Source organism: Oncorhynchus mykiss, chromosome 22, assembly GCF_013265735.2.
Source record: "Oncorhynchus mykiss isolate Arlee chromosome 22, USDA_OmykA_1.1, whole genome shotgun sequence".
NCBI lineage: Eukaryota > Metazoa > Chordata > Actinopteri > Salmoniformes > Salmonidae > Oncorhynchus > Oncorhynchus mykiss.
In genome coordinates this window covers 15,075,001-15,188,419 of record NC_048586.1, presented here as the reverse complement: position 1 = coordinate 15,188,419, position 113,419 = coordinate 15,075,001, and the positions used below count along the sequence as shown (strand labels likewise).

Genomic DNA, 113,419 nt, shown 5'->3' with positions numbered 1-113,419 from the left:
TTAAAAAAAATAAAACTATAAAAATAGATTCATCCCAAACATGATAGCCCAATGTAGGCTATTCAGGATCACATTGGCAGTCTCCTGTGTTGCCTATTACAATCTGAATAAGAGACACTCAACCTGCCAATGAAGTGAAAAAGAATGTCTTCACTGCTCTGAAAACAGGTATATGTCATTTGTTTGTGAAATCAAACGTAGCCGTTTGACTGTTGACTGACAGCAGGCCAATGTCATTAACGGGTCTGGCAGCGTCCACTCAACTGGAACGCGCTGGCGCTGTCCGGGTGCTGAAAATGTCAGACAGTCAGCATCCCTACCAAGGTCCGCTGAGGTCACGTGCGCTGAAGTAAGAGCTATGTTACATGCTAGTTACACAGTCTCACTCAGATATGTTGAATGGTCAGACGTTCAATGGTTTTGTTTTATTTATTTATTGATCTCAGATCTTAATAATGCTTAGAATGGAATGCTCATTGAGTATGCAATATATTAGCCTTTGCTAGATAAATATGATCTTCAATGTGCTTAATATTCAAATGGAGGGTAATTTAGGATGATGACCATGGGCCTGTATTTTAATTGATTGAAAGAGTAAACCTGTAGTCTATAGCCTAGTCCAGGGTTTCCCAAACTCGGTCTTCGGGACTCCAAGGGGCGCACGTTTTGGTTTTTGGTTTTTGTCCTAGCACTACACAACTGATTCATATAATCAACTAATGATCAATCTTTTTGCTTTGTAGTGTTAGGGCCAAAATAATTAAACGTGCACCCCTTGGGGTTCCGAGGACCGGGTTTGGGAAACGCTGGCCTCGTCCATGAATAGCTTGTTCCCTTGAATCTTATTCTTGGGCACTGGGCCTATTCTTGTTCAATTGAACCCATGTAGCCTTGGTATGGTATGAAGTAGCAAATCCGATGAAAGTCTCGGTTTATTATTAGCTTCGTGAAGTATTTACGGAATTGCACACTTCACTTGTGTGGAGTTCTGGGAGGAATCATTAATGATTCCTTACTGCCACCTTGTGGATTTCATTACAACCCTTACACACTGACTTTGAATTTCTCCATTTTGCTACTAAAAAAGGAAAGCTAAATATTGCGCAGTCATCTTGAAAATCCATGAATTGTCTGTAAATGTTATTATTGATAACATATTGCTTGTAGCCTATAGAGCAGGGGTATTCAACTCTTATCCTACGAGGGCCGGAGCCTGCTGGTTTTCTCTTCTACCTGATAATTAATTGCACACACCTGGTGTCCCAGGTCTAAGTCAGGCCCTGACCAGAGAGGAACAATGCAAACGCAGTGGAACTGGCTTTTAAGTAGAGTTGAGTTTGAGGGCTATAGAGGAACAGATGAACCCTTGCATACTGAGATTTGAACAAAACGTCATAATCCTAACGTTTCGGTCATTTAGAAGACGCTCTTATCCAGAGAGACAATTAGGGTTCAATTCCTTGCTCAAGGGCATATCAACAGATTTTTCACTTAGTCGGCTCGGGATTTCGAACCAGCGACCTGTCAGTTACTGGCCCAACGCTCGTAACCGCTAGGCTCCCTGATCTGTTACAGAAGAAAATCAACAATAACCTAGAAGGAGATGGGTATTTTGATTATGGTTACCTACTATTCGGATTTCTCAAGAACAAGGCAACGACACCCCACCCCCCTCCCCCTCCATCCCTTATGGGCGTAATGTGTTGCTCTGCTCATAGGATCAAACTTCCCAAGTCCATGTTCGTGACCAGGATTCCAAATCGAGGTATATGGCTTCAAAGCCAATCAAGCACTTCCCAAAAGTCACGTTATAGCTGAAAGCGACACGATTCAGTGTAAATGTGCAGACAAAGCGGATCTGTTCGATATTGGGTGGAAATATGCAGCACCAGAGGAGGTATTGGTGTGACTCGTGCGTGCGTAGTAACGAATAAATAGGCACTGCACGCTCTAAATATCAGCAAATCAAACGTACTTCGCCAAAAAGGTCACCGTGGATGGGATTTTGTTGACAATAGATATTCAAAACCCTGTGTTTCTTAGTGTCAAAAGCGCACCAGACGTTGCGTTGCCAAAGGACTTTATTTGATCGTCCTCGCATAGTTTCTTTTTTGGACTCTACTTGGGTCACCTGTACCCATCCTCAGCACGGTAAGCTGCTTTTTAACAGGGGTTTATTATTTTACAAGGGCAGGCTAAATCTTATTTGTTCATTGAAGCTTTATGAGAAATTGACGTTTGAGATGCTCTAACAGGTGGTTTTGTAAAGTACATACAGAGATCAATACATGCTTTTCATGTTAATGTATGTCTGTTTGCTGATTCTAAAGTTATTCATGGTTTGAATTCAATCTGTTGTGTCTGTATTCAACTATATTAAACTACAATCGAGCTGTGACGGACGGTTTATTATTGTATGGGCATGGGTTTTTCTTGAATTGACTTTGACCTGGATCAGGGTTATCATTATTTACAAACCATCCTCTTAATTAAGGAGTCACTATCCTGTTTGTCAATCAATTCTGTTGACATAGACTATTTTTGGTCATTGTTTATCAAATTAATAGTTAATTTATCGGAGGTTTGACGGTTCACCTAACTTGCCTATATGATAAATCACCAGATGAGCTGTTGTGGCATTTAGTTGATCATGAATTTTAATCAAGGCTAATTAATTCAATGTTGAGTTATTTTTAGGCTGAAACTTTTCATCAAGTCCTATTCATCAAAGGCAGATAAATATCAACCTCTCTGAAATCAACGACACTTGCTGTGATGCTTCATTATCCACATTGGCTATAGTCCAGGTTATGAAATGGAATCGATTGGTGAGGATTCATTAGCATCTTTGTCGATGGATATGGTTGATTTGATAAAGCCTAATGAAATGCACTGTGTTTAGAGCTGACAAGTTATTTTGCCATAGGTTTTGACTTTCAAATCTGTATTGATTCAGGGAAAAAATTACGTGCAGCCTCAACCAACCTGTTAATTGATGTTTGAGAATAATTCTATCCTGGCTGCCAGACGATACATGTTTGTCGTGTCCTGACCATTGCTTATTCGCAGTTGTGGATTTCTGTCAGCGTTTGTATGACGGATCGATGTTAAAATATCCTATTGATACATTTCAAATATTTAGGCATGTCATTATCTATAGCCTATATTGTATGTCTCCGACAGCTATTCTTTCTCATCTCCTTACAGTTCATGTGACTTTTCATCTTGGATAAAATAAGAGCGGTTTCACAGAAATTGACAGTGCGCTTTGGAGTGAGGACTTTTTGTACTGTATTTTAGGAGTGATGGCGGCGTCTGCACCTTCCTCCTCTGGCGGGGAACCGGATCCCAACTCGACAAATTTACGACCACCAGGCACAAGTAGGTCCATCACAAATAAAACGCTATTTCAATTGTGCTATTTACTTTGTGAGCAATGCCATTAATCATTTCCATGGAGGAAAATAACTGTACACTACCATACTAAATGCCACCCAACAAATCACCGCAGCATTGCATGCGCAGCGGACCTCCCGGCTTCATGCTTGATAGACGAATCTTGCTGTCAAAACTAAAAACACGAACTGTCGGTATTGATAAAGACGAAAATCGCCAAAGAATTTAGCTTTATCTTTCAAAATAATATTACAGCCTACTTTTATTATTATTATGTTATTTGCCTATTATTATTTATTAGGCTTTTATTAGATTACTATTACATTTCAGAAAGAAGTAGGTTCTATTTTGTTCTGTGGATTTCCTCCGCCCTGGTTGAAAAGTGAGTGTGTGTGATGTTTAGGGGGTAATTATGCTCAAAGTAGGGTTAATTGTAGCCACACTAAAGCCCTGTTTATACCTGCTTCTAACTTGCTTCCTTTGCCATGATCTTTTCCCATTCTGATTGTTGTGCCAACATTTTAATACAGGTGTAGACAATGAAGACACATTGGGATCTGATCGTGATCAGATAATCCTGCCCACCTCCGATGGTAGTCATGCACGCATTGTGTCTGAATATCTTACAAGTGTAGACAGATCTGGACATAGAAACCATTTAAATCATTATTTTGCATAATTTGCATAAAGGAAGGGACCAGGAAATATCGTTACAATGTAGACACAGTGGGCAGATAACGGACACATTTTAATACCATGTGTAGACACATTTCTGGAAATGTGGGCACAATCAGAATGTATACAAGTCAGCACAAAGGACTCATGTTAGCACCAGGTATAAACTGGGCTTAAATTGGCCCTAATAGCGTGTGTTCAAGCTCCATATTGTAATCTCCCATCAGCTGAGGGGGGATGTAGCCCATAATGTAGAGATGTAAGCAGGCTCTACCTCAATACTCTTCATTATCCAAGAGCTATTGATGAAAAACACATAATATATAGCCGACATCCCAATTAGTCATCCAAGCACATTCCAATTTTGTTGCAAAGTTTTTCCTTAGGCTTACACACAATGATAAAGCTCTGATTTGATATTGACAACACCCCAGATTAAGCTACGCAATTTAACATGAAGTCAGATCAGATGTTTTCATTTAGAAAAACTGCCCCTCCGTTTTTCTCAAGGGATTTAGTCAATGCTGGATTTGCGAAAACCATTAAACTGGTGTCATGCCAGTATTACATGTAGACATGTGGATCTTGCTTTTTGTCTGTCTTTATTGACATCGATGCATGATTTACGCGAAAACCCGAATCACGTACGTGGATCTCAAGCCTATTCCGCTCATAATTGGCCCAGTTAGGCTATTTGGCAATATACACGTCTTATTTCAGATCTTTCTGTTGCCTTTGTATTTTCTTTCATGAGTGAAACCTTGGCGTAGATTCTGGTCCAGAATTCTGTGAGTCGGTGTGGAGCTGTCTGCCCCTTGTCCCTTTCACTGGCCTCTCACAAAATTCTTCAATTCCTAGACCTAGACTGCTGTTTCATCAACATTTCCCCATCCATCGCTTTGAGTTCGTAATTATCTTAGCAGAAATAATGCCTTTGAGGCCTAATGTAAGGGCCCTCTCAATAGTTTCCCTAAACTATTTTAGGCTATGACGCTTGGTGTGGAGTTGCTCATGGATGCACTAGAAAATTGGGAATGAAGATATGTGGTAAGTTTGCTATTTTCATGTCATGTATTTAATGTTCATGTTTAGGCTATATTGTTCCCATGTTTTTCTCGAGAGAAAAAAGATCCTAGTTTGCATATGTAGGTCTATGTAGAATATTTTATGTGGTGTTCAACGCGGAGCAAGCAGACCATTCTCAAATCTGAGGAATATGGGCTATGTTGGTCTGGAACACAAAGACTGCCGACTGGGTGGCTGTGGTTACGGGCTTTTCTTCCCCTTTCTGTTTTCTCTTGTCGCATGAGTGGGTTTTCATGATGAAAGGATGATTATGTCCATGATGATTTATTACCACGGAATTTATAGTGACAAACCTATTTTTTTATGAATATGAAAAGCAGTTTGAAAAACTGCAGAGACCACAGGCATAGGTCCATAAATAAATATAAAGGTCTACGTTGGCGTCTAAAAATGGAAGATGAGCTGTCTTTAGTCTTGCATATGTTTTCAATATGAGTGTCTGTTTTCTTACCCAGCTATTACATCTTTGAATTCGTAGGCCCTAATAAAAATCGTACTCTTGCGCCATCCCATGGCGTACTTGAGAAATATAGTCCTCCCTTTGCCGATGTGTAATGACCTTGGAATACACAATTAGCCAACTAACTAACTGTAGGTTATTCAACCCCCTTCAATTTTGGGGGTTCATTTCGAATGAACATGTACAGTGGATTTTACTACATTAATTGTAGTAGGCCTAATCAACTAGTACGTAGCCTACCATACTGTCTTTATTTTTGCTTGGCCATGTCTTTGTCTTAATATATTATCTCGGTAGCCTATATTTTTATAACTGAGCGGGGGTCATTCATTAAAGGTATAGCCTATTTGGTGGAATGGTTGGTATCGGTCCTTATCATGAGAGCTCATCTGAAGAGAAAAGATGAACGAGACGCGCCTGAAATCGTAATTCGTCAAGGTTCTGTTTAACGGAGATAGCGCTGTCAGTCAGTCTTCTGCTCCCCAATACGAACCGATTAAGTGGAAGCCAAATGCCTTAGCCCTATCTGATATGGCCAAGCGTTGGGTCAGTTATTGTTCCATCAGGGCCAATCAATGCCCGAGAGTATGGGCCTAATGCAAATACATTTCAAGTTTGATGTTTTAATGCGATGTTACGTTTTGGTTTTATCTGATTCACTATCCGGTTATAGGCCTATTGGCACTTTCATCTCTGTTTTTTAAGTGCATTGATATTATTGGTCCAAAAACATCAAACTTTCCATTTTGCTTGACAAAGTGAAATGTTGGTTAAATATGACTTCACGTGAGACAGAAGCAAGCTTGTTCAGACTATAGTCTAACATCTCCTTTAAAAAAAAAAGTGAAATCATAAAAAAACATTATTACATGACATAAACGAAATAAAATGATTTAAAATGAAATAAAACCAACTTTGATCTTTTGAAATGCTTTTATTACTCCAAAGGGTGTGGGCTATGGCATATAATTGGGTTTCACATCTTATAGAGCTAGATATATTATCTGAAATATTGCGCTCTTTATAGTCAAATAAGATCACATTGCAGGATTTTTTTAATGATTAATAATCTCAGCAGGAGATTTGGAAAATGTGTTATTTTTAGAAGAGCCCATCTAGAAAAAATGGTAGGGCTAAATTGGGAAGGCTAAATTGGTAAGGCTAAATAAGATGTGAGTTAATGTGGTGTTCTCCACGGGCCTATGAGCAGATAGGCTATAAAATGTCCCATATATCATCACATCCCAGTCCAACTATTAGATCTGTCTTCAGGCTTGCATGACATCGGTTCATTGTGTGCTCTTCCCTGCTTACTGAAGTGGAATCTCTCGGAGGGACTTCATACGAATGTACATACACTAAATTACGGATATTTGTTTTTGCTTGGCTGGATTTTTGTGCTGATGTCACGGGGCTCAACCTCCCACTGACTGTTCCTCCCATAAATGGGCTTCCATGGACAGGATGGGAATTAGGCTACCTCAACTAGCCTACACCACAGCATTGTCAGTTCAACCAGTGAGAGTAGTTTAGGCATGTGTTTTGTGTAAAAAGGGTGTCATCAAAATGTTTGGGATTGGGAGTGATGATAGTAATCCCTCATTTGAATGCTCTGCCCCTTGCAACAATTTAGGATTTTTGCAGAAGAACAATAACCTCGAGGAGAAAATTAGTTCCTTCAAGGAAAGATCGTCTAAGGACCTGCTTGATAACAGCGACAGGGATTCCCGTTTCAGACGCACGGAGACGGACTTTTCCAATCTGTTTGCTAGAGGTAATTGGCCGAGTTATGTCCATTATGGGAAATATAGGCCTATCAATCAAAATGATAAGCATTGTGTAGGGATCTTGATCATGTTCGTTTTGTGCAGTTGTTTTACAATAAATGGAACTTGAGTAAACTTGAAAACGTTAATTATCTTACTGATGCGAAGATTAGGCTGATTTGAAAATACTGATTTACCAAATGTTTATCATCTGTCTAAATCTCAGTTATTTCTTTCGGTGTATTGATATTTCACGACTTTAAGGACAATACACATATCACAGTTTAGGGGAAGTTTTTAAAACACATTGAGAAAAATTATTTAAAAAAAACTGAAATCATTAGGCTGTTGGTAATTTAAATTGAATTGATAGCTATGTCTAATTAAAATGAACATTCACCATTTGTTTGACCGTAATAACCTTCTAGATCAATTTGTAAGTGGCTGAACAATAGCCTAGGTCACTCAGGGACACTCACTGGAGAAATAGCAAAAATAGTCATTCATTTGTTGCTAAAAAAAAATGACTTTCTAATTGATACAATTTATTCCCGCTTTGGAGAAGAAACTAAAATACATCGTTTTCTAGGAGTTGGGAAGTAGAATGAACTCATGACAAATTCTACAGAAGATTGTGAAAGTGACCTCTTCAGACACACTTAAGTGATGAAGGATGCCAACAAAAGGGATTGATTTATTTTTTCGAAAACGAGAAAAAACGAAAATATCGACATGCTTCAATTTTTCACACTAGATTTATTACCAGCCAAAAATGGAGAGGAGCCAACCATGCAGTTCTTGTTGGAGGTGGTGGATATTCTCACAAACTACGTCCGGAAGACCTTCGACAGATCCACCAAGGTCCTGGACTTCCACCACCCCCACCAGCTGCTGGAGGGCATGGAGGGCTTCAACCTGGAGCTGTCCGACCAGCCTGAGTCTCTGGAGCAGATCCTGGTGGACTGCAGGGATACCCTGAAATATGGAGTGAGAACAGGTGAGGACAGAGGAGGCATGAAGCAGAGCTAACCCTCAGCGTAATCTATATCTCCCATTTGTCTACAATGTGGTTTAATGATTACAGATGATCCCATAGTTAAACGATGAAACTTTCATGAGAAACGTATTAACGACAAATGCTGTTGTCTTCCTCCTAGGTCACCCCAGGTTTTTCAACCAGCTATCCACTGGTTTAGACATCATTGGGTTGGCAGGAGAATGGCTCACCTCCACTGCAAACACTAACATGTGAGTGGTCTTTATTTCCCACAGTTATTGTTCATTTATGATACATTTTAAATGTGTTTATTATCAAAAGTCACAGGATCCTCAAATATTGTAAATATATGTACAGTATATCGGTTATTAAAGTCCTCTTGATTTTGTGCAAAATGTCATGTGAACAATTTTGCCTAGACCAATGATCTTAGTTAGAGTGACAACATAGCTCTCGGTTTAGGCTGGGATTGTGATAAGGGGTTGATAGATCTAATTTAGCAGTGAGTGGATTTCCTGTGGGTGAATGTAAGTCTGGCACGGAAGAAAAATGACATTTCCTACCATTTTTCAAATGGCCTTGGAAGATTCTGGCTCCAAGATGAAGGTTAGTAGAAGTGACATAATTGGGGCCCCTTGATGAGCTTCTAAACGAAGGATCCTGAGCATGCTCTCCAAGCCGCCACTTAAGAGAGTCAAATGTGACATGGCAAGCATGAAGAGGAGAGACGGGAATTAGTCATCTGTTGTTTGCTGCATTATCGTTGTAGTCAGATAACACAGCCCGGCAGGGAAATCTAATTGCATATTGATTAGCGATTGAATGTTACATGGGGCGGTTGTTTTATGTAGCACTCTTTGGATCAGAGATAACGGTACCTCGTCAGAATGAGATTCTCCCTTGAGATCTGCTGCAGAAGTGTGAGCAACAGACATGGTGATATTGCTTTTTCAGTGGGAATTGGCAATCTGGATGAGACAGCATTCTGATTCACCAGGTGTCCAGGGACTTGTCCAAGATACAAGTTGATGCTTCATTGACCATTGGCTATTGTTGACTGGTACACACAGATTATCAGCTGAGGCTGCCGAGTCATTTAAGGCAACTGGCCCAAGTGTATCGCCTGCTGTAACATGGTGATCTTGTCTATGATGTCAGCCTAAAAACCCGCCAGGGCATTGTAAAAACCATCATACATTTTTTTTTTTTAAAACACTATACGAAAAGTGTCGTCGCCTAAGCACTGATGAAACACAGCATTTCTGCGTGGTTAAGAGCCAGAGTCTTCTGGGTGGTCATGGTGTTGTCATTCCTATTTAAAAACAGCACAGAAATACAAGCTCACCACCAAGGCTGAGGCTCTTCATGTCAAGCATTCATTTGTTTTCCCTGGCCCCTGGCTTAATAAAAGGTTGCAACCCTCTCCTGATTTAGCTTTCTATTTATTGTCATCTCCAAAGGACCCCCCCCCCCCCCCCCCCCCCCGTTTTGAAGAGTCTTTAGTTTGTCAAGCTCATTGACGTGACGCTGAAGAGTGTTCTGGTGAGTGTGTTAGCCCGTGTGCTGCATGGCAACGCTACCGTAGACAAATTGAATCCGAGGGCTCTGACTGCATACATATTTGTTATTTGCGTTAGCTAATTACCACATCATCATTAATGACACTTATTGATTGACACTAATTGGTTGACAATCATGTCACAGGGCTGTCATCGGGATTAGTCTACATGGGTGAGCGAGCGAAAATTAATTTGGGACATAACTCTTAACTTTTTTTTCTTTTTTAAAATGTTGTCCCTGGATGTGCCAGCAAGAGAAGTAAAACATGTGTGCTGTGTGTATGGCACAGTGCGATACATTGTATTGTCCCTCTAATGCATTGACTTTCATTGCATGAATAGACAGGCAGTGTAATTAGGAGAGCATTGGTCAGTACAGAGTGAAGATGGATGAGCTACTGTGGTCGGGCATCCATTTAATTCGACATTGATATCGCACTACCCTGGAGGGACTTCTGTAACATGTTCTAATGATATGGAAACAATCATTTATTTTTGCAATTGTGATTGCGTTGTATAACCATGCCTGTAATCCTATCATTTCTATTGTAAAAGGTGAAACGACCGTTCTTCCATCATTCCTCTCAGAGGGATGGGCCTCGAGTGTAATATACTGTATGTAGTAAAATCACATTCAAAACAAGCTCAGTGGAAGCTGGCCTCTAGACAACCCTCAGACACGAAGATAACGGCATTCTTATTGTGCTACATCCCATTTCTAGCCTCTTCTTCTTGCTAACTCAGAGGCAAGAGCTCCCTCTTAGTGGCATATTCTTATTGGACTTCCGCCGATGTGACATTCGTGTTCTTTCTCATTCCACTGCAACAAATGGTATCCCTAACACAATGTGACAGAGCTATCATTGAACCGTGGCTGCGTTAAAAGTAGTATGCGCGTTCCATGCGTTCTCTGGCTTCAAAGTGCCACTGCTCAATATACACCATGAGAAACATATGTAATGACAATTCAAGAACACAACAAACTAAAAACCAATTATGTAAAAATGAAAAAATGAGCTACAATTATTGGCTGTTATCTCTATGGTGATTCATTATCTTGGGATTTTTCCACCTGCCTTCATTGATTCTGCTCATGTCAATATAGACCAGGTAGATATGAGAAACAAATGGCAATAGGAGAGTTCAAGACCAATCATAGGATGGATTTCTATTGGTAGTGGGTAACTGGAGACCGGTGCTCTGTTTCAGGTTCACCTATGAGATCGCTCCAGTCTTTGTGCTCATGGAACAGCTGACGCTGAAGAAGATGAGGGAGATCATTGGCTGGCCTGACGGAGAAGGCGATGGGATATTCTCACCAGGTGAAGACTATGTTCAAATTCAAATTCAAATTCAAATTTATTTATATAGCCCTTCGTACATCAGCTGATATCTCAAAGTGCTGTACAGAAACCCAGCCTAAAACCCCAAACAGCAAGCAATGCAGGTGAAGAAGCACGGTGGCTAGGAAAAACTCCCTAGAAAGGCCAAAACCTAGGAAGAAACCTAGAGAGGAACCAGGCTATGTGGGGTGGCCAGTCCTCTTCTGGCTGTGCCGGGTGGAGATTATAACAAAACATGGTCAAGATGTTCAAATGTTCATAAATGACCAGCATGGTCGAATAATAATAAGGCAGAATAGTTGAAACTGGAGCAGCAGCACAGTCAGGTGGACTGGGGACAGCAAGGAGTCATCATGTCAGGTATTCCTGGGGCATGGTCCTAGGGCTCAGGTCCTCCGAGAGAGAGAAAGAAAGAGAGAATTAGAGAGAGCATATGTGGGATGGCCAGTCCTCTTCTGGCTGTGCCGGGTGGAGATTATAACAGAACATGGCCAAGATGTTCAAATGTTCATAAATGATCAGCATGGTCGAATAATAATAAGGCAGAACAGTTGAAACTGGAGCAGCAGCACAGCCAGGTGGACTGGGGACAGCAAGGAGTCATCATGTCAGGTAGTCCTGGGGCATGGTCCTAGGGCTCAGGTCCTCCGAGAGAGAGAAAGAGAGAAGGAGAGAATTAGAGAACGCACACTTAGATTCACACAGGACACCGAATAGGACAGGAGAAGTACTCCAGATATAACAAACTGACCCTAGCCCCCCGACACATAAACTACTGCAGCATAAATACTGGAGGCTGAGACAGGAGGGGTCAGGAGACACTGTGGCCCACTCCGAGGACACCCCCGGACAGGGCCAAACAGGAAGGATATAACCCCACCCACTTTGCCAAAGCACAGCCCCCACACCACTAGAGGGATATCTTCAACCACCAACTTACCATCCTGAGACAAGGCTGAGTATAGCCCACAAAGACCTCCGCCACGGCACAACTTAAGGGGGGGGGGGGGGGGGGGCGCCAACCCAGACAGGATGACCACATCAGTGACTCAACCCACTCAGGTGACGCACCTCCTCCAGGGACGGCATGAGAGAGCCCCAGTAAAGCCAGTGACTCAGCCCCTGTAATAGGGTTAGAGGCAGAGAATCCCAGTGGAAAGAGGGGAACCGGCCAGGCAGAGACAGCAAGGGTGGTTCGTTGCTCCAGAGCCTTTCCGTTCACCCTCCCACTCCTGGGCCAGACTACACTCAATCATATGACCCACTGAAGAGATGAGTCTTCAGTAGAGACTTAAAGGTTGAGACCGAGTTTGCGTCTCTGACATGGGTAGGCAGACCGTTCCATAAAAATGGAGCTCTATAGGAGAAAGCCCTGCCTCCAGCTGTTTGCTTAAAAATTCTAGGGACAATTAGGAGGCCTGCGTCTTGTGACCGTAGCGTACGTGTAGGTATGTACGGCAGGACCAAATCAGAGAGATAGATAGGAGCAAGCCCATGTAATGCTTTGTAGGTTAGCAGTAAAACCTTGAAATCAGCCCTTGCTTTGACAGGAAGCCAGTGTAGAGAGGCTAGCACTGGAGTAATATGATCAAATTTTTTGGTTCTAGTCAGGATTCTAGCAGCCGTATTTAGCACTAACTGAAGTTTATTTAGTGCTTTATCCGGGTAGCCGGAAAGTAGAGCATTGCAGTAGTCTAACCTGGAAGTGACAAAAGCATGGATTAATTTTTCTGCATCATTTTTGGACAGAAAGTTCCTGATTTTTGCAATGTTTCGTAGATGGAAAAAAGCTGTCCTTGAAATGGTCTTGATATGTTCTTCAAAAGAGAGATCAGGGTCCAGAGTAACGCCGAGGTCCTTCACAGTTTTATTTGAGACGACTGTACAACCATTAAGATTAATTGTCAGATTCAACAGAAGATCTCTTTGTTTCTTGGGACCTAGAACAAGCATCTCTGTTTTGTCCGAGTTTAAAAGTAGAAAGTTTGCAGCCATCCACTTCCTTATGTCTGAAACACATTCTTCTAGCAAGGGCAATTTTGGGGCTTCACCATGTTTAATTGAAATGTACAGCTGTGTGTCATCTGCATAGCAGTGAAAGTTAACATTATGTTTTCGAATAACATCCCCAAGAGGTAAAATATATAGTGAAAACAAAAGTGGTCCTAAAACGGAACCTTGAGGAACACCGAAATTTACAGTTGATTTGTCAGAGGACAGACCATTCACAGAGACAAACTGATATCTTTCCGACAGATAAGATCTAAACCAGGCCAGAACTTGTCCGTGTAGACCAATTTGGGTTTCCAATCTCTCCAAAAGAATGTGGTGATCGATGGTATCAAAAGCAGCACTAAGGTCTAGGAGCACGAGGACAGATGCAGAGCCTCGGTCCGATGCCATTAAAATGTCATTTACCACCTTCACAAGTGCCGTCTCAGTGCTATGATGGGGTCTAAAACCAGACTGAAGCATTTCGTATACATTGTTTGTCTTCAGGAAGGCAGTGAGTTGTTGCGCAACAGCCTTTTCTAAAATTTTTGAGAGGAATGGAAGATTCGATATAGGCCGATAGTTTTTTATATTTTCTGGGTCAAGGTTTGGCTTTTTCAAGAGAGGCTTTATTACTGCCACTTTTAATGAGTTTGGTACACATCCGGTGGATAGAGAGCCGTTTATTATGTTCAACATAGTAGGGCCAAGCACAGGAAGCAGCTCTTTCAGTAGTTTAGTTGGAATAGGGTCCAGTATGCAGCTTGAAGGTTTAGAGGCCATGATTATTTTCATCATTGTGTCAAGAGATATAGTACTAAAACACTTGAGTGTCTCTCTTGATCCTAGGTCCTGGCAGAGTTGTGCAGACTCAGGACAACTGAGCTTTGAAGGAATACGCAGATTTAAGGAAGAGTCCGTAATTTGCTTTCTAATAATCATAATCTTTTCCTCAAAGAAGTTCATGAATTTATCACTGCTAAAGTGAAAGTCATCCTCTCTTGGGGAATGCTGCTTTTTAGTTAGCTTTGCGACAGTATCAAAAAGGAATTTCGGATTGTTCTTATTTTCCTCAATTAAGTTAGAAAAATAGGATGATCGAGCAGCAGTAAGGGCTCTTCGGTACTGCACAGTACTGTCTTTCCAAGCTAGTCGGAAGACTTCCAGTTTGGTGTGGCGCCATTTCCGTTCCAATTTTCTGGAAGCTTGCTTCAGAGCTCGGGTATTTTCTGTGTACCAGGGAGCTAGTTTCTTATGAGAAATGTTTTTAGTTTTTAGGGGTGCAACTGCATCTAGGGTATTGCGCAAGGTTAAATTGAGTTCCTCAGTTAGGTGGTTAACTGATTTTTGTCCTCTGGCGTCCTTGGGTAGGCAGAAGGAGTCTGGAAGGACATCAAGGAATCTTTGTGTTGTCTGTGAATTTATAGCACGACTTTTGATGATCCTTGGTTGGGGTCTGAGCAGATTATTTGTTGCAATTGCAAACGTAATAAAATGGTGGTCCGATAGTCCAGGATTATGAGGAAAAACATTAAGATCCACAACATTTATTCCATGGGACAAAACTAGGTCCAGCGTATGACTGTGACAGTGAGTGGGTCCAGAGACATGTTGGACAAAACCCACTGAGTCGATGATGGCTCCGAAAGCCTTTTGGAGTGGGTCTGTGGACTTTTCCATGTGAATATTAAAGTCACCAAAGATTAGAATATTATCCGCTATGACTACAAGGTCCGATAGGAATTCAGGGAACTCAGTGAGGAACGCTGTATATGGCCCAGGAGGCCTGTAAACAGTAGCTATAAAAAGTGATTGAGTAGGCTGCATAGATTTCATGACTAGAAGCTCAAAAGACGAAAACGTCATTTTTTTTTGTGTAAATTGAAATTTGCTATCGTAAATGTTAGCAACACCTCCGCCTTTGCGGGATGCACGGGGGATATGTTGATCTACTGCTGTCAATTCATCCATGCCTTGAGAATCTGAGATGGGAATAAACCCACGGTTACAGATGAGTATTCCAAAACTTCAGATAATAGAATGCAGTTTAGTGAAAGATTGCGTGTCTGTGCAGGTGGAGCGATTTCCAATATGTACAGTGTGATGACCGCCCGCTACAAGTTCTTCCCTGAAGTCAAGACCAAAGGCATGACTGCTGCCCCCAGATTGGTGCTCTTCACCTCGGAGCACGTAAGCCTCATTCAGTCTCCTCGCAACATCTGATTATAACATGCATTTTCACATCACAATATATCTCCAGTCTCAGAAACAGTATTATGTGACCAAAACAAAGTCTTACTGTTTCTGATTGTGTCACTCCTCGATTGACCCGGTCTATTCTGTATGAAGAGTTCACACAGATTCAAAGCTACAAAATGGCCCTCATTGAAACAGGTTAAAACAATTGGACGGTACAGCTGACTGTATCTCTGCCCTCAGCTGATAGGCTAGTAGTCTAATGCCATGGTCATGTGTTTTGACAGAGTCACTACTCTATAAAGAAAGCCAGTGCTGCTTTGGGCTTTGGAACAGAAAACCTGATCCTGTTGAGCACAGATGAGAGGTTGGTGGATGCATGTCCAATACACGGCACTGTGTGAAACAACCCAATGAAAACCTGCCTTTTGACTGTCTGTTTGCCTCTCTAGAGGGAGAGTCATTCCTGCTGATTTGGAAGCCAAGGTCATCGACGCCAAGGCGCGGGTGAGTTTCAAACTGTCAGACGATCAACATCAAATTGTGAATTCGTTCTCAACTGAAGACGTTATTTCACTTCTGTTTGTTTCTGCACTGAAACGGAATTCTTACGAGAACAGCTGCCTTATATGAATCCCAGTCGTTAACGGAATAGTCCGGTCGTTATTTGTTTACAAAACTAAAAACGTGTCTACTTTCATTTTAGGGTTAGTGCTTATGCCTCCTCAAATATTATCTTACCCACGGCTGCTAGTTCCAAAGTACAGTCTCCTGAAGCGAATTCCGTTAGTGGAGGGAGGTGATAGCAGGCTCTCTACAATGGGCGTGCAGTTCTGCTGTGACAAGGGCTTGCCAAGAGAAATAGTCAAATGTCTGTGAATTCTGCTCTAACCAATATATTTTCAGTCAAAGATGGCAGAAACTGAAGAATGCAAGCATTTCAATTCACTGCAATCATGTAAGAACCCATATTCATTCTGATGGGTTATGCTTGCAGGGTTGTGTCCCAATGTTCGTGAATGCTACAGCTGGTTCCACAGTGTATGGAGCGTTCGACCCCATCCATGAGATTGCCGACATCTGCGAGAAATACAACATGTGGCTACATGTTGACGTAAGGGCATCTTCCTACTATGTGTACAGGAAGGTTATTGTGATATTGATCATTTCAGGGTTGATTGCGGTACATTTTCATGGCGGGCTAAGGTTTAGTTTAAACACGTCAGCCATTCTCAGGTCTATTCCTTATCCTCAAAACAAACCGTTGTTTTTGTTCAGGGTGCATGGGGAGGAGGCCTACTGATGTCCAGGAAGCACAGGCACAAGCTGCGTGGCGTGGAGCGGTAGGCTACAGCCCTGACAACCGACAATGGTCACACACACACACACACACACACACACACACATTGGTGACTGTGGCCTGTCTTACAGCCTGTGTTCCGTGTTTACAGGGCCAACTCAGTCACCTGGAACCCTCACAAGATGATGGGTGTGCCACTGCAGTGCTCTGCCATTCTGGTCAGAGAGAGGGTACGAGCAATTACCGACTGACTGCGTTTTCACTTATGGTGTATGATTAGCAACGGTCATCGAAATGGTAGTAAATGCAACAATTGGACAATGGATGAAGATACGTCAACCTTTTTGAATATCTATAATCCATCAGACATTAACTGAATTATAGCACATAAAACATTTTACTAGCACAGGCAAATAATGGCTGGAGTTCAGGGATTTTGGTGGGAATTCAAGCTATTCAATTTATTGTGAAATTTATTTTTTTTCTTCTTAGAATGCACGCATACATACATTTTGTTATTGCATCAGTTATTTTTTTATTTTGTTTTAAAATAAAGAAAATGTTATGTGCCTCATTTGCATAAACACAGCAGGTGTTTTTGCATATATGAATACATTAACATGAAGGGGTGGAACAGGGCTGAAACCACCAAACACTTGCTCTGTCTACCCTATACCGCCACTCACCTACACTGTCTAGACGGCCTCATTAACTACTGTTGTCACGGTCTCTTGCACAATTCCGTGTTTTAATAGCAGGTTACCCTCTGATAAAACATCTACAGGCTTGGCTCTAGATTACACCTATCTATACATCACATTGTTTGCGAGATCAGACATAATATCACTATAATCCGGGTGCTCATTTTTGGAAGTTGCTTTCATTTCAGCGCATCTCATTTCTATTAAACTGTATTATTAAATGATTACTTTTCTCAATTCCACAAAAAATGAACACCCATCAAAATAAAGTTAGCTTTCTTCTCTTTCTAGTGATGTAAGTGTCGATGGTGTGTTAAATCCCCGATGAAGCTTCAGTGTTCTTACAGATTCCAAGGGAAGCCGATGTACAGTGCCTTCGGAAAGTATTCAGACCCCTTGACTTTTTCCACAATTTGTTAAGTTACAGACTAATTCTAAAATTGATTCAATCGTTTTTTTTCTCTCGTCAATCTACACATAATACCCCATAATGACCAAGCAAAAACAGGTTTGTAGACATTTTTGCTAATTCATAAAAATACAAAAATACAAATATTACTTTACTCAGTACTTTGTTGAAGCACCTTTGGCAGCAATTAAATCCTAGAGTCTTCTTGGATATGATGCTACAAGCTTGGCACATCTGTATTTGGGGAGTTTCTCCAATTCTTCTCTGCAGATCCTCTCAAGCTCTGTCAGGTTGGATGGGGAGCGTTGCTGCAGAGCTATTTTCAGGTCTCTCCAGAGATGTTCGTCGGGTTCAAGTCAGGGTTCTGGTTGGGCCACTCAAGGACATTTAGAGACTTGTCCAAAAGCGACTCCTGCGTGGTCTTGGCTGTGTGATTCGGGTCATTGTCCTGTTGGAAGGTGAACCTTCACCCCAGTCTGAGGTCCTGAGCGCTCTGGAGCAGGTTTTCATCAAGGATCTCTGTACTTTGCTCTGTTCAGCTTTAGGAAACAGGATGTACCTGAGCTCAACTTCGAGTCTCATAGCAAAGGGTCTGAATACTTATGTAAATATTGTACAAACGCTTCTAAAAACCTGTTTTCGCTTTGCCATTATGGGGTATTGTGTGTAGATTGCAGAGGATTTATTTCATTTAATCCATTTTAGAATAAGGCTGTAAAGTAACAAAATATGGAAAAAGTCAAGGGGTCAGAATACTTTCTGAAGGCACTGTATTCCATTGAGCCCATTTCAGCCAGTGTTTGACAGGTCATTACAAACATTTTGGCGGCCGTAACATTAACGGGGAAAAAACGACAGGCACAAGCAAGAGTATGAAAGAGTCACAGGAGTAAAGCCAGATTTAAGTGACCAAGTGGATTTTTCAACCCTCAAACACAGGAAATAGATGTCTGAAAAAGACAGATCCTTAGGTGGGCGGGGCATGCGCCCTACTAGTGTATGCCGTGAAATACTCAAGTTAGGTCACAAGTCAGAGATCTGGCATACTATAACATATGAATACAGCCCCGTTTGAAGGCACCATTGAACTCTACGTATCTGCCTCTCGCCTTTAACCACACCATTGATCTTTACAGGGAGTTTTATCAGGCTGCAACTCAATGTGTGCTGGCTACCTCTTCCAACCTGACAAACAGTACGATGTATCGTACGACACGGGGGATAAGGCCATCCAGTGTGGACGACACGTAGATATCTTCAAATTCTGGCTCATGTGGAAAGCAAAGGTATGTGCACGTATCTCCCCAAGCTTTTGTTCTAATACTAAATCTGTCTATATTATGTTAAGCATGTGAAAGGGATTGATCTTTGGATGCTGATCTTGTACCAGGTAACAAACAAAAAAAAGACAAATGTTTGATATTCATTCTCTATCTGTGTATATTTCCGCTCCAACAGGGAACAATAGGGTTTGAACACCACATCGACAAGTGCTTGGACCTCTCGCATTATCTCTATACTAAAATCAGGGACCGTGAGGGCTATCAGATGGTGTTCGAGGGAGAGGTGAGATTGATCGCACTGCGTTTTCTACTCTGTTTCCAAAGATAGTAATATCTTCCAATGGATTACCCTAAGCATCAGAGATATCGGAACTATCTGATGAGTCAGAAGTCATTAATAACTGAGGTGCCCAAAAGGGTTCTGAGCAACACAATGTAGTGAGGCAGGTCTGCCTGAGGTGGCAGGCAGAATCCTCAGTTGAACTCCTTGTGGATTTATGAATTTATAGATGTGGGATCTTAAATTTGACTGGCTTTGTCGCGGAAGTAAAATAATCCTGCAGCAGGTTATTCTCAGAAAAGTGATCATTTCTTGCAGGAAATGAGTTTTGATAGGCTACGTCGTTATGTAGACCAATATTGATGTTGTGTCATTTTATTATAAGTTCTTGGGTACTTTTTACCCCTTTTCCTTCACAATTTCATGATATCCATTTGGTAGTTACAGTCTTGTCCCATCGCTGCAACTCCCATTCGGACTCGAGAGAGAGAGGCGAAGGTCGAGAGTTATGCATCTTCCGAAACACAACCCTGCCAAGCCGCACTGCTTCTTGACACACTGCTCGCTTAACCCGGAAGCCAGCCGCACCAATGTGTCGGAAGAAACATTGGCGAACGAAGTCAGCGTGCATGCACCCGGCCCAACACAAGGAGTCGCTAGACCGCAATGGGACATGGACATCCCGGCCGGCCAAACCCTCCCCTAACCCGGACGACGCTGGGCCAATTGTGCTCTGCCTAATGGGTCTCCCAGTCATGGGTGACTGCGAAACAGCCTGGGATCGAACCTGGGTCTATAGTGACGCCTCAAGCACTGCGATGCAGTGCCTTAAACCTCTGTGCCACTCGGGAGGCCCCCGATCTTGTGTTATTAAGATATATAGGCCTCCCGAGTGGCGCAGTGGTTAAGGGCGCTGTACTGCAGCGCCAGCTGTGCCATCAGAGACTCTGGGTTCGCGCCCAGGCTCTGTCGTAACCGGCCGCGACCGGGAGGTCCATGGGGCGACGCACAATTGGCCTAGCGTCGTCCGGGTTAGGGAGGGCTTGGTCGGTAGGGATGTCCTTGTCTCATCCATCGCGCACCAGCGTCTCCTGTGGCGGGCTGGGCGCAGTGCGCGCTAACCAAGGTTGCCAGGTGCACAGTGTTTCCTCCGACACATTGGTGCGACTGGCTTCCGGGTTGGATGCGCGCTGTGTTAAAGAAGCAGTGCGGCTAGGTTGGGTTGTGTATCAGAGGACGCATGACTTTCAACCTTCGTCTCTCCCGAGCCCGTACGGGAGTTGTAGCGATGAGACAAGATAGCTACCACAAGATAGCTAGCTACCACAACAATTGGACACCATGAAAAAGGGGTAAAAATAAAATAAATAAAAAAGATATATAAAATGGCTGTTGTTGATGTCGGAGTAGTAGGACATTTATTCTGTCTGGTACTCAGTGAATTTATGTAAATTACAAGGCTAATTTGAATTTCTGCGACAACAGACTAATCAAATTAAGATACGACATCGTACATAGCCTCAGCTCTTTATTTGGCCTCTTACTGAGGTTGGTACTTCTTCAGACCATGCATTGAGTAAAGACACTGACAAACAATGTTGTCTCCGATTTCTTTCCACAGCCCCAGCACACGAATGTCTGCTTCTGGTACCTTCCGCCAGGCATTCGTGACATGCCCGATGGTCAAGAGAGGCGGGACAGGTTGCATAAGGTAAGGACACGTCAGCTTTGGTCTATAAAGACTATATTTTGTGTTCACATGAGACAGCACTTGTAACGGATGTGAAACGGCTAGCTTAGTTAGCAGTGTGCGCTAAATAGCGTTTCAATCGGTGACGTCACTTGCCCTGAGACCTTGAAGTAGTAGTTCCCCTTGCTCTGCAAGGGCAGCGGCTTTTGTGGAGCGATGGGTAACGATGCTTCGAGGGTGACTGTTGATGTGTGCAGAAGGTCCCTGGTTCGCGCCCGGGCGAGGGGACGGTTTAAAGTTATACTGTTACACACTGACCTACTGTATAGTTCTCTGAATTGTCCTTGTCTCTAAACCAGGTGGCCCCCAAGATCAAGGCGTTGATGATGGAGTCTGGAACTACCATGGTGGGCTACCAGCCTCAGGGAGACAAGGTCAACTTCTTCCGCATGGTCATCTCCAATCCTGCCGCCACCAGGTCAGATATCGACTTCTTGACCGATGAGATTGAGAGACTGGGGCATGACTTGTAAGGGCCACGCTCAGTAGGAGGATGTTGCCCTTTGACCTTTCGGTCTCAGCTTTGTCATGTCCAGCTCGAAAAAGACCCTGAACTACAGCAAGCTTCATATTCCTGTTGTCTCTTGACCAATCATGTAGGACTTTGAAACTTCAGCTGCTTGTAGGACCTTTTTAGGTAAGCTGTGATCTCATGTGTTTCCTGTCTGTTCTGTCTTTTAGCAGTGACTATGCCATAGTTAAATCTAACAATAACTGTTGTACAGTAGAGCCTACATAAGAGAATACATATTCAAATCCTGAGTGACCTTGAGAGATCTTTTTCAGTAAGAGACAGAGCACAATGCAAAGGACCTCATGGCATGGATGTGCACAGTATTGTAAGTTACTGTATATATACAGTATACCTAGATATATACAGTATATTATAATGTACTGACTATTGGTGCTGTGTGTTGTCCATGTAATTATTAGGCCAGATGCACTATATGAAACACTACATTATATCCTGGCTGCTCTTCCCCTTCCATATTAAGAAGAGGGAATATAACACAGTCATTGTAACAGGTACTGTATTCTGTTGCTGCGTTTGAGATAATGCATTTTGGGGAGATTGTGTATAGTATGGTTACATTGCTTTTGTGGAAAATATATATGTCCTAGTTTTTCAGTAACACACGTTCCAATTATTATAAAAACACTAAATATACATAATTTAATAGACAAATCACTATTTATATCCAGACAGTATGTGTGTGAAATAGTTACCGATTTCCATTTGTAATGTGTCCTTACTTGTATTTTGAAACAGTACTGTATATTACCCGAATGTTTTGAATAATGAGATTAAAGGTATTTTAGTTTATTTGTGAACCAAAGAAGGGTATACTGACAAATATATACAGTGGGGCAAAAAAGTATTTAGTCAGCCACCAATTGTGCAAGTTCTCCCACTTAAAAAGATGAGAGAGGCCTGTAATTTTCATCATAGGTACACTTTAACTATGACAGACAAAATGAGAAAACAAAATCCAGAAAATCACATTGTAGGATTTTTTAAATGAATTTATTTGCAAATAATGGTGGAAAATAAGTATTTGGTCAATAACAAAAGTTTATCTCAATACTTTGATATATACCCTTTGTTGGCAATGACAGAGGTCAAATGTTTTCTGTAAGTCTTCACAAGGTTTTCACACACTGTTGCTGGTATTTTGGCCCATTCTTCCATGCAGATCTCCTCTAGAGCAGTGATGTTTTGGGGCTGTTGATGGGCAACACAGACTTTCAACTCCCTCCAAAGATTTTCTATGGGGTTGAGATCTGGAGACTGGCTAGGCCACTCCACGACCTTGAAATGCTTCTTACGAAGCCACTCCTTCATTGCCCGGGCAGTGTGTTTGGGATCATTGTCATGCTGAAAGACCCAGCCACGTTTCATCTTCAATGCCCTTGCTGATGGAAGGAGGTTTTCACTCAAAATCTCACGATACATGGCCCCATTCATTCTTTCCTTTACACGGATCAGTCGTCCTGGTCCCTTAGCAGAAAAATAGCCCCAAAGCATGATGTTTCCACCCCCATGCTTCACAGTAGGTATGGTGTTCTTTGGATGCAACTCAGCATTCTTTGTCCTCCAAACACGACGAGTTGAGTTTTTACCAAAAAGTTATATTTTGGTTTCATCTGACCATATGACATTCTCCCAATCTTCTTCTGGATCATCCAAATGCTCTCTAGCAAACTTCAGATGGGCCTGGACATGTACTGGCTTAAGCAGGGGGACACTTCTGGCACTGCAGGATTTGAGTCCCTGGCGGCGTAGTGTGTTCCTGATGGAAGGCTTTGTTACTTTGGTCCCAGCTCTCTGCAGGTCATTCACTAGGTCCCCCCGTGTGGTTCTGGGATTTTTGCTCACTGTTCTTGTGATCATTTTGACCCCACGGGGTGAGATCTTGCGTGGAGCCACAGATCGAGGGAGATTATTAGTGGTCTTCCATTTCCTAATAATTGCTCCCACAGTTGATTTCTTCAAACCAAGCTGCTTACCTATTGCAGATTCAGTCTTCCCAGCCTGGTGCAGGTCTACAATTTTGTTTCTGGTGTCCTTTGACAGCTCTTTGGTCTTGGCCATAGTGGAGTTTGGAGTGTGACTGTTTGAGGTTGTGGACAGGTGTCTATTATACTGATACGAGTGGAGGACAGAGGAGCCTCTTAAAGCAGTTGTTACAGGTCTGTGAGAGACAGAAATCTTGCTTGTTTGTAGGTGACCAAATACTTATTTTCCACCATAATTTGCTAAAAATTAATAAAAATCCTACAATGTGATTTTCTGGATTTTTTTTCTTCTCATTTTGTCTGTCATAGTCGAAGTGTACCTATGATAAATTACAGGCCTCATCTTTTTAAGTGGGAGAACTTGCACAATTGCTGGCTGACTAAATACTTTTTTGCCCCACTGTATATACACTGCTCAAAAAAAATAAAGGGAACACTAAAATAACACATCCTAGATCTGAATGAATGACATATTCTTCTTAAATACTTTTTTCTTTACATAGTTGAATGTGCTGACAACAAAATCACACAAAGTATCAATGGAAATCAAATGTATCAACCCATGGAGGTCTGGATTTGGAGTCACACTCAAAATTTAAAGTGGAAAACCACACTACAAGCTGATCCAACTTTGATGTAATGTCTTTAAAACAAGTCCAAATGAGGCTCAGTAGTGTGTGTGGCCTCCACGTGCCTGTATGACCTCCTTACAACGCCTGGGCATGCTCCTGATGAAGTGGCGGATGGTCTCCTGAGGGATCTCCTCCCAGACCTGGACTAAAGCATCCGCCAACTCCTGGACAGTCTGTGGTGCAACGTGGCGTTGGTGGATGGAGCGAGACATGATGTCCCAGATGTGCTCAATTGGATTCAGGTCTGGGGAACGGGCGGGCCAGTCCATAGCATCAATGCCTTCCTCTTGCAGGAACTGATGACACACTCCAGCCACATGAGGTCTAGCATGGTCTTGCATTAGGAGGAACCCAGGGCCAACCGCACCAGCATATGGTCTCACAGGGGGTCTGAGGATCTCATCTCGGTACCTAATGGCAGTCCGGCTACCTCTGGCGAGCACATGGAGGGCTGTGCGGCCCACCCAAAGAAATGCCACCCCACACCATGACTGACCCACCGCCAAACCGGTCATGCTGGAGGATGTTGCAGGCAGCAGAACGTTCTCGACTGCGTCTCCAGACTGTCACGTCTGTCACATGTGCTCAGTGTGAACCTGCTTTCATCTGTGAAGAGCACAAGGCGCCAGTGGCGAATTTGCCAATCTTGGTGTTCTCTGGCAAATGCCAAACGTCCTGCACGGTGTTGGGCTGTAAGCACAACCCCCACCTGTGGACGTCGGGCCCTCATACCACCCTCATGGAGTCTGTTTCTGACCGTTTGAGCAGACACATGCACATTTGTGGCCTGCTGGAGGTCTTTTTGCAGGGCTCTGTCAGTGCTCCTCCTGCTCCTCCTTGCACAAAGGCGGAGGTAGCGTTCCTGCTGCTGGGTTGTTGCCCTCCTACGGCCTCCTCCACGTCTCCTGATGTACTGGCCTGTCTCCTGGTAGCGCCTCCATGCTCTGGACACTACGCTGACAGACACAGCAAACCTTCTTGCCATAGCTCACATTGATGTGCCATCCTGGATGAGCTGCACTACCGGAGCCACTACCGTCTCATGCTACCACTAGAGTGAAAGCACTGCCAGCATTCAAAAGTGACCACAACATCAGCCAGGAAGCATAGGAACTGAGAAGTGGTCTGTGGTCACCACCTGCAGAACCACTCCTTTATTGGGGGTGTCTTGCTAATTTCTATAATTTCCACCTGTTGTCTATTCCATTTGCACAACAGCATGTGAAATTTATTATCAATCAGTGTTGCTTCCTAAGTGGACAGTTTGATTTCACAGAAGTGTGATTGACTTGGAGTTACATTGTGTTGTTTAAGTGTTCCCTTTTATTTTTTTTGAGCAGTGTAAATAAATACAGCCCTTAATATAACCAATAGATGGATTAAGATATTTGTATAGTAATATGTAACTCAGTCACCACCCTTAACCTTAGTGCAATCTATGTTGTGTAAATGTAATATGTCTTTGTGAATCACACTGACTGAATGTTATAACGTCACACGACTAGCTGTGGGAGGGAAGCTGAGCTCCGTCAGCAGATTTGCTGGTGCTTTATTTAGTGAGAAGCAGAATGCTAAACTATCTGGGGAAATATTTTACCCTAGGGATTGTTGCACATTGTAGAGCGTTTACTCTGTTTTGAAGTATTTCACTTCATGAAGGGGGCCATTTTGATGAAATGTATCTTACCTTTCAAATCCATAAACTATATGTCATGGATGTTCTGGGGGTCTTTACATGATCCACATGGGCACAGTTTTATCCTGTGAGCATCGCCGTGTTGTAAAAGACCAATTGTTTGTCATTGAGATGTTGATTTAAACAAAACAAATGCACAGTTATGATGATGATGATGATGATGATTCTGTTGTTTCCGTGATGAAATACGTTGAATACATTCCTCAGTGGGATGGATGTCCCCCGTCGAGGTAGGCACTTTAACCTCTCATACCATGTGCAGCGCATTGCAGTCCTATTTACAGCAGAAACAAAAATCTCAGCTTTTTAAAAAAAACACTAAAAAAAACAGTGGGGGCATGTTTTTGGCTGTTCTTTGTTAATGAGGTCCAATGATCATCTGTTACGCATCCGCACTGTTGAAATAAATCTGTGGCTGTGAGTCTGCTCGACTGCTGTTTTTCATACCCTACTGTGGTCTTCCTATAGTTCCCTCTGGGGTCTTGGTTTTTCGGTGGCTAAAATAAGAAAAGCCTTTAGGTGACAGACCTGCCTTTATGGACTCAGGTCAGCCATGGGGAACAGCAATGATGTGAGAGCAACTTGGAGCTGATTGACCTCAGAAGACACTCGGGCCTTTGCCACTCACCATCCATCTGTCATCAGAGGTCAACTGAATGCAGTTAACCATTGAGCACCATTGAGATATCTCAAATACTCCTCATTTACAAAGTATGAATATTTCTGATTGCTCAAAAAAATGGAAGTTGCAATTCCGCAGTACCAAAATCCAGTATGGGCAGTAAAAATGAACAATTCCTGTATCAATCTTTTCAACCATGGCCAGTGAAATGATCAGCCCACTCCGCAAGGCCAAAGATCTGTTATGAGGAAATGTGTGTGTATTTCCAGTGCCTTGTCCAAATTCTCCAAAGAGTCTGTGATTGCCATTCTCCGTTCCTCAAATGAATCCCCCTGGAGGGTGAGGTTTATTGGCTGATCATCTCACAGCTGAGCTTTCACGAGGCCCCGCCGTGTACTCCACTATCATTAATCACACTTTGAAGATATTCATCATAAAAAGCATCACACTGTGCTCCCTTTACCTCTTGTTTTTTATCTCTCAGAGAAGCCCATTTCAAGGCTCTGCCTGGGTGCATTTTATTTGAATCCAGTCATACTGGAGCTGAGCGTTTTCAGTGGTGCAAGGTGAGCTACAACCACCACTCCCCCTGCGAGACACTCCTCTCGGTTTCACCGGCCACTGCCGTGATCCTTATGGACAGGATGCCATTGAATGTTTCGTAAAGCAACACAAAATACAGGATTGGGAAGAATCACATTTCCTAAGTGGGTAATTGAAATCATAAACCGTTCTTCTTTTCTTTGAGTCAAAGTAGGATAAATAAAGTGGTTAGGTTGTTTGCATCAGTAACGGTGATAAGATTGTCTGGGCTTAATTGAACTGATGCATAATTACAGAGCTCATTTGGAAGCAGGTGTCTGAGGCTCTTGAAATAATTGAAGGTTAACGAAAACGACGGAGCTGTATTAACTGAACCAGCATTTGTATCACCCAATAATTGGCTCCTTTAGTCGTCACAGTCCAGCGACTCAGCAGAGACGAATGGCTTCCCACAGGAAGTTACATTCTCAACCTACACTGGAACATAAACATTAGTCCTTGGACTTCCACACGATGCAAAATGTATCATCTCCAGAGCTGTATTAGTATCACCAAGATTGTTTGAAGAAAATGTCCATTTTGACTGAAACATGTAAGGGGAATAAATGTTCTAATTTGCATTGTCTTGGAATCACAGCCTTTGCACTCTCATTCATTTTTCTTTTTAATGTTAACCAATCACAAACGCTTTGGGACAGCTCTCTGATATGGAGCATAAAAGTCCTATTGAATTGTTTTCCATATTGCTCCATCACCTTAACCAACAATCTGTAAGCCCATCAATTCCAATTACACACATTATTAAACTTTGATCACGTCCAAAGCAGGCCTTTGAAAATAACAAGCATGGCTGGTTTCCTCTCCTATATTCTCGGTCTCTCGAGGTAGACGGTCTATGAACACCAGACTGTGAAATGCCTGCTGTCGGACCGGCCACTAGGATGGCCACCCTCCATTTCACACCACAATTACAACTTCTCTGTCCCCAACACACTGCCCATGAGGAGATGGTTGTCCTAAAGAGGCTTTAGTTTCCTTGTCCAGTTGAAAAGGAAACAAATCCCAGGTTCAATCTCAATTCATCTAGCTGAACCTCTGGTTTTTAATTATGCTATAAATGATTTACTGGTAGTTTGTCAGAATGTGTCCAGATATGGTATTGGTTTCATCTGCTTGTTATACAATCTTTCCATCGATTTTTGTGGGATATTGATATTTATGATTTGTGCTTTAAGAGCGGTCTTAGATGCAGCCTCTTCTTCCTAACCACAGCACTGGGAGTTCTCTCTCAGCCGTATCTCTGCACCTCCAGCGCCCTCATGTGGTCACTGAGGTCCCAGACGTTCTGCACACCATATGGGGTTCTCCCCCTATCCCCTCTCAGATGTAGAGCTCTCCTCTCATATCTATCCATCAGTCTAGTCATTGGGTTCCTGATGCGCCAGCTCCATCTCCCACCCTGGGGAATCACTGCTTCATTATGCCCCTGATAGATACTGACATGCCCGTTGTGCGCGGCTGGTCTAATGAAATGGTGATGATGATATTCACGGGGGCTCATTGCCACGCCACCCCCTTTTTGCACTCTCCCTCTTTCACGCACGCACGCGCACACACACACACACACACACACACACTCCATAAATAGCTGTTTAATAATAGACCATATCTTCTTAAATGTTGCTAAACATGTTTATTATGATCAACTAAAAAAACTAAGTATTTAACCTTTATTTAACTAGGCAAGTCAGTTAAGAAAATAAGAAAACGTATTTTATAATGACGGCCTACCCTGGCCAAACCCTGCCCTAATAACCCGGACGATGCTGGGCCAATTGTGCGCCGCCCTATGGGACTTGTGCCTGTTATTGACCTTGCGGTTCACTCCCAGCGCAAGGCTTGATTTGTCTTGGCAGAAAGCAAATGTATGAGTGCAAGATGAATAGTGCATCGACAGCAACGTGTTCATTTCTCTGGCTATCGTGTCTGAACCCCTAATGGGGCTCTTGTTAAAGTTGAAAGGCCGCTAGTAAATGTCTCTCTTGGACAGTTTCTAAAGGCAATTAACATTTGCCGAGAGCAATTACACTGCAGCCAGGCAGCCTGTATGCTGATTACCACCATGTAGTTTAGAGGAACAAGAGGACCGTGATGCAGTGCTCAGCCTCACTCCAACGCGGTTCAGTGTTTCTAACATGAGGAGGGCTGACACTGCCAGGGTACTCACTGTGAGCCATGACCTGGCCTGGCAGGGAACACGGTGTCAGTGGTTGAGATGAAAACAATAAACAGTGATAACTGTGTGATAAACATTTCACCAGCATATATACCTGTTCTGACCTGTCAGCTAAACAAACACAGGCTTTTCTTCCTCTCTCTGAGAAATACTTTATCTCTGCCTCCCCAGCACAGTGTGTCTGTGAGATACAGCTCCTCGAACCACAGTCTCCCCTTTATTTTGACAGTCTCCTCTTCCCAGGGGGTACAGAGGATTCATTAAAATACAAACCCACTGCAATGCACAATTCAAGTCTTTTTTATTTAATTTTTTACACCGGGTCTGATTATGCCTGCAGTCACTAAGCTCTGTCAGGATGCGTTTGGAAGGCTCTCATTAGCTTCGCTACTGGACCACAAGCAGAGGGCCAAAGCCAGACAGGAAGGAGATCATGGCAGGCGACCACAGCTCTGGAGGATCCCATCATGACAGGCCAGGCCAGGCGGTTGGTGTGGGCAGCCCAGAGAAGAGACGGCTCTTTGCCACGCGGTGCACGCTGAAGGATCAAACATTTAACCCAGAGAGGTAATGTTTTTGCTCTGCTTTAAAGAGCATTGTAACCCTTACCGTAACGTAAAATATTGGTCATCTGATCTACACACACATTTTCATGCCCAGATTGTTGCCAGTTCATAAGTAAAATATACTCATTTATTTTACTGGCTTCTGTGTTTAGCATTTGCTAGTATTGACATTCCCAAACCTTTTGGGTCTTTCTTCAGTAATATACACCACTGAAATGTTGACTCTTTCAAAACATCCAGGTCTGTGTCCTGAACTCCCCAGAGGTTGCAGAGTATATTTTACCGTACTGTAAGAATAGATTTTCAGGTACACTAAGAATACTATATTTCCTTGGTCCAGACTTGCAGTGTAAATGACTTGGAGGACTGAATGGGTATAAATCTGTGACAGCCACATAGAGCGGCTCTGAGAGGAGCGATGATTGCAGGGACTTAAGGCGTCAGCAAGCTGCTGGTGAAATACTGAGTTTATTTATTTACTTCTAGGAGGATAGTGTCATTGTAGACACTAGATTGTTCACTGCTTAAAAGTATTAGGGACAAAACTGTAATGTCACAAATCTAATATGTTTGCACAATATATAAATCATATAAATAAAATAGTATTACCATAGTACTGAATTCATAAAGGCACATATTGTATTAATTTCAGTCCAGGAATGCAGATGAAGTATTCTTACAGTTTGCTATCAGAGTCAGTGATAATCATATGCATGGCTCCTCCCACTGATGGTACTAGACAGCACCATCCAGCACCTATGGAATCAACAACCATGTCGGTGTTTTCATTTACAGTGTTTGGGTGCCGCCACGATGGATAAAGGCGCTGATACAGTTTGCTGAGGAAAACATTCTATTTATGTCAGGTCGTCTATTATCCAACTGTTCAACATGAAATTCCTTTCTCATTCCAAAGAAAGACCTGGAACATCATGAGACGCGTTGATAAGGTTCCACTTGGTATGCCTGTTTTGTGATGATTCCCCAATCATGAGATACAGTGCCTTCAGAAATGATTCATACCCCTTGACTTGTTCCACATTTTGTTGTGTTACAGCCTGAATTCAAAATTGATCAAATATATATTTTTAGATGGTCACCCATCTACACACACTAACCACCCCATAATGAAAAAGTAAAAACGTGTTTTTAGACATAATTTGCAAATGTATTGAAAATGAAATATAGAAATATCTAATTTACATAACTACTCACACCCCCAAACCAATACATGTTAGAAACACCTTTGGTAGCGATTATGGCTGTGAGTTTTTCTGGGTAAGTCTCTCTAAGAGCTTTGCACTTATTGTACAATATTTGCACATTATTCTTTTTTTAAAATTCTTCAAACTCTGTCATGTTGGTTGATGATCAAAACTAGACAACCATTTTCAAGTCTTACCATAGATTTTCAGATTTTATAGACGATTTAAGTCAAAACTGTAACTGGGCTCTTCAGGAACCTTCAATGTGGTCTTGGTAAGCAATTACAGTGTGTATTTGACCTTGTGTTGTAGGTTATTGTCCTGCTGAAAGGTGGATTTGTCTCCCAGTGTCTGTTGGAAAGCAGAATGAACCAGGTTCTCCTCTAGGAATTTACCTCTGCTTAGCTCTATTTCTTTTCTTTATATCCTAAAAAAAACTCCCTAATCCTTGTCGATGACAAGCATACACATAACATGATGCAGCCACCACCATTCTTGAAAATATAAATTGTGGTACTCAGTGATATGTTTGGGGCAAATACAACACAATGCTTTCTATTCAGGACATAACGTTTTACTTTGGTGCCTTATTGCAAACAGGATGCATGTTTTGGAATATTTGTATTATGTACAGGCTTCTTTCTTTTCACTCTGTCACTTAGACTAGTATTGTGGAGTATTAGGTGTAAAAACTTACTTATCAAGTTGCGGCCCACGTCTTGGAGGCAGGCCACTTGATTTAGTCTCTGCGTTATATTGGCATCGAACATGTCATCGAACATGTCACCCTCCCTAGGAGAGGGAGTGACCTTGATAATTTATTGTTAAAACGAGAGGCTGCCTGGATCTTTAATTTAAAGACCCTTGCACCCTTCGGTCTCAACGTAGACTTTGATCTGAAGCCATTCTTGTGATTATTGTGACTTTGCCATTGTAATTGTTTGTAAGCTTGTGTAGTCAAATGAATCAATGCTATCCATTTGTTGTTTGTATGCTGTTCTTTGTATGACATTTTAATATTTGATTATTAACCAATGATATTAGGCCACTCTTGGCCATGATTACAGACACCTGTGTCTTTTGACACTATATAAACGAGTCATCCCGCAGTGTTTGTGATTATACCCAGATGAAGACAGCTTGGCTGTCGAAACGTTGGTAATTCCATTTTTGCATCTGAGCTCCTAGAGTGTGGAGACTCTTTTAGAGACTCTTTTATTTTCTAGTATTGTGGAGTAACCATCCTCAGTTTTCTCCTATCAAAGCCATTAAACTCTGTAACTGTTTCAAAGTTAGCATTAGCCTCATGGTGAAATCCCTGTGCGGTTTCCTTCCTCTCCGGCAACTGAGTATCTTTGTAGTGACTGGGTGTATTGATACATCATCCAAAGTGTAATTAATAACTTCACCATGCTCAAAGGGATATTTTTACCCATCTACAGTTGAAGTCGGAAGTTTACATACACTTAGGTTGGAGTCATTAAAACTGTTTTTGAACCACGCCACACATTTCTTGTTAACAAACTATAGTTTGGCAAGTCGGTTAGGACATCTACTTTGTGCATGACACAAGTAATTTTTCCAACAATTGTTTACAGACAGATTATTTCATTTATAATTCACTGAATCACAATTCCAGTGAAGTTTACATACACTAAGTTGACTGTGCCTTTAAACAGCTTAACAAATTCCAGAAAATGATGTCATGCCTTTTTAGAAGCTTCTGATAGGCTAATTGACATCATTTGAGTCAATTGGAGGTGTGCCTGTGGATGTATTTCAAGGCCTACCTTCAAACTCAGTGCCTCTTTGCTTGACTTCATGGGAAAATCAGAAAAAATCAGCCAAGACCTCAGAAAAAAATTGTAGACCTCCACAAGTCTGGTTCATCCTTGGGAACAATTTCCAAACGCCTGAAGGTACATCTGTACAAACAATAGTACGCAAGTATAAACACCATGGGACCACGTAGACGTCATACAGCTCAGGAAGGAGACACGTTCTGTCTCCTAGAGATGAACGTACTTTGGTGTGAAAAGTGCAAATTGATCCCGGAACAACAGCAAAAGACCTTGTGAAGATGATGGAGGAAACTGGTACAAAAGTATCTATATCCACAGTAAAACAAGTCCTATATCGACATAACCTGAAAGGCCACTCAGCAAGGAAGAAGCCACTGCTCCAAAACCGCCATAAAAAAGTCAGAAGTTTGCAACTGCACATGGGGACAAAGATTGTACTTTTTGGAGAAATGTCCTCTGGTCTGATGAAACAAAAATAGAATTGTTTGGCTATAATGCCCATTGTTATGTTTGGAGGAAAAAAAGGGGAAGCTTGCAAGCCGAAGAACAACATCCCAGTCGTGAAGCACAGGGTGGCAGCATCATGTTGTGGGGGTGCTTGCTGCAGGAGGGACTGGTGCACTTCACAAAATAGATGGCTTCATGAGGAAGGAAAACGTGGTTATATTGAAGCAACATCTCAAGACATCAGTCAGGAAGTTAAAGCTTGGTCGCAAATGGGTCTTCCAAATGGACAATGACCCCAAGCATACTTCCAAAGTTGTGGAAAAATGGCTTAAGGAAAACAAAGTCAAGGTATTGGAGTGGCCATCACCAAGCCCGACCTCAATCCTTTAGAAAATTTGTGGGCAGAACTGAAAAAGCGTGTGCAAGCAAGGAGGCCTACTTTTATTTATTTATTTATTTATTTATTTATTTATTTATTTATTTATTTATTTATTTCACCTTTATTTATTAACCAGGTAGGCTAGTTGAGAACAAGTTCTCATTTGCAACTGCGACCTGGCCAAGATAAAGCGTAGCAATTCGACACACACAACAACACAGAGTTACACATGGAATAAACAAAACACAGTCAATAATACAGTAGAACAAAAGAAAACAAAAAGTATATTTACAGTGAGTGCAAATGAGGTAAGTTAAGGAAATAAATAGGCCATGGTGGCGAAGTAATTACAATATAGCAATTAAACACCGGAATGGTAGATCGGCAGAAGATGAATGTGCAGGTAGAGATACTGGGGTGCAAAGGAGCAAAATAAAGGGAATTTTCACTAGATTAAATTTCAGGAATTGTGAAAAACTGAGTTTAAATATAAGGTGTATGTAAAGTTCCGACTTGAACTGTACCAATAGGTACCCTTTTTTTCAAGGTACTGGAAAACCTTCCTGGTCTTTGTGGTTGAATCTGCATTTGAAATTCACTGTTCAACTGAGGGACCTTTACAATTATCTGTATGTGTAGGGTACAGAGATTGGGTAGTCATTCAAAAAGCATGTTAAACACCATTATTGCACACAGAGTGAGTCCATGCAACTTATTACGTCACTTGTTAAGCTATTTACTCCTGAATGTATTTAGGCTTGCCATAACAAAGGGGTTGAATACTTATTGACACAAGACATTTCAGCTTTTCATTTTTCATTCATTTGTCAAAATTCCACTTTGACATTATGGAGTATTGTGTGTGGGCCAGTGACATCAAAGCTAATTTGAATACATTTTAAATTCTGGCTGTGTAAAAAGTCAATGGGTGTGAATAGTTTCTGAAGGCACTGTAGACACAATAGCATACACTGCTTTCTATAGCTATACTGTCCCATTCTAAAACATGGAAAATACCCAATGGAAGGTGATTTAACATTATACACCCTTCACATTACATTATATTTTCTTTAGAGTGACCTTAAATAGCCATCAAATAAGAGCATCAACATTTGTATAAATGTATAGCCTACTAAACTGCTGAGAAACTTTTTTGTTTTCTTTGAAACTTTTCATAATACACATATTCGTTTGCTTAACTGGATAAAAAAAAGTATTTAAAAAAACACATTGAACACACAAAAAATCATCCACAAAGTTTTAGCACTTTGTATTTTTGACGATGCCAGAAACCAAAGACAGTACAGTATAAAGATAAGCAGAAACTGCTTATCCAAAATAAATCCTCGATCATGCTTGTATGCGATGTCATGGCGACGTTGGCTAGCTTGGCGCATGCGTAGAAACACGTCAACGGGTATCTCGCGCCAAAATGCGCATGTGCAAACATTCAAATCAAAGTTGTTTTTGACAAAAATGAAAACATGTCAGTTTGTCAATTTCACGAGGTTGGAGTAATAACATGTTCAACTACTTAAGATTGGTTCGAATCTAAGTTGTGCTTTTAGATTTAGATTTCGAATTAAGGAACAATGTTTTACTTATGTTATTGACCTCTCAAACCCCGGCCTGGTCTGCTTGGCAAGCGTTGCCGGAAGGCTCACGATGTTGCGTCTCTGGGTTTAGAAACTCTCTCTTGCAGCCTATCTTTCGCATCATTCCGGAAACAGGGAAATAAAAGCTACTGTGGCTAGCCAGCCAATCGCAGTTTCAACACAAAAATATCCAGGGTTTGAGGAGACATGGGGGGAGCACAGAGCATCGAAATACCTGGAGGAGGATCCGAAGGTTATCACGTCCTCAGAGTATGGATATTTGCTAGCACACGGGGTCATATGCTAAACCATGCTGTAACTGGGATAGCTGATAGTGGGAACAACACAGAAATGCTTGTCAACAGACTGAATGATGTTGCGGCCTTCTGATTGCTGTAGCCTGTTAGTGTGTATTTTAGGGGCTTCCTATGAGCAATTCACAACATGTTTGCTGTTCAGAAAACAAACTATGTGTAGTCTAACCAAGTATACCGAGCAATGTCTGACAACTTGCTAGCTGATTTGGCTAGTTAGCTAGATTGCAAGCCAGCCATGAAGCTAGGCCATCACCTGACTTGAGGAACCGGTCGGGGTGTGATGTCCTTTCAATCCAGAACACATTTGTTGTTTCATTGAATGTTTCAAGGCAATAATATGAATAAGCCATGTGCAAACTTCATGTCTCAATTTGCAGGTGCAAGAGAACTCCCCTGGTCATCTTGCAGGATTGGAACCATTCTTTGACTTTATTATTTCCATCAGTGACACAAGATTGGTAAGCTGCCATTTTTCAAATGATCTACCTCCTGTATCTGTCAGATCCCTTGCCGCTCAAATGTTTTCAAAGCCAGGGATACAAGACAACCAATAGGTGGACTAGCTTTGTTTACAAGTGATGTACTTTAACATGGTTGTGACTAGACGGTTACAACCAGAAGTTACTTTTCGTAGCAGGTTAGGAGAGCATTTTACCTAACCTAACCCTTTTACCTAACCTAATAATCCTGATCCTGCTACATTCATTATCCTAACCTGCTGTGTAAGTTCTCCTAACCTGCTATGAAAAAGTCACATCTGGTCATAGCTTTATACCACCTAGACAAAACCCTTTAAAATCTGCTAACGTCTTCACTCTTGTCAGAACAAAGATAATGACACATTAAAAGACTTGCTGAAGGTGAACGTGGAGAAACCCATCAAGATGCTGGTATACAGCAGCAAGACACTTGAGCTGAGGGAGACAACAGTCACACCCAGCAACATGTGGGGAGGCCAGGGGCTGATGGGTGTCAGCATCCGATTCTGCAGCTTCGAAGGAGCCAATGAGAATGTGTGGCATGTTTTGGTGAGCGAATTGCCTTGCTGTTTAGAGCTGCAGACATGAATGAATGTAAAACTGGAAACGCCATGATTGTGTAGCTTAATCATAATGTGAGGACTTACCCGAGTGCATATATTTACAATTTCGATCTGTATTCTATTTCTTGTCCTCAGGAAGTTGAGCCAAATTCTCCTGCAGCCCTGGCTGGTTTGAGACCACTCACTGACTACATCATAGGTGCAGACACTGTCATGAACGAGGTGTGTGGAATGCCTTTCTTTAGTGACAATTCAATGATGTTCTCCCTACACTAAACGGTTGATGATGATGATGATGATGATTGATATAGTGTTTGACTTTGTCTTCCCCGCAGTCTGAAGATCTGTTCTCCCTCATTGAAACTCATGAAGGGAAAGGGCTTAAGTTGTATGTGTATAACACTGACACGGACAACTGTCGGGAGGTGGTCATCACTCCAAACTCTGAATGGGGTGGAGAGGGCAGGTAATGGCATTGACATTTGTTATTAATTCATTTAGCTGATGTGCCTATAGGCTGGCAGGTTGCACAGTTACTCTCTCTGCCCTTCTTCAGCCTAGGTTGTGGGATTGGCTATGGCTATCTGCACAGGATACCCACACAGCCATTTGAAGAGGGTAAGAAGATCAGTTTCCCCGGACAGATTCCAAGTGAGCCGGTTTCCCCACTCAAGGATGGCTTCACAGAGGTAAGACATTTTTGTAAATGACTGACTTCTTTTCACTCCTAATACCTGCCAGTCACATGAGGGAATTTATGTACTATGAGAATATTCTACAGCACTAGGTGTTGATCCCAGTTTAATTTGTTCCTCAGGTTCAGCTCTCTGCTGTCAGTCCTCAACCTGCGGTGCCTGCTGCTCCTACTGGGTTGAAACAAAATCTTTCTGACCTGTCAATCAGCTCAGCTCCTCTCACTGTACCAAACGCTCTACAAACAGGTATGCTACGTATCATTACTCTTAATTTAGATGCATATTGCTTACTGACTTGATATCACCATGTAAGAGATTAGTATTCTAGGTGGTGTCAGAGGAAGGCCCAAAAAATGGTCAGACTCCAGTCCCCCAAGTCAAATGGCCACCCGGACTAATTATATTGACACCCCCATCCTTTGTTTTTACACTGCTGCTAATCGCTGTTTATTATCTATGCATAGACACTTTACCCCTACCTACAAATTACGACTAACCTGTACCCCCGCACACTCGGTACCGGTACCCCCTGTATATATCCTAGTTATTGTTATTCTGTGTTACTTTTTTCCTTAACCAACAATGCAGTTTGAGAAATTGAGTTAAGGGCTTGTAAGTAAGCATTTCATGGTAAGCTCTACTACACCTGTTGTATTCGGCGCATGTGACAAATAATTTGATTTTATTACAATGGATCGTCTTTGTCCAAGGAGTGACTACTATGCCACTGTTGCCTAGCCAAGTCGGCCCGCTGCTAAGCACCGTACCTCCAATCCTCCCTGCTACCACGTTACCTCCAATCCTCCCTGCTACCACGTTACCAGGTACTCGCTAGACACGGTTCTAGTTTGGTTACAATATTATGCTGCATGTGTAACTTGCATGTGGCTTTGTGTATTTCATTATATTCACATTTCCTGCATAGGTCTAATGTCGTTACCCGGAGGACTACCTCCCCTTCCCAACCTGCCAAATTTGAATTTCACTTTGCCAGACTTCGGCACTGTATCGTTACCAGGTATCGGAGGGATGCCACCAGCAGGTAATGTCAATGTTTACGTTTAAATTTTATTTAAAAAAAAAAATACTTTCAGTAATATTTCTGTATTGCTGAAACATTACACCTGTGTTCCTTAGGTTTCCCTCCATTGGCCCCTCTTCCTCCCCTAAATCTATCCATGCTCAACTCCCAGCTGCCCCTGGTTCCAGGGGTAACTCTGCCTCCATCTGAGTTCACTCTTCCACCTGTCTCTGCAAATGTCAAAGTCTCCTATGAGCAGAGACCTGCCCTCATCCCGGACACAAAATCCTCCGTGGTCATTGACAAATTGACAGAAACACTCCTCCCTACACCAGTGGCCTCCTTTGAACCAACAGAAGCAACCTCCGAGTCCTCCTAACAGAGGACCATCTACCAACAAGCTCTACTATCTTTAAAACTCAATCTGGAAACACTTGTAGTTGTACCCCTAATTCTCTACTTTGTTCCAAAAGTGTGTATACTTCCTGTCATGGATTTACAAGCTCTGGATTGGTGTAATCATTGGGGAGTGTTTCTCTCTCTCCCCTTAAATCCATCATGGGAAGTGTGCACTCTGGAAAAAGGGTGGAGAATCAGGATGTAGCCATGGTTGTTGAAACAGCAAGGGTCCTAAGAAGGATGGGAGAATTGTGAGAGACCCACTTTAGTAAATTGATACTGCATTACAAGCCAAGGGCTCTATTCAATCCGTGTCGCAGAAGTTCGGCTTTGCAGTTTGATTGCCTTTAAATTTCAATGTTCCTGCTTTAGTGGAGACTGCATATGTGAGGTCAAAGCAGCAATCAGCAGTAGAAACAAAGCATGCTCCCTGCCTGTTTTGGTAAAACGTTGAGGGATATGTTACCACTCAAATTCATAGACAGAGCTATGATGCAAAAATGTGTTTACAAACATTGGAGTAAAACATGCTTATATTTTGGGTTCTGGATAGTTTAACTCAGCTCATGAGCCATATTCTAATTGCGGAATCTGTAACGCTTCATCTTGTACTAAAACACTTAAGTGTGTATTTGAACCATCCCTGGATTAAATTATGTATTTTGTCTGTCTGGGTGTGAAAATGACGGGTCTTTACTTTTGAAAACCACAGGGTGTCAGTGTAGGACCAAAGGAATCTACTTGGGTGAACAATGGGATTGTTCATTGTGCACTTACCAAGTTCGAAGACTACATGTTGGGACAAAAATATTATTTATGGATGCAAATAGCTGTAGCTCCAAACAGTGTTGCATGATTCATCACCCTGTAGGCCTAATGCACATAATATGAGCCCTTCAGCATTTTGTTTTAAGATGGTCAATGGAACGGAATATATTGGTGCAACAGCTTATCAAGAATACTGGTTGCTATTATTAGACCCAAAGCATGCCTGTTTTGTTGGGCAATGTACCTGCAAATAACCTGAAGGTCACCCTGGTCTCAGACGCCTGACTGCAGCGACAAGGAGTACTCATCCTACTTTGATCTTCCCCTCAGTTTCAATAATGAAGCCATTATCCATCAAGGGAACAGCAGTGCTTCTCCCACCGTCTCCAAAAGAAGTCACTCGTATGGCATGCTGTGTGATTTCCTGGTATTTAGTATCATAGTCATCATTTATTCTTTTTATAGAACTGTACAATTGTACCCAAAGTGGATCATACAGCCCTTTAAAAAGTAACATCAAAAGCAGCAAAATGAATGACAAATGTACAAGGGAAATAGTTAAACCATGGTACAGCTGCAATTCCAAATCTGAAAATCTTCTGTACAGCAAATATACATTTACTCTTGAAGGAATTATTTAAAGTCATCCTGCATATTATTCTGTACATTGCCATTTGTCTACATTTGGTTATTTTGTGCATTCAACATTAGTATGCTGCCTGGGCCTAAATGACAATACCACTTGTATGCTAAAATTACATTCTCATAGCTAATTGTACAACTCATTAAAACCTAAAACTTTTGCTGAAAACAAAAAACAAACAGCCAAATTGATGGTGAAAAGGGAAACTCTTCGCAGCTAAAGCATTTGCACCCTTGCAAGAGGATGTTAACGATTCTAAAACGGCAGACTGCCAGTTATCCCTAAGGTCCTATAAGGCTTCCACCAGCAAAACAAACTCAAGTGTCCAGTCACATTTCTTCAAGTTACTTTGTCTGTAGCAGTGCTCTATTCAACCTTTACAAGGTCATTCACTTATGTTCTTTAAACATCCTTTCATTAGTCTTTAGAAAACACCCATTTGAAACTCAGCACAGTCCAGGCGAAGGCCAAACTCCACATCATTCAGTTTGCAGTGTCTATGGCCAACGGACCCCCTCTTGTCCTCCCGTACACCACTAGTTGGCATGTAGCTCCGCTACCCCACACACGGGGGGTGGTCTGCAGGCTGGGGTAGCCAGGCAGTAATTCAGTCAGTCCAGGACCAGCCCTCAGTACGAAATGATGCTGGAGGCGGCAGGTCCTGAGCTACCAGCACCCATCTGCAAGTTCCCTGAAGAGTTGGACCTCCTCATGTGAGGAAGCAGGTAGGAATCCCTTCCCAGCTGGTGAACATCAAACCGGTCCTCCTTCCTGTATGCCAGGCAGCGCCTTATAAAGGCCTTGGGGAATAAAAGGCGACATCGTTTAAAACACGGGCACTGAGAACTAGAGGTCGACCGATTAATCGCAATTTCAAGTTTTCATAAATTGGTATTTTTGGGTACCGATTTTTTATACCTTTATCTAACTAGGCAAGTCAGTTTAGAACACATTCTTATTTTCAATGACGGCCTTTCACCTTGTCAGCTCGGGGGATTCTATCTGGCAACCTCACAGTTAACTAGTCCAACGCAATAACGACCTGCCTCTCTCGTTGCACTCCACTAGGAGACTGACTACCTGTTACACGAATGCAGTAAAGCCAAGGTAAGTTGCTAGCTAGCATTAAACTTATCTTATAAAAACTAGCGATTATGATTGTTTAACTACACATGGTTGATGATATTACTAGATATTATCTAGCGTGTCCTGCGTTGCATATAATCTGACTAAGCATACAAGTATCTGACTGAGCGGTGGTAGGCAGAAGCAGGCGCGTAAACATTCATTCAAACAGCACTTTCATGCGTTTTGCCAGCAGCTCTTCGTTGTGGGTCAAGCATTGCGCTGTTGATGACTTCAAGCCTATCAACTCCCGAGATGAAGCTGGTGTAACCGAAGTGAAATGGCTAGCTAGTTAGCGCGCTCTAATAGCGTTTCAAACGTCACTCGCTCTGAGCCTGTGGTTGTTTCCTTTGCTCTGCATGGGTAACACTGCTTCGATGGTGGCGGTTGTCGTTGTGTTGCTGGTTCGAGCAAGGAGAGGGACGGAAGCTATACTGTTACACTGGCAATACTAAAGTGCCTATAAGAACATCCAATAGTCAAAGGTTAATGAAATACAAATGGTATAGAGGGAAATAGTCCTATTATAACTATAACCTAAAACTTCTTACCTGGGAATATTGAAGACTCATGTTAAAAGGAACCACCAGCTTTCATATGTTCTCATGTTCTGAGCAAGGAACTGAAATGTTAGCTTTCTTACATATTGCACTTTTACTTTCTTCTCCAACACTTTGTTTTTGCATTATTTAAACCAAATTGAACATGTTTCATTATTTACTTGAGGCTAAATTGATTTTATTGATGTATTATATTAAGTTAAAATAAGTGTTCATTCAGTATTGATGTAACTGTTATAAATAAAATGTTAAATCGCTATCGGCTTTTTTGGTCCTCCAATAATCGGTATCGGCGTTAAATTCATAAATCGGTCAACCTCTACTGAGAACCAATAAAAATGATTAAACAGAGCAATATGTTGAGTATGCTGGTGATCATAACTGCTATGGCTGGACAGAAATGCATCTCAAAAGGGGCTTGTGATGTCTGTACCTTACTATGAACACTAGAGGTCTCGACAAAAGCAACGCCAAATACAGGAATTGATCATAAAACAATGCAAAACTATTATAAAGACGATGAAGAAGTGACAATTGCAGTCAGATGGTAATATTCAGACCACAAATGATCCCTCACCTTTGCTTCATTACTGGCAACAGGCTTGACAGGAAACTGAACTTCGGTTGCATTAAGTATTGTGTTCTCCTGCAGGATATCCTGCTGAGACTGATTGTGGCCGAACGGCTGAAAGAGAAATAAGGCTCAGCGTCAACTTATTTACGAGACACTCATTTTGGTAAATCAATAAAACCAGTTCTTTAAAAACGTACTTTTCTTCCATACAAACACTGGAAAAAGATTACACCCACAGACCACACGTCCACCTTGTTGGAAATCTTTGGAGGTTCTTTGCCAACAACAAAACACTCCGGAGGCAAGTACCTTTGAGAAAACAAAAACTAAATGATATCTGCCCAAATGTCAAGCATCATATCACCCAAATCATGTGCTGGTCCCATGACACAGCTGTGTATGCGGTGGCACTTCCTACCAGTAAGTCCCTGCTCCTTGTGATGTCAGGTCCATGCCATCTGCACCGTAGCTGTCGTCGTCCATGATTTTGGACAAACCGAAGTCTGTGATTTTGATTTCCCCACACGCTGTGCCATCAACAAGCAGGATGTTACCTTGAAATCGGAACAGAACAAATTAGTACATAGCATCAGAAATAATTGGAGCCCTCCCAGTATGGGATATCATTCCAGTGTGTGCAAGCGTTTGTTCACCCGGCTTGAGGTCATAGTGAATGATGGGGGGCTTGATTTCGTTCAGGTATCGGAGCGCATTCACAATCTGCATGACGATGGAGCGGGCCTCCTTCTCCGACATCAGCTTGTGCTGCTTCAAGTAGAAGTCCAGGTCATTGCCTTCACAGTATTCCAAAACTGTGCAAAACCTTTGGGGGCATCATAAAATGAGCAATGTGTAAACGGCAGTGACGAGATATATATATTAGTCAGTACAATAAGGTTAACCTACGTGTCTGTGTCCAGTGAGAAGTAGTCATACAGCCTGACGATTCTGGGGTGGTCCAGCTGCTTGTGTATTCTGTACTCCCGACAGGCGTGTCTGCAACAAGGTGAGCAGTGTTACCATGGGCAACCAACTGAATGACACCAGGCAGTAGGAGCACAGCGGGGTGGAGGTATGACTGAATAACCCAGATATTAAGCGGATGGAGTAGAACAATAAGCTTAAAGCCAGTGCATAAGTAGATACATTTTTTACATCTTTTTTTAAACTGTCCATTGTTACTGTGATTCATAAAACTGACTCGATTCTGCCACACAGTGTTGAAGAATAAGAACAGAAAAATGCCAATGTTTTAATGTGGAACATACTTGTGATAATTCTCCTTTTTCTCCTCTCGCCAGTTCTTGTTCAGCTGATGAATTTTCACAGCAGCATAGCGTTGCTCAATCAAGTCAAACGCCTATAACAGAAAGGTTCTGGACTGGTCCACTCAAACAAAGACTTGTAAGATGCAAACTGACAACATGAACACACAGGTCAAATATAAACTCACCTTGTAAACTTCACTAAAGCCTCCTCTTCCCAGAAGATGTAACAGCAGATATCTCTCATTCAAAGTCGGATGGTCTTTGAATCTAAAAAAAAAAAAACACACAAGGTCAGAATCTCATTAGGAATTAACGCGATGGTAGGACTTTCACCAACTCAAAAACAACTAATGCCGAGAAAAAGGAACCTTGTTACTGAAATGCTAGTCGGGGGGGGGGGGACGGGGGGGGGGGGACGGGGGGGGACACAGGCTCATTTTACATCGAGTGGCTGAATGGAAAACACGGACATTGAAAATGACTTGTGACAAGCACCATGACTGCCTCTCCAGTGTCTAACTGAACAATCTCTGTCAGCAGGAGCCCCTGTGTGTACTCTCTGACGTCAGAGATGCCAGTGATCAGACTCACTGTGAACTGTCCTCGTTATTTATTCTCTTAAGTTCCCGAATGTGAAGGTTCCGCACTCTCTCCAGACGCTCCAGCTCCACCTGGATTTCTGCTTCTTCCTATAAATGATTCACACACAAACATACAGAGGAACATCAGAGGACTCACTACAAGGAGAGGGGAGCTCATCAAAACTCGGCTGACTAGCCTTGTATTAAATATTAACGGTTGACTTGGTAGCAAGTCTGTCTCTAGGGCAAACCCTCTTGATGCTTATTCACAGGGGAAACAATTGAATTAACTATAGGTTGAGGGGAAATTTTCAGGGAAAATGTCCACAGAATCTAAGCAGAGTGGTGTAGTGGTTCTACATCAGTGAACAGTGTCAGGATGTCTAATCACGATTGAATCGACTTGAACAATGCGACACAACAAACAAAAAAGCTCAGCTCGTGTTGCCTAGATCTGCCAGGTTGGCACACTGACCTTTTTGAGATGCCCGAGTCGTAGTTTGTAGATCTCTTCCTGCTCGTGATACTCAGCTAGAGTCAACCTTTGGAATGAAACAACAAAAGAGAAATGAAAGCAACAGGATCAAGCATATTTGTTCATAGATAGAGCGTCTTGGTGTGCTTAGCCAAAGGTAGGGAGGACAAGGGCACTTACAGCTGAGGTAGGCTGGGCTTCAGAAAGGGATCATTCTCCGCCCCGTTCACTGCCTTGGTTTTGCGTTGCTTTGGCTCAGAGTTTGTGGTTGGTGCTTGGGAGTTGCTGGACGATGGGGGTTTCCTTTTGGCTAGGAGTTTTCTCTGCTTCTCGATATCCTCCCTCTGTTGGTTTATCCACTCTTGCTGTCTGCAGATAAAGATGTTATATGCAATCAATACCATTTCTGCCAAGCCTGCATTTTTCCCTGGATAAGCCTTTGGAATAAGAGGAAAATGACACTCCAGTACAAATTCTACAAACATTTCTTCGATACCTGAACAGACTGAACTTATTTGAAAGAGAGACGTGTAGCTCGATAAATTTCTCAACTGTGATATGGTTAAGTTGACTTGAGACAACTTTGACACGGAGACCAAGATACTCAACTTGACTAGGTTTTGGAAGGCAAAGCCATCGGTCCACTGCTCTGTGAAAGAGGCTCCATGTCGCACAGTGGTAAAATGGCCTAACCGTAGTCTGTCCTGCATACTCTTTTCCCGGCACGCCTGCTTCTCCTGGGTGCTCTAGGCAACAAACAATGACAGACGTCACTGACTGAGTACTCATACCACTGCACTCATACAGACTTGTCACAATGTAAAAACATTTTTTTTTTTTTAAATGCTAGCCTCAGACATTCCGCCTTGAAACGAAAGGGAAGTACCTTTTCTATGAGCAACTTCTTGCTCATGGTGATGCATTTATTTAAGCGTTCTTTGTACTTTTCAAGTAATTTCTGTTGTTCGTCTATCTGTCTCCTGAGATCGCAGTTCGCCTATGGAGAAGAAACAAATCAGGTTCATCATATTACAACCCTAGTAAAACCAAAGCCCTCTACACACTCCTGCCGTAGAAGAACGTTGCAGCTAACTTCCCAAGCATGTCAGCCTAGCATTGAATAACATTTCTTGTACGCACTTTAAGTCTACATGCAGCACAGCGAGCCTTTTTAATTGATCCGTGTGTTCAGTGGTGTCACAGTAATACATCACTGATACTTCAACTCAATGAGGGAGTTAGGAATGTTTTGCTGATGTGTTCTGCCCATTAGCCATATTTCCCTTACTCTAAGCAAATCATCAATTCTGCCTTCTTTTTTCTCAAGGTCCAGGTTCTTGTTCATCTCCAGGGCAGCCAACTTGAGCCCCGTCAGGTCAGTCTGCAATTAAAAACAAATGAACAATGAGTTTAGAATTTAGTCGCGACACACAATCACTATAGCGGTGGTCATTCTCACCTGCACACATTTGATTGCCAACTGCTTTGGATGCATCACATGTTCCCCAAAAGACAGACTCGTAGGCGATGAGCTGTTTTGCCTAATCTGAAACCCAAGGGACAACAATTGTTAGCGTATCTAAATGGTACTGTCAATTTCTTCTAAACATTGACTGTGTTTAAAAAAAACATTTGACATGTTTTTTTTTTTTTTTATTTTAAAAATGGGCCATTCTGGCTTGGACAAGGCTACTATGCTTTCTACATACGTTTATAAAGCCAACAAGCGATAAAGCAATTGAAGTGGATATGGGGTTACTTACACTGGAACCCTGCACAGAGTGGGAATGTGAGTTCTGAGGTGAGCGGATCACAGAGGGGAGACCTCTCACAGGACTGGACCCGTTCCCTCCATGGAACTGGAGAGAGAGACCACCAGTGTGAGTGACATCATTGCCCGCCACTTGGCAACAACATTGGCACAGAAAGCCTCCTTTATGTCCGGTTTTGTTCATTTCAGAGCTGGCCTGAGTGTGAAATGGATCACATCACAGCTTCATTGATATTCTCTAAAAACAGAAAACCTCTCTGCTGAACATCAGATGTGGTGCTCCACGACACAGGGACTTAGCCCGGGTCACTCACGATAAGAGTATCATTTAAATTTTCAACCCCCATCCCAAAAAGAATAACTTACATCAAAATAATCACTAATTTTGGGTCCTCGCACAATAGACTTCCCTGTGAGAGAGAAAATACAATTAGCATTGACTTTCAGACATCGATGATTGTATCTGGAGCAACAGAAACAGCTTGAGGGAAGTTACCTTGGCTGTTCTCCGACTGGGTGTCGGGTTTCCTCTTTCTTCCTCTGGACGATTCAGAGTGTTTCTTTTCAGGAGTCTGTAAAGGACAAACTGTTTTACCAAAGACCACTATCTGGTCGGTTGTACAAGTACAGTCATTTTGATTCCTTGAAATGTCCAGATTAGGATTTAAAATGTCTGTTTGAAAAACAAAAGCATAGTGAATACACCGTAGCAGCAACACATCAATCCCAAGTCTACAGCCTGCTAAGGATTCCTGAATGTAGGTGAACTGACCGACCAATGCTGCCTGCCGCCCAGTAGCTGAAAAGGGATGGGGAACATAGCCTAGTATTCCAAATACAATGAGCACCTACCAAGTATGCAGGAGAGCTCCCCCTTTTCACGTCTGAGCTCTGCAAACAGAAAGAAATGGCAGGAGGGGTACAGAGAATGAGTTCAACGTGAAAACCAAAATGCATAATTAATCGAGCTCATTATTAGCCTGTTCTGAAAAGAGATCAATTGTAATGGAAAGCTTTAATGAGGTAGTTGTGCGAGAACTTCCAGTGGGGAGAGGATGCTTATTTATGACCGATGTAGCCCCCCGTTGGCAGTTTTGGGCCACAGGCTGAGGAAAAGCTACTACAGCAGGTAACTAAACTGTAGCACAGACTAACTAGCCTTTTGTAATGTCTGATTCAAATCAGTTTATGAGCAAAACATAAGAAAACAAGGTAAATCGCCCAACAAAGCAAGGAATCAGCTAAAATCAACCATTTTCATTGAATCAACGACCTCTAAGATAGGTCCAGAAATAATCCTCATCCTCTAAATTCTTTTAAAAATAAATAAAAGCAAGCATTACAATGGTTAAACTGCAAAAACACTAACCAAATCAAAGTCTAACATGAGGAGCCCATTTCAACAGGGCACAGGAATCCTTGTGATATTTTTACAAAAGATTTACAGGCCCCAAAACCAGGACAGAGCCTTGTACAGGGAATCTGCTGACAGGCGGTGGTCTGACAGTTTCACCAGTGCATCATTAGGGAGGGTGTGACGTATGGGGGCCGGGGGGCATCTGTTTATGTGATATCTGTGCAGATTCATCATGTCTGTGGCAGAAAAGGCCAGAGAGGTTTTATTCTGCCTCCTCCTCGATCATGCTCGCACACAGGCCTCCATCAGTGACTTATTACGCCACCCGATGAACTAGACGGGAGGGGAGCAGACAATCACCCGCAGTCAGGTTGCTAATATACGTGCAGACTCCACATTGCAGAGGTTCAGGCTTCTTAGGTTAACCCTACAGTCAGCGATGTTGGGAGTCCTCCACCCCACACAAGACTTGCGACACTGCAGCCCCTCCAAATTAGAGGCCATTTGTGTTTTTCCTTCATTAGCGAGCTGTGCTGCCAAAACACAGGAGAACAGAGTGGAGGGAGGCTCAGCATGCAGGATGATGATGATGCCCGTGATCAGGCTGCCCTGGCAGAGTCTGGCACAAACTGTGTTTGTCCAGAGATGTGAGAGCGCGTGGCATTATGCGTCACAAGAACACAGTTTAATTACAGCAAGATTCCGCACATTTTTGTTCTCTCTAGCGCCATCTTCGGTTGCGTCTGACTTTCTCACCAGCGCCAAGGAGGATAACAGGGCCCAGCTCCTCTCCGTGTGATCTCGCTGCTCACATCAACCAGCCCACTTCCAATCAAAACATAGGTCTGAGCCAAACAAGATGGAATGTCAAAGACTAAAGAAACAAATCCAGAAAAGATGTGGACACCAGTTATACTGCCTGACAGCCTGTTCAAAACAAAATGCACATTCACATCCATTTTTCACAAAAAAACTTTAAGAACATCATGTTAATAAACATACCTCTGACTCCTTGTCACTGGAGGACCCCAGGCTTCCAAAACTTTGATTTGAACATTCATTGTTTGTCAAGGCCTGAAATCAAAACAGAAGTTCATTAGAATATTCTATGGAAGAGCGTGCTCTTTACGGATGAACGGCGATTTCAACTGTACAACTGTACCGGGCAGACGGCAGACAGTGTGAGTGAGTGATTTACAGATGTCAACGTTGTGAACAGAGTGCCCCATGGTGGCAGTGGGGTTATGGTATGGTCAGGCATAAGCTACGGACAACGAACACAATTTCATTTAAAAAGCAATGGCAATTTCAATGCACAAACATACAGGGATGAGATCCTGAGGCCCGTTGTCGTGCCATTCATCCGCTGCCATCACCAGACGCATGCTCACTCATTCATCCGCTGCCATCACCAGACGCACGCTCACCCATTCATCCGCTGCCATCACCAGACGCATGCTCACCCATTCATCCGCTGCCATCACCAGACGCACGCGCACCCATTCATCCGCTGCCATCACCAGACGCACGCTCACTCATTCATCCGCTGCCATCACCAGACGCACGCTCACTCATTCATCCGCTGCCATCACCAGACGCACGCTCACTCATTCATCCGCTGCCATCACCAGACGCACGCTCACTCATTCATCCGCTGCCATCACATGACGCACGCTCACTCATTTATCCGCTGCCATCACATGACGCACGCTCACTCATTCATCCGCTGCCATCACCAGACGCACGCTCACTCATTTATCCGCTGCCATCACATGACGCACGCTCACTCATTCATCCGCTGCCATCACCAGACGCACGCTCACTCATTTATCCGCTGCCATCACATGACGCACGCTCACTCATTCATCCGCTGCCATCACCAGACGCACGCTCACTCATTCATCCGCTGCCATCACCAGACGCATGCTCACTCATCCGCTGCCATCACCAGACGCACGCTCACTCATTCATCCGCTGCCATCACCAGACGCATGCTCACTCATTCATCCGCTGCCATCACCAGACGCATGCTCACTCATTCATCCGCTGCCATCACCAGACGCACGCTCACTCATTCATCCGCTGCCATCACCAGACGCACGCTCACTCATTCATCCGCTGCCATCACATGACGCACGCTCACTCATTTATCCGCTGCCATCACATGACACACGCTCACTCATTTATCCGCTGCCATCACATGACACACGCTCACTCATTCATCCGCTGCCATCACCAGACGCACGCTCACTCATTTATCCGCTGCCATCACATGACGCACGCTCACTCATTCGCTGCCATCACCAGACGCACGCTCACTCATTTATCCGCTGCCATCACATGACGCACGCTCACTCATTCATCCGCTGCCATCACCAGACGCACGCTCACTCATTCATCCGCTGCCATCACCAGACGCACGCTCACTCATTCATCCGCTGCCATCACCAGACGCACGCTCACTCATTCATCCGCTGCCATCACCAGACGCACGCTCACTCATTCATCCGCTGCCATCACATGACGCACGCTCACTCATTCATCCGCTGCCATCACCAGACGCACGCTCACTCATTCATCCGCTGCCATCACCAGACGCACGCTCACTCATTCATCCGCTGCCATCACATGACGCACGCTCACTCACTTTGGTTCCCCCGCTGGTGCTGCCAGTGCTGCCCCCAGTGCTGCCACTGACCCCACCCATGAATCGAGCCTCCAGCAGCTCTTGTCTCCGGGGGTCCAGGCTGTGCAGCTCCTCCATGGTGCCTGGAAGAGAGGAGCAATACCTCAGAACCTGCACACTATCATGTAAACCACTTATTCCCTACTCGTGTTGCATGGTATACCGAACTGTCTGTACTTCTGTGATAAAAATTAGAGTAACGTTTTTTGTTTGGTACTTCTGTCAAGTGTCTCACGTGATTGAGAGAATCAAGTCAGCGCATCCCCTTTATAGGGTGAAGAGCAAAGATCCTGCTCCACTTATTCATTTGCTAGAGCTACCTGAGCTGCTCCCCACTCATGTAGAGGTTGAAACTGTTCATTACAGTTCGCAAAACAACGTCCAAAACAGGCTAGAACACTTCTACAATGAAGATGATACCGGTAGCTTCCAGCTTTAAATTGTAGGCCAACTTACCCTGCTAGCTTCCAGCTGAATTAATTCACTACTCTAGTAGTTCGTCATATGCAAACCATAATGCTAAATATGCTGATTTCAAAGCTGACTGTCATCAAAAACAAAATTAATTTACTTAGTCTCGCTTGCCAAGCTGAACTCTGCCTGTGAATGACTTCATTACCTTCTTAGAGACAGTGCACACTTCTAGAATAGAAGAGGTTGCTTCTTTTATGCAAATGTTGTTGATCAGTACAATAAAATAATGTTCTCCTAGCAGTTGCCAATTAAATAAGTCCTAAATGGAAGGTATTGTTTGTCATCTGTAGCCCTATGAAATCAGCTAACAAGCTCAATAACTCAACGCATGCACACACTCCTATTGAATCATATGCATTCACCTGTATTGTGATTAGACCTACAACTGGAGATTTACCATTTAAATAAATGATAACCATGTTTTGTAGTTAGACTGGTAAAAACAAAGTCAAATTGATTGTATTATTTTTTCATTAACACATACATGGCTACGTACAAATGTTCAAATGGAATGATTTTAAACTCAAGATGGCAAACGATTGAACAGAGCCGTAGCTGAGTTTCTGTCCGGATCAAGTGCCATTCTGTGACTTTGGCTGGTACTCCTTTTTTGTTGTGGTGGTATCGCGCATCGTGATACTAAACCTGGCATCAAAGTAAAAATTCTGGTATCGTGATTAACTCATCCAACGCTGCAGAAGAGATCTGACTGCATCATGATCCCCCCCACTCCAGACATCATTACAGCTTCAACCAAGTTGTCTCCCAGCCGCCACCACTCCCACCTCTGAACCAGGTCAGTTCAGATTCATAGCTGTACAACAAGACTCAGAGGAACATGGCACCTCTCCATGACATGAGTGATATATGCCCTGAGAAAGGGCTTAGTCCTGACACAATCTGTAGCCGAGTTCAGTCTGCAGTCGAACACCAGATAACGGGACTTAACAAAATAAATAAAAAGATAGGTATCCATTATACTAGGAGTTACAGGGTAGGTACTGTTTGGAGTAGAGGTCGACCGAAGATTTTTCAACGCCGATACCGATTATTGGAGGACCAAAAAAGCAGATAGCGATTAAAATTGTATTTATAATAATGACAATTACAACAATACTGAATGAACACTTATTTTAACTTAATATAATACATCAATAAAATCTATTTAGCCTCAAGTAAATAATGAAACATGTTCAATTTGGTTTAATGCAAAAACAAAGTGTTGGAGAAGAAAGTAAAAGTGCAATATGTGCCATGTAAGAAAGCTAAAGTTTCAGTTCCTTGCTCAGAACATGAGAACATATGAAAGCTGGTGGTTCCTTTTAACATGAGTCTTCAATATTCCCAGGTAAGAAGTTTTAGGTTGTAGTTATTATAGGAATATTTCCCTCTATACCATTTGTATTTCATTAACCTTTGACTATTGGATGTTCTTATAGGCACTTTAGTATTGCCAGTGTAACAGTATAGCTTCCGTCCCTCTCCTCGCGTCTCCCTGGGCTCGAACCAGCAACACAACGACAATTAGCGCGCGCTAACTAGCTAGCCATTTCACTTCGGTTACAAAAGCCTCATCTCGGGAGTTGATAGGCTTGAAGTCATAAACAGCGCAATGCTTGGCGCACAACGAAGAGCTGCTGGCAAAACGCATGAAAGTGCTGTATAAATGAATGTTTACGCGCCTGCTTCTGCCTACCACCGCTCATTCAGATACTTAGATACTTGTATGCTCAGTCAGATTATATGCAACGCAGGTCACGGTAGATAATATATAGTAATATCAACAACCATGTGTAGTTAACTAGTGATTATGATTGATTGTTTTTTATAAGATAAGTTTAATGCTAGCTAGCAACTTACCATGGCTTACTGCATTCGCGTAACAGGCGAAACAGTCTCCTTGTGGAGTTCAACGAGAGAGAGGCAGGCCGTTATTGCGTTGGACAAGTTAACAGTAAGGTTGCAAAATTGAATCCCCCGAGCTGACATGGTGAAAATCTGACGTTCTGCCCCTGAACGAGGCAGTTCACCCACCGTTCCTAGGCCGTCGTTGAAAATAAGAATGTTCTTAAGTGACGTGCCTAGTTAAATAAAGGTATATAAAAATATATATAAAAAATAATAATCGGCGCCCAAAAATACCGATTTCTGATTGTTATTGAAACGGACACCCTGCAACTGGACATTTTACGACTCCTGTTTCCATGAATCGTGGACGACGACAGTAAAATCGCCAAGCGGGGTCAAAAATGTGCTACACCAAAGAGTACCTAACCTGTAACTCCCAGTATAATGGACACAATTATATATTTTTAGTTAAATCACGTTACAGTCTGTAAGCGAGGCTAAATTCTATCTTCATGCAGCCTAGTCAGTATACTTGTGTCTATCCACTGTACTCCTTCATACAAAAGGAAAACCAGACTGCCCGTCTTGTATTTTTTTCCCCCATGACAAAAATGAGAACCTACTGAAAAATACACCATTATCTGAAAACGACTTAATTTGTTGAGTTTAGTATATTTGCTCTGAAGCTCTGGCCAGAAAAACTGAGATCAGGTATACAGCCAATTTAACAAGGCAAGTCAACTTCTGCCTGGCACAAAGTCTTAACTGCAAGGTAATAATGCGATTGACTTAGAACCCTGAAGGCCTTCAGAATAAGCCTGATAATCAGAGTATCCCCCAGGACTAATTATCTAAGGCGGCAGAGATAATCTGTTAAAACAAGGCATTACCACAGAGCTATCCATTTAGCTCAAACTAAAATAAGGGAGTGACAAAGCAAAACTAATGAGGATTGTTCCCTCGTCACACACAAAAGAACAGCTGAAAGCAATTTCTGAAACGTTTAATAGGCTAAATGTCTGGTTACTACACATCTGAACAGAGGAGACATTTCCTACATTTATACTCCTCAAGATAACATTATATTAACACTGAAATATTTGACATGGCATAATCCTGGTACATGCCCCACAACATTCTGCCTGATGAGTGTTAGAGGCAAACCAAACATGGCGCTCTATAGCTATATGGGTCTCCCTAGTTGCGCAGAGGCCTAAGGAACTGCATATCAGTGCTAGAGGCATCACTACAAACACCCTGGCTCGAATCCAGGCTGTATCACAACCGGCCGTGATTGGGAGTCCCATAGGGCGGCGCAAAATTGGCCCAGCTTTGTCCGGGTCTGGCTGTCAGTGTAAATAAGAATTTGTTCTAAACCAACTTGCCTAGTTAAATAAAAGTTACATTTAGTGGAGTTGATAATAGCCTAGACCAGTGGTTCACAAACGTAATCCACTCAGGCCTCCCATCATTGGGGAACATTCTGCAGTTAAAGCTAATTTCTTGCAATTCTACACATTGACAGGTCTTATGTGATGTGGGACTTAAACATTCCAACAAAATCAATGGGCTACAAAACCTAGTAAAAAAAAATGTTAGCTGACATGGGCTTGTTGATCTGGACATTACTGACAAGTTATAAATACAGTTGAAGTCGGAAGTTAACATACACTTGTGTTGGAGCCATTAAAACTCGTTTTTCAACCACTCCACAAATTTCTTGTTAACAAACTATAGTTTCGGTAAGTCTGTTAGGACATCTACTTCGTGCATGACAAGTCATTTTTCCAACAATTGTTGTTTAGACATATTTCACTATCATAATTCCAGTGTGTCAGAAGTTTATATACACTAAGTTGACTGTTCCTTTAAACAGCTTGGAAAATTCCAGAAAATGATGTCATGGCATTAGAAGCTTCTGACTGACTCAAATGATGCACTGAGTTAGGCTAATTGACCTCATTGCTTGACATCATGGGAAAAAAAATCAAAAGAAATCAGCCAAGACCTCAGAAAAGAAATTGTAGACCTCCACAAGTCTGGTTCATTGTTGGGATCAATTTCCAAACGCCTGAAGGTACAACGTTCATCTGTACAAACAATAGTGCGCAGGTACAAGCACCATGGGACCATACCGCTCAGGAAGGAGACACATTGTCTCCTAGAGATTAACGTACTTTGGTGCGAAGTGCAAATCAATCCCAGAATAACAGCAAACGACCGTACAAAAGTATCTATGTCCACAGTAAAACAAGTCCTATATTGACATGACCTGAAAGGCTGCTCTACAAGGAAGAAGCCACTGCACCAAAACCGCCATAAAAAAGCCAGACTATGGGTTGCAACTGCACATGGGGACAAAGATCGTACTTTTTGGAGAAATGTCCTCTGGTCTGATGAAATAAAAATAGAACTGTTTGGCCATAATGACCATCATTATGTTTGGAGGAAAAAGGGAGAGGTTTGCAAGCCGAAGAACACCATCCCAACCGTGAAGCACTGGGGTGGCAGCATCATGTGGGGGTGCTTGCTGCAGGAGGGACTGGTACACTTCACAAAATAGATGGCATCATGAGGCAGGAAAATTGTGTGGACATATTGAAGCAACATCTCAAGACATCAGTCAGGAAGTTAAAGCTTGGTCACAAATGGGTATTTCAAATGGACAATGACCCCAAGTATACTTCCAAAGTTGTGCAAAAATGGCTTAAGGACAACAAAGTCAAGGTATTGTAGTGGCCATCACAAAGCCCTAACCTCAATCCTATAAAAAATGTGTGGACAGAACTGAAAAAGTGTGTGCGAGCAAGGAGGCCTACAAACCTGACTCATTTACACCAGCTCTGTCAGGACGATTGGGCCAAAATTCACCCAACTTAATGTGGGAAGCTTGTGGAAGGCTACCTGAAACATTTGACCCAAGATAAACAATTTAAAGGCAATGCTACCAAATACTAATTGAGTGCATGTAAACTTCTGACCCACTGGGAATGTGATGAAAGAAATCAAAGCTGAAATAAATCACTCAACTATTTTTCTGACATTTCACATTCTTAAAATAAAGTGGTGAGCCTAACTGACCAAAGACAGTGCATTTTTACTAGGATTAAATGTCAGGAATTGTGAAAAACTGAGTTTAAATGTATTTGGCTAAGGTGTATGTAAACTTCCGAATTCAACTGTAGCTCTAAGGTCTACAATGACTGACATGACAAAAGGAAAACTGCTGATACCCTACCCAATTTCAAAAGTTACACCTTATGCATTCTACTATTAACACTCAAGAATAAGTTGAAAGCCTCAGAGTACCAACAACAAAAAACACAACAAAAAATGGCCTAGGCAATATCTTCATTATGTCACATGTAAGCAGCACACAGTATTAGGCCTACAGCCGCAAAAACAGGATTTCAACTACTAGGCTGGATCCTATACAGTCCAATCCTCTTCTCAATCTCCCTTAAACCTGAGGGCCTCTGGGAGACAGTTCAGCTAAGGGAATTCTGCAAGCTACAGCCTCAGAGCAGACTCCGTGGGGGTCTACTTTACTGACATGGCCTTGCTCTAATATGCTCTCTATTTTGCATCTACAAACGGCTATGAGGTCTCATAAGATCTGTTCAGTCAGTGCATCATGTCTGCCGCACCACTTCCACTGTCAAGAGTCAGACCATAGATAATGCCAGTGTGACACTGATTTTCAATAAACATCATTGAATCCAGACAATAGAATGGAATTCAAAAAATGTATTTAACTTATTAGAACATTCATTTGCCCAAGTTAATCATAAGACATGAACAAAATATATCAGTGGTTGTATTTTCCCTGCAACTTTCTGAAAATGCCCTTGGTGTGCGCGGTGCACGCACGTCTACACTTTGTGTAGCCATTAGCGATAATGCTAATGATAACAATCTTCTGGTAGAGATGAAAAGGCTTTCCCGAAGGCTACTTTGTAGTACTGCCTACCAGCCAGAATGATGTCAGGATTATTTTCATCAATCCAGTGGCAACTCCGCAATCACATGAGTTACAGAAAAGTCACTAAGCCAACGATGTCTCTTGATGGTGCGCACCTGCATTAAAGGGCAACTAGACCCAAAACATTACATTTTTAACTCCCCCCCCCCCCCCCCCCCAGACGTTAAGAGGTTTCCTGATGTGATGTAAGCATTGTTGTGGACTAAGAAAAGCAACCAAATGTGATGTTCTATTAACAAAGTGAGATTTTTGCCAGCAAAAACCTGAACTGGGAAAATCAAACCTGGGAAAACTAAACAGAATTTTGGAAAAAACTGAATCAGGCAAAAAAAGATTTTAGGGCACTACAAAGAGGTCGCCCGATTATGATTTTTCAATGCCGATACAGATTGGAGGACCCAAAAAAAGCTGATACAGATTAAATCGGCCGATTATAAAAAAAAAAAAATTGTAATAATGACAATTACAACAATACTGAATGAACACTTATTTGAACTTAATATAATACATCAATAAAATCAATTTAGCCTCAAGTAAATAATGAAACATGTTCAATTTGGTTTAAATAATGCAAAAACAAAGTGTTGGAGAAGAAAGTAAAAGTGCAATATGTGCTATGTAAGAAAGCAAACATTTAAGTTCCTTGCTCAGAACATATGAAAGCTGGTGGTTCCTTTTAACACGAGTCTTCAATATTCCCAGGTAAGAGGTTTTAGGTTGTAGTTATTATAGGAATATTTCCCTCTATACCATTTGTATTTCATTAACCTTTGACTATTGGATGTTCTTATAGGCACTTTAGTATGGCCAGTGTAACAGTATAGCTTCCGTCCCTCTCCTCGCCCCTACCTGGGCTCGAACGAGGAACACATCGACAAAAGCCCCCCTCGAAGCAGTGTTACCCATGCAGAGCAAGGGGAACAACTACTCAAAGTCTCAGAGCGAGTGACGTTTGAAACACCATTAGTGGGCACCCCTCTAACTAGCTAGACATTTCACATCGGTTACACCAGCCTAATCTCGGGAGTTGATAGGCTTGAAGTCATAAACAGCGCAGTGCTTAAAGCACAGTGAAGAGCTGCTGGCAAAACGCACTAAAGTGCTGTTTGAATGAATGCTTACGAGCCTGCTGTTGCCTACCACCGCTCAGTAAGACTGCTCTATGAAATCATAGACTTAGTAACATAATAACACACAGAAATACGTGAATTTGGACATTAATATGGTCGAATCCGGAAACTATCATTTCGAAAACAACACGTTTATTATTATCGCATATATCCTGACTGCGTGCAATGAACCCAAGAGAAGGGACACAATTTCACCTGGTTAATATTGCCTGCTAACCTGGATTTCTTTAAATATGCAGGTTTAAAAATATGTACTTCTGTGTATTGAGGTTTAGGTACACATTGGAGCAACGATACGCACCGCATCGATTATATGCTACGCAGGACACGCTAGATAAACTAGTAATATCATCAACCATGTGTAGTTAACTAGTGACTATGATTGATTGTTTTTTATAAGATAAGTTTAATGCTAGCTAGCAACTTACCGTGGCTTCTTACTGCATTCGCGTAACAGGTAGGCTTCTCGTGGAGTGCAATGAGAGGCAGGTGGTTAGAGCGTTGGACTAGTTAACTGTAAGGTTGCAAGATTGGATCCCTGAGCAGACAAGGTAAAAATCTGTCTGTCTGCCCCTGAACAAGGCAGTTAACCCACCATTCCTAGGCCGTCATTGAAAATAAGAAAGTGTTCTTAAAACTGACATGCCAAGATAAGTGTAAAAATTACATTATAATTTTTGTATTTATTTTATTATTAATTTTTTTTTTTTTTTTATCGGCCAAATCCATGTCCAAAAATACAGATTTCTGATTGTTATGAAAATTTGAAATCGGCCCTAATTAATCGGCCAGTCAGATTAATCCGCTGACCTCTAATACAGAGGCAATGTTTGTCAAAAGTGAGTCTACATTTCACTTTCAAAAGGATGCTCGGGTACTGCCATAAATGTTCTGATTTCAACTCAACTATCCAGTAAAGTTGAAGACCCAGTGGAGGAAACGCCTAAATAAAAGCCAATGCCCTGTCTTTCCTGTGTCCAGTACCAGAACATTACAAGCCACTCTACTCTGGCCAGTACGACCCATGATGGTTTCCCACCAGCCCGTGGTTTACAGCACCCACAGACAAGACAACAGTTCCTCCACCTTGTCTAACATGAGCTTGGAGAACAATGCAGGCCTGTCTCCAAGACAATTCCCACAAGCGCAGTGGGCCGAAGGGACCTGGGGCTGGCTGTTTTACTTGGCTTTCACAAAGAACACCAAAGTATCAGAGCTGGAACAGAGAACAAACATGTATATCAAATTATTCTCTGGCAGTTCCCTCTTAAAATCAACACCCTTACATCAACCTAGCAATTTGCCTACAACATAGGTTTGTTCTGAAAAAACGTATGCAAGAGCTAGACTGCCTAAAATTAGACCAGATATCACACATTAGTGCTACAGTCTTCATTCGTTCCCTGTATCGGCATCACATAATCCACAAGAACAATGACTACCCATCGTTCAAATCTACTGTCCTGCAAAACAAATTCTAATTTCATGAGAAAAAGACCACTCCAGCTCATTTTACCAAAATGTCCACAGCAAAAAAAATAAGAAGCTTGCCAGCCACCTTCTTATTGCAATGGGATAGCCTAATCAGCAAGATCAAGAGAAAAAGAGAAACTATACGAACAAAAATATTAACGCAACAATGAAAGATTTTACTGAGTTACAGTTCATAAGGAAATCAGTCAATTTAAATGAATTCATTAGGCCCTAATCTATGGATTTCACATGACTGTGCAGGGGTGCAGCCATGGCTGGGCCTGGGTCCACCCACTAGGGAGCCAAGGACCAGCCGGTCAGAGTTTTTCCTTACAAAGGGCTACTTTTGTTCAGTGTATTAACCATACTAAGGCATAAAATAGGCCAATTAAAAAATAATAACTAATCTATAGCCTAGTTCAAAGCCCATTTAGGCTACTATTCTATGATGTCAACTAGGGATTCAAATTTCTATCAATTTTGCTTTTGTCTAACTAACTGGTCAACAAATTGTTACTGGTTGGATTTTTTTATTTTTATATTTATTTTATTGTGTGACCAACAGAAAATACTATCAGAGACCTACATATAATGAGATATTATGTTTCCGCCCTAACAATGCGAGTCGTCCCAAGGCAGGAAGGCAGTCGACAAGCATAGGCCCAAAATAAGCACATAGAAACTAATTGAGCATATTTGACAGATTTTGGCAAGAGTGAAACCTCTTGCTTTGCCTCTTCCTCTCTGATACTACAGATGCATACAAGGACTGGACATTTTTTATTAAGAGCTTAGTGGATACATGCAACAATAGCAAGCTTATCGTCTTACAGTTCAAAAGGCTGTAGCCTGTTATTGAACACGCAACTCCTATAATGAAGCAGCTAATAAAACACAATTTTCAAACATTTGCCAAAATGTGATTTGCAGAAAACACAGCTCTAAACCTAATGCGAGCAGTTGTGACAGATTAAAATCTCCTTTAGAAATGTAGAAAGAGGGGGAATCTAATAGCAACAACTATGATGGGTTGCTAATATGACTAGGATTGTGCTTCTGGACAACGAAAGAAAATTAATATGAAAACCAATAGAACAGGAGAGAAATGCTGATTAATGGCATGAGGAAGTCTTTATAAAATAATTGCATCCACGTTTCTACAGATGGATTTTCGCAAGGCAAGACATGCCTCATTATTTGAAGTAAAACATGCAGGTTTTACTGCCTCAAGCTCACATTGCAAAGCAGTGGGTGACTCGCTGATAGTCAACAGTAGGCAGGCTACAGCCTATACATCTGAATGGCAAATGGGAGGCACGCTTGAATTACGAGTTGAGAAATAAAAATAGCGCCTTTTAAATCATGGCCACCAAAGTTTAATACGTGATTGCATTTAGAATGGTTATTTGTTGCCCAACGACTGGACTTATAAAAGTAGGTTTCACTCCAGTAGCCTACAGACTTGAGCCACTCTTGCACGGTCTGACAGGTGGTAGGCTTTTCCACTCCTCAAACTAGGCCTCTGTATGCGTGTGATAAAAAAGATGCATGATGACATAACGAAAATACACACGAGCCAATTTAATACAACACAATTATGCTAATTACCCTATAGACCAATAAGCATGACTAGTCAAATGTATTTTTGGCAGCTAACCGATTAACATCCCTAATGTCAACTAGCCTACTGTAGATTAGCTTGCTGTTCATCTGCATAATCTGGTGGGTGCTGCAACACCAGATGGAGGTAGTCTAACTGGCAGGGAATGCAAATCAGGCAAAAGAAAGAAAAAAAGAGACAACACCCTGGAGACACAAAGGATCAGGTACCACAGCAGATTGTGGCACCCAAGATGGATGCCACTTTAGCTCATTTGTGGAGTAGAGGTGAAATAAAATGTGGTGCTCTGGGGTCCTAGGGAACCTATGTTCAAACCCAGGATGACGCAGTGCAACACAATGCTATGCATTTCCAGTTAGAAACATGCATTTGATTTTATATAAATTGTACGTAACAGCTGCCCAAGTGGAAATTGCATTATGTAGACTATGGTATTTAGCATTTTTCAGTGATAATGTAATCATAAGCAGCAGTTATGCAAGGCAACAACATCATTCATCAAGTGGAAAAGTTGAAAGAACATCAAATGGAAAACCAGCCATGATTTACCACATTCAACCTAACGAAAACAAGCGAGTGTGGCGCGAGGAAACCTCTCCCTCAGTTACCTTGGTGTCCACATCACTAAGGACCGATCATGTTCTAAACACACCAACAGTCGTGAAGAGGGCACAACAATGCCTGTTCCCCCTCAGGAGGCTGAAAAGATGTGGCATGAGACCTCAGATCCTGGGAAAAAAGTTATACAGCTGCACCAGAGAGCAACCTGACTGACGCCACACAAACACATTCCTTCACACACACGCTGCTGCTACTCTGTTTATTATCTAGTCACTGTTCCCCTACATACAGACTAACCCTAACCCATGAAAATCTCTGGTATATAGCCTCATTTGTTTGTTATTATTATTTTTACTTTTAGGTTATTTAGCAAATTGTTCTTACTTAAATATATATTTACTCTATATTGTTGCTTAAGGGCTCATAAGCATTTCACAGTAAGGTCTATCTGTTGTATTTGGCAAATGTGACAAAGATCATTTGATTTGAGTGTAAAGCAAGTGAGTAACTTTTAAAAAAATGTTTTACCTTTATTTAACTAGGCAAGTCAGTTAAGAACAAATTCTTACTTTCAATGACTGCCTAGGAACAGTGGGTTAACTGCCTTGTTCAGGGGCAGAATGACATTTTTACCTTGTCAGCTCTGGGATTTGTGATGTAGAGTGCTGTAATTTTATAGCTTGCCAGTAGATATTTCAGTACATCATGAAGTAACATGAGAAATGTCATGTAACAGAGTAAATAATACTCAACTTAATAATGCTCACTGCCAAATATCAGTTTCCACTTCAGATTGCTGAATGGATTTTAGGATTGAAATGAAGCAGACAGGTGCTATAGAACACTTTTTAAACAGTTCTGAACCATTGGGGACCCATTGAATATGCAGATTTGTCAGGAAATTAGCTTTAAATTAACAGCCATCTCTCTCTCAGCTCCATGACAAAATGTGCAGAATTGCAGGAAAATAGCCCCCCCCTAGGAAAAAAAACATTGGAGAAACACTGCCATATAAAATGTCTTCCGGGTTACAATAATTTGACAACCCTATCACCTTGTCCAGAATATAGTCTGTTGCCCTAGACTGACTAGAGCAGGGATACCCAAACTCGGTCATGCCCCCCCGGGTGTGCATGTTTTGGTTTTATCCCTAGCACTACACAGAAGGTTCAAATAATACAAGCTTGATGAGTTGGTTATTCGAGTCAGCTGCGTAGTGCTAGGGGAAAAACAAAACATGCATCCACATAAAAACAATATATATGCATTTTCCCACCTGAGAAGTTTTCCCATCAAATTGACCTGTTGCAGATGAAAGGCTGTTCATGAAGACCAAGTGCACATGAAAATAACTGAGGTTAAATTCCTACGTACTGAATAAAGAATACAAGTTATTAAATGGGTTTCCATTACATTTTCAACTCTACTGTTCAAAATTTGCGTTACATGGCTAATGTAACCACTCTGGTCTTGGCACGTGCACACTAGCCAACAGAGATTGCAGATACAGTGCGGTTAGGCTGGCTTACAGGAAATAAAAATCTCCCTCTTTTGTCCATGGTTATTTGTCAAATGCCGGCCAAGAATCAATCATGTCTCCAGAACCCCGGATATTTATTAGAAAGCACAATCAATCACCACGTGCACTTTCACCTTGTGAAGTTCATATACCTTATTCTATCTGTAGCCTAACAAACTACATGGTTTCCCCGAGTCGTAGTCGAGAACCACACCATATTGTTGCACGACTTCAAATTTACTTCTACATGGTTATTATATCAATATGTGCACAAAAAGGCTTAAATCATTTTACCGACAAAAACGTTGCACCTTGTCTAGCGTATTTTGTTTTGTCAACATTTCGGAAGTCTATTCAACTTTCTTTATACAACATGTACTTTACTAACATAAATGTTGGACCTGGTTATAGTTATAATTTGTACATCGCAAATTGACAGCAAGAACCCCAAACAGATGTAGTATGACAAAAACAGAATAATTCCAAACCTTGATAACATTGGGATATTATTGAATATGCCTCTATTTATGCATGGATCAGATTTCCTCAATTAAAATTAGTTTGAAATAATTTTGAGTGACTTTACAGTCATGTCCAAGATTGTATTTCTACAAAAAAGTAATTTTGCTCAGAAAATGTAAATATTTTAGGAATGTGACCATCACAATGTCTAGAAATCTGTGCATCACTGCTGAAACATAACATTTGCTTTAAATATGTACTGTTACCTGGTACAAACAAAGATGGGTGGGTATAATGTGTTAAGTTCTAACAGGAATCTGTTAGCAAAACTTGGTAAAGTAACAAGGAAACCAACAAACGCATACAAAGTAGCATGATCAATTCACCTAGTTAACTAGCCACCGAATAGGCATCAACTCAGCACGTAGCTTATTCTTAATGTTTGTCCATAGGGTACCAGAGTGAGGAGATACATTTTTCGGAATAAACGTGGTGAGTGAAAAACGTCATTAAACAGCCCACTCCCTACCTGGTATCTTATTCTGCTGCTTTACAACCTTGTATGCGTTGTTTGTTGGCAACCTTGTTATTTACGACGTTTTTGGAACAGATTCCTGTTGGAACGTTCCAGAAATTATACCCACTCAAAGATCACAAAAATAACAAGGCATGCAAAGACCATCACAAAGACTTGAGTTGTCATGTAGGACATTTAAGGCTGATTACTTGTCTAAAGTAATACACTGCCCCAAAAACTATTGCCACCGTCCTGTCCACACAAACCATTGAATGTGCAGCCTGTACTCTCATTAGCACATGGATACTTGAGTCACTTATACAGTTGTCAATGAGTGCAAAACAATTGATTGCAAACACCAGTTTCTGAATCTAATATGATCCATTGCACAGTAGGTTATCACGACAGGTGTACTTAGCTGGTTACTGCAATATAAAAATATGCCATCTCAACTTCATGAAATAAAAAAATATATATAAAAAATACAATTATAAAGGCGAGGGTCGCCAGACACCATTGCATCATTATCGATAAGGAGTAAACCATTCTAGTTAACTACTGTATACATGTACATATATATATTCATGTTGTCCACAGAAACCCATAAATCTCGCAAAACTGAATCCATGGGTCCAATCCATGTCACGTCCCTGTTTTAAAATCACACATCTTAGCTTGTTGGCTGGCAAATGCAACATTTAACAATAGATACAGGTAATAGTTAACGTTGTCTTTGTAGCCGGTATAGACAGTTAGTAGTAGCTAGCTAACGTTTACTGGATAGCAAATTCTGTATCGGAAACTTGCTAGCCAGTAAGGCAAGTAGCTAGCACGCTCGCTACTCCACTTCAGCATGTCAATAATTGAACTTATATTGCGAGCAAAATACCAGTAGTTTAAAGTACTGTGCTTAACATTGACCATTTAGCTAGATGGCCTCATATATTTGCAGTCAGACACCACCAGCTACTACTGTAGTGGCTAGCTAACGTTAGCAGGCTGCTGCCCATCATGGCTTCGGTGTAACTCAAGACGCAATTAATTCCAAGACGATTCTTAGCACGTACCACGAAACGACTCACAAAACATTTAACAAATACTTTTCCGTAAAATATTATTTTTACAGTACCTGCCTTGGCCTTCACCACTGCCGTGATATGTTGCTGAGAAAGCAACCCCGGTGTTGTCGGGGACGTGGAGAGCTAGGACCAAGATGGCGTCCCCTCCAAACTTCCAATGTTACTTTGGACACTCATCAAGCTACTTTTTGAAACGACAAAGCAAACAAACACCGCTGTCAGTGACAGTACAATCTCGTGATTTTTGAAACCTTGCAATGTTTAGACACAAGCCCAACTGCACCGGTAACCTCACAAAATGTTGGAATTTAACATTTTGGACATAACCTCCTCACACCTCTGCAGTGCGTCTGGAAGTGCCCTGTGCTGTTGTACCTTACTTCAAGCGTCACGCATCGTGTGCAAACATTATCGCGAGGTTCATGCACCCAGGAAAAATGCCACTGGTGAAAAGCCATCAAAAATATGCTTGAAAGAGAACATCGTAACTGACATACAGTGTGGCCAGTGGCCAGTTCAGTAATGAGTCAGTAATGAGAATTCAGAATCAAGCTATAGTAAGTCATTATTATGAGATAGCAAGTCATATTTATGAGATAACAAGTCATTATTGTGAGATAATAAGTGATAATTATGAGATAGCAAGTCATTATTGTGAGATAGCAATAGCAAGTCATATTTATGAGATAGTTAGTCATTATGGGATTGTAAGTCAATTATGAAATAGTAAGTCATTATAGTGCGATAGTAAGTCATAATTATGAAATAGTAAGTCATTATTATGAGATGTGTACGTCCTGCAGTTTGACCCCTTTTAAAGAGGAAATCTGGGATTCCAAAATTAACAAAGCATTTTCCCCACAATTTAATTTGGTTAACAGCTGAGGAATGGGCCAGGAGAAAGGTAACCACTGTCAAATACATAGACGCAAGGACTTCACATATGGGTGCAAGGACTGACCATCCATGAGAACAAAATTATACACTACCGTTCAAAAGTTTGGGGTCACTTAGAAATGTCCTTGTTTTTGAAATAAAAGCACATTTTTTGTTCATTAAAATAACATCAAATTGATCAGAAATACAGTGTAGACATTGTTAATGTTGTAAATGACTGTTTTAGCTGGAAACGGCAGATTTTTTATGGAATAACTACATAGGCGTACAGAGGCCCATTATCAGCAACTATCACTCCTGTGTTCCAATGGTATGTTGTGTTAGCTAATTCAGGTTTATCATTTTAAAAGGCTAATTGATTATTAGAAAACCATTTGCAATTATGTTAGCACAGCTGATAACTGTTGTGCTAATTAAAGAAGAAATAAAACTGGCCTTCTTTAGACTAGTTGAGTATCTGGAGCATCAGCATTTGTGGGTTCGATTAGAGGCTCAAAATGGCCAGAAACAAAGAACTGTCTTCTGAAACTCGTCAGTTTATTCGTTTTCTGAGAAATGGCCAAGAAACTGAAGATCTGGTACAACGCTATGGTCCTACTCCCTTCACAGTACAGTGCAAACTGGCCCTAACCAGAATAGAAAGAGGAGTGGGAGGCTCCGGTGCACAACTGAGCAAGAGGACAAGTACATTAGAGTGTCTAGTTTGATAAACAGATGCCTCACAAGTCCTCAACCGGCAGCTTCATTAAATAGTACTCGCAAAACAACAGTCTCAACGTCAACAGTGAAGAGGCAACTCCAAGATGCTAGCCTTCTAGGCAGAGTTCCTCTGTCCAGTGTCTGTGTTCTTTTGCCCATCTTAATCTTTTATTGGACAGTCTGAGATATGGCTTTTTCTTTGCAACTCTGCCCAGAAGGACAGCATCCCTGAGTCGACTCTTCACTGTTGACATTGAGACTGGTGTTTTGCGGGTACTATTTAATGAAGCTGTTTACAATTACATTGTCTTCAAACAATGGAGTAAAACATGCTTCTAACCATTGCTCATGAGGCATTTCTAAGTTATATTATACAAGAATCAATGGCCATATATTAATTCAAATGTCCAAGAATGGATGTACCAATCCCAGATTGCCCCTTTAATGGATTGAATTGAATTAATGAATTAAATGTGATGTAAACCAGATGTTATCAAACAGGCACCAACTCACATCAACAAAACTCTCCAATCAACAAAACTAACTCTATCTCGCTGTCTCACACACAGACACACACGAACACGCAAAACATGAATTGATAATGCAGAACATAAACATGCACACACAGATGAAAATGTTGAGTAAAATGGAGCTTATGGCATTTTATCCAAGTCAGATAATATTTTAACAATTGCATAGGCCTATTGATTCAACTCTAGCTAGTGTCAAAATTGAATGAAAAAAGGACCCACTATTTCCATCAGTATCTGTTGTAATAATAAATTAGCTTCCAAGGTCATTCTGCACTATGAACTACATCAACGTTTTTTGACCTAGAGTTAGACAATAAGCAAACATAAAATGACAATAATGGCAAGTGAATAATACTTATTCAACACCAACAAATATATTTGAACATCTAAAAATAATAAAATTAAACATTTTTAAAAATACATTAGTTAGCACGTTTCTTTGTTGAAAAACGTTGAATGTCCTTGGTTCTGTTTCAGGTAGGACTGTCAACAAAACAAATAGTCCTATTATGACATCAAGGTTCCCACATGGAATTATATTATGTTTCCGAATTTTCACATTATTTCCAAGTAAAACAGAACAAAATATTACACTGGAATGCTCTTTCCACCAAATACATGCAAATCATTTCATAATTCAAACGAGTGTCAGTTACAAAGGAATCCAACATACTTTTTCAATCCATCATCCTCAGCCAAGAAGGCAGTGTACGAAAGTGGTGGCTGATGAGGGGAGGACGGCTCATAATAATGGCTGGAATGGAGCAAATGGAATGGCATCAAACACATGGTTTTCCATGTGTTTGATGTATTTGATACCATGACACTTATTCTGCTCCAGTCATTACCAATAGCCACTTCTCATCAATTAAGGTACCACCAACCTCCTGTGGTACACCTGCATTGCTTCGTGCTTCTACACCTGCAATGCTTGCTGTTTGGGGTTTTATGCTGTGTTTCTGTACAGTACTTTGAGATATCAGCTGATGTAAGAAGGGCTATATAAATACATTTGATTTGATTTGTGTACGAATTGGTAAGGCTACAAAGATTTTGGTGGCAAAAAAATATTTTGTTATTATTATTATTTTAGAATTTATTTCCATAATACAGTTTATTAAATACAGTATTATGTATTTGTTTAATGTAAATTATTCTCTGTAAAAAGTCAGCCAGCATATATTTCCAACTTCGGACTTGACTTTGTGTGCATCCTAAATGGCACCTACATGCATTCGGAAAGTATTCAGACCCCCTGACCTTTTCCACATGTTGTTTGTTACATTACAGCCTTATTCTAAAATGTGTAAAATATTTTTCCCCCCTCATTTACACACAATACCCCATAATGGCAAAGCAAAAACAGTTTTTTTACATTTTCGCCAATTTATTACAAATAAAAAGCCTAAACATCACATTTACATAAGTATTCAGACCCTTTACTCAGTACTGTTGAAGCACCTTTGACAGCAATTAGCCTCAAGTCTTCTTGGGTATGATGTTACAAGCTTGGCACACCTGTATTTGGGGAGTTTCTCCCATTCCTCTCTACAGATCCTCTCAAGCTCTGTAAGGTTGGATGGGGAGCGTTGCTGCACAGCTATTTTCAGGTCTCTCCAGAGATGTTCGATCAGGTTCCAGTCCGGGCTCTTGCTGGGCCACTCAAGGACATTCAGAGACTTGTCCTGAAGCCACTCCTGCGTTGTCTTGGCTGTGTGGGTCGTTGTCCCACACAGCCAAGATGGATGCAAGATGGCGCCAACAGAGATGGTAGCCTTGCTTCAAGTCCTTAGGAAACTATGCAGTAATGAGTTTTTTAAATGTATTATTTCTTACATTGTTAGCCCAGAAAATCTTAAGTGTTATTACATACAGCCGGGAAGAACTATTGGATATAAGATCGACGTCAACTTACCAACATTACGACCAGGAATATGACTTTCCCGAAGCGGATCCTTTGTTCGGACCTCCACCCTGGACATTGGGTCTAATCCCAGAGGCCGACCCAAAACAACGTCGTCGCCGCAGGACAGGCAGATGGAGTGGCCTCCTGGTCAGACTTAGAAGGCGACCACACCATCCACTGCTTCTGAGCATATTACTCGCCAAAGTCCAGTCTTTATACAACAAGGTGGACGAAATTAGGGCACGAGTTGCCTTCCAGAGAGACATCAGAGATTGTAACATTCTCTGTTTCACGGAAACATGGCTCATTCAGGATATGTTCAGGAAACAGCAGAGGGAGCACCCCCCTATCCACATCGATGGGACAGTAGTGGAGAAGGTGAAAAGTTTTAAGTTCCTCAGCGTACACATCACGGACAAAACTAAATTGTCCACCCACACAGGCAGCGTGGTGAAGAAGGTGCAACAGCTCCTCTTCAACCTCAGGAGGCTGAAGAAATTTGGCTTGTCACCTAAAACCCTCAAAAACTTTTACAGATGCACAATCAAGAGCATCCTGTTGGGCTGTATCACCGCCTCATATGGCAACTGCTCCGCCCTCAACCGCAAGGCTCTCCAGAGGGTAATGCGGTCTGCACAACACATCACCGGGGGCAAACTACCTGCCATCCAGGACACCTACAGCACCCGATGTCACAAGAAGGCCAAAAAGATCATCAAGAACAACAAACATCCGAGCCACTGCCGGTTCACCTCGCCGTACATGTGTATCAAAGCAGGGACCGAGAGACTGAAAAACAGCTTCTATCTCCAGGCCATCAGACTGCTAAACAGCCATCACTAACATAGAGAGGCTGCTGCCAACATACAGACTCAAATCACTGGCCAATTTAATAAATGGATTTAATAAAGGTATCATGAGTCACTTTAAATAATGACATTTGAATAATGTTTACATATCTTACATTACTCATCATATGTATATACTGTATTTTATACCATATATTGCATCTTGCCTAGGCCATCGCGCATCCATATATTTATATGTACAAATTCTTATTCCATCACCTTACATTTGTGTGTGTAAGGTAGTCATTGTGAATTTGTTAAGATTACATGTTAGATATTACTGCACTGTCGGAACTAGAAGCACAAGCATTTCGCTACATTCGCATTAACATTTGCTAACCATGTGACCAACAAAATGTGATTTGTCCTGTTGTTGGTGAACCTTTGCCCCAGTCTGAGGTCCTGAATACTCTCGAGCAGGTTTTCATCAAGGAAGGATCTCGCTGTACTTTGATTCGTTCATCTTTGCCTCGATCCTGTCTAGTCTCCCAGTCCCTGCCGCTGAAAAACATCCCCACAGCATGCTTCACCGTAGGGATGGTGCCAGGTTCCTCCAGATGAGACACTTGGCATTCAGGCCACAGAGTTTAAAAACAATGTTAGGTAAATACCAAATGAAATAGGACATTAAATAAACCGGTTTATAATTGACTTTCAGAATATTATCCATAAACGAATTTACTCTGTATTCATTTAAATAACATTTAAATCGTTTTTGTGCTTTTGATTTTGTTCACTGCATTACCAAATAAATTAGTTGCATTTCCATTTTATATCATTCAGATATGACATGTTGCTTAGCATATAGGTACAAAACACATATACCAGGTGCCAGAAATGGCATTATTCAAGAATTTGCATTACCACAATTCATTAACATAATATCAAAAGTCTAATGTATATAATCAATATATTTCATCAGAGACAGAACATAAAACTTATTTTGAGTTATAATTCTGTTGTGTGCAAATAATTGGAAATCAATCACTCAACTACAACAACTATAGCAGGTACAATTTTAATGTATTGTTAAATGTCCAACTAAGGAAGGTACAAATAAGTCCTTTTTATGACAGTATCATTCATAGATTTTCATTTTATGGGTTTATACAACATATAAAACTGTTTAATTAAATATGTATATGTATGCATACACTCAACCAGAAAAATAAATGACATTTGTCTCCCTACAAAAAGTGAGTTTTACATACATGGCATGTGAAACCCATAATAAGCACACAACAACCAGAAGGTACTTCCTTGGCACGATAGTTGACCACTCCCTCAGCCTGATAATGGACCATCCCAGTGGTACTGTAAATGCATCACACTAACACATCTCACTGCACTGAGACATGCTTAAGACCTCCTTCTGACCTCTGATTTGGATAGACAAGTCCTTGCTAAAGCCAACCTGGGGCAACATGTTCGTCCGAGCAGGGACAGTGGTGGTAGACTACAATGGTGGTGCTAGTGGTTGAGGTTTTTTAAACTTGCTTTGCATCCACACTCTGCGCATTACAACTTTCTTCCCTCTGTTCACCTGTAGTCGCCTATCCTCCAGATTCTGAATTTCTTCCAAACCAGCATTGGAAAATAAACTGTGAACTTCATCTGTGGAAAGAGTAACATAATATTACCATCACACATTACCACCACTAAATTATTTGAGATTAGATTTGAAATAATGTCTACACACAATATTCAGAGATACAATATTCCCAGAGACTTTTGAATCAATTTACCTTTTGTGAAGAAATAAACACACGTTCCATCTCCCCTTGAGTAGAAATTCTCTGACAAACATCGACCTGTTGATCAGAGAAAATATCTCACTGTCATTATTAACAAATAGCCACTTTAGACAATAAAATGTATCCACTACCAAGTATGAACTGCCTACCTATTTCAAATGATTATGATCTGCTGTTTTTCCCCACTTAATTATATTTATTTCCTCTGTAAAGTGTATACTTTGTGAAAATGCACTTTATCTAAAGTTAAGATTAGAATGGCACCTTTTTTAAACCGTAGTTGTGATAGGTCATATCTGCCATAATCCCGGAAGAGGAGTATCCCTCCGGGTTTCAGGAATTGAGACAACCGGGTCACAACTCCTTGGACTCTGTCAAAGGAACCAATCAAATGACAAACCAACCAATCAATTAATCAGTTTCCTTCTCAAAACAATGTCTTAATTTGCAAAGGTATGATGCACAAAATTGGGCAGTCGACAGAAAAACTTCACAAGGATAGTTAGACACATTTTCAGAGATGTTCATTTTATCATTCCAGAGCAAGGCTTCCCAGGAAATTAACATATACAGTACAGTACAAGCTGTTAGGCTTTTGCAAGGGAGAAAAGGGGTAAGAATTTGACTGTACTCTCCTCCCCAATATGTTAGCTGTTCAAATGTACAGTAGCATCTCAGCTAACATACAGTGCACTCAGAAATGATTCAGACCTCTTGACTTTTTCCAGATTTTGTTACATTTCAGCCGTATTCTAAAATGTATAACGTTGTTTTTTCCCGCTCATATATCTACATCTTTGTAATTATGGGGTATTGTGAGTAGATTTAATCAATCTTTTTTAGTCCATTTTAGAATAAGGCTGTAACGTAACAAAATGGGGGAAAGGGGGAAGAGGTCTGAATACTTTCCGAATGCAGTGTACGTGATGTCTGACAGAAAGTTAGTGAGCTAAAAGAGAGCATATTTCAAAATCACACAGTTATACACCCACAGAAAATGCCTGCAGTAGAAGCCTTTTGACTTTGACTGATAAATACAGTAACAAGCTGCTTCTAATGACTGAAGCGAATCAGCAATCAATGGCCCATTGTAGAGACAATATGCTCCATGATACTCCTGGCACTACACTCAATACTCACTTAGAGCTCAATAACAACCTGAACCATTAAAGATTTTACACAGCAAGAAAATGGCAGGAGGTACTGAGATGAAACCCCAGGACAGTACCAACTTACCTCTACATCAAATATAAAATGAAAAGTGATGGAATACAGGAAAATCTATTACGGCTTGATGTGAGAGCTGGCTGGCAGCCAGCCCATATCCATAATTCTAATCAGCTGCAATCTTCAGGGGCCTCAGTATGAAGTGAAATGTCACTGTTTGTTACAAAAAGCAAGCATCCAAGTACCCAGGGCAAACGGATCTGCAGTTAGACTTAATGCCATTTTGAAGTGAATCATAAATAGACTGCAAATAGGCACATACAGTACTGTATGAGGGGAAAGGGGGATACCTCGTCAGTTGTACAACTGAATGCATTCAACTGATGCGTCTTCTGCATTTAACCCAACGACTCTGAATCAGAGAGGTGCGGGGGGCTGCCTTAAATCGTCAGCCACGTCATTGGCGCCAGGGGAGCAGTTGTTGTTGGGGGTTAACTGCCTTGCTCAGGGGCAGAACAACAGATTTTTTACATTGTCGGCTCGGGGATTCAATCCAGCAACCTTTCGGTTACTAACCCAACACTCCTACCCGCCAGGCTCCCCTATTCTGTGCTACTTTTAAAGGGTTGGGGTTAGCTACATGAACAGCACACTAGAGCTTACGTCCTAAACTGATCTCAGTCAGCATGCTACTTCAATGGGTATTTTGCTTATTCACTTGCACTTGCCTTATCATACAAAACATTTGCAATTAGCAAATGCATATAAATCTGTATAAATAAACCCAGAATGTTCTTGATTCAAAACACACACGGTAGTACAAAATAGCATACCCTCAGAGTGTGAGAGAGGGCCTGTTTTTGGAGGGTGGAGAGGGTTAGATTAGTAATGACATTCAGACAAAGCATGGGGAGGTGATAAATGAGAGTTGGTGCTCCTGCCTTTGTCTCCTAAACATCACCTACCGCTCGGGGTGAATGGAGGACAGCACGAAGACCAGCAGAATAACATCCAGGCTCAGTGGAGGGAACGGAAAGGAGCCCACCTCGTCACAGACGTCCTGAACAAAGGCGTGACACACAGACTGGTCATAGTCTGGGTGGTCCTACATGGAGAAAAAGAGGAGACTAAGTGGCCTCTGATTCCAAATAGCACAATGATATCAGTATGTTAACAATTAAACTCATTAATTGGTTAAATGTAGTGCATAGCTTAAAACCTACTATCGAGCTCTTATGATGGCAATTTGGATTTCTTAAAATTCTTGCTTAATTCACACAAAAAAATGGCCCTGAATGTATTAACAAGCTCCTCAAAGACATAAAAAAAAATTGAAAAAGTTTTTTTATTTAACTAGGCAAGTCAGTTAAGAAATCAATTATTATTTACAATGACGGCCCCCTTGTTCAGGGACAGAATGACAGATTTTTACCTTGTCAGCTCGGGGATTCGATCTAGCAACCTTTCGGTTACTGGGCCAACGCTCTAACCACAAGGCTATCTGCCGCCATAACAAATTCTACAGTTAGTTACGAAACCAATATGGCGCTGCAGTGGATAGGAGCTGTCTTACGGCGCCTGACCAATTCTGCTATTTTATGTGTTTCTTAACGATGATCGTAACTCTTTTTTTATTACTTATTTCTCCGCCATCATTTCCTATGACCGGAAACAGATTCTGGACATCAGAACAGCGATCACTAACCTCGATTTTGAAAGAGAGGCAGGCGAGGCGGCATCCTGACGAGACTATGTCTGCGAGCAAAAAGACCGTCATTGCCCTCTGTTCTATTGGCGAACATGCAATCACTGGAGAACAAACTGGATGAGCTCCGTTCGAGACTATCCTATTAAAAGGACCTGAAAAACGATCATATTCTATGTTTCTCAGAGTTGTGGCTGAACGAGGACATGGATAATATACATCTCACTGGTTTTTCTATACATCTAGACCAGCTGGCAGACTCGGGTAAGACAAAGGGAGGAGGGGTGTGTCTCTTTGTTAACAACAACTGGTACATTGCGTACCAGTTGTTAAGGAATGTTAAGGAAGTCTCAAGTTATTGCCCGCCTTAGTTAGAAAACCTCATGATAAGCTGCAGACCAGACTATTTACCAATTTATATAATGTTTTTTTCCCGTAGCTGTCTATTTACCGCCATAGTCCGATGCTGGCACTAAGACCAAGCTGTACAGGCCCATAAGTAAAAAATTTAATAAAAATACATCTACTGGCGGCGTTTCTCATGGCCAATGATTTTAATGCAGGGAAACTGAAAGCGTTTTAACTACATTTTTACCAGTGTCACCTGTGCAACTAGAAGTGACAAAACTGTAAATCACTTTTACTCCACATACAAAAATGCATACAAGGCCCTCCAAGCCCTCCATTTGGCAAATTAGACCACAACTCTATCCTCCTGCTTCCTGCTTACAAGCAAAAACTCAAACAGGAAGTACCGGTGACGCGCTCAATACGGAAGTGGTATGATGAAGCAGATGGTAAGCAACAGGACTGTTTTGCTAGCACAGACTGGAATATGTTCCGGGATTAATCCAATAACATTGAGGAGTTTTCCACATCAGCCACCAGCTTCATTAATAACCAGAACCAGAAGCCATGGATTACAGGCAATATCCACACTGAGCTGAAGGCTAGAGCTCCCGCTTTTAAGGAGCGGGACACTGATCCGGATGTTTATAAGAAATCCTGCTACAACCTCCGACGAGCCGTCAGGCAAAGCGTCAATACAGGACTAAGATTGAATTCTACTACGCTGGCTCTGAGGCTCAGCGGATGTGGCAGGGCTTGCATATTATCAGGAATTACAAAGGGAAACCCAGCAGCGAGCTGTCCTATGCCGCGAGCCTACCAGACGAGCTAAATGCCTTTTATGCTCGATTCCAGGCAAGGAACACTGAACCATGCATGAGTGCACCAGCTGTTCCGGACGATCTCGCTCTCTGTAGCCAATGTGAGTAAGACCTTTAAACAGGATAACAATTGCAAGGCCACGGGGCCAGACGGAATACCAGGACGCGCACTCAGAGCATGTGTTGACCAGCTGGCAAGTGTCTTCACTGACATTTTCAACCTATCCCTCACCCAGTCTGTAATACCAACTTTTTTCAAGCAGATTACCATAGTGCCTGTGCCCAAGAACGCCAAGGTAACCTGCCTAAATGACTATCATCCCTGTATATAGCCAGGTTATTTTTACTCATTGTTATTTGTTATTCACTGTTTATGTATTCCTCGTGGCATTATTATACATTTTTGTTATCTTAAACTCTGCATTGTTGGAAAAGTACCCGTGAGAAAGTTTAAGAAACATGTGACATTTTTAACATTTATTTTTAATTTGACAAACCTACATCGACTATGCATTATGTGAGAATGTAATTATTTTCATAATTAGAAGAAAAAGATCACAAGGCATGTTTAATGTAAGCAATTTTGAATTAAAAACTATTATTCACTTATTTTCTTACATTTACTGAAAAAACATGACCATTATCAGGTTAAAAGGGGATAAATAATACTCCTGGAAACTGAACCACTCCCCCCTAAAACAAATAAGCCGTTGTGGCAAGACCTTACACTAAATCACCACTAAAAGGTGCATATAACTGAAGGCACCCGTAAACACACCAGTACTTTACAGTACAGTTCGAAATAATTACATAATTTAACTTATGAGGTGGTTACTTCAAGCCAGCAATAGTATTAGCAATGTGAACAAACTAGGTGTTTTCCTAGTGTTTCATGAGTAGATACGTAGCATTAATTGAGCAACATCATATTAAGCTCTTAAATAGACTTGGAAAGGATTGCACCCATAAATCGCAAAGCAACTGACAACAGAGAAGGATAAATGTAACAACCTCTAATGAGGGCACACAGTCTGTTCCTAGTAGGCTGCTCTAGTCTCAGATTAAAGATAAATGCTCTGCATCTCAAGGACTCTATGCAATAATGTCAAGGACTGCTGGCCATGGCCATTTGATAAAAGACTGTAAATTACAAGAGCATCAAATGTCCACCAGGCCTCAAATCAAGCAAGGTGAGATGCCTAACATTCGGAGTAGAAGAGAAGGATCATGTGAAAAACAAGACAAACAAGTAGCTTGACCGTGACGTAATAACCTGTTTGTCATGATTCAATTTCGACCAGATTTCAACCTGTTTGTAATGATGTTATTTCACCCAGATTTCAACCTGTTTTCAATGTTTTGTTTGTAAGAATCTTGCGTGTTTGGAAAATTGTATCTAGATCTTAAAGAGAGCTTACCTTGACCAGCTGGACAGCACGGGGGGAAAAGTCACAGCAGTATAAGAATGTCCCTGTGTCTCTATAAGACAGCAACACAGATAGGGAACTTGTCAGCTTGTGTTCATAGCATTTTCACCACAAACACACCAATACAAAACAAAAAGATACAGTGCCTTCAGAAAGTATTCATACTCCTTGACTTATTCCACATTCCGTTGTGTTTCAGGCTGAATTCAAAATGGAATAAATAGATCCTCACCCATCTAGACAATGCCACTGATGAAAGCGAAAAATAGCTTTTAGAAATGTTTGCAAATTTATTGAAAACGAAATACAGAAATATCTCATTTACATAAGTATTCACACCCCATAGTGTTCACCTATGGGGAATCACCTTTGGCAGAGATTACAGCTGTGAGTCTCTATGAGCTTTGCACAACTGGATTGTACAATATTTTCACATTATTCTTGTTAAATTCTTCAAGCTTTGTCAAGTTGATCATTGCTAAAACAGCCATTTTCAAGTCACAAATTCAACTTTGTAACTGTTTTAAAGTCACCATTGGCCTCATGGTAAAATCCCAGAGGAGTTTCCTTCCTCTCCAGAAACTGAGTAAGGAAGGACGCCTGTATCTTTGTAGTTACTGGGTGCATTGATACACCATCCAAAGTGTAATTAATAACTTTACCATGTTCAAAGGGATATTCAATGTCTGCTTTTTTTTCTTACTCATCTACCAATAGGCACCCTTCGTTGCAAGGCATTTGAAATCCACCCTGGTGTTTGTAGTTGAATCTGTGTTTGAAATTCACTGCTCGACTGAGGGACCTACAGATAATTGTATGTGTGGGGAACGCCTCCTGGGTGGCACAGTGGTCTAAGGCACTTTATCGCAATGCTAGCTGTGCCACCAGCGACTCTGGGTTTGAGCCCAGGCTCTGTCACAGTCGGCCGCGACAGGGAGGTCCATGGGGCGACGCACAATTGGCCCAGCGTCGTCCGGGTTAGGGAGGGTTTGGCCGGCAGGGATATCCTTGTCTCACGAGTGACTCCTGTGGCGGGCCGGGCACAGTGCACGTATAACAAAGGGTTTGAATACTTATTGACTCAAGGCTTTTCATTGAATTCATTTGTAAAAATGTCAAAAAATATAATTCCACTTTGACATTATGGGGTATTATTGTGTGTTGGCCCGTGACACAAAATCTAAATGTAATCCATTTTAAATTCCGGCTGTAACACAACAAAACGTGGAAAAATTAAAGGGGTGTAGAGTAGGGATACAAGTTAAGTGTATAATGACAGGTAGACTTAACTGTATAAGATCTACAGTAGCAATCAGTAAATATTTACTGAACAAAATAGCTCTTAATCACCCACCTAGCAGGGAGACTGAGGGACTAATACATTGGCTATCAGATAACATGCTTTCCATTTCATTGAAGAGTCATTCATAGGGTTATGCATGCAGTCCAAGGTTAAACACTTCCTACTTGTTACTTTCCTCTCCTAGCCTTGCCAAGTCCTCTGGACAAAATGTTATATGCAAGATGACATCATGCTTTGGCACAGGTTGTCTGCATAACAAAGTAAATATCAAAACATTTGCCTTCAAGAGAGACAATGTTATTCCAGAATAGTTCCAAAAAAAAATATCTACCATTGAACACCACAGGTTCAGTTTGTGATGCCATGCATCAACACATTTTTTTTGATCTGAGTGTATAACCATTTAAAAGACAAACTGGATAAAATATATGTAATGATGTTATACTTACTTAATAGAGCTGACAATAGGATACACACTGTTACCAGCCCCACATCCAACCTATGACAAAAATAACATTCTGTCAAAATAGACGACATTTGACTCAACTACTAGCCAACACCAAACTTCTAACCACACAGCATTTGAACTACATAATATTTGAACAAGTATGGGAGGTGAGGAATAAAAGCAAGATGAAAATACCTCGAAGATCCTGAAAGTTGCATGTTCGCCTGGGAAAGAGCTGGTCTGCCTGGCAGCCCCTGCAGTGTCTCTCCCATCTTGATTACAGGACTGCTGGCAATCACTAGTCAGTGGATCTATGTGCTGGTGACTGGGTGCATGTTGCCGCTGCTGGCCCGTCTCTTTCTCCCTGCCTGACACACCAGGCTCTGGGCATGGGGCCCGCAGCCCACATGGTCTCTCCTCAGTAGCACTGCTCTCTAGCCCTAAAGGAAGAAGCTCTGGGAACTCCAAGAACAGCCACTTGCGATCTTTAAAGAACTTGTCCTGGTGCATCTCATAAAAGCTGTCCCAGTATTTACAGGCGTCTATGTCATATTTGCCTTAGTGGGGGATGAAGAACAAAAACAACAGGAATATTAGTTTTCATACAATCAAAATGAAGAACATAATTTTCTAGGAACGTTGAGAGAAGGGCTACCTTGCTCTTCTAATGGAATGCGTAAGCTAGAATTATCGTCTGCCTTTTGTCTGGCTTTTTCTTTCTCTTCCTCAGACCATTTCACATGGTCCCTAAAACACAATCATGTCAACATGAACATACTGTATGCTTGATCCAAAATACACTGCTGTGCCCTTTGACACAGCATATTATCAACTTCAGACTTCACATTGAAAGTTGCATTAAATCAAAATAATAGATGTGCAAACGCATACCACATGTTATGCTGGAAGACGTCCTCAGGGTTGGTCAGAATCCTCGCTCCCAAAGGAGCGGGGGGTTGTCCCCCTCTGCTGTTTAGTCTGCAGGGAACCCTGCCCCAAACCATAGCCACTGAGGCTAGGGAGAGGCGTCGTAATCCTCTCATTTAGACTATGGATTGGGAAAACCAGGCAAGAAACCAATCAATCCATTTTAATTATGGAATACTTCAAATAGACTGTAAATGGTATTAAACATTACAAATCGGTGGTTCCAGCCCTAAATGCCGATTGGCTGACAGCAGTGGTGTATCAGACCGTTTTTCACAGGTATGACAAAACATGTATCTTTACTGCTCTAATTACGTTGGTAACCAGTTTATAATAGCAATAAGGTACCTTGGGGGTTTGTGGAATATGGCCAATATACCATGGCTACGGGCTGTGTCCAGGCACTCTGCAATGTGTTGTGCCTAAGAGCAGCCCTTTGCCGTGGTATATTGGCCATATACCACACCCCCTCATGCCTTATTGCTTAATTATACCATCTATTCACGAAGCTGTCTGCCGCCTGAAGAGATTTTGCCGATGCTCTGACGCTGCCCACAATGTTCTGTCTAAACGTAAATACGTGTAAGCGAGAAATTATTTTCATACAAAATATACACTTATTGTGTGCAGTTTTGGAAAGTTGCACCTGGCTGTATTTTGAGAAACACAGGAAATGTGCAATGGAATGGTCCAATGGAAATGCAATCGCAAGGTGAGAGGATGTGTTGTAGCCGAGGCCATGTGTGAAAACAGCCGGGTACATCTTTCCATCTTTTGCATTTGAAAGATTCTTTCTCGCTTATTTGAAAGTTAAGTTCCAAAGGTAACCAAAACTATATCACAAGTGAGGCGTATTTTCGTTTAGACACAAAACGTCAGGATTAAACAGAGCGTCAGGATTGTAGTTCACGAGGGAGCCAACTGTGATCAGTACCATCAGCTGAGAACTCAAGGGGGGCTGCCTGTAAACTAGGTATACTCCACTTGGGTTATTAAGAGCTACCCAAATTGTACCATCAAATTCTGATTCATCATAATGACAAGTCTGGGCAATTCCACAGTAACGGAATTGAGCTGAGACTCAGATTTTTCACTCAAAATGTACGCCAAACAAGGCCTCCCGGGTGGCACAGTGGTCTCAGGAACTGCATCGCAATGCTAGCTGTGCCACCAGAGACTCTGGGTTTGAGCCCAGGCTCTGTCACAGCCGGACGTGACCGGGAGGCCCATGGGGCGGCGCACAATTGGCCTAGCGTCGTCCGGGTTAGGGAGGGTTTGGCCGGCAGGGAAATCCTCGTCTCATCGCGCACTAGTGACTCCTGTGGCGGGCCGGGCGCAGTGCACGCTGACCAGGTCGCTAGGTGCACGGTGTTTCCTCCGACACATTGGTGCGGCTGGCTTCCGGGTTGGATGCGCGCTGTGTTAAGAAGCAGTGCGGCTTGGTTGGGTTGTGTTTTGGAGGACGCATGGCTCTCGACCTTCGCCTCTCCCGAGTCCGTGCGGGAGATGTAGCGATGAGACAAGACAGTAACTACCAGCAATTGGATACCACGAAATTGGGGAGAATTTTTTTTTATGTACGCCAAACAAAAATAATTGATTTCAAAGTTTAACAAACATCTATGCACATCGACTACTTTAACAATTTAAAAACTGAACATTTGACAAAAACACATTTACCAGAAGAACTGTGCAGATGCAAATTTGGTAACAGAATTTCGGTAAAATCTTCCTCCATTTTTTGTGTTCACGTTTCCCAAAAACTTTAATATCGGCTCCAAATTTAAATTCAACAATGTCTGCAGAAAGAATGGGGTGTCATCTATGACATGGCAAATTGACTATTTAATTAACTACAGTAAGTGGATTTACACCTGGTAATGGCATTGCAGTAACATAATTTAATTATGGGTCCCTGATCTGTACTACACAGAAATGCATAATTATGGATATAAAATGGCATTCTCTTCATGGTGAAGTATCCTAAAAAGGTACACAAAAAGGTATAAATATGTAATATCATCCATTGCATATTTTGGTACTATTCTACACACTGGCTGTTTTAACGAGCTAGAGCTGCCCCCAAATAAGAACAAATTTGGTTGGTCTGGACCGGACCAAATCTGAACCAATCATAGACTAGGTTTCACATGTTTGGACATCAAAATACAGCATAGAGCTCAGTAGAGTACAGTACAATACAGAACAGTAGAGTTCAGTACAGTAAAGTATAACCTAGTACAGTAGATTATATTGTACTCGACTAGTACTGTGAACCGTACTGAACTCTATAGTACTGTACTGATCTATACACTACTTTTCTTTACTGTACTCTATTCTATTGTGCTTACTGTACTGAACTATTCTCCACTTTACTCTACTGAACGATACTATACAAAGTACTGAGTAAAGAGTCTGAACACTTGTGTGTGGGGTTATACATATGCAAACATTTCTAAAAAACAGTTTTTGCTTTGTCACTATGGGGTATTGTGTGTAGATGGATGAGGGGGGTGACTATTTTATCCATAGAATACGGCTGTAACGTAACAACATGTGGAAAATGTCAAGGGGTTTGAATACTTTCCAAATGCACTGTATGCCTTAATAAAAAGTAGACTCAGATTTCTTTTGACACCCAAATTGACATGCTCCTATGACCTTCACATCTTGTTGCTCATGGGTCCTTTTACATGGAAATTACTGTCTCTTGAGTTATCGAAGATTGATTTTCCTACAAAGACTCCACTTCCTCTCTGGATGAACCATAAACTCAGAAATAATAACAAACGGAAGTAGCTGGGAAAGGATGAAACTACACATTAGGGGAAAGTGATCAAAGCAAGTATTGAAACCCAAATTAAACTATACATTTACATGAAACTGTTAATTAGACACGAAAGGACATTGCCATGGGTTGTTTACTTTATCAGTGGCATATCCCTCTATCACGACTTTGAAGTGTACCGTCAAGAACTGCACATACCAGCATGCTGCAGTGCATTTAAGAAACCCACGCGACTGCAACACTTCTTTGAAATGCTTTTCCAACTAGTTGGATGTTCAGGAAAATCTTAAATTCTAACTAATATTGGACCCAGAGTGTAAAATCTAAGATTGTTTGATTGTTAGATATGAACTTCATCAGAAAGGAAGTTGATAGTCTCGTTCAACACATACTGCTAGCTAGCTAACATAATTGAGCTAGCTATAAAATAACGGCTGACATCACCGTGGTCAGCTGATGCTAAGGACACGTCATTTTAGCAGTCATGATTGTTAGTTATGCCCATTTAATTATCATTCTCTAAAGGACCAGGTCTGTGTAGACGTAAATGAACCAATGAAATGGTCGGAGTATCGAATACCGGTGTGGATAACAATTTAACTGCGCTTACCTTGCTTTGTTATGGCAACACTGGTGTTCTTGGGTTGTCACTAGTTACCACAGCCACAAAGTCAAATGTGGCTATATTTAAAAAAATTAAAAAAAATCAACTTTAGAGTTAATTTAAGGTCAAGATTAGGCATAGGGCTAGAAAAACATTGCGGTTAGGTTTAAAATCAGATTTTAAGAAGATACATTGTAGAAATAGGCGGGGTTTAGACATAATTATGACTTGGCTGTGCTGGTAAGGAGTGAAGACCTTGTTTTTGGTGTAGTGGACAAGCCTCTGTGCATTGAGCGCCCTCTAATGATGACTCAGCTAAGAGGGAACCATTTTGCTGCATATCTGGACCTATGATTTAGAGCCATTTTTTATGCTGACACTTTGTCAAGACTCAAAGATTATTGTTAAAGGTTTTTATTCGTTAACTCCAGGACAGCAAAGACAAAACCAAAGTCTGGACCAAGTCCTCATTGACTTTTTTTTGCACTAACTCTCTTGCACTGACTGATTCTATGCACACACACCAGACTACCCACATACTCACAATGACACCATAATGCACGCATACACACACACACTTTCACGCTCATCACATATGCTGCAGCTACTGTCTATCTATCCTGTTGCCTAGTCACTTTACCCCTACCTATAATGATCCTCCCGGGTGACGCATTGATCTAAGGCACTGCATCTCAGTGCTAGAGGCATCACTACAGACCCTGGTTCAATTCCAGGCTGTATCACAAACAGCCGTGATTGGGAGTCCCATAGGGCGGCACACAATTGGCCCAGCATCGTCCGGGTTAGGGTTTGGCTGGGGTAGGCCGTCATTGTAAATAAAAAAATATTCTTAACTGACTTGCCTTGTTAAATTAAAAACAAATATATATTTAAGTGTATATGTATAATACCTCAATTACCCCGTACCCCTGCACATCAACTCTGAATATAGCCGTGTTGTTTTTACTCGTTATACACTGTGTATTTATTCATCGTATGACTTTATATATATTTTCAAATGTATCTCATCTTTAACTCTGCATTGTTGAAAAAGGACCCGTAAGTAAGCATTTTACTGTTAGGTTACGAAGCATGTGACATAAAATGTGATTGTAAAATCCACAATGACTTATGAAAGTGGGAGGATTTATTTAGAAAATGGTCAGTGCTGCTATGATGACTCATAGTTCCATTACATTACACATAATGATCATTGGAGAAGGCATATTCTGTATCGGGGAGTTTTGTTAAGAGCCATGACGCTTGGTCGGAACATTAACACGCATCGCTTGCGGTACGGTTTTTGGAAGAATAAGGACCTTATCTTTCATTGAAGCAATAAAGGCTTTTCAAAAAACTAAATATTAAATTAATACACACCTTTTATAGTGTTAGGGTTAGTGTAACCAGAAGGCCATATTTCCATGTTATGGCGTGTTTACAGAAGACCTGTGTTAATAATTAGTTATCTAGCATGCTCCGAACACCTGTGTGTAAGAAGAAGTCCGCCAGAAACGTGTTGTCACTGAAAAATCCTCAGCTGCAACTGTGATAAATGCAATTGTGTGTCTTTTTGCGTTTGTGAAATTATTTTGATGTGATATGAAAATAAAGGGCTTTATGTTTCTAGAACCGTATTGCAATTGAGAATTGATTCACGTTTAGATGGAGTATTTGGCTGCCAGAGCCAGTCTACCTCTGAAAATGAAGGAGTAATGGTAATTAAGAGTATATCTTGGGCTACAGTAGGTAATGTGTACATTTTATTTTCAAACTACATTATATGGCATTGTTATAATGCTGCATTACATGACTACCACCAGGAACCATTGCAGGTTTACTTCTTTTGGATGCAACGAAACCACACCTGACTTTATATCCGTCAAATCCCATGCATTAAAGTTCATGCAGCCGCGTTACAAGTTCAAACACTTGAATGCATAATGTACTCTTGTCTAGCCTACACCTCGATTAGACCGATAGGCTATTAATCCACCCATTCAAATTAACATGAAAACATGCATTATTAGCCTGTCATTATTTCTATCATCGATAGCGCCTACATTTTCTTTCGCTGTTTCGGACTTCTAACGCGGTAAGGATAATAAGGAGGGACTTGCGGGCGATTCACAGTTCGATATAGTGAAGGAGTTTTCCATCACAGCTCATCGAGATGATGTGAGTTAACATAGTGTGTTGTCCTAGCATTGTTGTTCTAGCAATTCTTGCTTGACAAATTGCTCTTTGCTAAGAAACTATGTTTGTTTCTTTTTTTAAACAACCACAGTAAATGTTGCCCAGATAAAGGAACGTATGAGTTGGACCGTTAAGCACATTAAGTATGCTGCTGCTATAGTGTGTCAAAGCCTTTTGTGCATGTCAGTTTCAGATGCAGGTGTCTTTGACAGGCATTGTATTTAACTGTCACAACAAATGTATTACTGAGAAACACAAATAATCCCCAATAAAAGGATGTCTAGATGGCTCAGCTGGTTGGAGCATGGCACTGGCAGCACCATTGTTGTGAAGTCAATTTATGCATGGTTTAACAAATACTTTGGGTGCTAAGTTGCTTTGAATGAAAGCTTCTGCTAAATCATTATACATACACTTATTTGACATTCTCTGATCAAGATAATTACAGTAAATTCCCTTTGAGAAAAGGTCCAATGGGCTTTGTAGGTGTCATAGGTGTCATAACAAATATCCGCAATATTCCCGCTGTACACATTAATACGCAAAGAATGGAATGCAAGACACGAAGCGCTGTTCTCTGGAGTCTGACTTGATCTACTTCCACCCTGATGACTCAGGAATAATCATCCATGTTGCACCATAACAAATTGAATTCGGCCTGTCCTCCATCCCACGCTAAACCTTCCTTGAAGTAGAATACCCATCTCAAAACAAACATTATTGAGACAAAACCAATGGTCACGGTGGCAGACAAAGCGAACAGAAATTGCTTGAAATTCTCCATCGCCAACTCTGGATTAACGGCGGAAGTGACTTGAGGTGATGTCTCAAACTAGAGGAATTTCATGAGGTTACTCGGGGGTTTGGGTCATAAATCGTGATTTTCCAAATCAGGTCTGCAAATGTTTTCAAACACCAAAGTTGTGCAACCTCCTTTGTTACTAAAGGGCCAGACAGACACATAGCAGTTATGAAAAAGATCACCCATGTGTTGTGCACAACATTAGAGTGAGCAACAACAGAGGGATCAGCAGTTCACCTTCAAAATAAAAGTCCCCCATTGAAAGTGATGCAAATGGATAAAATGGTGGAATCATGCCACAATTGGACCAGATAATGCTAAACAATGTTGGAATCTTTTTATAAAAATGCAACAAAAGACAATTAGTTCATTTGAAAAATCTGTTGAAATTGCATTGTGGATGTATTTGAATTCAGAATTGAATTGGGGGCATATTTATACTCTGAACAAAAACATAAACACAACACGCAACAATTTAAAAGATTTTACAGGGTGACAGTTCATATAAGGAAATCAGTCAATTGAAATAAGTTATTTTTGATACAGGGTGCAGTGATTAGTATCAAAACTGTCACCTGTGAAAAAAAAAAATGAAAGGGATAGGGGGATACCTAGTCAGTTGAACAACTGAATGCCATCAACTGAAATGTGTCTTCTGCATTTAACCAAACCCCTCTGAATCAGAGAGGTGCGGGGGGCTGCCTTAATCGACATCCAGGTCTTCGGCGCCCGGAGAACAGTGGGTTAACTGCCTTGCTCAGGGGAAGGGCACTATGGTAGATGGAATCAAGAACATATAAAAAGGTTGACGAAATAATCTACTTCCTACTGCTTAGAGAAAAGGTGAGGGTTTGGCCGGCCGGGATGTTCTTGACCCATCGCGCACTAGTGACTCCTTGTGGTGGACCAGGCGCATGCACACTGACTATAATCGCCAGATGTATGGCGTTTCCCCAGACACATTGGTGTGGCTGGCTTCCGGGTTAAGTGAGCAGTGTGTCAAGAAGCAGTGCGGCTTGGCAGGGTTGTGTTTCGGAGGATGCATGGCTCTCGACGTTCGCCTCTTCCGAGTCCGTACGGGAGTTGCAGCGATGGGACAAAACTGTAACTACCAGTTGGATATCACGAAACTGGGGAGAAAAAAGGGGTAAAAAAATATTATTATTTTTTTGGCAGGTCAACAAACAAACAAAGAAGCACATTTCATTTTAGTGTCTAAAGCATTGACAAAATCATTAACAACTAAAGTGGTTGTTGTAATAGTGCAATGCCCAGGCCTAAACCCTGATTGGTTTACATCCAAAATACATTTCTCAGATAAATAAATACCAAAGTTGTACATTTACCAAGGATTCAAGAATCTTAGCTAGACAAGGAAGCCTTGGAATGGTTCAATAATTGTTAAGATCACAACTATCTTCGCACTTATGAAGAGTGGCAGCACAAGAGCCGAGTGCCATACTTTGGAAAATTTCCTGATTACAATGCAGTATGGCACCGACAGAGATGGTCGCCTCTGTATTTTGAATGTAAACCAATCAGGGTTTAGGCCTGGGCATTGCAGCGAGGTCCTTAGGAAACTATGCCAAATTAAGTTTTTTTATATATTATTTCTTACATTGTTACCCCAGGAAATTTGAAGTCTTATTACAGTTGAAGTCGGAAGTTTTTATCTGTTTGAATCCGTTTCAATTGGGATATTTTGAACAGCAAACATCAATTATTTTATTGTTGCTCATGCTAATGTTGTGTACGACCCATTGGTGATCTGTTTTATATCTGCTGTGTCTGTGTAACCTGGTCTCAGTGCATTTCGTATAATTTTTTACCTAAATACTTAACTCTCCATTTAGTATGATATGATATGTATGGTATGTATTCATTTGTGAATGTCCATAATCCATTTCGTATGATATGTTACGAATTACAATTCGTAGCTAAAAAGCAGTAAGAAGTTGAAAGTTGCTAATTAGCTGAAATTGTCTGATGAGATTCCAACATGCAGCCTTGGAGTTATTATACATTTATGTTATACGCCCACCGTTCCACCCAGACCAACCATCATCCTTTCATTTTTGCCTTCTGTCGTATGTAACCATACCAAACGTAACATATCATACTAATTTGATGGTCCCGGACTGACCGACTACTATGTTACGTCTTGTCTATGAGACCAGTCTGTTCTGTCTGACCCATTTGTAACAACGGAGGTTCCAAAACTTTTTCAGATTTGTTATTGGAAAATAATTACTCATGACCCCCCCCACTTGAAATTCCTCAAATCACTTCCTACATGAATCCAGTGTTGGCGTTCGCGCTGTTAGAGATGGCAATGGAGAATTTCAAGCAGTTCCTGTTCGCTTTGTCCGCTGCCGTTACCGTTGGTTTTGTCTCGATAATTTTTGTTTTGAGATGGGTATTCTACTTCAAGGAAGGTTTAGCATGGGATGGAGGACTGGCCGAATTCAATTGGCACCCGGTTTTAATCGTTACCGGGTTCATTTTTATGCAGGGAATTGGTGAGAAGTTTGTATATGTTTATTACTTTCTCAAGTACAGAATTCATCTAAATCTGAAGCGATTGAGTTGGGCCGACACGGTCTTCGGTTTAACAAGTTATTTTGATCTGAAAGTTATTTCACCAAGCCATTTGGAACCTGGAAGATTTTTCTCCCAAGATTCCGAAGTTACGTTAACCCAAAGAAAGGGCTAGATTGTATCTATTCACTGTCAGGGTACTATTATTGAAAGAAATATGCATTGTTTTCTAAACCGTTTCGGTTGTTTGCTTTATTAACATCAGTTTTGTTGTATACAAATATGTTAGATCACGATCTATGCTAATGTTGCACTGATGCATTTCTGAGTAAAAGAAGACCCTTTGATTATTTACACAGTTTAAGTGAATGAGTTATACTTAGATTTTCTACCAACATTCCAGACCATGTGCATTCTTCCACTTGAAGTAGGCTATTTCCTTGAGTGTAGCCTAAATAACTTAAATTACACAGTAACTTTGATTTGTATGTGATTGGGATTACATTAGTTTAAAATGATTTTATTGGCCTACCCGCTTAAACTAAACAAAATGAAAACGATATAATGCGGTGGCCTTATTTTATTTTGCAGAAGTAGGCCTACCTCATAGTGATGTAAGAAACAGGATGTTACAACATCTGGTACGTGTAGCAAAAATAGCTCATCTCAGAGTATTATTCACATTCAATCTCTTTGGATTGAATGCATTTTCATGATTAAACATCAGTTGAATAAGTAGGCTATTTTTGTCGGTTTCAGCCATTATCGTGTATAGGTTGCCATGGACCTGGAAGTGCAGCAAGTTAATGATGAAGTTTATTCATGCTGGCTTAAACATACTGGCCTTCATTTTCGCTGCCATATCTCTGGTAGCAGTATTTGACTTCCACAACTCACAAAACATCCCCAACATGTACAGCCTGCACAGCTGGGTGGGGCTAGCAGCTGTGATACTATATTCACTACAGGTAAGTACACCAACATATCTTGTGTAGCCTATTATGATGCTGTAGAAATGTCCTTAATGAATGCTTCATAATGTATTATATTGTTATAAAGCTTTGTCATAAAGCATCATTTTAATATATTTTTTTCTTACTATTTAACTACAGCTCTATGCATGGACGCTTGTGTAGGCTGTTTATGAAGTACATTTTATGGCACAGTAAGACCGGTATATTCCATTCTTCATTACAATGCTTGACAGAGTTTCCTGATGTTTCCTTCTTTTACTGAGCAGCTTGTCCTGGGAGTGTGTATATACCTGGTACCCATCACCCCGACATACCTGAGAGCAGCGTTTATGCCCCTGCACATCTACAGTGGCCTGTTCATCTTTACCAGTGTCATAGCCACTGCACTTATGGGCATCACAGAGAAGCTCATTTTTGGCCTGTAAGTTTTATAATATGGGAAATATGGGACATACACTAAACTTTGGTAATTAGAGACCCCATTTTATAAACATATTACAGCTATAGCTAACTCTCTTCTTTGTCTCTCAGGAAAAATCCCAGTTACAAAGACTCTCCCCCAGAGGCCACCTTTGTGAATGTGCTGGGAGTGCTTATAGTTATTTTTGGAGGAATCATCCTCTGGATCGCTACTCGCCCCTCTTGGAAACGCCCCAGTGAGCAGGTCCTGCGCTCCCCGCCTACTAACGGGGGTGGGTCAGTTGGCATCAAAGTGTCTCAACAAACTGACCCGATTGACCCCAAAGGCAATGGAGATACCAGGAGAAGGAGTGGTAAATTGGAGGACTCCGGACAGATCAACTGAGTAACATGAAATCCAACTGCTGATTCTGTCTGTCTGTTGATGCTTTAAAAAGTTGCATTTATCTACTGGCATTCCCTCAGCAAATGTAAACCTTTGTTCCAAATAGCACCTTGAGGAATTGTTTCCAACAGTTCCAGAATGTTGATCTTTAAACAGTTTTTTTTATTTGATGTATTTGAATGTAATGGACAATGATTTGATAAAAGGATTGAACTAGCCTATTGAAGATTAGACAGATTATCAAATATACTGAGCAAAAATATAAATGCAACAATGTCAAAGATTTTACTGAGTTACAGTAAGGAAATCAGTCAATTTAAATAAATTAGGCCCTAATCTATGGATTTCACATGACTGGAAATACAGATATGCATCTGTTGGTCACAGATACCTTTTTAGTAGGGGCGTGGATCAGAAAAACAGTATCTGGTGTGACCACCATTTGTCTCATGCAGTATGAAATCTCCTTCACATATAATTGATCAGGCTGTTGGTTGTGGCCTGTAGAATTTGTCCCACTCCTCTTCAATGGCTGTGCGAAGTTGTTGGATACTGGCGGGAACTGGAACACGCTGTCGTACACGTCGATCCAGAGCATCCCAAACATGCTCAATGGGTGACATGTCTGGTGAGTATGGAGGCTATGGAAGAACTGGGACATTTTCAGCTTCCAGGAATGTAGTACAGATCCTTGCGACATGGGGCCGTGCATTATCATGAGGTGATGGCGGCGGATGAATGGCATGACAATGGGCCTCAAGATCTTGTCACATAACCTCTGTGAATTCAAATTGCCATCGATAAAATGAAAGTGTGTTCGTTGTCCGTAGCTTATACCTGCCCATAAATCTACCGCCACCATGTGGCACTTTGTTCACAACTTTGACATCAGTAAACCACTTTCCCACATGATGCCATGAATGTGGTCGGCGGTTGTGAAGCCGGTTGGACGTACTGCCAAATTCTCTAAAACAACATTGGAGAACGCTTATGGTAGAGAAATAAACATGCAATTATCTGGCAACGGCTCTGGTGGACATTCCTGCAGTCAGCATGCCAATTGCACGCTCCCTCAAATCTGTGGCGTTGTGTGACAAAACTGCACATTTTAGAGTGGCCTTTTATTGTCCCCATCACAAGGTGCACCTGTGTAATTAGCTTTTTGTGTTCATGGAAAATTTCAAGGACCTTTTATTTCAGCTCATGAAATGTTGCGTATATATTTTTGTTCAGTGTACATATTCCTTACATTTGTGTAACTTTTATAATGATTACATACTGTATTCTTCAGTGTTTTTATTTTCATTTAAGGCTAGATTTACAGAACAAACACATCTTTAGGTGTGAGGGGTGAATCCATTATAATCCAAATATATGTATTATTACATACAGGTCTACTTAAAGGCAATATAGGCAAACGCAAATCATTACTCTGTTCAATATACTATTGATTTAAATCAGTGAGGAATTCATGATTGCTGCTTAATAGTATTAAAGCATATTTTACAAATGATTTCGTACATTATAACATTACCAACATGTTTGTAGACATGACGTCTATATACATTTTTGTTGCATTTTGATCACTGGCAGCTTCATTAACCGCAAAACAACAGTCTCATTGTCAACAGCGAAGAGGCGACTCCGAGATGTTGCCCTTCTAGGCAGAGTTCCTCTGTCCAGTGTCTGTGTTCTTTTGCCCATCTTAATCTTTTATTTTTATTGGCCAGTCTGAGATATGTATTTTTCTTTGCAACTCTGCCTAGAAGGCCAGCATCCCGGAGTCACCTCTTCAATGTTGACGTTGAGACTGGTGTTTTGCGGGTACTATTTAATGAAGCTGCCAGTTGAGGACTTGTGAGGTGTCTGTTTCTCAGACTAGACACGCTAATGTACTTGTCCTCTTGCTCAGTTGTGCATCGGGGCCTCCAATTCTTTCTATTCTGGTTAGGGCCAGTTTGCTCTGTTCTGTGAAGGGAGTAGTACACAGCGTTGTACCAGATCTTCAGTTTCTTGGCAATTTCTCACATGGAATAGCCATTTCTCAGAACAAGAATAGACTGACGAGTTTCAGAAGACAGTTAGTTCTTTGTTTCTGGCCATTTTGAGCCTGTAATCGAACCCACAAATGTTGATGCTCCAGATAGTCAACTAGTCTAAAGAAGGCCAGTTTTATTGCTTCTTTAAATCAGAACAACAGTTCTCAGCTGTGCTAACATAACTGCAAATGGGTTTTCTAATGATCAATTAGCCTTTAAAATGATAAACTTGGATTAGCTAACACAACGTGCCATTGAAACACAGGAGTGATGGTTGCTGATAATGAGCCTACCTATGTAGATTTTCCATAATAGTTTTTTTTAATTCAGCTGTTTCCAGCTACAATAGTCATTTACAACATTAACAAAGTCTACACTGTATTTCTGATGAATTTGGTGTTATTTTAATGGTTTAAAAAAAAGTGATTTTCTTTCAAAAACAAGGACATTTCTAAGTGACCCCAAACTTTTGAACGGTATGTATGTATGTATATATTATCATCTGTAGTGTCAATGGAATTTCACACCTTGGATCTAAATCATAGTATTACATGCAGATAAATTGTCAGGACGAGGACATGTATTTCTCCAGTGACACTTATCTTCATCTGCGATCTTAGTACTTTGAGTAGACAGTGCTCCCTACTGGCGTAGTAAGATGATTTCTAGCAAATCTCTGCTGCGGATATTCATTTGACTGTCGCTCTTCTGCATACGTAATTCCGCAATACACCACCGTTGTGTTGGGTCATGGCTACAAAAATATCCCGTTTTTGTCAAATTAACGTTGTATTGACTTCTCTTAGCAGGTTAGTTGAATTAACGTAGCATGAATTAAACATGCAACAAAAAATACGTTAATTTGCTAAAAGCTGGATCCCTTCTAGCCATTGTGTTGGGGCTCGGCACTCGTTACCACAGCCACAAAGTCAGAACGCCCACATAGTCAACCAATCAGACGAGGGAGTGTGATGACGCGTTTGCCGGTTTAAGGTTCTTGGGAAACGACCAATGAGATGAGGAAGTGTGGACGCGTCTGCCGACCGGCATGCAGGGACAGCCATGCATTTACAAGTATTTTTAGAGAGTATTAAAAACAATGTTCTCCCTCCTACAATGAGTCAGGGGTTAATAACAATTATACCTAAGCCTAAAAAAGAAGTGCTGCTTATCGATAACTGGCGTCCAATTTGTCTTCTTAATAATGACTATAAGATATTAGCCTTACTACTTGCAAAAATAATTAAAGAAGTCCTGGATGCAATCATTGATGAAACACAGTCTGGCTTCATGAGGAACAGACATAGTTCTAACAATGTCAGACTAGTATTAGACATACTTGACTACTCAGACTTAATAACTGAGGATAGCTTCATATTATCTTTAGATTTTTATAAAACATTTGACACAGTAGAGCATCAGTTTCTCTTCCACTCCCTTGAGAGACTTGGCTTTGGGGATTTTTCTGTAAGGCTATTAAGACTCTCTATGCAAATGGTAACAGCTCTATCAAATTGAAATATGGCACCTCACCTAGATTTGAGTTAAAGAGAGGAATTGGGCAAGGTTGTCCTATCTCTCCGTACCTGTTTTTATTAATCACCCAACTTCTTGCAAATTCTTTAAATAATAGTCCTGTACAAGGTATTTCCATAGTTGGTAAAGAAATGATTATAAGCCAGCTGGCTGATGACACTACACTTTTTCTGAAAGACGCTAACCAAATTCCCATATCGATCAATGTGATACAATCCTTTTCCAAAGCGTCTGGTCTATTTCTTAACATTAATAAATGTGAACTCATACCTGTCAAAGATTGTGTGACACCTTCATATTATGTTATTCCAGTAAAAGAAGAACTTACATATTTAGGCATAACCATAACAAAGGATCAGAAGTCTAGAGGTTTACTACATTTTAACCCTCTTATTAAAAAACCCCAGAAGAAGCTAAATCAATGGCTACAGAGGGACTTATCTTTAAAAGGTAGTCCTAAAAACCAAGGCTGAAGGTATCTCTAGACTAACATATGGTGCTCTATCTTTATATCTTGACAGTAAAATAAGCAAGATAGACCAGATGCTTTTCAACTTTCTGTGGAGAAACCATACCCATTACATTAGGGAAACTGTTGTAATGAACACTTATGAGAATGGTGGACTGAATGTTCTGGACTTTACTACTTTAAATACTACTTTTAAGATCAATTGGATAAAACAATTCCTACGATTCCCACTTCTATCTGGAATCTTATTCCTCATCATGTCTTCTCTACTTTTGGTGGCCTTAACCTCATGTTATTTTGCAATTATAATATTGACAAAGTTCCAGTGAAACTTTCTGCTTTTCATCGGCAGGTTTTCTTATCATGGTCCTTAATTTATAAACACAATTTTTCTCCACACAGATATTAAAATGGAATAATCGGGATATATTGTATAAAAATACTTATTTGTTTTTAGAATATTGGTTCCGAAATAATATCCTATTGGTGAGCCAACTGGTAAATGCAGAGGGTCTTTTACTCAGTTATAAGGAATTCTTATCACTTTACAAGGTCCCTGTAACACTTAAAGATTTTGCAATTGTTTTAGACGCCATTCCCTCAGGTGTTGCTATGTTATTCAGGAACGTGTCAAGACCTGACCCTCAGAGCTTCTATTGACCCTGTTGACTCATCAGTAGGAAAGATTTGTTTCTCTTTTGGTCCATTCAACAACAGAGCGATACAAACCTTGCTTCAGCAGGGTACCTTATGTCATGCCTTATTGGAATGGATTTATTGATAATATCTGTTGGAAAAAAGTTTGGATGTTGCCACACACATACCTACTTGTTAACAAAATTAAGGACGTTTACTTTAAAATTATTCATAAATATTATCCTGCCAACCACTATATGAAGAAGTTTAAGGAAAACATCAACTCAAATTGCTCCTTTTGTAATGACCACCCAGAAACAGTGTTGCATCTTTTTTGGTATTGAATGCATGTAAGAAAATTGTGGCAAGACATCAATCAGTAGGTTCATAATTGAACACATTTATGAAGATTTTACACTATTGTGGAGAGATGTACTGTTTGGATTCTTAACACACGATAGAAATAAGCTGAAACATTTTTATGTAATTCATTTCATTATTCTTTTGGCCAAATTTCATATACACAAATGTATATTTACAAACAGAAAAGCACATTTTCTTACCCTACAAAAATAAATTGAACTTCATTTTAAGACAGTTAAATGCTCTACTAACAAAAAAAGCTGTTAGAATTGTAAGTATACAGTGCCTTGCGAAAGTATTCGGCCACCTTGAACTTTGCGACCTTTTGCCACATTTCAGGCTTCAAACATAAAGATATAAAACTGTATTTTTTTGTGAAGAATCAACAACAAGTGGGACACAATCATGAAGTGGAACGACATTTATTGGATATTTCAAACTTTTTTAACAAATCAAAAACTGAAAAATTGGGCGTGCAAAATTATTCAGCCCCTTTACTTTCAGTGCAGCAAACTCTCTCCAGAAGTTCAGTGAGGATCTCTGAATGATCCAATGTTGACCTAAATGACTAATGATGATAAATACAATCCACCTGTGTGTAATCAAGTCTCTGTATAAATGCACCTGCACTGTGATAGTCTCAGAGGTCCGTTAAAAGCGCAGAGAGCATCATGAAGAACAAGGAACACACCAGACAGGTCCGAGATACTGTTGTGAAGAAGTTTAAAGCCGGATTTGGATACAAAAAGATTTCCCAAGCTTTAAACATCCCAAGGAGCACTGTGCAAGCGATAATATTGAAATGGAAGGAGTATCAGACCACTGCAAATCTACCAAGACCTGGCCGTCCCTCTAAACGTTCAGCTCATACAAGGAGAAGACTGATCAGAGATGCAGCCAAGAGGCCCATGATCACTCTGGATGAACTGCAGAGATCTACAGCTGAGGTGGGAGACTCTGTCCATAGGACAACAATCAGTTGTATATTGCACAAATCTGGCCTTTATAGAAGAGTGGCAAGAAGAAAGCTATTTCTTAAAGATATCCATAAAAAGTGTCGTTTAAAGTTTGCCACAAGCCACCTGGGAGACACACCAAACATGTGGAAGAAGGTGCTCTGTTCAGATAAAACCAAAATTGAACTTTTTGGCAACAATGCAAAACGTTATGTTTGGCGTAAAAGCAACACAGCTGAACACACCATCCCCACTGTCAAACATGGTGGTGGCAGCATCATGGTTTGGGCCTGCTTTTCTTCAGCAGGGACAGGGAAGATGGTTAAAATTGATGGGAGGATGGATGGAGCCAAATACAGGACCATTCTGGAAGAAAACCTGATGGAGTCTGCAAAAGACCTGAGACTGGGACGGAGATTTGTCTTCCAACAAGACAATGATCCAAAACATAAAGCAAAATCTACAATGGAATGGTTCTAAAATAAACATATCCAGGTGTTAGAATGGCCAAGTCAAAGTCCAGACCTGAATCCAATCGAGAATCTGTGGAAAGAACTGAAAACTGCTGTTCACAAATGCTCTCCATCCAACCTCACTGAGCTCGAGCTGTTTTGCAAGGAGGAATGGGAAAAAATGTCAGTCTCTCGATGTGCAAAACTGATAGAGACATACCCCAAGCGACTTACAACTGTAATCGCAGCAAAAGGTGGCGCTACAAAGTATTAACTTAAGGGGGCTGAATAATTTTGCACGCCCAATTTTTCAGTTTTTGATTTGTTAAAAAAGTTTGAAATATCCAATAAATGTCGTTCCACTTCATGATTGTGTCCCACTTGTTGTTGATTCTTCACAAAAAATACAGTTTTATATCTTTATGTTTGAAGCCTGAAATGTGGCAAAAGGTCGCAAAGTTCAAGGGGGCCGAATACTTTCGCAAGGCACTGTATGTATGTCCAACCTCTTCAGTCTACCCCCTCCTTTTTCGAACATTCTGTTAAAAATCACGCAACATTTCAGCGTCCTGCTACTCATGCCAGGAATATAGTATATGCATATGATTAGTATGTGTGGATAGAAAACACTCTGACGATTCTAAAACTGGTTAAATCACGGCTGTGACTATAACAGAGCGTGTGTTTCATCGAAAAGCGCAAGAAAAACTGGTCACTGAAAACTGAAAAAAATATCCATGCGCCACTTGCATGCATTGCTTAAGGGACACCAAATTAAATAGGGCCGAGATTGCAATTCCTACAGCTTCCACACGATGTAGCCAAAAACGTCATTTTCATTGACAAAAATCCTTTGTGTAATGACAAATAGATCCTTAATTCCGTCCAGCATACAGCAATCGATTTTGGAAGAGAGAAAAAGGGACATTGTTTTCTTGAGTAGCTGCTATTGAATACAGATCGCCCAGTGATCAATTTGATCGCTTATTAACGTTTACAAATAAGTTGGGTTACAAAAGTAGGTTGAAGTGTTTTGTCAAAGAATATAGGCAACTTATATAATTTTAAAAAATGACGTTGCGTGTTGGAAGAGAGTTTTTTTCCTGAACCAGACAGGCTATACAAATGGATATTTTGGGCATACATGGACGGATTTAATCGGGAAAAAGACCCAATTGTGATGTTTATGGAACATATAGGAGTGCCAACAAAGAATATCATCAAAGGTAATGAATGTTTTATATTTTATTTCTGCGTTTTGTGTAGCGCCGGCTATGCTAATTATTTTGTTTACGTCCCCTTCAGGTATATTGGGGTGTTGCATGCTATCAGATAATAGCTTATCATTCTTTCGCCGAAAAGCATTTTAAAAATCTGACTTGTTGGCTAGATTCACAACGAGTGTAGCTTTAATTCAATACCCTGCATGTGTGTTTTAATGAACGTTTTAACGAGTACATTTAGCATTTAGCGTAGTGCATTTGCATTTCCAGGTGTCTAGATGAGACGTCTGCGTCTCAAGTAGGATCAAGAAAGGTCCTTGTGTAATTGTAATGTGATGTGTAGCTTGTAACGTGTAGCTTGTGAGGTGTAGAAACACTTTGTTGCTTTTATGAATTTTGTCTTGCTGTTTTTTGTTCTATGTTACTCTGTCTGTATGCTACGTCTTGCTTGTCCTATGTTGCTCTGCGTGTGCTCATGTAACAGTACAAGTTTAAACCGTCCCCTCGCCCATACCCGGGCGCGAACTAGGGACCTTCTGCACACATCAACAGTCACCCTCGAAGCATCGTTACCCATCGCGCCACAAAAGCCGCGGCCCTTGCAGAGCAAGGGGAACTACTACTTCAAGGTCTCAGAGCAAGTGACGTCACTGATTGAAACGCTATTTAGCGCCCACGCTAACTAAGCTAGCCGTTTCACATCCGTTACACTCACTGCTCAATGATTGTCTATATTGTAATTGTTTTTAATAACCTGCCAAGGGAGTGAGGTTGAAAATTAACTCACTTTTACTGAAACGTTGATTAATGTGCACTGTCCCTGTAAAAAATATAATAAACTCACTCTCTCAACTACTTCAGGTCTCAGAGCGAGTGACGTCACCGATTGAAACGCTATTAGCGCACGCCACCGCTAACTAGTTAGCCATTTCACATCTGTTACATGTGCAGGTCAGTCAGTTTTTTCCACACCAATCTCGACAAACCATTTCTGTATGATCCACGTTTTGTGCAAAGGGACATTGTCATGCTGAAACAGGAAAGGTCCCTCCCCAAACTGTTGCCACAAAGTTGGAAGCACAGAATCATGTAGAATGTCATTAAGATTAAGATGTCCCTTCACTGGTACTAAGGGGCCTAGCCTGAACTATGAAAAACAGCCCCAGACCATTATTCCTCCTCCACCAAACGCATTGGTGATGTAGCGTCTCCTGGCATCACCAAACCCAGATTCTTCTGTTGGACTGCCAGAGGATGAAGGACTTGTCACTGCTCCAGATAACTCCTCTGTGCTTGGAATGGAATCCATTATGCTAGCTAGCTCATTTTAGGACAACTTGCCCTTTTGCCCAAGACTTTTGTTATTTCTCAATGTTACGTTTTAGTGACGTTGCTAATTATTGTCCCAGAAAATGAGGCTTTCTCACGAAATTGAATACGCGTCACCACACTCCCTCATCTGATTGGTTGAGTAGGTGGGCCTTCTGAGCCGGCATACGCGTCATCACACTCCCTCATCTGATTGGTTGAGTAGGCGGGTCTTCTCACTTCGTGGCTGTGGTAACTGGTGATGACCGTTGTGTTGTTGCTTCAGGAAAGGATCCTGGATTCAAGCGATTAGAAAGCCAAGGAGAAATACGGTTTGTTACCGAACTACAAGTGAAACGTGGAGGTAGCGTGTAAATGAAAACGTGTGTTGAGATTTAGTCGTCAGCCAGCCACCCGTTTTTTCCGAGATGGTTGGCTAGCTAACTAAGTAACAGCTAACGTTAGCCTGTTGCAGGCCAATTGTGATAGCTAGCTAATCTAAATGTTGCAACTAGGCTTGAATGTAACATAGTTTAAAGATTGGTAATTCGATTTTGTTGTTGTTGTAAGAGTCAGGTAGCGAATCAATGTTTTCAACTTGAAGAGGTCAGTCCGGATGCCAAGACAAAGTCAATTCTTCTAGCCAACGTTCGCTGGCTAGCAATTTTGGTTAGTCAGTCCCACAGTTGCTGGGTGGGGCCGCAGCTAACTTGCTAAAGTTATGTTTGATAAACGACAGACCTGACAGTCTTCTAACGTTAGTAAATAAAACAATGATGTTTTTTGGATGTGTTGAATGTTAAGATAACATTCTCTACCGGCTCTCTACAAACCGTACTAGCTATGTAATTTATCTAGCGCACTGGTTCAAGTGATAGCGAGTCAAGAAGATGCTGATGATGCTGCTCAATGCTATCATTCATGGCTTGACCACAGCACAGTAGACTAGTTACTGTACTTCGCGGCTTGATTCTTGCCAGCATCACTTATGTTGGAGCTCACGATGTCCTCTTTACTTCTGTTTTTAAAATCGTTATTTTCTTATTTTATATTTTACCAATAAAATACCTTTTTGTATGTTTGAGTTAGCTAGCTACAGTCCTTGTTTTAGCTTACATTTCCTGTTGCAGAAGTCTGCATTTACATGAACACTACTTGACAAGCTTCATTTATTGGGTGTTTTTGTGTGAAAATGACAATGTATGAGTTTAAAAAAGTTGCATCAACCACATTGTTATCTCAAGGTGGTTGATCAAATTTAATGTACTTAATGTAATGTGCTTTAGGCCATCTGAAAAGGAAGGCTTAGAAACCTAATTCATTATAAAGCTCAGAGACCTCCATTCATTGTCTTAAGTTGTGCAATTAAGTCAAATGTCTTAAAGTGGTCCCCGCGTTGTGTGTTGAAAGGGTCAGGTGCTGTGAATCATATGAGGGCTGATCAATGCTGTATACAGAATGGTAAAGCCTCTCTTGAAATGATCAACCTAATCTCTCTAAGAGCGCACTCTGAAGTTGGTTAGAGTTGAGTAGACAAAAGCGCATTGAATGGGGCTTTGGACCAGAAAAGGATTTTACAGGCCAGGTGGTCAGGACCCTGTTAATGGCAGAGCATCCAACCTTTCTCTGTCTGGACAGTAGAGTGTGCTCTTGAGCCTTATCTGTGCCCTGCTGAACATTCATGATCAAAAACTAGCAGTGGGCCTGCTAGTTAAATGGTTTGACCTGGCAGATCAGAGCAAAGGAGCAGGTGAAAGGTTAAAAAGGAGTGATCTTATTACACTTTCAGAGCAGCTCATGAAATGCAGTCGGCGAAATTGCTTCTGACCATACCCAAGTCTATATTCCAATGTTTAGCCTAACTTGGGGCTATTTTCTGAGTCAAAAATAACACCTGTACAAATGATGGAGTTTTCAGATTTGCCGACTGCTGTAAAATGCTGTAGGTCACATATCTTGTTCTGAAATGTGTTTGTGTCCTACAGTGTTGGCATCATGTCAGACAAAAGCGAGCTGAAAGCGGAGCTTGAACGGAAGAAGCAACGCCTGGCTCAGATCAGGGAGGAGAAAAAAAGGAAGGAAGATGAGCGCAAAAAGAAAGAGGTAAGTACATGCTTATAGGGACTTGAAATACTGCCAGAACTAGACTGACCAAAATGGCAGTGTGCATTCTGCTCAAAGTATCTGAGTAGGCCTATTTCATATCAGTGGAAAGAGGAAGCAGTAGCTTCGATTTGCAGGGAAAATGCACAGATTCTAAGGCTAGGTTAATTGTTTTATTAAACTAGAAGTGCTGAGCGACTATTGCTTTTTGAGGTGGTTTTGGTTTGAGTATTAACAAATAATTACAAAAAATGTTATGCATTATGTGGGTTGAATGCTGTAGCACCACAGAATAAACAATTAACACAAGATGGTAGTGACTGCCCATTACTGCTTATCTCTTATTAACCATTATTTATTCAGATTACTTTACTTTAATAAAATATTTCAGTTCTTGTGTATATTTTTTTATTTGATGACTTAATTCGGACTTGATCTGATTTACTGTGTATTGAGCTCACAGAAGAAGAAGGGAAAAAAACAAAATAAAATTAAAGTAATTGAACCGACGTCGGTCAATTAGTTGTTTAAAAAACAAAAATAACCAACATTTCAGTTAATCGCCCAGCACTATAAACTAACCAAATATAGACAACTATCCATCAAACCCTCTATTCATCATGCTTACAGCCAGGATACTAACCAGTGGCTCTGGTTCTCTTCCAGGCTGACCTGAAGAAAGATGCCGCCCCACTGGATGACTCGGATTTGGAGAAAAAGAGACGTGAGACAGATGCCCTTCTGCAGAGCATGGGCATCACATCAGCTGATGCCCCTGTTGGTACGGAACCATCTACCAGCAGTATTAGACTTTTTAACAAATCTCTGTACATGAGCTTTTTTAAGTATTGAGTCTCTCTAGTGTAGTGTAGGCCATCTTACTATTGACTGTACATTTTTCTAAACCAAGATTTACGTGAGGATATTGTCACCAAGCTAACAGAAGGGGGCAGAAGTGGTCCATAGTAGATTCATTTATATTGCCTTATGGCTGGCTTGGTCTGTCAGTGTGATAAAGTAAAGTAGGGAACTGATGTTATGAATCAGAAAAGGTCTTATTATTTTCTATGGTTTGCCATTGTTCCTTAGACTTACATTTTAAATAGTTTAAATGACATTGACATGATTATTTTCTTGTTTGTATTTTTGCATTTGACGACACTCCACATGTCTCATCCACTTACTTTTGGTATGTTGATGTGTGACTGGCTATTTCTAATACTATTGGTATTTGTCTTACTGTTGAATTTTCACTTGTGTTTTCATCGTATATGGGGTGAAATATAAAATATTTTTCTTTGTCTTTTCTCCTTTTTGCTGTTCATATCCACTCCATTTTAGACATTTTTGGCATGCCGCATTTGTATTTTTTTATACCACTTCTGGCACCCCAAAACTGACCTACCTTTGCACTATTGTGAACATGCCAGCCTCTTCGCATAGTAACAGGGGATACCTGCCTTTTTTTTTTCTTTTTTTTTACCTTTATTTAAATAGGCAAGTCAGTTAAGAACAAATTCTTATTTTCAATGACGGCCTAGGAACTGTGGGGTGTGCATGCTTATTTTGTTTGTGTGCTGTTGCATTAGGATGGCCTTACTCAGGGGCCGAACGACAGATTTTTACCTTGTCAGCTCGTGGATTTGATCTTGCAACCTTTCGGTTACTAGTCTAACGCTCTAACCACTAGACTATCTGTTTAACTATCTAGTCCCTCCTCCCATGTCGCCGACCTCCAAATCTGTGGGCACACCAAGCGAGGCAGGGAGCCAAGACTCGGGCGACGGCGCCGTGGGATCCAGGTACAAAACACCCCCCAATCTAACGTTTTAATGTCAAAATGCGCTAATATCTCTCTGCAAAAAGCCTTCATCCTCTAAGCAAAGTGCAGCGTCGCTGTAATTTAGGTTGCGATGCATGTCGGGGCTTTTATTGCAGGAATGAATGGGGAACTGTCTCTCCTAATGTCTGTGTCATTTTAAAGGATTTGTGTTTCACAGGTTTGAACAGGTTTCTTCTCTATAAATCCATGTCACAGCTGGAACAGTCAATCCCATATCTAGGTTTTTAATAAGATATTGCCAGTGTTCTTACAATGAAATTTTAAACTACCTTTGCATGCGTTTTACTAGACGCACACAGGTGCTTATGCAACCATTTGCCTTATAAACTATGCCTATAAACATGTCCAGTTTTGAGAACACAGTACCAGTGTTCTTCTCCAAATAACACACAAATGCCCACCAACAATACCATTTGAAGATCACGATGACTGGCTTATGCCGGGGGTGTGCATGCTTATTTTGTTTGTGTGCTGTTGCATTAGGATGGTCCTAAATGAGCTATAAAACAAGAGGGCTGTGGAGATGCCTGGGGGACCCCTAATTAGAGCCCCGGTCCCCCTGCTGAAACTCTAGCTCCCCCAGTGTCCCATCAGAGCCAGGGAGCTCTTCCTCCACCCCCAAGGCTCTACGTGTTGCCTCGTTTCCCTCCGCAGCGTGGCCATTTCCTCCACACATGGGAGGTCATGTTTCCCCCCCGCAGGGCGCTCCCTCGCATGGGATTCCGAGCCGTCGGCGTGACACAGTTCAGGCCTGACCAGCCCCTCAGGCTGCCTCATTAGACCCAGTGTCTTCGCACTCTCAGGACCTGTGTCCAAGCATTTTTAAACAGATACTGTCCTTGTTTTAAAAAATTTATATATTTTTAGATTCTATATGCAAGTGCCTAATAGAGGGTTCTCGTGGTAACTGTTTTTACCACCCTCTGCGAAAACGTCTGTGTTTCTGAAATGTCCTGAATTGAATACAAGTTTGTTTTGTCACCTGCATTTGTCAGTATGGGCATGTTCTAGGTTCTAACTGGTTTCCCCTCTTGGTTTATGCCTCTGCTTTGTTGCACTAATGCTGCCTTGTTGCTGTGACAACTTACCAGGACTCTACACTGGGACTCTGACCCGTCTACTCTTCAGCTTCACTCTGACTCCGAGCTGGGGTACTGGAACTCTACCTTCTTCCTTTCACTTCATCCCTCCCTCAACCTCTAGCCTCGTTGCTCCTCTTGACCCTCTCGAAAGCCATGGTTTTAGATCAGGGGAGGGTAAAAAAGTCGTGCCGGCCATGTGTCTCTTGGTGGCGTCTTTCTTTGACCTACAGACGCGTTGTTATCCTTCCTTTCCTTCTCCATAAATAAGTGATTATCAGAAGGCAAAGTCACACATCTGCCTTAAAGGCGTCTTCGGCTTTTGAGGGGCCAATGAAAAGGCTGGAATGTGATAGTAGTACTGTTGCGTGTTGTGCCTGGGTCGCCCGGGTTCTTGTTATTGTTTCAGCTCTCCGTGGCCCTGCCGTGAGTCTGAAGGTGTGCTCTGCTTTTAGGCGTGGACCTCTGAAGCTGGGCATGGCCAAGATCACCCATGTTGACTTCCCTCCAAAAGAGACGGTGTCGTACACCAAGGAGACCCAGACGCCTGTGACGACCCAGCAGAAAGAAGGTGAGAACTCTGACCCGAGTACATAGTTACTTTTAGGATTCTGTATTTTCGGCACAACTAAAGCTGCCTGGCTCGTTGACTGCAAGGTCAGAGAACAGTGCAGTCGATCTATCAAGGTTTCCGAAGGCTACTCTTTTAAATTTTTTTTTTTTTTTATGTGTGTTGTGTCCGGCCGGCTGGCTGGGTTGTCTGATCATACGAGTGGGAGCAGGAAGTGAACACAAAGTGGAAATGATCTGACCTTACGGAGCACTGAGATGAAAGCCGGGGGAAATTGCAGGGGCCCGGGAAACATAAGAAGCCAAAGGAAAGATTAAATTCGCACACGTAGACTCACTCCTCTCAAAACCCCCCATCCTCAAACCAGTAGGGCCCTGCTACAATGAATGTGCAGGATGAGAGGGCCAGGGTGAATTGGGAAGAAAGGCAGTAGATTGGGGCTGAATATGAAGCGCCTCGTTCATGCCCGGCTAATGCATCTGAACCATGTCAATATGGATGTAATTGCTGCACAGCAGCTTTCATGTGGTCGTCTATGCGTACCTTTAAAAAAAAAAAAGCATGTTTACCCATAACGTCCACATGTTGAGCACATGTGCCACAATATGCAATATTGTGATTACACCCCTAGTTTTTTTCCCTACTTCTAAGATGTATTTCAGAGTGTCTCATAGGCTGAAATCTGTTGTTTACACTGCTTTATCAGCAAAACATATCAGCGACTGCTATAGAGTGCTATGTAGTCTAGTCGTTTTGTTATTTACACTGTGTGGGAGTTTAAAGATATTTATTATTTATGCTTGATGGTTTGTGTTCGGAGGTTTGGGGTGACGAACAAAGATTGATACCCTGCACGGGTTACTTGTCTCTTCTAAGTTCCCCCTTCACACTTCAGATGGCATAGAACCCAGTTAGATCCCGGTCAGATCAATCTCCAGTGGAAACTAGCCAGAGGACTTGGTGATTTGTCATTGAGGAATGTGAAATGCAAACGGTCTGGCTATGAACAAATTAGGATACCCATACCCAATGAGTAAAGGATAAATAGCAAAGCTCGTTCTGTTCTGTGGAGGGAGACATAGAGACTCTGTCTTTAGGGCATTGTAACACTGTGTTAAACAAGGATGGTTTCTGTTGGCTGTTCAACACTAGACCCCCCCACCCCACCCTCCGCTCTCTCTGCCACTCTGTAATCATTTCATCAACTCTCTCGCTTTCCTGTCTTCTCCCTTCACCCAATAGGCACATAACAAAACACACTCAGTGACATTGTGCGCTTTCGCGTCATCACTCCTGGCACTTGGTGAGGCGGCGTCCCCTCGCCTGCTCACACCCTTCTGCGCATATTTGATGTTCGGTGTGGCGTTGCTCGCGTGCACTGATTGAGTGATTCATCATGTTGTCAAGAGGAGGCGACGGCACTGTAAACTCAAGGTCAACGGGCGGTGGCATTGGAGGAAGGTGCTGCCGTGCCAAGCTTGACAGAGAGCGAAGAAGAGAGATGACCCACCATCTCCAAAAAAAAGCACAACAAGCTGATTAGTGTTATTTTATTTTGGGTAGGGGGGGGACTGGTCCTTCCAGTTCCCATCCTCTAGAACAGGGCTCTCCAACCCTGGTCCTTCCAGCTACCGTCCTGGAGAACAGGGCTCTCCAACCCTGGTCCTGGAGAACAGGGCTCTCCAACCCTGGTCCTGGAGAGCTACCGTCCTGGAGAACAGGGCTCTCCAACCCTGGTCCTGGAGAACAGGGCTCTCCAACCCTGGTCCTGGAGAACAGGGCTCTCCAACCCTGGTCCTGGAGAACAGGGCTCTCCAACCCTGGTCCTGGATAGCTACCGTCCTCTCGAACAGGGCTCTCCAACCCTGGTCCTGGAGAGCTACCGTCCTCTCAAACAGGGCTCTCCAACCCTGGTCCTGGAGAGCTACCGTCCTGTAGAACAGGGCTCTCCAACCCTGGTCCTGGAGAACTACCGTCCTGGAGAACAGGGCTCTCCAACCCTGGTCTTGGAGAACAGGGTCAGTGTGGTTTTATCCCCAGCACTACACAGCCAATTCAAATAATCAAAGCTTGATGTTTAGTTGGTTATTTGAATCAGCTGTGTAGTGCTAGGGCAAAAACCAAAACGTGCACCCAGGGAGGGCCCTAGGACCGAGTTTGAGAAACCCTGTACTAGGTTACTAGGAGTCCAGTGTAGACGCACATTTTGTGACCTGGTGGGAAAGAATCTATTAGTTACAGACGTTTCCCCATAAATCGTAAGTTCCACCAATATTTATAAAAGCAATACTCGCTGTTTTGCTTGGATGGTTGTAATTCCCACTCCAGGTCGTGCAAGGAAAGGCAGTGAATCAGGATAGTGTGTAGAAATCAAATCTAGCGGTAGCCTATATATAGAACACTGTGTTCACGCTACAGCAGTGGACTTCATGAGACGTCAGTAAGTGCTGCTTAGCTAGATGTAATTATGGAAAAAAATATATGGGGGAATTCATTGAGTGTTCTGCCTGAAGCTCTGTTTTAAAAAGGCTTCAGGCAATATAAGAGAGAGTAGAGCGTTTGAGTAAATTTGAAATGTAATTAAATGCGATTTGTTTGAATCACTTGGATTCGGGGGAAGGTCATAACTTTTAATCACTAAAGGAACTCAACTCAACAGCCTCTTGTTTGAAGTGGCACTCTTTTTGAACATTGTCACCTTTCGTACTCTTGGCACTTGTCGATTAGTCCCCCTTAACTGACTGTATTTGTTGAATTAAATGTAGGCCTAGGCTACCATTTTAACCACAGTTTCAGCATGCTCTTATCAATTATAGTAGAGTTTATTCAGAGATGCGAATGTGAGAAAATAACCAGAGATTTTATAGGGTAAAAACATTTGCTGAATCCCTATCACATCTTCACAGAGAGGTCTTTTTTCCCCCTTTTGTCTCAATCCTCTGTCTGTTGAGAGACAGAGGGGTAGATACACAGAGAGAGCGAGAGAGGTAACCAGTGCTCCAAGTGTGTAAACTCAACAAAAGCCTCCCATTTCACAGCTGACTGAACCCTGATTAACCTGCTCGTCTGAACGGCTGTGTAGGGCGACTGCTGAAATCTCCCGGGTTGTGTTGGGTCACGGTGGCTTGATGTATTTTCATCTGCTACCTCACACAGAAAGAAAACACACCATGGCCTTTATGCCAACGGGTCGTTGTCCCTTCAGTAAATCCCTGTCTGACACTAGTAGAAATGTGACGTAGGCCTGTGCTATGCACGTAAAGATACTCTGATGGTACTTGCAAAATACGTGTACATTTCCAGCATTGTGAGTATTATTATTTTAGCTTTTTCTTTTTTTTTTGTGCTATTTTCTTTTTAGCTGGCAAATGCATGAAATAATAAATGATTAAAGGGAATGTTCTCGTATGCGATTTGTGAGCAGTTATGAGTAATGCTGTTTGCTTTAGACTCGAAGGGAAGTACATTTTCATTTACGGATTGAAAACGAACCGTGAATCGAATGAAGCCATGGTGTCCTCTGTGTTTAACACTAAGTAGGGTCTCTCTGTACTGGCAGACCGTGTGCGGTCTACTCTCCACACTCCTCTACTGTAGCTAGAAAAGACCAACAGTGGACGCTGGTTTTGGTGCAACAGCCTTTAGTAAACCGGCATGTGGAAGTCCGATTTGTGTTGTCCGTTCGGTGGATGAGACGAACACACCTGCAGTGGGGAGTGAAGGTCATTAGTTTTGTACTTGAACAACACACTGGGCCCACTTTGCTTTTGCATTAATATAGTGTCTTGACAAAGACCTGTGATTACACCCCCCCCCCCCCCCCCAAAAGCATTTCTTTTTTTTAAGTGGTACAAAAGCCATAATTGAGCCTGCTTTGAGGGGAGGTGTCGGTGTGCAGTACATGGTTGATCCGGGTGAATTCTGTTAAATGCCCCCCCCCCCACCCCACTCCCTCCAGCGGGGTCACCCAGGATCACTAGATTTTCTCCAAATGGCCGTTTTGGCTGGCAGGTGCATTATACCCTTTATTTTCAGATTGTCCTTCCGCTCCTAATGCCTGGCAGGTTGATTGCTCTGCCTGCCTCACCGGGGGAAACGGCTGACGAGCGCGGCCGGGCCCAGCTGAAAGACAGTGATTACTGTTTTCCTTTAAGCCTGATTGAGGCCCTTGAAAGGAAGGATTTTAACCTTCTCCTTTGGGTTCCAGGGTATGGCCGTCCATTGAAATGGCTTGTCATCAACCCAGTTCTGTAAACTCATCAGAACACCCAATGCCCCCCCCCCCCCCCTCCCAACCTCCATGGGAGACGGGAAAGAGAATAACTTTATATAGGCAGATGTCGTTAGGTGTCAAACATCCAGCCTGTGGGTGGTTTGAAAAAAACAACAGTTTTTAAAATTGTATTTTACCAAATCAAAACTGTGTATAAATTATAATGGACAATTCATACCGTTTCAAAGCTATTGACAGCCAGGGAGCATAGAACATTCCCCAAATTATGGATTTAGGACATTTTATTATTTATTTTTTTAGCTAAATTTGACGGTGAGGAAATATAACCAGTTTTCAATGGGGCCCTTGAGACCTTGTTGAAGGCCGACTGCGGCTGCCGGGGCAAAATGTGTTTGGCACCCCTGATTTTAGATGATCTCAGTGGAAATGGAACAGTTGTGTGCAACACTGCTGCCGTCATAGATTAACTGTACCTAGAGCTCTAAAAGGTAGACGACTGTACATTTTCTCATCCACATGAATGTGTTTGTTTAAAACAATCTATTCCTGCGTTGAATGGGCGTGTATGGAGAGGAGACGGCGAGGTGCTTGTTTGAGATCGGAGAGTTAGCGTGTGAAAGTCTGAGCCAGTGTGTGCTTTGCCAGCTGGTCCGGCCTACGAGCTGTATTTTTGTCGTACGTTCTCCGAGGTTGAATAGACGCCTGTGGACCCCCTGGTGGGGCGGTAATTGCACGGGCTTGCCGTTCAGAGAGACTTGTCTAGGGGCGGCCAGGCGGAAAACCTCTGTGCCATCCTCATGCCACCTTTCTGAGGCCAACAAGACAATCAAAGCAGCGCCATCTGGCTAGCACCCGTCCTGTCAGCTGGTTGGACCAATGGGAGTGGGCCTGGGCAGCTGCTCCTCGTCCTCTGTCCCGCTGACCCCGGACCCTGGCCTGGATGGAAGGGGGCAACTTGTTACTGGGACATGGAGGAGATAGCTACACTGAGAAGTGCAAAAAAGAACCCTTGTTGAATAGCTGGGTCTCATTATCAGCGAGGGGGGGGGGGGGCGACACAGCAGGGGTCTGGTCCTAGGGCCCCCCCTTCACACAAATGACAACCTCCAGTGCTTTAGAGGCACAGGTCCTTTCAGAGAGGTGACATTTGAGTTGGCAAACCAAACAAATGAGAGGCAGAGGCACATAATGATTCCATTCCCATACCCATGCTAGCCTGCTTACCATTCAGTGTGCTTGTTGAAGAGAAACTATGTTGCAGATGGAGACTAGTTGTAGACATTAGGAATGAACCAAACATTGACGCGGAATTGCAGGATCAATTGTCACTTTAAAACCATTGTCATTGAAATCGTTCGCGGTTTCTAACGTTTCTCATTAGCCACTGTCGCATTTGGCATCTTGTATAAACCATGAAATGTAAAGCGTTGCTAGTTTTTTTAATCTTTTTTTTTCTTATGTAGTGTTGAATTGAAATCATCCACCTTTTTACCCAACAGAGGAAGACGAGGAGGAGGAGGAGGAGATCGCTCCACCACAACCAGTGCTTGAGATCCAAATGGAGAAACCAGACCAGAAAGAGGAGGAGGAGGAAGGTAGGAGTTGTGGTGCGAAACGAGTAACGATTGAACTTCTTTGATGTCATCTTCATTGAAGAGTCCTACCAACCATTTTGTCGGGATTTTGACTTCCAAGTGTTGCATGATGGCCCTTTTTTTTTCTCTCTCAAATATAATTTGAATAAGACAACCCCAATCTGTTAGATGGTTCTGTATTGTTTGTCCATAACTTTTACTGTCCCTGTCTAGCACCTCCACAAGAGCTGACTGAGGAGGAGAAGCTGCAGATCCTCAACTCCTCAGAGTTCATAACCTTCTTTGACCACAGCACCCGCATCGTGGAGAGGGCCCTGTCCCAACACGTGGACGTCTTCTTCGACTACAGTGGCCGGGAGATGGAGGAGAAGGAAGGGTAGAGAAAGAAGACCTTTTTTTTTCTCTCTCTCTCTCCCTTTGGCATCACTTGAATAGTAAAGGCAGAATACAGTTGCTGTTTTAGTCATAGGAAGGAGTGCGGTGTTATGATTATGACTGTGACTATGCTGTTCCCTAGTGAGATCCAAGCTGGGGCCAAGCTGTTTCTGAACAGACAGTTTGTGGACGAGCGCTGGTCTAAGCATCGCGTGGTCACCTGTCTGGACTGGTCCCCTCAGGTAAAACACGCTCCCGGGTGAAGTTTGTCCGTGGTGCAGATCTAGGATCAGCTTCCCCTGACCCAATCCTAACCTTAACCATTGATGGGGAAAATGCTAAACTAACCCAAGATCAGCATCTAGGGTGGAACTTCACCCTACACCAGTAAAACACAACACCATCAGTCACCATTGGCTCATCGTCATGACGCAACCTTTTCACTGACTTAGTCACTGAGTCAAGACGCCAGCAGTAGTTGTTCATGGTTTCACTGGCCCCTGTGTCTTTGTGAATCATGTCACACTGCGTCGTTGCGTGTCAGAATTCAACCACAAGTTGTTTGCTGTAAGAATGAAGTACGTTAACACATTGTTGACAGTCTTTAGCTACCTCACCACTGCCCTAAATCTGTACCATAAACACAGCACTCGTTTTTCATATTAGACATTTAGCCACGTTCCCCCGGGAGCGTGTCGTTCACAAATTGTCACTTAGTATGAGCCCGTAATCAATTGTTTCCCCTTATGTCTCTCTTCATTTGATCCTAGTTCTACAATGTCTTCTGACAGTGATTGAACACCGACTCATTGTTCGCCACCGCGTTGCTTGCTCAGAGGGATATCCATTCCCTTGTGCTAAATTGTGTATTCGCCGACTGTAAACTTCAGTTGTTCCAATATGAGAAGCAGCAGAGGTTAAATGGTTTGTTTACATCTGGTAAGTGTTTGAGGGCAGGTCTTTCGAGCCTTTCTTTCCTCGGCCGTTTCTCCCTGCGTTTTTTTTTTTTTTTTAGTGTGCGCTGGGGTTTGTGTTTCAAAGGTCTCCAACGACTTGCAGTGGCCAACTTTACAGCCGTGGTTCACTCATCTCTCTCAGAAGTCTAGTCCCCTAGTCCTTTCACATTATGCCAAGCCGTAGCATCCAAACGTTATTTACCAGACTGCGCTGTTGGGGGGAAAAAGTTTCCCGGGCCATAAATCTTGTTGGAGAAGGGGGTGGTTACGCATTCTGCTCGGCATTCACCGGCACTGCTGAGGGCAGGGGAGGCTTGTTCACATGGAGCCAAGCCTGGAGGCCATGTCTACTTCCTCTTGACATTCATTTGGGCTGATTTGTCTGTCACCAGTATCCTGAGCTGCTGGTTGCCTCATACAACAACAACGAGGAAGCCCCCCATGAGCCGGACGGGGTGGCCCTGGTCTGGAACATGAAGTACAAGAAGAACACGCCGGAATACGTCTTCCACTGCCAGGTACTAAAGCCACCCAGGGCCCCTCTCTCTCTCTCTCTCTCTCTGCCCACTCCCTCCGCTTCCTTCTGCCTCATGGGTGGCTCTCTCCCTGACGGGTGTGGCACACCGCCAACCATCCCTCCCACCTCTCTCTGCCTCTCTCTCTCTCTCTTTTTCTCCCGCTCTCATCCACATTGTGATTTCACTGGGCTGGCGTTGACCTATTGCAGTGGTGCAATAGCTGGCCAGGGTGTAAGGGGCTGCAGCAGTAGTGTTGCGTGTGCTGTGCTGCGCAGGGCTGTAGTGGTTATCA

General features: G+C 41.8%; 6 protein-coding genes across 17 annotated transcripts in view; 4 read left to right on the top strand and 2 right to left on the bottom strand.

Moving 5' to 3' along the window:
- Positions 1-1,267: 1,267 nt before the first annotated feature.
- Positions 1,268-22,517, top strand: LOC110501463 (glutamate decarboxylase 1). Of its 2 annotated transcripts, XM_021579049.2 has the most exons (17): positions 1,268-2,151; positions 3,301-3,381; positions 5,056-5,118; positions 7,251-7,391; positions 8,138-8,380; positions 8,541-8,631; positions 11,149-11,261; positions 15,349-15,464; positions 15,758-15,837; positions 15,923-15,977; positions 16,468-16,584; positions 16,749-16,813; positions 16,922-17,000; positions 19,017-19,166; positions 19,339-19,446; positions 21,065-21,154; positions 21,493-22,517. In XM_021579049.2, exons 2-17 carry the CDS (start codon positions 3,306-3,308, stop codon positions 21,664-21,666), a joined length of 1,761 nt encoding a protein of 586 aa, XP_021434724.1. In that variant the 5' UTR covers positions 1,268-2,151; positions 3,301-3,305; the 3' UTR covers positions 21,667-22,517. The 2 variants fall into 2 exon arrangements, with proteins under 2 accessions (XP_021434724.1, XP_021434725.1); XM_021579050.2 differs by lacking the exon at positions 5,056-5,118.
- Positions 22,518-35,505: 12,988 nt separating this feature from the next.
- Positions 35,506-39,578, top strand: LOC110501462 (Golgi reassembly-stacking protein 2). Its single transcript, XM_021579047.2, has 10 exons — positions 35,506-35,703; positions 36,128-36,208; positions 36,575-36,778; positions 36,928-37,014; positions 37,128-37,258; positions 37,349-37,481; positions 37,610-37,733; positions 38,198-38,311; positions 38,413-38,529; positions 38,625-39,578. Exons 1-10 carry the CDS (start codon positions 35,641-35,643, stop codon positions 38,885-38,887), a joined length of 1,317 nt encoding a protein of 438 aa, XP_021434722.2. The 5' UTR covers positions 35,506-35,640; the 3' UTR covers positions 38,888-39,578.
- Positions 39,579-40,088: 510 nt separating this feature from the next.
- Positions 40,089-65,778, bottom strand: LOC110501461 (serine/threonine-protein kinase tousled-like 1-B). 3 transcript variants are annotated; one of them, XM_036958824.1, is made up of 22 exons: positions 65,432-65,778; positions 50,677-50,798; positions 49,032-49,103; positions 47,525-47,563; positions 47,169-47,244; positions 47,039-47,082; positions 46,665-46,868; positions 46,361-46,447; positions 46,190-46,282; positions 45,788-45,898; positions 45,511-45,647; positions 45,082-45,270; positions 44,902-44,968; positions 44,437-44,534; positions 44,031-44,112; positions 43,846-43,937; positions 43,484-43,573; positions 43,231-43,400; positions 42,996-43,131; positions 42,775-42,886; positions 42,581-42,688; positions 40,089-41,118 (listed from the first exon to the last, which is right to left on the bottom strand). In XM_036958824.1, exons 2-22 carry the CDS (start codon positions 50,791-50,793, stop codon positions 40,948-40,950), a joined length of 2,295 nt encoding a protein of 764 aa, XP_036814719.1. In that variant the 5' UTR covers positions 50,794-50,798; positions 65,432-65,778; the 3' UTR covers positions 40,089-40,947. The 3 variants fall into 3 exon arrangements, with proteins under 3 accessions (XP_036814719.1, XP_036814721.1, XP_036814720.1); XM_036958826.1 differs by having other exon boundaries at positions 46,665-46,760; XM_036958825.1 differs by having other exon boundaries at positions 65,436-65,772.
- Positions 65,779-71,266: 5,488 nt separating this feature from the next.
- Positions 71,267-84,042, bottom strand: mettl8 (methyltransferase like 8). 2 transcript variants are annotated; one of them, XM_021579042.2, is made up of 11 exons: positions 83,563-84,042; positions 80,129-80,285; positions 79,893-79,984; positions 79,433-79,794; positions 79,239-79,288; positions 78,954-79,037; positions 77,478-77,538; positions 74,151-74,290; positions 72,283-72,389; positions 72,010-72,075; positions 71,267-71,878 (listed from the first exon to the last, which is right to left on the bottom strand). In XM_021579042.2, the coding sequence occupies exons 2-11, from the start codon at positions 80,278-80,280 to the stop codon at positions 71,721-71,723; spliced, it is 1,272 nt and encodes a 423-aa protein (XP_021434717.2). In that variant the 5' UTR covers positions 80,281-80,285; positions 83,563-84,042; the 3' UTR covers positions 71,267-71,720. The 2 variants fall into 2 exon arrangements, with proteins under 2 accessions (XP_021434717.2, XP_021434718.1); XM_021579043.2 differs by lacking the exon at positions 78,954-79,037 and having other exon boundaries at positions 83,563-83,843.
- Positions 84,043-88,729: 4,687 nt separating this feature from the next.
- On the top strand, positions 88,730-92,384 carry LOC110501459 (cytochrome b reductase 1). Of its 2 annotated transcripts, XM_021579040.2 has the most exons (5): positions 88,804-89,073; positions 89,684-89,733; positions 89,852-90,060; positions 90,333-90,487; positions 90,598-92,384. In XM_021579040.2, the coding sequence occupies exons 3-5, from the start codon at positions 89,899-89,901 to the stop codon at positions 90,869-90,871; spliced, it is 591 nt and encodes a 196-aa protein (XP_021434715.2). In that variant the 5' UTR covers positions 88,804-89,073; positions 89,684-89,733; positions 89,852-89,898; the 3' UTR covers positions 90,872-92,384. The 2 variants fall into 2 exon arrangements, with proteins under 2 accessions (XP_021434714.2, XP_021434715.2); XM_021579039.2 differs by lacking the exon at positions 89,684-89,733 and having other exon boundaries at positions 88,730-89,073.
- A 7,648-nt stretch (positions 92,385-100,032) lies between these two features.
- The window catches only part of LOC110501457 (dynein, cytoplasmic 1, intermediate chain 2a), a 22,643-nt gene continuing 9,256 nt past the window's right edge, over positions 100,033-113,419 (top strand). Inside the window, exons 1-10 of one of the 7 annotated variants that reach the window (XM_021579033.2) lie at positions 100,033-100,185; positions 101,839-101,956; positions 102,623-102,737; positions 103,668-103,758; positions 104,891-104,950; positions 105,334-105,449; positions 111,183-111,278; positions 111,492-111,654; positions 111,796-111,895; positions 113,002-113,127. In XM_021579033.2, coding sequence (XP_021434708.2) covers positions 101,849-101,956; positions 102,623-102,737; positions 103,668-103,758; positions 104,891-104,950; positions 105,334-105,449; positions 111,183-111,278; positions 111,492-111,654; positions 111,796-111,895; positions 113,002-113,127 — 975 coding nt within the window. In that variant the 5' untranslated portion in view covers positions 100,033-100,185; positions 101,839-101,848. Of the gene's footprint in view, positions 100,237-100,502; positions 100,523-101,838; positions 101,957-102,622; positions 102,738-103,667; positions 103,759-104,890; positions 104,951-105,333; positions 105,450-111,182; positions 111,279-111,491; positions 111,655-111,795; positions 111,896-113,001; positions 113,128-113,419 lie in introns of those variants that run through there. The other 6 variants (XM_021579034.2, XM_021579032.2, XM_036958823.1 and 3 more) reach the window with 6 other exon arrangements.

Coding starts and splice junctions, on each gene's coding strand:
- LOC110501463 (XM_021579049.2), top strand. CDS start 3,306: ATGGCGGCGTCTGCACCTTCCTCCTCTGGCGGGGAACCGGATCCCAAC. Junction 5,119..7,250: donor ATTGGGAATGAAGATATGTG/GTAAGTTTGCTA, acceptor GCAACAATTTAG/GATTTTTGCAGAAGAACAAT. Junction 15,465..15,757: donor TGCTCTTCACCTCGGAGCAC/GTAAGCCTCATT, acceptor GTGTTTTGACAG/AGTCACTACTCTATAAAGAA.
- LOC110501462 (XM_021579047.2), top strand. CDS start 35,641: ATGGGGGGAGCACAGAGCATCGAAATACCTGGAGGAGGATCCGAAGGT. Junction 36,209..36,574: donor CCATCAGTGACACAAGATTG/GTAAGCTGCCAT, acceptor CACTCTTGTCAG/AACAAAGATAATGACACATT. Junction 37,482..37,609: donor TCAAGGATGGCTTCACAGAG/GTAAGACATTTT, acceptor TTTGTTCCTCAG/GTTCAGCTCTCTGCTGTCAG.
- LOC110501461 (XM_036958824.1), bottom strand. CDS start 50,793: ATGGAGGAGCTGCACAGCCTGGACCCCCGGAGACAAGAGCTGCTGGAG. Junction 45,899..46,189: donor GAATTGATGATTTGCTTAGA/GTAAGGGAAATA, acceptor TCTTCTCCATAG/GCGAACTGCGATCTCAGGAG. Junction 43,574..43,845: donor AAAAAGGAGAATTATCACAA/GTATGTTCCACA, acceptor ACCTTGTTGCAG/ACACGCCTGTCGGGAGTACA.
- mettl8 (XM_021579042.2), bottom strand. CDS start 80,280: ATGAGAGGATTACGACGCCTCTCCCTAGCCTCAGTGGCTATGGTTTGG. Junction 79,038..79,238: donor CCTATTGTCAGCTCTATTAA/GTAAGTATAACA, acceptor TTTGTTATGCAG/ACAACCTGTGCCAAAGCATG. Junction 71,879..72,009: donor TGTTTATTTCTTCACAAAAG/GTAAATTGATTC, acceptor CTCTTTCCACAG/ATGAAGTTCACAGTTTATTT.
- LOC110501459 (XM_021579039.2), top strand. CDS start 88,848: ATGAATCCAGTGTTGGCGTTCGCGCTGTTAGAGATGGCAATGGAGAAT. Junction 89,074..89,851: donor CATTTTTATGCAGGGAATTG/GTGAGAAGTTTG, acceptor TGTCGGTTTCAG/CCATTATCGTGTATAGGTTG. Junction 90,488..90,597: donor GAGAAGCTCATTTTTGGCCT/GTAAGTTTTATA, acceptor TTTGTCTCTCAG/GAAAAATCCCAGTTACAAAG.